The sequence below is a fragment of the Astyanax mexicanus genome, chromosome 19 (genome assembly GCF_023375975.1).
Source record: "Astyanax mexicanus isolate ESR-SI-001 chromosome 19, AstMex3_surface, whole genome shotgun sequence".
Taxonomy (NCBI): Eukaryota; Metazoa; Chordata; class Actinopteri; order Characiformes; family Acestrorhamphidae; genus Astyanax; species Astyanax mexicanus.
In genome coordinates this window covers 1,464,550-1,608,728 of record NC_064426.1, presented here as the reverse complement: position 1 = coordinate 1,608,728, position 144,179 = coordinate 1,464,550, and the positions used below count along the sequence as shown (strand labels likewise).

The window sequence follows — 144,179 nt, the reverse complement described above, 5'->3', positions numbered from 1 at the left end:
CTTGCCACATCTTGCCACTGGAATTTTTGCCCATTCCTCATGGCAAAACTGCTCCAGCTCCTTCAAGTTAGATGGTTTCCGTTGGTGAACAGCAATCTTCAAGTCTGACCACAGATTCTCAATTGGATTAAGGTCTGGGCTTTGACTAGGCCATTCCAATATGTTTACACGTTTCCTCTTGAACCACTCAAGTGTTGCTTTAGCAGTATGCTTTGGGTCATTGTCCTGTTGGAAGGTAAATCTCCGCCCTAGTCTCAAATCACTGACAGACGTAAACAGGTTCAAGAATATCCCTGTATTTAGCACCATCCATCTTCCCCTCGACTCGGACCAGTTTTCCAGTCCCTGCTGCTGAAAAACATCCCCACAGCATGATGCTTCCACCACCATGTTTCACTGTGGGGATGGTGTTCTTGGGGTGATGAGATGTGTTGGGTTTTGCGCCAGACATAGCGTTTTCCTTGGTGGCCAAAAAGTTCAATTTTGGTCTCATCTGACCACAGTACCTTCCTCCATACAGTTTGGGAGTCTCCCACATCCCTTTTTACAAACTCGAAACGAGCCTTTCTATTTTTGCCTGTAAGTAAAGGTTTTTTCTGGCCACTCTTCCATAAAGCCCAACTCTATGGAGTGTACGGCTTATTGTGGTCATGTGAACAGATACTCCAGTCTCTGCTTGGGAACTCTGCAGCTCCTTCAGGGTTACCTTTGGTCTCTGTGCTGCCTCTCTGATTAATGCCCTCCTTGACCGGGCTGAGAGTTTTGGTGGGCGGCCCTCTCTTGGCAGGTTTGTTGTGGTACCGTGTTCTTTCCATTTGATGATGATGGATTTGATGGTGCTCCGGGGGATCATCAGAGATTTGGATATTTTTTTTATAACCCAACCCTGACTTATACTTCTCTACAACTTTATCCCTGACTTGCTTGGAGAGCTCCTTGGTCTCCATGGTGTTGTTTGGTTAGCTTAATGGTGTTGCAGCCTCTGGGGTCTTTCAGAAAAGGTGTGTATATACTGACAGATCATGTGACACTTAGATTGCACACAGGTGGCCTTCATTTCACTAAGCATGTGACTTCTGAAGGGAATTGGTTGCACCAGAACTTTTTAGGGGCTTCATAACAAAGGGGGTGAATACATATGCACATGCCAATTTTCAGTTTTTTATTTTCATATTTTCTTTATATACATATATTTTTTTCTCATTTCACTTCTAAAACGTAGACTATTTTGTGCAGATGCATCACATTCAATTCAGATAAAAAAAAAATACAAACAGGTTGTAATGTAGTAAAATAGGGAAATAATCCAAGGGGGTGAATACTTTTGCAAGGCACTGTATATCAGTAATAAATCACTATACCTGAGGCCGTTGCCCAAACCATCCATCTTGGGTACGGGGGCGAGTAACACAAAAGTAACACAATAGTTACTTTTACTGGTAACTAGTTACTTTTATAGTGGAGTAACTCAGTTACTTTTTGGAGAAGTAACTAGTAACTATAACTAATTACTTTTTCAAAGTAACGTGCCCTACACTGAATACGAGTGATAAAAGAGTTTAGAATTGCTGTATTGCTCCTCTCGCTCGTACTCTACATTCTCTGCCTCTTCTACTACTCTAAACTTTGTGTAGATTGTGTAGATTCAGCCTGCTGAATTTGGCTGTGGGGGGGGTGGGTGGGGCAGACTTCACAAAACAGAATTCACAGCATCTCTGTAGTAAAAAAAAGTGTCTGCAGCAAAATATACCCTTTCTTCAGAATGAGTGTAACAGTACTGTTTTTAAAACTGACATATTTGTATCAGAAAGATGTTAGTACTGGTATCAGTAACTAATAAACACATCAGCAGTTGATACTCTACTCTGTGGATCGGTGTGGAGTGCTGAGAATTGATATTTGTGAAAAAAGAGGAGTTCTTTGTTGAATTGAATGTCCATTGCTGTGAGCAGTGACCATGGAGAGATTGATGTGAGTTACAGTGTGGGCATCACTGTTGCAGGGTTTTGTCAGCTTCCTATGCTTCAGGCTTGAGTTCGTTGGGCTTGGCATGATGGAGAATGTCTGCACTGAGTTTCATTCTTATTTTTGCCCTTCGGTTTCGCTCTCTAATTTCATGCTCACGGTTGTTTGTGTTAGAGATGGTTGGAATCTTTGTGTGGTTTTTATGATGGCACATAAGCTCTGCAGGGGGTTTTTGTCTGCTACCATGGAAGGGCTTGTCAAGAGACAGTTACTTGTCTGACTGCATTGTGTTAAGTTGCAGTACCAGTTAAAGGGTTAGACACTTCTTACATTCTGTGTTTTTTTAATATGTTAAAATGTAAAAAATGTGGTAAACAAAAAACTGGTAAACAGGCGTGGAGGTAGAGTCACTGGAATTACTTTCAGTTAACAGCTGTGCTGAACTCATCAAGAGTTCATTACTGGAATTTCTTGTCTCTTAGTGTGTTTGTGAGCATCAGTTGTGAAGTTGTGAAGACGTAGAGTTACAGGAATACAGTAAATAACTATATTCTATGGCAAGAACTAGAACTCAAGTTCAGTGTTGTATAAAGTACTGAAATCTCACACTCAAGTAAAAGTATAGGTACCCCTCCAAAATATGACTTTGGTAAAAGTCCAAGTCACTGACTCAAATGTTACTTGAGTTAAAGTCTTAAAGTATCTGAAACGTCTTGTACTTAAGTATGAGAAGTACTGTAAAAATAGATGTACTCAAGTAATGTAATGAAAAGTCATTTTTGAAATTTTGGTCAACTTTGGTCAAAACACAGTTAAAATGTACAATCAAGTGCAGGCAAATATGACAAAAAATAAACATTTTATAAGTCTTCAGTGTTTCTTCAAATAAGGTCAGTGCTATCTACTTAAAATGTACAGACAAATCAAGTGCATTACACTATTAAGAGACAAATTAAACAAAAAAGGCTGCCTGCTACTGTTATTGCAAACATTATAAACAAAATAAAAAAAAAATAAAAATAGAAGACAACTAAAGAGGGAGTCCAGTTTGAAACTCTTTGTAAACATTTCTAAAAAATAAATAAAATAACTCTGCACAGAAAATGCTGCCAAAATCACCAAGAAAAAAAAAAACTGTTATGATTACTGTACTTGTCTTTGTCTCCGTCTCGTCCAAGGGCGTAGGAGCGGGTTTGACACATCTGCTAATATGAACTTCTGTCTATTGTTAGTTACATTCAAGTTAAGGTCACATATATGACAAAAACTGATGAGCTATCACCTAATGTTTAAAATAAACATTATGTGATTATATTATTATTATTATTATGTTTTTGCATGTCAATTCTGTTGTTTATTTTTTTTTACATTTACGCCGCTCTTCTTAAAAACTCAGTAGCTTTGGGTCCTGTGTTTTATTTATTTTTTTACTGAAAGTACTTCTTATGACGATGGTTAGTTATGTATAAGAATGTAATTTTACGTTTCATAGAGATTTTAGGCAGAAGTTAATATAAACCTTAGATAACCCAAACCCTCCTTGTCTGTATCATGAGCTTTTACTAAAGGACCAGATATATTCCCTCAGTGAATCCATTCCTCAATAAAATATGCACAACCATACATCAACAATGGAATTAATTTAACAATGTAATAATTAAAACACATTACTTGTCTCTAAATTGTTCTTTTACCTCTTATGACATGCTGAAACAAATTATTGAAAGAAATATTCATAAATATTAGTCCTACTCTAGGGGCATACACTATTAATACTCTTTAAAAATTACACATATATCCTGTATGCATAGTCTTGCTTCTCTTGACCTGTTATTTCTTTTGATCAGTTCAGTTCATTCAGTCCTCTCCACATTTTCTCTCTCCAGCTCAAACTTCTGAACTATTCAAATAAGTTCAGTTTGCAATATTCACAACATTCTCTTTCTCTTTTCACAAACATTGTCACACTTAGTTGCTTTATGGTTGACAGGGAGCTAAGTGATTTAACAGGTAAACTCATTAAAAGATTGTTTATTAGCTGATCAGCTGGATCAGGTGAAAAACACACAAGTTTAGGGCAGTGACCAGGGTTAAGAAACTGCTTTAAACTACCAACATATTACCAACACATAAGTATATTACTAAATTCTCCACAATATCCAGCTTCTAGCTAACAAGTTAAGCTAGCTAAAAGAATTTTCCTTCATTATAGTTTACAGCAAGTACTGCAATCCAAGTCTATAAATCACAATGACTATCACAAACTGTATTTCTTTAATCTCACAGTGGGTTTTATCTCTGTGTTTTGATTCAGATGAGTCTTTTTAAGCAGCTATCAGAAATAATCTGATCACAGTTTACATGCTTCGCTCTGTTACCTTTCCTTTTAGAATTATCTCCGTATATCCAGGTATGTTTTAACGTCTGCTCGCTGCACCTCGCTGCTAAATAAAAAAAATAATAAGGGGGGGGGGGGGGGGCTGAGCTTTCTCTCTCTCTCTCTTTTGTAACGAGTAACTAAACCGAACATTGAAAATGTATCGGAGTAAAAGTATGCAATTAAATTCAGAAATGTAGTGAAGTAAAAGTAAAAGTTGTCAAAAAAAATTTTACTCCAAGAAAGTACAAATGTGACGCTGCTTCGCCGAACCCCGAGCTCAGGGACACGAAGTCAGCGGGTAGGTAGTGACCAAGGGAAAAATAAAATGCAGTGAATCCAGCAGTTCAAATGATGAGCTTTTATTTACAGTGCGAGTGAAAAAATACAAACAAAAACTGTGCAAAACGGAAAATAAACGCAGTTAAAAGTCCTGACTAGTTTCAGTACAGGTAAAAAGGCCGCAAGGCCATAGGTTCACAACTCGGTTCCAGCTCGACCTATACCTGTGCCCCCTCTCAGCATCAGGTCAGCCATAACTGAGCCAGCCTCCCCCCACCAAAGCTTACCCAGTCCCTCTTCATCAATTAGCCCCGCCCCTAATTTAATGGATCACACCATTTCTAGACATACAGGGCAAAATGGCTAAGCTTTAGAGGTTCCAGACATAAGACATGAAATTATAATATTTACATAAGGCCTTAAAAATAATAATTTTACAAATGTCGACATGAATGCTAACATTACTTTTTGATGTTACCTTTAGGAATTTCTCTACCCCTTACCCCTCCCTGAGGTAGCCGAGGGCCCTTCAGCTTGCCCCAGAGACAAAAAAAAGGTATAAAAAGGTAAATATAACAGGTAAGTATCAATAGATATAAAAAGGTAAGTATAACAGGTAAGTATCAACGCTGGTGATGAAGACGACTATTGTCTTCATCACAACAAAGTATTCCAAAATATACTTAAGTACAGTAGTGAAGTATTTTTACTTCGTTACTATACAACACTGCTCAAGTTGTAAGGGCTGGTGGCCTCCTGGGGTGTCCTCTGGGGCATCAGAGGGCGCGCCAGGCCTGCGCTGAGGGTTGATTGGCTAATTACCAACACCTGCTTTGAGCTCTTTAAAAGCAACGCCAACCAGCCACTCGGCGCTGGATCTTTGACGCTATCAGTGCGAATCTATGCCGGTTTTCCGAGCGAGCTTCAGCTCTTTCTTTTCCTCCCTGTCCTATCCACGGCAAGTGCTGTTTCCTGCCTTTTACTTTGGAGAGAGAACTGAACAGCATCGCTGGCGTTCTCCTCCCGCTAAAGTTTTCCCCTATCCCTTTTCTCTCTCTCGAGTCTGGTGGAGATAGAGCTGTGTGCTCTCCTCCACCGCCCCTCCCTTGAGCCTGTCTGTGTGTGTGTGTGTGTGAAGCAGCCGCGAGGCACGCGGATTGCTCACCTTCTCTCCCCCCCGCTGTTCCTCCCCTCTCTGGTGGAACAGCATATAATCCACAAACTCCTTAGTTAAGTTTCGTTTCCTTTGGAAGCTCTTTTGTTCTTCACCTCGTCTCATAAGAGGTAGCCGCGCTTCCCGGTGAGTCTTGTTTACATTCTCCCCCTCTCTTTCACTCACGCTAGGCGTGAAGTTTGTTTTCCTTCCGTTTTCCTCAGCCCATTTTAGTTACTCCGCCCTCTTTCGGCGGAGGCTCTAAAGGGCGATTAAAAGCAACCGCGTCTCAATCCACTCGCTGGTGTAGTGGTTAGGGCTACCTGGAACACAAGCGCCGGCTTTCAGTACGCCAATCATGTCACTCCTCTTCCAACGCGCTTCCATTTCTCTCCAATCAGCTCACAGCACAGCGTCCATTTCTTACCAATGAATTCTGCTCCTCAGATAACCCGTCCATTTCCTACCAATCAAAACCCCTGGCGGGTCTCCATTTCTTGTCAATCAAATCGCAGTGCTTGCCTGACGCTCTGTCCATTTTTAACCAATGAAATGTTTCTCCACCGCGGGCCTTCCGTTTCTGACCAATCAAAATCTTCGCCACCTTAAAGCGTGGCTTAAAGAGATAAACTTTTTAAATAATTACACTCTTTGATATTGAGTGTGAATTCAAACAAATTCCTTTGATATTCAATTTATAATTTAAGTCTCATTAGTAAAAAAAATACATATTATAAAAAACACCTTCAAGTATGTAAAATATTGTGGCATCTGTTATACTATATAAAATATTGTGGTATAGCTGTTATACTATATAAAATATTGTGGTATACATGTTATACTATATAAAATATTGTGGTATACATGTTATACTATATAAAATATTGTGGTATACATGTTATACTATATAAAATATTGTGGTATACATGTTATACTATATAAAATATTGTGGTAGACATGTTATACTATATAAAATATTGTGGTATACATGTTATACTATATAAAATATTGTGGTAGACATGTTATACTATATAAAATATTGTGGTATAGCTGTTATACTATATAAAATATTGTGGTATACATGTTATACTATATAAAATATTGTGGTATAGCTGTTATACTATATAAAATATTGTGGTATAGCTGTTATACTATATAAAATATTGTGGTATACATGTTATACTATATAAAATATTGTGGTATACGTTATACTGTATAAAATATTGTGGTATACGTTATACTATATAAAATATTGTGGTATACGTTATACTATTGTGAGCCGCCGGGGCGGGTGTGGGGGACCAAACACACCGAGACCAGGATAACTTAAACAACCCCGAAGGGGAATTTATTTAGAGTCTTTCACAGACAAAAGGAAAAAGTTCAGTCTTTAGCTCTGCAGCCCACTCCTTGTGGGATCAGCTGGGGCAGGGCCGGAGGCTGAGTCCAGAGCCAGTCCGCAGGAGGGTAGGAGCTCCTCTTCGGGCTGGCAGAAGGGTCCTGGAGTCCCGGACGCGGCGGCTCACACTGCGGGTCAGGATTCTGTAGGGAGGACAGAGTGGAGGAGCAAGAAAGAGACGGACAGAGAGACAGCGTTAGTGTCGTCTTGGAGGCTCTCCTCCTAGAATGCCGTTTCAGCAGCCTTTTTGTGGGGCACTCAGTGTCTTCCAGCCGTGCTCGGAGGGCGGGGCTGTCCCGCCTGCTGGTGTTTTTCCACCACTGTCCCACCAGTGGTGCTGAACGGTGGCCAGGCATGGGAAGGCGGTGCAGCTGGGAGCTGTCCGGTGCTGAACGGCGCTCTGTTTCCAGCGTCCTCTCTCCTCGAGGTCGGCACTGCCGGCCACACTGCCCCCCCCTCAGCTGGGACCAGAGCGCGGGATTCACCGGGTCGCCCCCTCCGAAGCGTCTGGAAAGCCCATCGGCATCTGCATGGGCCACACCCGGGCGATGCCGCACCTGGAATGAGAATTCCTGTAGAGCTAGGAACCAGCGGGTTACGCGGGCATTAGTATCTTTGTGTTTGGAAACCCACTGCAAAGGTGCATGATCAGTCACCAATGTGAATTGTCTACCCGTTAGAAAATACCTTAGCTCCTCGACAGCCCACTTGATCGCCAGGGCTTCTCGCTCCAGGGCGGCATAGCGCTTCTCTGCCGGGTTGAGGGCCCGGCTGATGTAGAGTATGGGGTGTTCCTCCCCGTGGATTTCTTGAACCAGCACGGCGCCGAGTCCTGTGTCCGAGGCGTCCGTGTGGAGTATGAAGGGCAGATTAAAGTCGGGGTTGCGAAGTACCGGTTCCGAAGTGAGGCATTTTTTTAGGGCCGCGAACGCGGCCTGGGCATCCTCGCTCCACTGTACTTCGTCAGGTTGATCCTTCCTCAGTAGGGCGGTGAGGGGGGTGGCGAGTGTGGCGAAGTGTGGGACGAACCTGCGGTAGTAGCTGGCCAACCCGAGGAAGGCTCGGACGTCGGTCTTGTTCCGGGGGGTGGGCCAGCTACTCTCATGCCACTCTTTCAGTAGGTTGATGTGATATACCTGTTCTCTCTTGCGCCGCCCTGGTTGTTCGACCCGATAGTTCACCTTGCTCAGCCTCTCAGTGATGGTGTATGGACCTTGCCAACTCGCTAGGAATTTACAGGTGGAGGTGGGTATTAGCACCATGACCCGATCCCCTGGCTGGAAGGTCCGCAGACGGGCTGGTCGGTTGTACACCCGGGCTTGGGCTTGTTGGGCCTGCTCCATATTTTCCTTGACGATGGGCATAATTTTTTTTATATGGTTTTGTAAGTCTTGAACATGATCGATCACTGACCTGAATGGAGACGGCTGCGATTCCCATGCATCTTTGACCAGGTCCAGAAGTCCGCGGGGATTACGGCCGTAGAGCAGTTCAAACGGGGAGAACCCCGTGGATGCTTGGGGAATCTCCCTGATGGCAAAGAGGGCGTGGGGCAGGAGCAGGTCCCAATTCCGCGGGTCTGTTGTTACCAGCCGCTTGAGGGTTTTCTTGAGCGTCTGGTTAAACCTTTCCACCAGCCCGTCTGTTTGCGGGTGCCACACGGAGGTAGTCAGCCTTTTTACCTGCAAGAGCCGGCAGAGGTCGTTCATTAGTTTGGAAACGAAAGGAGTACCTTGGTCTGTGAGGATTTCCTTGGGGATCCCGACTCGGCTCATCAGGAGCACCAGTTCCTTGGCGATGGCCTTCGAGGTGGCTTTCCTCAGGGGGACCGCGTCCGGATAGCGAGTGGCATAATCGACCATCACCAGGATGTACTCATGTCCCCGGCCAGACTTCGGCAGCGGCCCCACGATGTCCATCCCGAGTCGCTGGTACGGAGTCTCTATAATGGGGAGGGGAACTAACGGGGCCGGAGGAGGCTTATACGGGGAGGTAAGTTGGCAGGTGGAACAGCTTCGGCAATAGCGACTTACGTCGGCCCGAATGGAGGGCCAATAGAAACGTCGGAGGATTCTGGCGAGCGTGTTGTCGGTGGCCAGATGTCCCCCCAGAGGATGTTGGTGTGCGAGGTGAAGGATGGTGCGGGTTCTCCCTCTTGGCACCAGCATCTGCTCCACTCTCTCTCCATTTAGGTCAGCCACCCTATAAGCGAGGTCATCTTTAATAATGAAGTATGGGGGCACTGGGTTAGGCTCCCCTTTGGGCTCCCCATTCACCTCACGCGCCGCTTTCCATACCTCCCGTAGCCGCTCGTCCTCCCTTTGCTCTCGGCTGAGACAGCCCTCGCGCCTTGCCTGTTGGTGGAACATAAACAGAGGATTAGAGGGGGGACTGTGCTCACCTTCTGAGGCTGGCTCACTGCTGCCCGAGTGGGCGCTGGCGGCCAGAGCGCGGGGAGCAACGGGCCGGCGCTTCCTCCTCCTACGAGGGGTCATTCTCCTCTCCGGTTTGCCCCGCAGTTCCTCGTCAAAGTTTGGGTAGTCTCGACCCACCAGTAGGGGTACCGGCAGATCTGGCACGAGACCGATGGACAACTCCCAATTTCGGGAGCGTTGTCCCAAGTGTACCCGGGCCGTCGTCACCTGCCTTTGATCTCCGTGGACGCAGGAGAGTTGGATGGATTCGGGACCGGGATGGAGCCAGGGGAAAGCCGTGGGTCGGGCCAGAGTGACGGTGCTCCCGGTATCCAGGATAGCTTCCACCTTGCGGCCGTCCAGGCACAGGAGGCGGGTGGGGGCTGTGCCCCGTTCCATGCCATGCAGCCGACATCCAGCCAGCCAGGCTTTTGGACCCTGAGGCCGACTTGGCGAGGGTTCGGGTTCGGTGGGCATCGGTTCATCCTGGGGACTCCGCGCCGGCTCCCGGGGGCGGGGCCCGAAGAAGCGTGGCCGAGGTAGGTTATGGACATGGGGTTTCAGCTCGGGCCGAGTGGGGCCGAAGAGGTCTGGGCGGCCAATGCTAGCGGACTCTTTTTTCTCCGGTCGGGATAGGGACAACACCGACTCTGCCATTTCCGTGGCCTCGACCATCTCCTTGGCTGAGGTGGGGTTCCGGAGCCCGACCGCCTTCCGGAGTTCCAATGGCAGGGAGCGTAGATAATGGTCCATAACTACTCTTTCGGTGACCGCTTCTGGCCCCAGCTGCTCCGGCTGTAGCCAACGCTTGGCGGTCCTCAGCAGCTGTGTCATTTGGGGTCGGGGGGGTTGGCTGGTTTTAAACCCCCACCGATGAAACTCCGCTGCAGCGGCGGAAGGACCAAGCCCCACCCGGGCGAGGATTTCTTCCTTCAACTTCTCGTAGTCACTGCCATCCTCCGGGGGCAGGGCATAGTAGGCCAGCTGAGCCTCCCCAGTCAGAAACGGGGCGAGGATTTCGGCCCACTGCTCCTTCTCCCACACTTCTCGCTCGGCGATGCACTCGAAGGTGTAGAGATAGGCTTCGATGTCATCGGCCGGTCCCAACTTGGTGAGGAGCTGATGGGCATGTTTTCTGGGATCGGGAAGGGCCGCTGCCGTGCTGGCTCGTCGCGCTGCCAGGAGTTCTCCGGTGACCTCTCGAAGTCCCCGGGCGAGGTCCTGGGTTACCCCTTGTTGGGTGAGGTTGGCCTCCAAAAGCTGCCGTATCACCTGGTCCATCTCTGGTTTAAAAGACAGGGAAATTAGTCTCTCTTTTTTTTTTTTTTTTTTTTTTTGGGGAAAATTGATGACTAAAAAAAAATTTTTTTTTTTTTTTTTTTTGGTGGTCAGTTAGTGGTCAGTTTGGTCCCGTGCCTGCATTCTCCACCAGTGTGAGCCGCCGGGGCAGGTGTGGGGGACCAAACACACCGAGACCAGGATAACTTAAACAACCCCGAAGGGGAATTTATTTAGAGTCTTTCACAGACAAAAGGAAAAAGTTCAGTCTTTAGCTCTGCAGCCCACTCCTTGTGGGATCAGCTGGGGCAGGGCCGGAGGCTGAGTCCAGGGCCAGTCCGCAGGAGGGTAGGAGCTCCTCTTCGGGCTGGCAGAAGGGTCCTGGAGTCCCGGACGCGGCGGCTCACACTGCGGGTCAGGATTCTGTAGGGAGGACAGAGTGGAGGAGCAAGAAAGAGACGGACAGAGAGACAGCGTTAGTGTCGTCTTGGAGGCTCTCCTCCTAGAATGCCGTTTCAGCAGCCTTTTTGTGGGGCACTCAGTGTCTTCCAGCCGTGCTCGGAGGGCGGGGCTGTCCCGCCTGCTGGTGTTTTTCCACCACTGTCCCACCAGTGGTGCTGAACGGTGGCCAGGCATGGGAAGGCGGTGCAGCTGGGAGCTGTCCGGTGCTGAACGGCGCTCTGTTTCCAGCGTCCTCTCTCCTCGAGGTCGGCGCTGCCGGCCACACTATATAAAATATTGTGGTATACATGTTATACTATATAAAATATTGTGGTATACGTTATACTATATAAAATATTGTGGTATACATGTTATACTATACAAAATATTGTGGTATCTGTTATACTATATAAAATATTGTGGTATACATGTTATACTATATAAAATATTGTGGTATACATGTTATACTATATAAAATATTGTGGTATAGCTGTTATACTATATAAAATATTGTGGTATACATGTTATACTATATAAAATATTGTGGTATACATGTTATACTATACAAAATATTGTGGTATCTGTTATACTATATAAAATATTGTGGTATACATGTTATACTATATAAAATATTGTGGTATACATGTTATACTATATAAAATATTGTGGTATACATGTTATACTATATAAAATATTGTGGTATAGCTGTTATACTATATAAAATATTGTGGTATAGCTGTTATACTATATAAAATATTGTGGTATACATGTTATACTATATAAAATATTGTGGTATACATGTTATACTATACAAAATATTGTGGTATCTGTTATACTATATAAAATATTGTGGTATACATGTTATACTATATAAAATATTGTGGTATACATGTTATACTATATAAAATATTGTGGTATACATGTTATACTATATAAAATATTGTGGTATACATGTTATACTATATAAAATATTGTGGTATACATGTTATACTATATAAAATATTGTGGTATACATGTTATACTATATAAAATATTGTGGTATACACGTTATACTATATAAAATATTGTGGTATACATGTTATACTATATAAAATATAGTGGTATACATGTAATACTATATAAAATATAGTGGTATAGCTGTTATACTATGTACAATATTGTGGCCTCTGGTAAACTATATAAAATACTGTGGTATACCTCTTTTCCTATATAAAATATTCTCGTATCTGTTATACTATATAAAATATAGTGGTACACCTGTTATACTATATAAAATATTGTGGTATACATGTTATACTATATAAAATATAGTGGTACACCTGTTATACTATATAAAACACTGTGGTAGACATGTTATACTATATAAAATATTGTGGTATACATGTTATACTATATAAAATATTGTGGTATACATGTTATACTATATAAAATATTGTGGTATACATGTTATACTATATAAAATATAGTGGTACACCTGTTATACTATATAAAACACTGTGGTAGACATGTTATACTATATAAAATATTGTGGTATACATGTTATACTATATAAAATATTGTGGTATACATGTTATACTATATAAAATATAGTGGTATACATGTTATACTATATAAAATATTGTGGTATACATGTTATACTATATAAAATATTGTGGTATACATGTTATACTATATAAAATATTGTGGTATAGCTGTTATACTATATAAAATATTGTGGTATACATGTTATACTATATAAAATATTGTGGTATACATGTTATACTATATAAAATATTGTGGTATACATGTTATACTATATAAAATATTGTGGTATACATGTTATACTATATAAAATATAGTGGTACACCTGTTATACTATATAAAACACTGTGGTAGACATGTTATACTATATAAAATATTGTGGTATACATGTTATACTATATAAAATATTGTGGTATACATGTTATACTATATAAAATATAGTGGTATACATGTTATACTATATAAAATATTGTGGTATACATGTTATACTATATAAAATATTGTGGTATACATGTTATACTATATAAAATATTGTGGTATACATGTTATACTATATAAAATATTGTGGTATACATGTTATACTATATAAAATATTGTGGTATACATGTTATACTATATAAAATATAGTGGTACACCTGTTATACTATATAAAACACTGTGGTATACGGGTTATACTATGTAACATTTTGTGATTAGCCTTTTATAGTATATAACATAATTTTTTTTCCACATAACTTAGAAATTAACAGTAAATTACGATGTATAGAAACACGTGTATAAATGCCTCTAAGTTTCTGTAGATTTTAGTTACATTTAAAATTTAAGATGCAGTACTCTGAAAGCACACCGAGATTTGAACTCGCCCCGATCTTCCCTTTAGCTCAGAAAATGACAATAATAATAAACATAGAAACATATTCAACATATATCAACAGTTACAGTTATTATTATTATTATTATTATTATTATTATTATTATTATTATTATTATTATTATTGTTATTATTACTATTATTATTATTATTATTATTATTATTATTATTATTATTATTGTTATTATTACTATTATTATTACTATTATTATTATTATTACTATTATTATTACTATTATTATTATTATTACTATTATTATTATTATTATTATTATTATTATTATTGTTATTATTATTGTTATTATTACTATTATTATTACTATTATTATTATTATTATTATTATTATTATTATTACTATTATTATTATAATTATTACTATTATTATTATTATTACTATTATTATTATTATTATTATTATTATTATTATTATTATTATTATTATTATTATTATTATTATTATTGGGTTTACCTGTTTTGAGATCTGCTGCTCTGCACTTGGATTCTACAACCTTCTGGGCTGGAGAGCTACTGCTCCACCCATTACACAAGTAAAGAAAAAAATACTTTTAATAAAGGTTATTAAATCAGAACAAATTCAAGATACTCGAGTGCAGTCTATTAAAATGTTATGATGGAACTGGCACTCTTCAGTACTGCTTCACAAAAGAAAGAGTTTGTGTGTGTGTGTGTGTGTGTGTTTATTTAGTTTTTTGGAAGATTTGCAGTTGCAAAGCAGAACTTGAGAACCCACAATGTCCCATACACACACACACACACACACACACACACACACCCTGTTACACTACATTTTACACGACACGCTCCAAACCTCTGCTGTAGCTCCACTATATTCCTCTTTACAGAGGTTAGAACCTCCTAACCCTGCTTACAGAGCACACACTTACAAAACATTTTAATGCAGATCATTTTTAAAACAAATACTCATAAAGAAAGAAAATAAATAACTGCTTTCCTTCCACCACATAGACTACTGTCATGTAGTAGTATTCTAGCTCATGATTGTGGTTGCATGGATGGAACTCAACCAAGAAATATTCAATATTTTTACTATTTAAACTGTTATTTACCAAAACTCAAAATATATAATATTCTAAGAAATTCCTCCCACAATCCAAAAACACGCTGTTCTGCTGAGGTGTTTGAATTTGCCCCTTGGTGTGAGTGTTTGTATATGTGTGTTTGTTTGCATTGTGATAGATTGATGACCTGTCCAGGATGTATTCTGCCTTCCACCCGATGAGTCCTGGGATTAGATCAGGCTCATTCATCATTCAGTGAGGATTCTTAAACATGAGACATATCATCAGCTTTATATCAACACATACAAACATATACAGCAGTGACGTGCAGACGCTATGGCCCAAGGTGCTTGGGCAACTGCCCTTTTGCCGTCCTTGGCTGAAAGTGCCCTTCCGAGGGAGGGGAAAAAATAATATAGGCTAATATGATTTCTTATTTCAAAAGCGCAGCACACGACCCGCGCTTCAGCTGTAAATGAACGGTGGAAGAGAGCGCGGCTGGGATCAGGAGCGCAACTCTGCCGGGGGGGGATGTGTGCCCTTTCTTCAGGTTAGGCAAGGCAAGGCAAGGCAAGTTTATTTATATAGCACCTTTCATACACAACGGTCATTCAAAGTGCTTTACAAATTAGAAAATACACAGAGAAGTCAAATAAAAAATAAAAATAAAAAAAAACATGTAAAAGATTAACAGTAAAAATGGAAATAAAAAGTAAAATAAGAATAAAGCATGATTGATTAAAACATGATTAAAACAAAGAGAATTAAATTAAAAACATGTAAAAGAACAACAAGGAATTAATAAGAATAAAGCATGAATAAAACATAATATAAAAGTGCCGTTACAGAATAAAAGTGGGCGGAGCTGCAGTGTTTTAAGCTGAGCTAAAGGCCTGATCAAACATGTAGGTTTTCAGTCTGGATTTAAACATGTTTAGTGTTGGAGCTCTTCTAATGCTCTCTGTTAACTGGTTCCATTTAAGAGCAGCGTAGCAGCTAAACGCTAAACGCTGCCTCTCCGTGTTTAGTTTTTACTTTAGGCGGCTCTAACTGAGCAGTTCCTGATGATCTGAGAGTTCTGCTCGGCTCATACTGCTGGAGCACATCAGATAAATATGCTGGTCCTGCACCATTAACACATTAACCTGACTGAAATTGGTCTAGACAGTTATTTATGGACAGGAAGTGCATAACTTGCTTGAAGAGAAATTTTTCAATTATTTTTCCAATGAATGGTAGATTAGAGATTGGTCTGTAATTGTTCAATAAGTTTGTATCTAAATTTTTCTTTTTTAAGAGAGGCTTCACAACGGCTGTTTTTAATGCATTTGGGAAAACACCTGACATGAGTGAGGTATTTTACAATTTGAAGAATGTCTGCTGATATTGAGTTAAAAACATTCTTTAAAAACTTGGTTGGTAATGTATCAAGACTGCAGGTGGATGATTTGAGGTGACTCACTGTATCAATTAAAACTTCTTCATTAATAGTGCTAAACTGGCACATGTTGACTATGATGCTTTTGCATGGTTTTGGAGAGCACATGGGCTCCGTGGTGGATAGAGATGCACTGATGGCTTGTCTGATATTGTGGATTTTAGTATTAAAAAATTTAGCAAACTCATTACATCTCTCAGTTGAAACTAGCTCAGGGGTCATATATATAGGTGAGTTAGTTAGTCTGTCAACCACAGTGAAAAGAACTTTGCTATTGTTAATATTATTGTTAATAATGCTGGAGAAGTAGGTTTGTCTGCACATTATTTTATTATAATCACGCAGTGATTTCTTTGTGAATGTGAAGCTTGGTTTTCCGCCATCTGCGCTCAGCTTTTCTGCATTCTCTCTTTTGGAGCTGAACTGCAGCATCATTTCTCCATGGTGCTTTCTGCTTGCATGGCATGGTTTTAACTCTAACTGGTGCAATCTCATCTAAAACTCTAGCAGTTTTTGAGTTAAAACTATCCAGCAGAGTATCTACAGAGTCTGATGGTTTGCATGGTGCAGAGCACACTTTGCTCACAAAAAGTTCCACTGTCATGTCATTTATCTGCCTTTTCTTGTACCTAATCTGTCTGGCTTCACTGTGTATTGAAGTCCACATTTCAAAGAAGACACAGTAGTGATCTGACAGTGCAACATCCTTAATAGAGGCTGATATGTTGAGACCCTTCAAAATAACCAAATCCAGGGTGTGACCATGACAGTGTGTGCTTCCAGTCACATGCTGAGAGAGTTCAAAAGAGTCAAATACATCATAGAGTTCTCTGGCATAATTATCCTTGGGATTATCAATGTGAATGTTAAAATCACCAGCAATAATAAAATGATCAAATTCAGTAGAAATAAAAGACAACATATCTGTAAAATCATCAATAAAATCAGCATTGTACCTTGGAGGCCTGTAGACAATTACTAGTAATATTCTTGGTGTCCCTTTTAAAACTGCACCTAAATATTCAAAAGATGTGAAATCACCAAGTGATAACTGCTTGCATTGGAAAGTATCATCAAACAGCATAGCTACACCTCCACCTTTCTTGCCGGTACGTGAGACATTTAAAAAGTTAAAGTTTGGTGGAGCCGACTCAATTAATACACTTTCAGCACTACAAGAATTTAACCATGTCTCTGTTAAAAACAGAAAATCAAGCCCATAATTTGTAATAAAATCATTAATTAGATAGGACTTGTTTGTAAGAGATCTGATATTTAGTAGAGCTAACTTAATAACCTGTGCATTTTGTTCCAAAGACTGTGGGTTACAATTTATATACTGCAGGTTGGATATATTCACATTATGTGACCTATACTCTCTGTTCTTTCTGCTTCTGATAAGAACTGGAATGGGGGAGATAACTGGCACACAGGGTCCGTACTTGTTTTGAAAACATGTACTGCTGACTTCACCACTGTAGCAGCACGGACCCAAAAGATATCAGTTTGCTGGATTACTTGTGGCGGCCTCTTCCCTTATGGTGGAGGGAGGTGGGAGGGGCTCCTGCTGGTGAAGAAGTTGAGAGCGGAGCTGTCTGTCCGGTGGTTTAGGAGCTTGTCTCTTCTTTTTGGGTTGTGGGGGGGGCGGTTGTTTAATACTTCCTCATGTTCATGTTCACTGGGCTTCATTTTGGTCCCCTTTTCGAACTCCTTGATTGGGGAGTGTAGTGGTGGTGGGGATGGGGGTTGCTGTGTCCGTGAGGCAGTAGGTGACTGTGGAGGAGAAGTTGTGCTGATTTTCCGCTGTACCTGAGGACTCGCTGACAGAGAAAGCGTCAGTCTTGTCCCTGCAGATACCAGCTTCTCCATGGTTGCTGGGAAGTTCAGGTGGGGTGATGATGGGGTGGAGATGGAGGATGATGATGATGAGGTGGAGATGGAGGATGATGATGATGAGGTGGAGATGGAGGATGGTGTGGAGTGTTCATGCAGTTGCGGTGTTTCTGGCAGCTGATACAGCAGAACATGTCTCCCGTCCGATAACTCCGCAGTCTCTGTGGGGGGAGGATGTTGTGTCTCTGTAGTGCAGACAGTGTCCTTGGGTGTTAAAGCTGACGTGTCTTCACCAGTGGGAACAGAGAAGTTGCACAGAGAAAAAATGAAGTTCTCTGACAGGAATTTGACTCCCCTCTTGTTGGTGTGCAGTCCATCTCTCCTGAAAAACTCTCTCTTCCCAAAAAACAGATTGAAATTGTCAATGAAGTTCAGTCCGTTTGACCTGCAGGTTTTCTGAAGCCATATGTTTAAAGCCAGCAGCCTAGAGAACATATTGCAGCCTCTTGCAGGTAGAGGACCACTAATGAATGTCTGGATGTTGAACTTGCGCAGTGTGGTAAAAAGATCATTAAAGTCCCTTTTAACACCTCAGACTCCTCTTTCCTTGTATCATTCTTTCCAACATGAACAATGATCCGTTTCACTGTTCTGTATTCAGCCAGTAGTGTTGGAAGCTTCTCATTCAGTTCAGAAACGGTGATGTTTGGCTCACATCGAACAATGAGTTTCTGATTATTGTTCATGCCATGAACAGAGTCATCCCCCAAAACAAGGGTGTCTGCTGTGGCCCCAGCCTGGAGCCCTGTGGCTCTCCTGGGGTGTTTTGAATGGCTGAATCTTCTGGTTCTTTCTGTATCATACTGGCTGGTATTAGGAAAGTCATTGAGGTCTTTCAGTGGCTCAAATCTATTTTGCAAACTAAGTGACTGAAACTGATTTCCTCTGGCTCTGTGCTCTGATCTCCGAGCAATAGCTTTAGCATTAGCATTAGCCAGATGTGCTATGTTAGCAGGAGTGGAGGATACTACAGAGCTGTATGTGGCATGGCGTTTGGGTTTAGCTCCAATGCGAACCCATTGCTGGTTTTGCCCATATCTTTCAGCTGTACTCACATTAGGGATGTCCACATGATCTGCTGGTCCAGTTCTGTTCGTCTCCACTGCTCGCTGCTCCGTTAAAATCCCTGCCCGTTGTCCGCTGGCAGCACTCCCACACTCCGATGGTCCTCGAACAACGCAGAAATGCCAGTCCTTAAACTCTGATAACAAGGACCGAAAATTTGTTTCAAAACAGTCATTCTTTGTAGAAGATTGTAGCAGTTCTGGCAGCACAGGTGCTCTGAACCCACACAAGGAGGCATCTTGCAGATTTCTTCTTAAGTACTCTACAGGAACTTTTCTGATTCCTGTGCCTATGGCTCTACTATAAAATGTCCAAAAGAAACTAGAAAAAAAATAAAATAAGAAACAAAATATGGTGGTGCTAGTGCTAATCTAAATAATGAGCTCAGACACTGTAGCTCGAAAATATCTGAAAATAAAGAAAAGTATGAAAGATAGCAGAGATAGAGCTAAGCAGAGAAGCGTCTGAACGGCACAGAAGCAGGAAGCAAAGATTAGAGGTTAGAGCAACTGCCCTTCAAGATTCCTGTGCACGTCCCTGATATACAGTATTGGAACAGTGAGGCTGATCCCTTTAGTTCTGCTGTAGAATGAAAACACGTGGGTTTGTCATTAAAAGATGAACAAGAGACAAAAGACCAACATTTCGACAATTGAGCTGCACTGTGCACGATTAGATCGCTATTTATTTTCATGGTCACATTAATTACTAAATCACTCTCTACCAACATTTAAGCTTATTTTCTTTTTTCAACCCATTTTGGTTTGATTAATTTTTTTTCCTATTTTCTATTATTATATTTTTATCTCTCTCTCTTTCCCCATTCCCATTATCTCCCTCTTTATAATTTTCTTCTATAATTCTTCTTCCACTTCCTCTTTTTATTTATTTTTTTTTATTTTTATTTCATGTTTACTTATCCCCCTACCCTTCCTCAACCAAAAAACAATAAAAATAAAGTCTTAAATAGTCCTCCGAAGAGGGGGGTGGTGGCAGGCAAAAAAAAAAAAAAAAAGAAGGCTCAGTATTCTGATAATAACATGTTAACAATTGAGCTATTATAACTATAATAATCAACTATTTCTATGTTTGGGGAGAATTAAGTTGTTTTTCTCACTATTGTTTATTGTTTTTTTTAAAGAAATATAAGTCTTAATAAAGCTTATTTTAACATGCAAAAGTTGCCGAATTAATAGAATTTTTTTTTTCTTCAAACCGGGAGAAATAGATGATATATGAATTTTCACTCAATTGTCTTTTCAATTACCTGAAAACATTTCTTTATATTTAATTCGCCAAAACTGCGTCCAAAAACATTTCACTTTCCTCCCACATGGTTTGTATTTTTAACAAAAAGTCATTTTAACAGCATAGTGCACAGTGTGACTGTACTAGCAGTCAGTTCTGAATAAACTGAAAGGAAATAAAAGGTTAAATTAAAAATCAACTAATTCCAAGAGTGCTCGGCCTCTACCTTCGATCCACATTTTAAATAAAAACAACAATAAAAATGCCATTTTGGCTGCAACCCATTATACGTTTTTGAGTCTCACATTATAAATACTCATTCTTTCTGTTAAAATTGACAAAGTTCACAGTATGAATACTTTTAAGGTCATTCAATAACTGCAATTTTTGTTTCTGCACAACAGATTGTACAGCAAAAGTATTATAAGGAAATATATTAAGAGACCACATGCCGCCTATCTTCTCACCCAGGGCCGCCGCTCTGCATACGCAGACAATGCAGCCAGCGTTAGGCCTCAACCATTTTGCAGTTGCAGGGAGCCAAATTGACTGAGAATGAAATGTGTTGAAATTATGACATTATTAAATTTAAAACCCAATGTGAATTATTTATGATACGCTCATCTTTTTTGCATGGGGAACCTACTCCACTACTTAAAAGCAGCACGTTATTATTTTTCTGCATAATATAATGCCCCCACCCCTATTGCCTGAAATGGCACGGCTCGGTTTGCTCTGTTGGTTGTTGCCAGATGTCACATTGTCCAGTCAAATAAATAATCAAAAAATGCATGGAGGCGCTAAATCTTGCGCATGTTTAACCATTTTTAAAGTGTATGTGGCCATTCTATACAAAAACTTGTCCAGTGCAATATTTGTGTAAGTTAAAAACTTAAAATAAAATAAACAAATAGGATGAAAAATCGTAACTTATCTGGCAACCTTAGTCCTGACTAAAGTAGCAACGCTACTTGAGTTTGGCAGGAGACAAGTTCACCGCGCGAAGTTGCTACTAAATGGTAATTCAACTATGAAGCGACAGTTTGAGTCTGGAGCTGAGAAGAAGAAAAAGAAGCAGAAAGATGAGGCCCATGCATCCCTTTCTGGTGAGTAACTTCGATGATAAAGGTTTAAATAGTTTTGATTACTTCATGTTCAGTGGTGTTGCCTGAGCTAGTTACGTTAAGGCTTTGCTGATTTTGTAGCTTTAAACGCTTAACTAGAAACTAATCTGGGTATTGCAAGGCACATGGCTCCCTGACCAGTTATGCTTAGGGCCTCCAAAACCTTAGCAGCGGCCCTGTTCTCACCAGTCCTTCATGTTGGCCTCATTGAGTCCTGCCAGAATTTGATCAGCTGCTGTGGAGAGCTAAGGATGGTGGTGATCACTCTTTGAAACTCTTCCCGTTGATAGTTCCCGTTAAAGTAGGCTTTAAACTGTGAGGGATTGGGAGGGGTGGAGGGTGCAATGCCTAATTTTTTTAGGCAGGCGCCCACATATGCGTCCTCTATGTTGAATGGCTGAATGTCCTTTGAAACTTCAACGAGCTTCTTTGGAAGGTCATTGGAAAAGATGTAGCCCATTCCTAGAAGGTAGGTTGGGTAGTAGTCCTCCGGGTAGAGTTCCTTTGGAACGTACCACTTGGACGCTGGGTCCCGGATGACTGGCTGGCTCCACATAACCATCCCGGTGATGTAGTTTATTCTGGGGGTTTCAGGTGCCAGCAGCAAGTTCATCATGTTGTCCAGATTCAGGAACATGTCAGAGTCGACCTTCATTGAGTAGGCTGCCTGAGGGCAACGTGTGGCCAGCCAATCCATGATGACCATGGTCTTTACGGTCAGGTTGAGGTAGGTGTCCATGAAGTCACTCTGGATCAGGTCGTGGTATTTCTGGCTCTCCAGGTTCAGCTCCTCCTGTTGCTTCTCAGCCTTGATTCCAGGCAGGCCAACTAGAAACAGCACCGTGACGGTTTTGCCCTGGACCACGGTCTCGTTACCCCACGTGCTCCGGATGGCATTACGAGCCTCCAGTTCATGTGGAGCCACTGGGACCATGAGGACCAGAAACGGGTTCTCCTGCTTACACTTTTCTGGCTCATCCAGAATGAAGTGGTAGTTTTGTGGGTATGCTGCATTGTAAGGCGTGGGTGCAACAGTGCTCATTAAGCCTTCAGTAACTTCGGTATTTGCATGGCTGGTCACACTCATTACTGCAGGTGTGCTGTCGGCTGTAGTTCTCTGGTCTGTGGTTTGCATGTGTCTTGGTCGAGGAGGTGAGTGTACTGTTAGATTTCTGTAGTAAGAGTAGATATTATCAGAAACACTGCTGATCCAGTCATTGGGCAACTGGATGTAGTAAGTGACTGACACGGTAAAGGTTATACACAGTAATAACATGAAGCAGCTCCTGGCATGGAACTTGCAGCAGCTGAATAAGGCCATCTTCTGAAAAACAAAAGTAAGAGAGCAGTGGTTGTGATAAATCTGCATATTTTGCTGCTACACCCCTGAACACATGTAAGCAGTATTTGCACTGATATGGCCGAAGATGTGGGTGAACTTAAACAATGTGTCTCTGCTGTGAATTCAACCCAAACGCTATGTAATTTTAACTACAGTGCTGGGTTAACTGAACCAAAATTTGGGTTGATATTTAAGTATGACTAAATGTAAAATTTAGACCTTTAATGCAAGTTTTTTTACACTATAAAATAAAAAAAATAAAACAATACTTAAGTATCAACAATAAAATGCTTTATTGCATAATTACATCTCATGATAATTTCTCAAAGTAATTTCTTAACAACAGTTGTCATCAACAACAACCATTTCATAAACATTCCTCAACATTTCTTTTCCCTGTTGATGACCACAAAGGATTGCGAGCAATGCTGATCATTACCTACGAAAAGACAGTCCTTAATAAGTCCTACAGTGCTGAAACAGCAGAGAACAAAAAATCTCAACAAATGAAACCTCCATTGCACATTAAAATACTATATAGTGGTATGTTGGAATGAATAATGGGGCATGCCAGTGTGGCTGACAGTCTTTAAAAGTCTTTTAACGTGAACGTCCTTTAACTGGCCTGTGCCTCGAAAGAGCTCTGCGTGGCTGTCCACAAGTTGTTCTGCCACTGTGGGGCTTGGTGGAGATGAAAGACTATTGACCACTTTGATGAAGTGCTGTGCAGCTGTGTCGTAGCCTAGCAGGAACCTGTTTTGCCTGCTTTCACATAGAAATTACTCCAAGCTATTCACATTCACAAGTCACACACATTTTCATCACAGCTGCTAGACTGACTCTTTTTATGGCTGTGTGCTGCTGAGCTAGTGATTGTGAACACTTCCTTGTGCTGCTTATTGTACACTTTGGGCTTTGTGTCATAGGTTTTCGCAGGTTGCTTTTGACACACATTGTCTGGCAAAGAGATCCAGCTTACCACAAACTTTGAAGTTCTATTCTCGTGCAGGGCAATCCTTTTTTATGTGGATATTTTCCACCACAATTTCTACAATGGTTTTATGATTTGTTGGCATTTGTTACTTGATACATTTCGTTTGGTTGTCCCTTCTGTTGTACTGCATTCACTGATGCAGCTACTCCTTCTTCCAGGTCTGTTGCCTGTCGCTCAAGCTGAGAAGATTCTCTAAGCTCATGTTGTTCAGCTCAGCTGTTTAAACTTGTTGTTGTATGTTTCCTTAATATATGATGATACATACTGATCATGTTATGAGTTAATACAGAAATATACTCCTTAATGGTTCTAGTGTCAATAATTATTGTGACATTATTTAATCATTCAATAATGTTTATTTCTGTAAGCACTGCTATCCATGTTGATGTGATTTATCCACTTATTAAAAGCCAGTTTGCATAAAAGCATCAAAAAACAAATGATTGAATGAAAATGTAATCCTCTTATAAATGTAGATGTAAATGAGTAAAGCCTTTACGAGTAACATTCCTTATCTTACTGTCCAAACTAATTATTGAAAAAGCTTTGCTGCTTACTTTACTCAGATTCTGGTCTGAAAATCAAGAAAGAATAGACTATGACCTCTGTATGTTCATCAAAACTCAGTGAAGACACTTTGCATGGGTTTAACATGCTCTCAAATTAGTCATGCAATAGGTTTCAGCTGTAGACCTGTCTGGAGACTACTGTATAGGGTTAAAAGTATACGTTCCTTGAGAAACCGTTAGGGCTTAATTAGCTTAAAACTGTGCACTTCCCTTTGAGGCACTTTGAGGAACATTATTATCTACATTATTATCATTGTTTGGCACATACACAGCCAATGTGAAATCAACCTGTAGGTGTTAAATAAATACAGTCTTCGACTGAAAAGTGGTAACAGTCTTCCATTGAACCGTAAGGTGTTTTCCTTCAATAGTAAAGTTTGTTTAATGACTCTAATGCTACTGTCCAATTAAAACATCTCCATTTTGTTGGTTTTTACAAAAACTTCACAGTCCAATGTATCATGCGTTCTTTATTCCAGCACCCTGCGTTGATTTTTATCTCACCTCAAACATACAAGTATATACCGTTATTTTAATTGACACCACTAATATACATATAAATGCATTTTATATTTCTTACATTCAGTCTTACATTTAAATATCCACTATAATAATTTACGTCTGAGGAAAAACAAATGTGATTAATCACAGATAATCACCCAATTTTGTTGTGATTAAACAGATTATTTTTTTTAATTGCTTGACACAACTAATATATATATATATATATATATGTATAGTACATTTGTCTTTGTGATGCTAAAAATATATAAATACTATGTAAAAATGCTACAATTAAAGGATGCTTCTTTCTTTGGATAGTGATGATGTTTATAGTATTACAAAAGACAGTACTGGTATACTGGAAGTATGTGATTTTATATAGCTATACTAAAGTAAGCATGAATTTAAGGTTTTCTATACTGTAGTCTTATTGTAAAAGTATAAAGGTTTAAATTGTTTTATATGTATAGTTTTTAAATTCTTTTTGGGATTACAACATTTGATATACTATACTTATGTATATATATGTAAAAAAAAGGCTAAAGCAAAGCAAAGGACAGCAAACATTACGCAGCAAGATTTCCAGACAGGGATTAAGCCCCGTCTGTAAGAAGGGTGTGTTAAATTGGTGCAAATAACTAACCAGAATAATTTGTATATACTGAGTATAACATAATGTGATTTTAATTACATATTAGTAGCGTAATTTAGTATAAATGAATGGTTCCACAATGTACTGAACGATTCCAGCACAATTTAGGTCTTCTTCTTTACAGTCGCAGCCAGTTAGACCAGATCATGACTCAAATCAGATTCTAAAACAATCCTAAACCACAAAACCCGCTCCACATATCTCCACATCAATCCTCCAGTTTCTGACAAATGAGACAAATTTGTAAAACTAAACAATGAACTAACTCATTTGCACACCACAGCTTGTTTCCATGAATGACAGAGGGCAGCTTACCTGTGCCGGGTCCTGCTGGAGGGCCGCTGAGCTCTGAGCCAGAGTGTGTTTATGTTTATGGAAAAGTGTGAGAGGTTAAACTGCGCTCTGTGTGTGTGTGTGTGTGTGTGTGTGTGTGTCCGGACCGTAAATAACCATCTGCTTATCTGCTGGAGTTACATCATTAAAGCTTCCTCTCCCTCCCTCTCACCTGCACTCAGGTGTTCCCCCACTCAGGAAAGAAAAGGCAGGGGAGGGGTGAGAGGGGCGGGGCAACAGCGGGGGAGTGCACTAAACACACCAACGTAACCATCCCCAACCAAAACCCCAGGAGTACGCGAGAGGACTTATTTGCTCAAGCCATAGACTGTGTATAGCTGGACAGAGCATCATCTCTCAAAAGTGAAGCCACCACAGGTCGGGCGCCCCCTGCTGTTCGGTTTCAGAAAGCTGAGTAACTCCACCCCTGATCCCCATAGGTTTCAAAACAGACAAAACAGAACAACTTTCAATCACGTTTTTTTCTAATATACTGTAATTCTACCTCCATTATTTAAATGCAGCAGCTAGTGTAACCTCTGCTTATATCGTTAAATTTTTATATCCCCATATAATTTGTTTTTTAAAACGTTATTCAGCTCTATTCAAAAAAGGTGTGGTTATTGTAAAAGGGCTGGGTTACACCTAGCTGGGGCGGGACCAGTGGGCCCTTTCACGGAGCTTGATGACGTGTATCCGGTTTGGTTTAGCAGGGCGCTAGAATGGAGTTCACTGCAGTCTCTGCACAAACTTCCACTGATTTCTTTCTCCGACATCTCCCTGATCATAGATGAGGGATTTAACCTGAATTAACACTCGTCAAAGCTGTTACCAGAGTTCGACAGAGTGAGCTAGTGAAAAAGCAACAAGAAATGCTTAAGAAAAAATTCAAAGGCGACACCCTAAACACGCAGCTCAACAGCATGCAGCTCAAGCAACGAGGGAGTGTTAAAAACACACCAGTCAAGCTACAGTCATCCCAGTCAGGTATGAGGGCGGCACAGAAAAAGTATACCAAACCTTCACAACGTAGAAGGTGTGGTGATATAAAAGGACATAGCCTGCAGCAATGTCCAGCTAGAGAAGCAGTGTGTAACCATTGCAAAAATAAGGGACATTATGCCAGAGCTTGTCGTGGCAGAAAGTCCAGTCAAGTGAACATTGCATTACTTACTGAAGATGTTGAAGATGAGGTTGCATTCCTTGGCTCACTTTTGGCTGATACAAACGAAGGTCCATGGATGACAGAAATAAAAATGGATCGCAACAATGTTCTGTGCAAAATAGACACAGGTGCGGAAGTAACAGCAGAAGCTGGGGAACAATAGTCTGCTTTGCTGTGGGAAGAAGAGAAAATGGGGAAGAAGGGAAAAGGAAAAAAAGAGAAAAAAAGAAAAGTTAACCATCGAACAAAAACTGAAAAAATGAAATGTTTTTGCCTCTTTTAAAGAACTGCAGTGTTTATTTTGTTGAATATGTTTCTATTTTTATTATTATTGTCATTTTCTGAGCTAAAGGGAAGATCGGGGCGAGTTCAAATCTCGGTGTGCTTTCAGAGTACTGCATCTTAAATTTTAAATGTAACTAAAATCTACAGAAACTTAGAGGCATTTATACACGTGTTTCTATACATCGTAATTTACTGTTAATTTCTAAGTTATGTGGAAAAAAAATTATGTTATATACTATAAAAGGCTAATCACAAAATGTTACATAGTATAACCCGTATACCACAGTGTTTTATATAGTATAACAGGTGTACCACTATATTTTATATAGTATAACATGTATACCACAATATTTTATATAGTATAACCCGTCTACCACAATATTTTATATAGTATAACATGTATACCACAATATTTTATATAGTATAACATGTCTACCACAGTGTTTTATATAGTATAACAGGTGTACCACTATATTTTATATAGTATAACAGATACGAGAATATTTTATATAGGAAAAGAGGTATACCACAGTATTTTATATAGTTTACCAGAGGCCACAATATTGTACATAGTATAACAGCTATACCACTATATTTTATATAGTATTACAGATTCCACAATATTTTACATACTTGAAGGTGTTTTTTATAATATGTATTTTTTTTACTAATGAGACTTAAATTATAAATTGAATATCAAAGGAATTTGTTTGAATTCACACTCAATATCAAAGAGTGTAATTATTTAAAAAGTTTATCTCTTTAAGCCACGCTTTAAGGTGGCGAAGATTTTGATTGGTCAGAAACGGAAGGCCCGTTAAAACTTAGCTAACACTCAGCTAACATCCAGCTAAAACAGCTAAAGCTAACACCAAGCTGAGCTAACACCCTGTTAAGCAGAGAGAAAGGAGATTTCTATATTTTGTTTATTTATCTCAGTTTTACAGATCATTTCTTTAATCCATTTCTTTCTTACTTTATATGTTTTTGCCTCTTTTATTTTTTGCATTAATAAAATGTTTTTTTTTTCTGAATATTTCTGAATAAATCTAGTAAAAGCAGTTTTGGGTTCAATTTTTTACATTCAGCAGCAAAACTCAGATGTTCTAACTGTGTTAATCTCAGTTAAGTGTCAGTAGTGCCAGGGTTAGGATTAGGATTAGGACCTAAGTTCATACTGGTGATTGAAATGTTGACAGGGTCCAAACAACCAAAAAATATAAACAAATTATAATAATTATTACAACGTTTTACCTCTTATACATTTCTCATTTGCCATAATATTATTTAAAATTAAATAAAATAATATATTATTCCCTGAACAATTTTAATTTTTATTATTTATTAATATTATATTATATTAATGATGATGTATTTTTAATATAATATATCATCATAATTGGTTTAGACCCCTTTTTCCAAAAACTAAAATAATCCCATTGATCAAACACACACACCATTCATCCAAATGTTAATACACTCTTTATAATTCTTTATAGACCCTTTAAAATTCAGCGTTAAATATTTTAAGCTGCAGCCATTGCTGACACTGTTTAATCCATTTAGAGAAGAATTGCCAATAGTTTTTTAATACTGCATAAACCTGCATAGACTCCCATTAGGCCAGTGCCCCGCCCACATTAACTAAATATAATCACTCAGAATTGAACCAATTTGGCCACAGCACCCTCTACTAATCAGCTACCAATTGTTTTGAGTGTGATTAATGTTCTGAAATATTTACAGTAGGTCATAGATAATATATAATTAATAGGCAATTAATAGACAATAACGCATTAAAGTGTCCTAATGAATTAAAGCTTTCTAAATACCCTGCACTTATTTCCACAGTTACACTATAGCACCTGTTTACCTGATTCAGTCAGTATATTCATCACTCTCTGCATCAGTGTGAATCACATTTAAATTTTAGCTTTTTCGATTTTAATCATCTTTTTTGTGTAAATAGGGGATTAAAACTGTACGTTATGTTCTTTGTTCTGTTTAGTAAAAACTCATCCCACCCCACATTCTTCACCACTTTTCTTTTATCTAAAATCATCTCTTTCTCTCCTCTTATTTCCTCGTTGAAATTCTCCACAAAATGCATTAATTCAATATTTAAGATTTTTTGATGAATAAATAATAGCTCAAACGCTGTTTTACTGTATAGCTGAAAAAAATCCAGAATTGTTAATTATGAAATTCTGGGAATGTTTTTAAGAACTGAAACGGGAAGTGAGATCCTAAACAAATGTAGTCCAACTCCAGTTCATAACGTTTCGTTCTCACAGTCCATCAGAGTGGAGTGTGTGTGTGGGACTGAAGGACTGGGTTCTACTGCTGTTCTCTGGACTAAATGAAAATGCTGCTGATCTGTGGAGTTCTGCTGATGTTCACAGGATCTGCTGTGGGTGAGTTTCCTCCACTAACTCTCTTTATATATACATATATATATACACTATACATTTCCCAGTTATTTAACAGTTAAAACTAAATATTCTCATGTTTTATTTCTTATTTTATTGTAGTTGTGAGGGTTTGATGGAGGTTAAATGCAGTTCTCTTCAGTGGATTCTCTTTCTAAAGGTGTAGATTAGACTATCAGACTTCACTGGTTCTGATTAATGATCATCTTCTTCATCTTCTTCCTCTGCAGGTCTGATTACAGTAGATGATCAGTGCAGATCTGATCAGAGCTGTGTGTTTTATGGAGCTGTGGGATGCCGACTGGACCTGCAGCTTCCTGAAGAGGAGGAATTAATTTTTTTTAGGATAAAGAGAAGATTTTTTTCTGATTGCATTTTACATTTTAAAAACCAAAAAATTATAGAAAACCCTTCAGATCCAAGATGGGAGTTTAATACTGAAAACAGAACCATGATAATAACCAGAGCAGAGAAAAGAGATTCAGCAGGATACAGATTAGAAACCTTCAATTCAACTGGGACCAACACAGGCATTTATTATCTCCAGCTGATTATAGAAGGTAATTCTGCACAACATCTAACCACATCCCACTGCTACATCTACACAACTCAGTAAATCATTCACACTCATAAACTCGTAAATCCACTGACAGGGTCTGAATTAAATGTACAGAATTTATTTAAGATCTTTTACTTGTAAAGAAGCTAAAATGTGCATAAAGTGCAACAATAACCAGATTAGAGTTTATCAGTAAAGTTTAAACACGTCTCTTTAAAATACATACAGGCTCATCTTTTAATTCTATTGGCTGTTGCTCTTCTTGCTTGATTTGATTATAGATTATATTTATAGTTGTGTGGACGTTCATGCAGTTGTAATCTGTAATTGGATCTGAAATTTTGTCTGAGCTGTAATCTGCTCTGAGCAATTTTTTCTAAACTGTAATCTAATTTAGGATGTAATTTAATGTAATCTGTAATCTACTCTGAGCTGTAATGTAACTATTTCTACATTTACACTTGATAGATGTTGTTATTTGTTGGTATTTAGTTGCTAACATCATCATGTGTAGGAGTAGCATTACTATTGTGTTAGCGGGTTTATCGCTAGCTAGCTACATTTGGTGAAGTTTGTCATAATACAAAACATTCCTTTCCAAACTACCTTAAAGAACTACCATACTGAGGAAAAGAAAAGGCAATACATTAACAAAACCCTAAAATAAATAGGCCACACCCCCTACAGCATCCAAGTTAGAATGTTCAATAAAATTAAGCATCGTATCATATTACTCAATAGTTTGTGTTTTTGTGTGTTTGTGTGTTCGTATATGTGAGTGTGAATGAGTAGCTAAGTGGCTGCTATTCTTTCTATTTTCCAGCTCTCGAATCTCTGGGACATCTTTTCTGCACTTCTCTATTTTTCTGTTCTCTCAACCAAGGCTGTGCTTTCCTCTCCTCCTCAGTTTCCCCAATTTCAGTGTTTCAGCTAACTTTTTCTTTAGTTTTACTATTTTCTCTTCTCTTGAGAAAGCCAGTTTCCTCCTTTGTTCTCCTTTCCTTGCAAATTTTCCCACACTATGTGTAGTTTTTCTTTTAGTTTCCCACCTGTTTTGTGGCCTGTCCCACAATTCCTCACCACATCTGTTTTGTTAGATTCCTCTTTCAACAAGTTGAAGGCCTGAGTTCAAAACCCACGTCACCCCAGACTATATTTTAAATCAGCTTATTCTGCTCTCATGTCTTGTCTACTCTGCTATTGGGTCCTATTAACTATCTTTAATAGGTAGTTCACCCAGTTCACCAGGAGGCTGTGATGTGAACGTGGGTTTGATTCCCTCTCTGCGTGAGCCCTTACATGTTTACACTATTTATCCCTTTTCTTTTACTGCAGTCTAATTCTGTCAAATTACAGACATTTTCTGTTAATTACAAGCCCCTGTTCTAATTTTACATATTATGACATTAATGAGAGATTACGGTTAAAACTTTTATTTTTAGGGCTATATTGCTATATTATTTTTATGGTATTTTTCCATGTTCTTAAGTTATATAGATATGTATGTAAAATTACTTATTATTATATGTAATTATATGTGTGTGTTATTATTTAAAGGTTTATTTCTTTCCCAACATCTCAGTGTTTTTCTTCATAATTGTAAGGTTTATTTATTTTTTATTCATTGTTAAAAATAATACAGAAAATAACCATAGAAATAAAACGTTTTTTTCTTTCTTTTATGTAAAAGAAAATATACCTAAAACAAAAACAACTGTCTGTGGGGCGTGGCTATGTTAATTAGATGTTCAGGTTAGAGGGCTCACCATGATGTAGTTTCATAGCAGTTTTATCCACCTGGCTGGGTTTTAGACTGTGCTAATATAAGTGGTTTCCCTCTCTGAGCACTTTTTAGTGCTTTAAATGAGCAGAGAGCCTGTTAATAAAGAAATTCTGAAAAGATCATACAGTTTGTCACTGAATGAGTCAAATACACATTAATTTGTGAATCATAAAGCTCACAACTTGAAAGACAATAAAGTTAATTAAAACAAAGGTAAAATAACATTTTATTCCCTGCAGAACACTGATTGAAATCACTTTATTGAAAAAATTGAATTGTAAATATGTTCTGAAAAACTGTAAAATACTGGTGTATGTATGTGAACCCTTTAATGAAAATGCATGTGAATCTACTGGTTTTGCACTTCATATGAATGAAAGTATTTTACTTTAATTTTAGGGTTTTTGTTTGGCAGCCGCTGCTGCCAGTAATTTGACCGTTTTTTACGGTTTTATTTTTTACAGTGCAGGCATGCAGGGTGTGTTCTGGTAGAATGTCCTGAAAATAACCTCTGGCATGTGAAAGAGTGTTCTATAATAGTTTGTTACGTTTATGTGAATAGAGATGCATCAAACTATAAAATAAGTGAGATATACAGTATTTGATATGCAGCATCTGTTACTGAGTGATGTTCATTACAGTGAGCTGCCGTCAGTTCACTGCATTCAAGCTGAGCATAAAGGGCAGGACACTATAGATAGTGCTGTACGCTGGCAGTGCCAGTGTGTGATGATGTAGCTACACCACATCACCAAAGGTAATTTTGGGCATACCACCTAGCCTTAGTTAATAGGTTCTCTTCTTGCTAAGTAGAACAGCAAAAGCAATACTGTACTGCATTTATTCACATAGACAAATTGTGTGGCTGAAAATAATGTCCCCTATTATATGTTATGACATCTCGAGTTTCCTCCTGATGTTTCTGATTACAGCCAGTGGGGAAAAACGTCAAACTGTTTTTTTGTTTTGTTAAAGGAACTAGAACGAGTAAAATTTGTCTTATCTTCTTTTAGTAGCAGGAAGAGGCGCTGTTTTCTCCTGATCTTGATGCTAAAGCTGATTTTGAGAAATTCTGAGTGTCGTTTATAGTTTAAACTATAGAGTGGCTGGGTGTTCACTATGGAGTAGGTAGGTTATTTAACAGTTTCTGGGTTTTGGTATTGCTAGTTGCTATATAGTGCATAGAGCTTAGATAGAGCTTAGCCCCGCCTCATAAACTGTCATCATTTTGAGCTCGAGCCCCACTTTTCTTTTTTGTAAGTACAGCATTAAAACAGTCTGAATGAGCTAAATCTGTTCAGAACGATGTTGAATTTTGGACCGACCTCGGGTTGGGTTGGGTTCAGGCAGAAAAATCTAAGCTCTAATAATGCTGCCTACATTTCTACTTAAATGAAGTAAAAAGTGTTAGTATTTTGTATTTAACACAGAGAATTCACTATTAAATCATGTTAATCTTTTAACTTTTTAACCAACTTCTACTTTTCAGACAGCCTATAATTTAGCTATTCTCATAAAAAAATGGTTTACTAAAGCAGGACTGGTGATGGGTTTTGAAGCAAAGTTAGCCTAGCGTTTCCAATTGTGAACTATATAGGCACGTTAGCATTGTTAGCATGTTTTTCCACCAGCACAATTTTGTCTGACTAAATCAGGTGTTTTTACTCTTGGTGCGGTTAGTTTAAACAGGTGTGAAAACACAATAATCACACTCCAACAAGTTCCAACCTCAATCATCAGGTTTGAGCCAAATGGCTGTTCAGGTGCAGTTTAACCTGATTTATTAGCCAGATTATTACTACAGCTGTACGCTGTAGCATCATTTAATGCATTTTCTTTCTTTTTATGCTTTTCCAAGTTGTAAATTGAATATTTTAAGACTATATTAAAGCTACACAGGAACACATTTATCTTTGAGTTTAGATCTGCACACTCTTGGTGAGATTTTTATCTCAGTATCTTCATGAGGGAGAATCACCTGGAAGAGTTTTCTCAGCGTCTTGAAGAAGGAAGGAGTTCCTGGAGGATTAAATCACCATCTCAGTTCATCAGGTTTAGATCAGGGGATTAACGTGAAGAAATAACACCCTTTTTTACTCTTTACTACGTAATTCTACATGTGTTCCTTAACCGTTTTCATGTCTTTAATATTAATCTACAATGTAGGAAATACATTAAACAAAGAAATAAAATAAAAACACTGAATCAGAACTGTGTTTAAACACAGAACACAAGAGAGACATCAATCAAAAAGTGATTTAATCATTTCAGATCATCATTGATTTGATTTATCTTCAGCATGTCAAGAAACAACAGAAGAAAGAAAGGAACAGCATCCAGGTGCACGAAAAACAAAATACAACACAATAAAGGTAAAACAAAGGACAATAAAGGGTGAAATAATAAAAAAAGCAAAGACAGAGACCGACAGAGACCGACTCTTCAGACGCCCGTATCAGCATTTCACCTGCACACCCTGACGGACAGCTGGCTCAGGAGATGCGATCGTTACCCTAGCAGCAGTCGCCGAGGCCAACAGTGGGGTTTATTTAGTTTATCACAAAAAAGAGAAACAAAAAAAAATGTTAAAATAAAAAAATAAAAAAGCCCTCCACCTGTCCTCCACCCACCCATCGCGCTTCGCGCTGCGCCACTGCTTGTGCAAAGATGGCAAGATAATTGTGAAAAGTCTTTCAAAAATATAATATTTTCTCTGAAACTCTGAATTAAAAAGTATAGGCCGTCCGACACTCCGCTGCATATCTGACATAAAGCCAAGGCACATTTGGTTACTGCATCCGGTGGACGTTCAAGAATACGTCCGTCACTTCGGTGCTTCGCCGAGGTCCACTGTGATTTTGGTGAACAGCTGGTCCTTCTCCACTTTCACCACTTTGTAGGATAAGGAGTTGATGCCGTCTTTGTGCATGGTCTCTCTGGTGTGAGCTATCCGGTCGAACCTGAAACCAGAAACCACACAGTTTACATTAGAGCTAAAAACGAAATATGGGCAAGGGGTTCGTTCGTAGGGCTTAGCGAACTTTCAAACATCTCAATACCGCCATACTGCTCACGCTACAGCAAAATTTACTGATGATCAGTGATGGTTTGGAGAGTCATGTCTGTCATCTGCTGGTGTTGATCCACTGTGCTTTATTATCAAGTCTAAAGTCAGTGCACTTCATATCTTACAGCTTCCCTCTGCTGAAAACAACTTTTATGGAGATGCAGATTTCATTTTCCAGCAGGCTTTGGCACACTGCCCACACTGTTAAAAGTACCAAATGGTCTTACATAATTCATTTTTGATAAATAAGCGATGAATCCTGATGAATTCCACCTGATTCCCATCCATTAAAAATTATGTGATTGGTCTCGATTACCGATTATGGCATCAGATTGGTAACATGCCTACCAGTCATGGTTACTAGGATGATGCCAAGTAGTTGCTGTGGTACTCTCTGTGGTACAAACATTATGCTACGTAGCCTAATTATTAGGAACATCCAGAAACCAGGAGATTTTAATAGGGCTATTAAAATCTATTATTAAGTATGCTACAGAACCACACCTTAAACTGATCCTCTGTGTGGTTTGGCACTGGATGCACGCATGTGGCATTTAAAATTTGAATTAAACAGACATGTATTCAGTAATTAAGATGATACAATCTGGCTTTCACCTAAACTGCCCTTCCCAGTTAAACACATAAACCATTGCTTCTATATAAAAAACAAAGACGTGCGTTTGACATTTGTCATGCGTCAAAAATGTTGTTTTCCTGTTAGGTTTTCTCAGGTATGCTGCTGAAAGTTGGCAACGAGTTATCAATGAAAAACATCTCCATATAAATCACCACCCACTATTAAACAATGCACACCAACCAGCTCTCCTCAACCACTGGCGAGGATGAGGTTGTTGACTCTTCTCAGGATGAAGAAAACCCAGGCATGCAGGGTGTGTTCTGGTAGAATGTCCTGAAAATAACCTCTGGCATGTGAAAGAGTGTTCTATAATAGTTTGTTACGTTTATGTGAATAGAGATGCATCAAACTATAAAATAAGTGAGATATACAGTATTTGATATGCAGCATCTGTTACTGAGTGATGTTCATTACAGTGAGCTGCCGTCAGTTCACTGCATTCAAGCTGAGCATAAAGGGCAGGACACTATAGATAGTGCTGTACGCTGGCAGTGCCAGTGTGTGATGATGTAGCTACACCACATCACCAAAGGTAATTTTGGGCATACCACCTAGCCCTAGTTAATAGGTTCTCTTCTTGCTAAGTAGAACAGCAAAAGCAATACTGTACTGCATTTATTCACATAGACAAATTGTGTGGCTGAAAATAATGTCCCCTATTATATGTTATGACATCTCGAGTTTCCTCCTGATGTTTCTGATTACAGCCAGTGGGGAAAAAGGTCAAACTGTTTTTTTGTTTTGTTAAAGGAACTAAAACGAGTAAAATTTGTCTTATCTTCTTTTAGTAGCAGGAAGAGGCGCTGTTATCTCCTGATCTTGATGCTAAAGCTGATTTTGAGAAATGCTGAGTGTCGTTTATAGTTTAAACTATAGAGTGGCTGGGTGTTCACTATGGAGTAGGTAGGTTATTTAACAGTTTCTGGGTTTTGGTATTGCTAGTTGCTATATAGTGCATAGAGCTTAGATAGAGCTTAGCCCCGCCTCATAAACTGTCATCATTTTGAGCTCGAGCCCCACTTTTCTTTTTTGTAAGTACAGCATTAAAACAGTCTGAATGAGCTAAATCTGTTCAGAACGATGTTGAATTTTGGACCGACCTCGGGTTGGGTTGGGTTCAGGCAGAAAAATCTAAGCTCTAATAATGCTGCCTACATTTCTACTTAAATGAAGTAAAAAGTGTTAGTATTTTGTATTTAACACAGAGAATTCACTATTAAATCATGTTAATCTTTTAACTTTTTAACCAACTTCTACTTTTCAGACAGCCTATAATTTAGCTATTCTCATAAAAAAATGGTTTACTAAAGCAGGACTGGTGATGGGTTTTGAAGCAAAGTTAGCCTAGCGTTTCCAATTGTGAACTATATAGGCACGTTAGCATTGTTAGCGTGTTTTTCCACCAGCACAATTTTGTCTGACTAAATCAGGTGTTTTTACTCTTGGTGCGGTTAGTTTAAACAGGTGTGAAAACACAATAATCACACTCCAACAAGTTCCAACCTCAATCATCAGGTTTGAGCCAAATGGCTGTTCAGGTGCAGTTTAACCTGATTTATTAGCCAGATTATTACTACAGCTGTACGCTGTAGCATCATTTAATGCATTTTCTTTCTTTTTATGCTTTTCCAAGTTGTAAATTGAATATTTTAAGACTATATTAAAGCTACACAGGAACACATTTATCTTTGAGTTTAGATCTGCACACTCTTGGTGAGAGTTTTATCTCAGTATCTTCATGAGGGAGAATCACCTGGAAGAGTTTTCTCAGCGTCTTGAAGAAGGAAGGAGTTCCTGGAGGATTAAATCACCATCTCAGTTCATCAGGTTTAGATCAGGGGATTAACGTGAAGAAATAACACCCTTTTTTACTCTTTACTACGTAATTCTACATGTGTTCCTTAACCGTTTTCATGTCTTTAATATTAATCTACAATGTAGGAAATACATTAAACAAAGAAATAAAATAAAAACACTGAATCAGAACTGTGTTTAAACACAGAACACAAGAGAGACATCAATCAAAAAGTGATTTAATCATTTCAGATCATCATTGATTTGATTTATCTTCAGCATGTCAAGAAACAACAGCAACAGCATCACAGATAACAGATAAAAGATAAGGCACCACTGAGGATTCCTCAGCGAGAGAAGATCAAAGAAAAGATCAACCTGAAACAAAAGAATGCGCTGGCTCTGATCAAAGGCCATTGTCCAAATAGATCTAAAACATAATCAAGAAGTAAGAGCAGATACTGGGTTTGAGTTTGGGGAGTTTTAATGCTAACGCTAAAACTGCAAAGCTAAAGAAGAACTTAAATACAGAAACATGACGGAAATGAGGGCGATTTGTTTTTACGTCTCGGCTAAAAAATAAATAAAAAAAGAATAAAAAAAATCCATAATTAATCCAGGTGGTGGAGTTTGAGGATTTGAGAGAAAATTCAGGTCCATAATGTAAACATTCTGTTCTGAATCACGATTAATCAGATTATTCGGAACACACATTTGGTCAAATTTTATAAAATACAATCTAGCAAAAATCTTTTCCAGGAATTTGTTCCAACTGCCTGGTCAGTGCTGTTTTGTGTGCAATTAATCAAGTTTTTGTGATTAATCGCGATTAATCACATTTCTGAGATGCACATTTCACCATGCAACAAGGTTTAGTATTTTACTAAATACAATTAAGTACAGCAACAATTTTGTTTAAGATTTTATTCCAACTGCTTCGTAATTGTGTAAAATAATCACATTGTTTTGTTCGATTAATCACTATTAGTCACATTTTTGTGTGATTAATCGAGATTTTAAATTTTACACATCAGGGTTTTGTTGATTTGTCTGATTAATTCGAATAATTATTTTTTTTGCGTGTGATTAATTTTGATTAATCACTTTTTGGGACCCTAAACATAATTTTTACCTTTACCTTTATACTGTTCCAACTGCCTGTACAGAACTGCTGTGTGATTGGTTAAATAATTACAGTGTTTTGTGTAATTATTCACAATTAAACACATTTTTCAGAGATTAATTGCAACAATTAGCTTTTGGACACAAATTTGACCCTAAAGACGATTTGTCCTAAAAACAGTTTAGTGAAACTCCTGGTGTGAACGTTTACTCTCTGGGCCCGCATTCTCCACCAGTAAGATCAGAGTGTGGTTGGTGGTGAGTTGAGGAGAAAACTCAGGTTTTTCGGCCGTTTGAAAACAAACCAGCGCATTAAAACAGAACAACATATAATCTACTGTTAAACCCAGTAAACCCAGAACAGTCACAATATTGATGGCTTGAGAAACTCAAGCAAACTTACATAAATTCAGTGAAAACTGGATTGTAAACATTTCTAAACAGCAGAATTTGGGACTAAACCCACCCGGGTTTATAGAATTAAAAATACATCTAATATTTATTTGGGTTATAAATGCAATAAAAATAATAAAATGTGGATATTTTAGTGTGGTGGGTCCGTCTTACTCATATAATGTCAAATATAATTAACTTTACAATGACAATATAGTTTATTAAGCAGTTAAGTGTTGATATCCTTATAATTCTGATATAATCACAATTTTTACCTTTTTTGTTTTTTAGGAAATTCAATAAAAATGAATTAAAACAATGTATTATAAATAATAATTTGGTGATTTCAGATACACTCTATAAATGTCAACATCAATCAGATTAAAAAGTCTGAAGTATTTCTTCTAATAAAATATTTGAGGAATTCCCAGCAAACAAAATAATAACTGAACTCAAAATATCTAAAATTTCTCATTTTTTGACAAGTGTATAAAATATTATACGATGAACTGGCTCATTTCTACAAATGTGTTCTTGTGTGCAGTTATTCATAATGATCTAACTGTAATATTTTTGGCTTGTTTAAAAAAATATATATATATATATATATTTACTATGTAAAATAAACTAAAACATTCTGAGAAATAACACCATTCAATTGTCTAAGAATATTCTTACAACTGCCATATGAGAAATATTAGATATTTAAATATATCTGAGATGATATTATCTGAATACATATTTATTTATTTATTTATTTATTTATTGCAGTAAACTTAAAATTCTTAAAGACAAAAATAGACTTTATCCCATGTGTTTTTTTAGTCCAAAAACTTGTACAATTCATTCGCCAGTTGAAAAGTGTTTAAAACAAGGCCCCAGATTTACACTGAGACAGCTGGACAGTAAGACAGCTGGACAGTGGGACAGTGAGAAACTGCAAAGCTTGGACAGTGAGACTCAAAAATCCTGATACACCAGGACACAAACTGTAACAGCGAGACACTGAGACAGCGGGACACTGCAAAATTGGGATAGGGAGACAGTGGAACAATGGGAAAATGAGAGAGTATGACAGTTGGACAGTTGGACAATGAGACAATGACAATAAAAGAGTGGGACAGTGGGACAGTGAGCTACTGGGGAAGTGAGAGAGTGTGATAAATAAGCAAAGGGATATAGACACAGAGAGACAGTGGGATACAAATACACAGAGAGAGAGAGAGAGAGTAGGATACAGAGACAGAGAAAGTGAGACAGTGGGATACAAAGACAGAGGGACAGTGGGACAGTAAGACAGTGGGATACAGAGACAGAGATGCATACAGTGGGAAAGTGGGATACAGAGACAGTGAGACAGACAGTGGGAAAGTAGAATACAGAGACAGTAAGACAGACAGTAGGACAGTGGGATACAGAGAGAGTGAGACAGACAGTAGGACAGTGGGATACAGAGACAGTGAGACAGACAGTGGGAAAGTAGAATACAGAGACAGTAAGACAGACAGTAGGACAGTGGGATACAGAGAGAGTGAGACAGACAGTAGGACAGTGGGATACAGAGACAGTGAGACAGACAGTGGGATACAGAGACAGTAAGACAGACAGTGGGAAAGTAGAATACAGAGACAGTAAGACAGACAGTAGGACAGTGGGATACAGAGAGAGTGAGACAGACAGTGGGATACAGAGACAGTAAGACAGACAGTGGGAAAGTAGAATACAGAGACAGTAAGACAGACAGTAGGACAGTGGGATACAGAGACAGTGAGACAGTTCGATTGTTGTGGGAGAGCCTGATCTTTTTGGTTTCTCAGCATTAAAGGAAAAGGCACGGTCACTGGAATGAGGAAGTGTTGACGTATGCCTGCAAACGTAAGAGTCCGCCACCAGCCCCCCTGTGAACAGTCCAATCAGCATCCGCGTCCATGGAAACGCACGAGTCAAGGCACCAATAGCGCTCCAATCGAGAGCTTCACCGCAAGCGTACATTCTTCAGACGCCCGTATCAGCATTTCACCTGCACACCCTGACGGACAGCTGGCTCAGGAGATGCTATCGTTACCCTAGCAGCAGTCGCCGAGGCCAACAGTGGGGTTTATTTAGTTTATCACAAAAAAGAGAAACAAAAAAAATGTTAAAATAAAAAAATAAAAAAGCCCTCCACCTGTCCTCCACCCCCCATCGCGCTTCGCGCTACGCCACTGCTTGTGCAAAGATGGCAAGATAATTGTGAAAAGTCTTTAAAAAATATAATATTTTCTCTGAAACTCTGAATTAAAAAGTATAGGCCGTCCGACACTCCGCTGCATATCTGACATAAAGCCAAGGCACATTTGGTTACTGCATCCGGTGGACGTTCAAGAATAGCCAAGTAGTTGCTGTGGTACTCTCTGTGGTACAAACATTATGCTACGTAGCCTAATTATTAGGAACATCCAGAAACCAGGAGATTTTAATAGGGCTTTTAAAATCTATTATTAAGTATGCTACAGAACCACACCTTAAACTGATCCTCTGTGTGGTTTGGCACTGGATGCACGCATGTGGCATTTAAAATTTGAATTAAACAGACTGTTGGAGATTAGACTGTTAGATTAAATTCTGGTTAACTTACTTTGGTTTGCTGGCCTCAGGCCATGGACTTTTATTTTGACACAGTTTTTGGTCTCCTGACCAGGTAAAGATGGCTGCCTCTCACTTAGTAGACAGTCTCAGTTAGACAAAGAAAAGGGTTGTAGTGATATACTTTTTTACCGCTTTAACCGCTTTAAGCTTGAATATTTGGAAGCCTTTGAACTTGGAAAAAATAATTACTTAAATTTATTCTTTAAACTTCTTTATGTTGAGTCTTTATATTTGGTTTACTTTGCATTAGTTGGATAACAAACAATTTGGATTGCTTCACTGTGTAGCACCTGTTTGGCTGCCTATACCCTCTCCCTTCTCCCTGCTGCTGCCTGCCTGCCTGCCTGCCTGCCTGCCTGCCTGCCTGCATGCCATTGCCCTTTCCCTCTGCCTGCCTGCTACTTACCTGCTTGTGGCCTACTTACCTCCATCTTCAACATCTTCATTCATCTGGACCAAGGTATGAACAACAGCTGTACACAGTGTTTAAAGATAAGCGCGTGACAACCACTATACTACATTTACCTTTTTAAAGATTTGATTGACTCGAAACTGGAACTCACACAGACATGTACTCAGTAATTAAGATGATACACTCTGGCTTTCATCTAAACTGCCCTTTCCATTTAAACACATAAACCATTGCTTCTATATAAAAAACAAAGACGTGCGTTTGACATTTGTCATGCGTCAAAAATGTTGTTTTCCTTTTAGGTTTTCTCAGGTATGCTGCTGAAAGTTGGCAACGAGTTATCAATGAAAAACATCTCCATATAAATCACCACCCACTATTAAACAATGCACACCAACCAGCTCTCCTCAACCACTGGCGAGGATGAGGTTGTTGACTCTTCTCAGGATGAAGAAAACCCAGGCATGCAGGGTGTGTTCTGGTAGAATGTCCTGAAAATAACCTCTGGCATGTGAAAGAGTGTTCTATAATAGTTTGTTACGTTTATGTGAATAGAGATGCATCAAACTATAAAATAAGTGAGATATACAGTATTTGATATGCAGCATCTGTTACTGAGTGATGTTCATTACAGTGAGCTGCCGTCAGTTCACTGCATTCAAGCTGAGCATAAAGGGCAGGACACTATAGATAGTGCTGTACGCTGGCAGTGCCAGTGTGTGATGATGTAGCTACACCACATCACCAAAGGTAATTTTGGGCATACCACCTAGCCCTAGTTAATAGGTTCTCTTCTTGCTAAGTAGAACAGCAAAAGCAATACTGTACTGCATTTATTCACATAGACAAATTGTGTGGCTGAAAATAATGTCCCCTATTATATGTTATGACATCTCGAGTTTCCTCCTGATGTTTCTGATTACAGCCAGTGGGGAAAACCGTCAAACTGTTTTTTTGTTTTGTTAAAGGAACTAAAACGAGTAAAATTTGCCTTATCTTCTTTTAGTAGCAGGAAGAGGCGCTGTTTTCTCCTGATCTTGATGCTAAAGCTGATTTTGAGAAATGCTGAGTGTCGTTTATAGTTTAAACTATAGAGTGGCTGGGTGTTCACTATGGAGTAGGTAGGTTATTTAACAGTTTCTGGGTTTTGGTATTGCTAGTTGCTATATAGTGCATAGAGCTTAGATCGGGCCCAAAAAATTAAACCCGAGCCCGTGCACATAGTGCCGGAGCCCGGTTTTCTTAATCCTGAGAAGAGTCAACGACCTCATCCTCGCCAGTGGTTGAGGAGAGCTGGTTGGTGTGCATTGTTTAATAGTGGGTGGTGATTTATATGGAGATGTTTTTCATTGATAACTCGTTGCCAACTTTCAGCAGCATACCTGAGAAAACCTAAAAGGAAAACAACATTTTTGACGCATGACAAATGTCAAACGCACGTCTTTGTTTTTTATATAGAAGCAATGGTTTATGTGATTAACTGGAAAGGGCAGTTTAGATCAAAGCCAGATTGTATCATCTTAACTCCTTCCTTCTTCAAGACGCTGAGAAAACTCTTCCGGGTGATTCTCCCTCATGAATATACTGAGATAAAAATCTCACCAAGAGTGTGCAGATCTAAACTCAAAGATAAATGTGTTCCTGTGTAGCTTTAATATAGTCTTAAAATATTCAATTTACAACTTGGAAAAGCATAAAAAGAAAGAAAATGCATTAAATGATGCTACAGCTTATTTAGGATCAGATTTCAGCGCTACATTCCTGTGAACTGCGTTCTGTGGGCTGATGGAACAGGAGCTTAAGCTTGGCTTGATTGGTTTGGCCTGAGGAGGAACATCAGAGTCCAGCAGGCAAGAGGTCTGCAGTTTTAATCCAGTATGAATTCAGCAGAGCGCACACTAAAAAACTAATTACACAGTGATTTATAGTCCAGTATGTATCTGCAGCCTGTGCAATTTTTAAAGTCTGACGGTAATAACTGTTTTAGTGTATGGATAATGGGTAACAGTAGTATTATTTTAATCCAGTATGAATTAGCATCATTATTTTTTCTTCCTTTCTGTCAAGTAACACTACAAATGAACTAAGTTCCTGTAAAGTATCCAGTATGAATCTGCAGTGTGTATAGGTGTTACAGTCTGACAGTAACAATGAGGAATGATTTTAATCCAGTATGAATTGATAGTATTACTTTTTCTGTCAATCAATACTACCTGAAATAATTTCAATCCACTATGAATCTGAGTTTGATTAGTTTTTCCCATTTGGTAGATATAAGTGTGTCAGTATTAACATTTTGAGCCAGTATGAATCTGTAATGCCACTTTTTTTCCTGATGAACAACACCAACTATGTTGAAATTTCACTCCAGTATGAATCTGGTTTGAGTGCAGTTTTCACAGCCTGACAGCAATAAATATGGACAGAGTTTAATTTCTCAAAATCTCAAAAAAGTGTTTTTACAGTCTAATGGTAAAAACTGTGGAAGGATAACTAAACATTTTGGTACATTCTGGGAACTCAGGAACTCAAAATAAAACCTGTATGTCCAGGGAAACAACAGTGACGAATGATCACAGAACTATTTCCACAGTGAGGAAAAAACATTTCACAACATCCACCCACATGAAGAATGCTCTCCAAAACCGAACCCAACAACCCAACAAATTATGGTTTTATACTGGTTTAGAGCTAGTTGGCCATGATACCCATGTTTAAAACCCAACAAATTATGGTTCATACTGGTTTAGAGCTAGATCCATAGATATACTAGTGTTCAAAACCCAACAAATGATGGTTTATACTGGTTTAGAGCTAGTTGGCCATGATACCCATGTTTAAAACTTAACAAATGATGGTGTATACTGGTTTAGAGCTAGTTGGCCATGATACCCATGTTTACAACCCAACAAATTATGGTTTATACTGGTTTAGAGCTAGTTAACCATCATACCAGTGTTTAAAACTCAACAAATTATGGTTTTATACTGGTTTAGAGCTAGTTGGCCATGATACCCATGTTTAAAACCCAACAAATTATGGTTTATTTTGTTTAAGAGCTAGTTTACTCTCATACTAGTTTTCAAAACCCAACAAATTATGGTTTTATACTGGTTTAGAGCCAGTTGGCCATGATACCCATGTTTAAAACCCAACAAATTATGGTTTATTTTGGTTAAGAGCTAGTTGACTATCATACAAGTATTCAAAACCCAACTAATTATGGTTTTATACTGGTTTAGAGCTATTTGGCCATGATACCCATGTTTAAAACTCAACAAATGATGGTGTATACTGGTTTATTTTCCATATATATAATGTTAAATATGAGTATTGAGTATTAATAGTTTGATTTACTTTATTTCCAACTTTTTTCAGCTACATATTAATTAAGCTACTGATATAATTGTGTAAATCAGAGAGTGTGCTGTGAACTGAGGTGAACCCAGGCTGTAGAACATCATGAATCAGGGTCTGAGCGGGAAACTGCACACTCTGGGCCTGCTCTCTCTGCTTTCTGCCGGGTTCTGCGGTCGGCTCGTCTAATGTGAGACAGATGTGGCTCGGGTTCTGAAAGTGACGGACCTGAAACTCACAGCACTGCTGGCTTTAACTCGATCCCAACCCAAATCCTTAAAGCCCTGACGAGTCCAGAACCTCTCAGCCCACATGTTCCTCAGCGCTCAGTGATCCAGGGCTCAGATTCACCTTTCAGACACTGAAATACTGTTTAACATGTGGATTTAGATTCAAACCTTTTATTGGCTTCACATAAAAACACACAGCTGTGAGATTTCAGTAGATATACATGAGCAGTAAATACATACGGCCCCCAAATATCAGGAGAATTGATAGGATTGTTTTGTCATATTTAATATATTGTGAGAAAAGTCATGATGGATCATCTCCATAAAGGAAACAGACATGGCCACCCCAGCTTTTAGTGTACAAAGTTTAAATGAAGTGACAGCACCCTCTGGAGGACATGGTGGACATAAAAACAACTTTGATTTTGCTATTTATAGGTTTATGTTTGAGTAAAATGAACAGTGTTGTTTTATTCTATAAACTACAGACAACATTTCTCCCAAATTCCAAATAAAAATATTGTCATTTAGAGCATTTATTTACAGAAAATGAGAAATGACTGAAATAACAAAAAAAAGAAGCAGAGCTTTCAGACCTTAAATAATGCAAAGAAAACAACAAGTTCATATTCATAAAGTTTTAAGAGTTCAGAAATCAATATTTGGTGGAATAATCCTGGTTCTGGTTTTTAATCACAGTTTTTTTTTATGCATCTTGGCATCATGTTCTCCTCCACCAGTCTTACACACTGCTTTTGGATAACTTTATGCTGCTTTACTCCTGGTGTAAAAATTCAAGCAGTTCAGTTTGGTGGTTTGATGGTTTGTGATCATCCATCTTCCTCTTGGTTTTTAGTTTGATAAAATCAAAGAAACTCATCATTTTTACATGCTCTCTCATTTTTTTCCCCAGAGCTGTATAAGTATACTTTTCTTTTTCTTTATTTAGTTGAGTATTTCTTTCTTCTCATAACCTGGATTCGAACATTATTCAAATATTCACTATTCACTGTATACCTGTAACTCTACCTCTTCCCTACTTTACTTTAACTGATGCTCTCAAACACTTTAATAAGAGACAAAAAAATTAACAAGTAATAATTAACTCTTGATGAGTTCAGCACAGCTGTTAACTGAAAGCTATTCCATATAGAGACTCAGTGGAGGGTTATAGGTTCTGCCTCCAGGGGGCAGTGCAGAATTAATATGAGAACAATCTGCTTTTTCCAGTGAAGAGCACCATCAATTTGTTTTAAAAAAAATAAGTGTAGAATTGGATGTTTCCTTCTGAAACAAACAAACAAAAACATTTAAGATAGCACAATGTAGTAAAATTAGAACATAATTCAAAGTGCATTAATTGAAGTGCAATAACATGATATCTTTTGTTAACCTTTGTAACTTTCTGGAGTCTCTTATGAGAACTTTAAGTGTGGCTTTAAACGTCTTGTTGGATGGTTCAGATGACTCACACTGTTTTACATACAAAACCAAACATGTTGGAGAAGTTATGATAAAGATTTAGTTCTGTACTCAACCGCTGAGACATCCTGACGTCTGAGAACGTCCCTCAGTAATGCTCTGCTGAGCTCAAATACAGCCAGAGCATTACTTCCTGTCATCCTGTGGCTTCATGCATGTAATTACAGTACATGCTTTGTTTGTTTTACGTAACTTCGTCCAGTTATGAAGAGTTTTGTGGCTCTTCATCTATTCGCACCTGTTAATCCTATTCCTGCTGATCTATACTGGCTGGAAATACCCTGTAAACTACAGGAAAACAGCTGAACATTTAATCTGTTAATATGAACAACATTAGGGAGGTGTTTTTAATGTGAGAGGGAGGAGAGAATCATCTCATCCAGGAGTTTTAGAGATGAGGTGGACTTTGGGTCATGACCAGTTATTAGCTGGTAATGAGTTAATGACTGTTTATACAAGAGCCTCATCCCTTCCTTCTCCAGCTGGCCAACAGGGGGCGCAATATCACCTGCCAATAGACATTCACTTAGTCAAATTTTTAAGTAATTTTTATTAGTACATGTTTGCAAATTTCCCTCCAAGGATTTAATTGCATGTAGCCACAACTCCCAAAATTCTCTCCAATGACCTAACTCATCCCCAACTCCCCACCCCATCTACAGGTCCCCACCTATCTCCAACTCATCTCCAAATTATCCCCAACCCATCTCCAACTCCCCAACTCTTTTACAGGTCTCCACCTCATCCCCAACTTATCCTCAACTCATCTCCAACTCTCTAACTTAATTTCCAAATCCCCAACTACCCTCCTCTTCTGTAAATCCCCACCTCATCTCCAATTACCCAACTCATCCCCAACTCCCCACCTCTTCAACAGATCTCCACGTAATCTTCAACTCCCCATCTCATTGCCAACTCATCTCTAAACCATCATCAACTCCCGAACTTATCTCCAACTACTTAACTCATCCCCAAATCCCTAACTCTTCCACAGGTCCCAATCTCCACTCCGCCCCCCATCTCATCTTAAACTCATCCCCAACTTATGCTCAACTCATCTACAACTCTCTAACTGATTGCCAAATCCCCAACTCCCCTCCTCTTCTCTAAATCCCCACCTCGTCCTCAACTCCCTAACTCTTCCACAGGTCCCAATCTCCACCCCCTCATTTCATCTTAAACTCATCCCTAAACCATCATCAACTCCCCAACTTATCTCCAACTACTTAACTCATCCCCAACTCCCTAACTCTTTCACAGGTCCCCACCTAATCCCCAACTCATCCCCAAATGACCCCCAACCTTAAAAACCTTAACTCCCCACACCTTATCTCCAACTACCTAACTCATCCCTAATTCCCTGCCTCTTCTACACATCCCCACCTAATCTCCAACTCAGCCCTCATCTTAAACTCATCCCCAATTTATACTCAACTCATCTCCAACTCCCCAATCATCCCCATCTTCTTAACTGATCGCCAAATCCACAACTCCCTACCTCATGTACAACCACTCAACTGATCCCAACTGATTCACAACTCCCTACCTCATTCCCAACTCATCCCCGACTCTCTTCCTAACCCCCAACTCATCCCCAACTCTCTTCCTAACCCCCAACTCATCCCCAACTCTCTTCTTAATCCCCAACTCATTCCCAACTACCTACTTCATCCCCAACTACCTACTTCATCCCAAACTCCCTACCTCATCCCAAACTCATCCCCAACTCTCTTCCTAATCCCCAACTCATCCCCAACTCTCTTCCTAATCCCCAACTCATTCCCAACTACCTACTTCATCCCCAACTACCTACTTCATCCCAAAATCCTTCCTCATCCCCAACTCTCTTCCTAATCCCCAACTCATCCCCAACTACCTACCTCATCCCTAACTCACACCTAGCATTAGGTATGATGATAATGTTCATTAATGTTTATTATGTTTATTCTTTACTACAGGCACTAGACAAGCTGTATACTTTGGTTTGCATTTGCACATTTGTGTCAGCAATTTTTGCTCTGTAAAATCGTAGAACGTAACCAAAAATAATCCTTCAGCTTTCTGATGAAGTGCAGTTGTGTTAATGTTCCCTCTCAGTTGCAAAGAAAGCTTTTAGGAAGCCCAGTTGCTGGAGCCACCAGACACAGTTGCAACCAGTTGTTGCACCAATTTTATTGGTCATTTACATTTCTGTTAAAATGCCACAGTAGGTCAAAGTAAACAGTCAGCTAATTTTACATCCAGTTCAGTTATATATTCTGCTTATATGGCAACTTAGCTTTTGCTAAAATTGAGAACTGAAACAAACAGCACAAAGAAGTGATGTCTGGAGTTGTGGGATCCATTGCATGCTTTGTTGGTCTAGACAAATCGTCCAATACATAATTGTGAATGGGATGAGTTGGAAATTTGGGGATGAGGTGGGTTCAAGTGGTGTTTAACCAACATCGTGTCCTGAACAGAACATACTGTATGTGATCTGCTGTCTTCTTTTGGATGCATCAGTTTGAGATTTTATATATTATAAAATGCATAAATATGTTTATTAATTTTAAGTGCATCTTCACATATTGTGCAGCTGACTGTAGAATTAGATCAAATTATTATCTAGTAATTTTAGACTACTGAGGCTTAATTAGCACAGTGTTTTTGCAGAAGAGCTACTTTCTTTGCTATCTGCTTATTTTCCAACCAACTAGTTTTACAATAAAAAAATATATTTCAAATTTTTTCCCTATTTTCTCTTGAAGTTAAACGGACAATTACCCAAACCCCTCATTAGGACTCTCCGTATCACTAGTGATGCTCCAACACCAGGAGGGTGAAGAGAAGTACACGCCTCCTCTGACGCATGTGAAGTCAGACTCCACCTCTTTTTAAATGTCTTTGCTGACTAGCATCACAGCGCTAACGCTCGGAGGAAAGCGCAGCGACTCGGTTCTGATACATCAGCTCACAGACGTAGCCTTCTGCTGATCCACATCACCCTAGAAGGGATGTTAGAGGGAAAAGAGCGCCATCTACTGTACCCACCCAAAGAGAACGAAAGGGCAAGCTGCATGACCGGGATTCAAACCAGTAATCAATCTGCTGATCATAGTGACATTGCTTAGCCTTCTGGACCACTCAAAGCACAGAAAGAGACTTTGTCTATGTTATATTCTGTCTCTTTACTTTTAGTTTTTAATCTTCTGATGGTTTCTCTGATTTATATAATAGTAATAGTTTATTTTTAGTACAAGACTACCAGTCTAATCTCTTTTTTTGTCCACTGCAATGTGTTTTATTTGCAGTTTCTTTTAGTCTTGTTTGATACAGTAGACATTTGAAATCTGGCACTGAGATCATACTAAAGAACATTATTTAAATGACATTTTTTTGAACCTTTGCACATGAATACTGAGAAAAGCAAGCTCTCATCTTAACAGCGTCTCCAAGTTCTGCAAAACTTGTGCGAAACAGCATAACATCGATATGTGGTGTAAAAAATGGTGTAAAGTCGAGTTTGCACCCTTCGTCTGAGCGCGTTCTGAGCCGAGAGGTCAGCACTCAATCACTCGCTTCAGCGGGATGTGGTTTAAGCAGGTCTTGTGAATAAGGAACAGAGCTATGTCTTTGATATTACTCATCTTTCGCCTTTCTGAAGCACAATTTAAATAAAACTAAGCATAATGTGGAACTCTTATGAAGCAAAGACGTTTATCAATCTGCTAAAAAACTGCAAAACTATAAAGAAAAATTGAAAAAGAAATTATCCTCAATATAAAATTGTCCATAATTGCATCAAATATTCAGAGAATCTGGAGAAATCCTTGTGTGTAAAAGATAAGGTAGATGTTCAGTACTGAATGCAGGTGATCTTCAGGCCCTCAGGTGGCATTGCTCTGTCACTTTTATGTAAATAAGCTATTTCTGGCCACGCCCAATGTTTATGTTGAGCATTTACCACAAACTAGTGCTAGCTTGGGTCAAATGAAAAACACAAACTAGCTAGTTTGCTTTTTCAAACTCATTATTTGAAAGTACTTAAATCTCCCTCATCTGCTGACTTGCCACGGACAGCAGGTACAGATCCCTCTCTCAGAAGAAGTCTGCTGGCTAATCCTGCTGTGTGCTGTCTGAGGTTCTCAACCAGCAGACTGAAATGACTTGCTTTGAGTGTTTGTAGTGTTTATAGGGGCAGTCGAGACCCAAGTGGGAATTAAAGAAGCACAAAATGTGACTACATGCAAAAAAATTTACCTGAAGCTCCTAAACCTAAAACCTAACCATAACCCAAAACCCAAGCCTAAAACTCAAAATCTTAATGTAATCCTCATTCAAACCCAAAACCTGGTCCTGACTCTAACCTGGTGGTTAATGGTTAATATAAAAGTAGATACGTTGGGCCCAAAAATGAACCCCTTGTTTTTTTTTTACTATTTGGTAAATTAAATAATCTCTCATTGATTATATATTTTGATAATTATTCCTACACAAATCATTATATCTCAAAAGTACATGATGATATCAAATTAGATTTTGATTATACATATGCAATATCTACTTACAAATCATAACTTTATCCTAAAGTCAAATCTTTAAATAATCTACATCTAATTCTGAACCTAACCTTATATTAAACTAAAACTAAAACTTAAACCTGAACTTAACCCAAAATACTGTATAAACCCAAACATAATTTTAACCTTATATTCAACCCAAAATCTGAACATAACTGTGATTGAAGTCTATAACCTAAATCTAATTCTGTGCCTAATCTTAATCTTAACTCAAAACTTGAACCTAACATCAACATAAAGTATACCTAAAACCTGGAGCTACATATCATTATTTTAATCATTACTTTAATGTAAAACTTTAAGGCATGTAAATATACTTTTAAAAGGGGATAGAAAAATTAAATTTATTTATGTGTTAATTTTTTTTATTGATGGTTTCCTGCCAAGCTTTTCCTGTGTGGAGGTATTTTAGAAAATAAATACAGAATAACGCCACTAATCCCAGTTAAAAGCCAGTTAGAATCCAGTCTGTCCAGTAATAATAGGGGGTCTAAAGTTCTGTCCCTCTCAGTTTTATCTGTGTCTCCCTCAGTCCCTCATATCAGATCAGACTCGGCGTCTCTGTGTGTCAGACGTATCTGTCTGTGTCTGATAATATCAGATCTGAGAGGAAGTGCTAAATTCTGATCCATCTGCAGCCGCAGCCCAACAAACTCAGACTACTACAATTCTTCACCCATTTAGCTTCTAACTTAAAAACACAAAAAAAGGGTTAAACAAACTGATTAGCTTTTATATTTTATATTCTTCTAAGTAGCTCCTCTTGCTTAAATAATCAGTTTTACACATCTCTGCTGGATTTTCAGTCAGCTTTATGAAGTATAGTCACCTAAAACTAGTTTTAATTATTTTTTAGAGCAGGTTTGCAATAGTTTTTAAGTTTTTGTATTTTGATTGTTGCTTAGTTTTAGTTTAGTTTTATTAGTTATAGTATTAGTTTCAGCTTTTTCATACTTTGGGATATACTCTGAGTTAATATCTTAAAACAAACTATTAAAAAACTACAGCAGGTTTGCTATCTTTTTACTAGTTTTTAATTTTTGTTTAATTTTTATTAGTTATAGTATTAGTTTCAGTTTTTTTTCATACTTTGGGTTATTTATGAGGTGCAGAACTCAAAAAGGTGTTAGGTAATAATAAAACTCAACAAAATGAACCATTAAAAAAATTAAAAAATTCAGTTACTGTTAAACCACCAACTGTCCACAGGAAATGCAATCAAGAACTCTGAAAGTATACTCAGGCGCAGTCACGGCGAAGATCATCCAAAAAATTATAATGATGGAACTGGCACTCATCAGGACCGCCACAAGAAAGGATAGAAGAGCAAGGTTCCAGATAGACTATATATAAACTATCTAGTCCAGATCTGAGAGTACCTCCCTAAAATTAATTTTTGCAACTTGGGATGTCTGGAATTTATTTGTTTTTAAATTAATTTATGGATTACAGTGTACTTGCATGACAAGGCTACATTCTAGAGGGGGTGTGGCTAGAACAGAAAACATAAATGGCTGGAATAGATGAGGTTTATGTATGTGAATGAGTATTTTTTTGTATTTTATCATCAAATACAGTTAATCTCATCTCATTTTTAATCCACTGGTTGTTCCACTTCTCCATTAAAAAGACACCTCACTGGCTCTTTATCATGTTTTTGTTTCTCCTGTATCTTAATGATTACTAGCATTTTTTTATCTTAAGGTTCATCTGCATCATTTATAAGAAGGGGAATGCTAGTGGGCACTTTACTAGTGGGCAATTACTTTTTTTAAGAACAAGAAGGGGAGGTTTTAGGGCATTTTGTCTCTTTTTTGCCACTGTAGAGGGCTACTTAAACGATAGAGGCTCCAGTGGGAGGCAGTTGCCCCCCTCTGCCACCTCCCAACCCCCATGCAATTTGAGTCCACTATGAGCTTGACCAGCTTAATTGTGCATCAGTTTTGACAATTGTGAACTCTTCTTCTGTTTTTTCCTCCTGTATCTTAATGATTACCAGCATTTTTTTACTTTAAGGCTCATCTGCATAATTTATAAGAACTGGAAAGCTAGGGGGCACTTAATCACTTTTTGAAAGAACAAGAAGGGGAGTTTTTAGGGCATTTTGTCTCTTTTTTGCCACTGTAGAGGGCTACTTAAACGATAGAGGCTCCAGTGGGAGGCAGTTGCCCCCCTCTGCCACCTCCCAACCCCCCATGCAGTGAGCTTGACCAGCTTCACTGTGCATCGATTTAGATATTTTTGAATTCTTCTTCTTCTGCGGACAGTAGCACAGGAAATAGCATGACTCGTCACATTTTACAGCTTCGGCCGCTTTCACGAGGGGTTTAGCTATCTTTCGCTTATTTGTTCCATCGCTATAAATGTAACACGCCTGCGAACGACAGCAACTCACACAGATCACATGATATGAAGTGTGATCTTAGTAAAAATGAGGTATAGCGTATCATTAATGCCCAGACGCAAAGATGCTGCATGTGATTACTGTAAATGAGCTACTGAAATAAACGCTAAGCTAAAGACACTGAGAAACGCTAGACAGCCTGCTACTTCCTCTGAGTTACTGACTTAAAACAAACTACAGCAGGTTTGCTATCATTTTACTAGTTTTTATTTTTTGTTTTAGTTTTTATTAGTTATAGTATTAGTTTCAGTTTTTTTCATACTTTGGGTTATTTCTGAGTTGCAGGATTCAAAAAGGTGTTATATAATAATAAAACTCAGCAAAATGAACCATTAAAAAAATATTCAGTTACTGTTAAACCACCAACTGTCCACAGGAAATGCATAAAATACTGCTGCTTAAAATAGCCAGTAGACTTAAATTTACATTAACATAAAAATGAAAACATATTCATGAGACACACATCACACCAGGAAGGAAAACGTAAACAAACTTAGAAACAGTGAATAGCCCTATTTGAGTAGTGTTCTAATCCAGATTATGAGAAGCAAGAACTACTCAACTAAATAAAGAAAAATACTTTAAGAAAAAATGGAGGTCAGTCAAACCAAAAAGAAAAATTCAAGAACTTTGAAAGTAAAAAATTATAATGATGGAACTGGCACTCATCAGGACCACCACAAGCAAGGACAAAAGAGCAAAAGTTCCCTCCAGGTCCGAGGGTCCCTCCCTAAAATTATTTTTTGCATCGTGGGATGTCTGGCCTAAGCTTTTGTTCTTAATGTCTTTATTTTTTCTCCTTACATTACTTTTAATTTTATACTTTAAGTAGTTTTGAATCCAGTTCTTTTACACTTTTACTTAAAGAGTAAAAAGCTTAAAAAAACATTGCCCTCTCCTTATCATCACGCAGAATAATCTGGGGTTCGGCCCTCAGGTTCTGCTGTAACCCACCACAGATCAGCCGCCCATCGTCCAGTTTAATCCACCTGCCTCAGACTACAGAGAGACTACAGAGAGCTCTCCTCTGCTGATCATATAGGAGCTTATAGGAATGCTAACTAGCATTTTAGCATCAATTTTCTAATTGATTTTATTGCTTGTGGGACTATTCCCTTGAATAGATCAGTCTTATTTGGATGCATACTGACTTTTTATCATTAATTGTTAGTTATCATTAACTAGTCTGTTCAGGGTAGGATGGGTCACTCAGTCATTTTAAACTCCTAGACTCAAGCCACCTACAGTCAGCCTGACACTGTTTTAGCTGATTTTAGTTTTTTATGATCTTTGGTATGTTTTTAGTTGTTTTTTAGTTAACTTTTTAGATTTGTTTTAGCTGTTTTTTCACATTCCTTTTTTGTTTCTTTATTTCCTTTCTTTTATTGTTTTTAGTTATTGCTTGTTTATATTTTACTCTTTTATGTGTTTAGTTTTTATTTATTTATCTGTAGTTGAATTTTTATTATAACTATTACCGTAGATTTTCTTTACCTTATTATTTTTATTTTTTATTAATTTTAACTTGTTTGTTTTATATCTCAGTAGTATTTTTAAATGTATTATATATATTAAAATGCTGTCATTTATTTTTTAATTACTTATTTATTCTATTTACATTTTTGTTGTCAAACCCTTCCCTATATAAATGCTCAGCAATATGATTTTTAACTGATTGTTTAAGTATCCTGTATAATGTGTAGTTTTTTCTTTTTTATATTAAACCCTTTTAGACCTGAATTATGTTCCAGTGATGGAAAATATAAGATAATATGTTTTCTGTCTGTAATGAAAACAAAACAAGACATATAATTTTCTATTATAAAATCTATATAAAAATAAATCCAATTAATTAAAAAATATCAAACAGTTTTTACATTTATTATACAGTTTATTCTAATGGACAGCAGTCTCAATTAGTGTTTTGTGCAACAAAAAAACCCTAAAAAATGTAAAACATAATGTCCGTTTTAATAGAGGCAGTGTCTGAAAGGGTTGAATGGATTAAAAACTAGTGTTGAGCATTTTTTAGATTTTTTGGGTGATTTCAGTAATACATGGTCTAAAACATGGTCTTCAGAACCACATATCTAGAACATCACAGTTTGATTCTGGTTAAAGTTGGTTTTGGTCTTTGATTTTTCCTGCTTTAAAACATTTATTAACATCAGGAACTGCTCACTAAAATAAAAAAAAGTAAAATGCCAATTTCCAGGCCAGCATTAGAATGATGTATTTAATTATAATCTTGTGAGTGAGGTTGGTTGAACGTTGGCCATTGTGCTCATGGCAAGGCCAGATGGATTATGGGAGTAACAGGGTGGTACTGTATTAAGAATTTAGCAAGATTTTGCTTCGGGATCAATAAAGTATCTATCTATCTATCTATCTATCTATCTATCTATCTATCTATCTATCTATCTATCCATCTATCCATCTATCCATCTATCCATCTATCCATCTATCCATCTATCCATCTATCCATCTATCCATCTATCCATCTATCCATCCATCTATCCATCCATCTATCCATCCATCTATCCATCCATCTATCCATCCATCTATCCATCCATCTATCCATCTATCTATCCATCTATCTATCCATTCATCCATCCATTCATCCATCCATTCATCCATCCATTCATCCATCCATTCATCCATCCATTCATCCATCCATCTGGAAGATTGAGAATATAGTATTTATAGTATTTAATTTTAGGAATTAAAGCTCACCTTCCGCGAAAATCCGATTTTTCTTGTTTTTTGTGGAATACAGTAGGTCTCTCCGAGTTGAATGTGTACACCTGCACATTAAACTGTTCTGCAGCCCCCATTGTCTGCAGGAGCTAAGCAAAGAAATCCCCCCTCCCCCCCTCCGAAAAACGGGTGAATTTTGAATTATCTTTCTGCCTACGTAGGCAGAAACTCACAGACCAGCCCACCTTGGCTCGAGAAACTCCCAGAGGCGGAGCTGAAGCGACGCAACATCACCGCTCATCAGTTAGGAGGTGGGAGGCAGTGAGCGGCAGAGCGGTGGAGGGGCGTCGCAGTGCTCCTAGCCAATCAGAGGAGAGATATTTGCATGCTGTTTGCATGTATGAATATTCATGAGCAAAGCTGGAATCCGGTCATTTTGGACACACCCCTAAAACAGTCCATTAAAAAAGAGCTATACAGAGACACCTGAGCACTTTTTTTTTACAAAAACGGCTCACATGTCATTCATTCATACTAGAGACCACAACTAGACATTTTAAAATGAAAGAAAAAACGACGGAAGGTGACCTTTAAAAATAGATTCCTTTCATTATTTAAACAAACTAGTTTTTGGGAGAAAAAACATACCTGACATTCCTCCTCCTATGTTTTATGCACTAAGTGGCCACAAGTATTTGGATGCCTAAGAAATTAGTATGCTGAAAAAACTATAGATAAAATCAAAAAAAGGCATAGGGAATTTATGCATATATGTAAATATATTAAAATGCTTAGAGTTTCTGTACTTTGGTAAGGAGGTAAGTGTGGGCGTTTGTTGGTGGTGATATGAGGCTATTTTAAATCGTCTCAGGAAGTTGCCTGTGAGGGAAGGAAGCCAAGCATGAGTCAAAATAATCTCCCCACATCGATAAAAATCTAAGTTTAAATAGATAAGACTGTGAGAAGTGTTCAAATGTACTCCTCTCCATTACACAGTTTATGATGAAAAAAAAAAACGCCACAAAATTACGCAATTACCAAGATCACATTTATTCATAAAGCTCATGAGACATCCAAACAAACTGTGCGTACATCAGAAATATAAATTAAATCATTTTTTTTAAAGCAATGACGCACATTTACACATAATTACACACTTCTACTCAAACAGAGGATAAGAAATAAGCACACAGTAAAAATGTGACTGCATCACTTATACCTCTTTTAAAGGTTACCCAGCACTGGCCTTCAACCCCCACCACTCTATAAATGGATATATTAAATATATATACATTTTGAAAACATACATTAAGAATCCAAAGCTTTTTTCAGCAACTTTGGCAAGTCCGAAGCAGAGCTTTTCTATGCAATGCCAACACAGAGCCAAAAAAACAGCATAAAACTGCATGTTTAAGTTCATTTTCACGCTTTACTCACACAAATGAAATGAAATAATTTACCAAACTCAATATCTGTTCACTATCGCTTCACAAACTGAAAGATATGAGCAGTATAGGGCTAGAATAGTAATGTTAGCTGATGTCTCAATATCACTTTAATTCAATATATTACTGTGTAAATGCTGTATGTGAGGGGCTTCATTAATTATGAACATTATCATTACCGTACTTTCTTTTTTCTGTATCCCTGTATAAGGTTCTTAAATGTCAAAATTCATAAGTATTTGTAATTTTTTTTAATCATATTTCTATTTATGTACAATAATTTCCAAAGTTTGGACACCCTTCCTCATTCTGTGTTTTTTATCCTTTTTTATTATTTCCCACACTGTCCAGTAATACTGAAGTCATCAAATCTATGAAGAAACTCATAAAAATGTATATAGTTTATATGCTTTATACTTTATATTGTTTAAAGCAGCACATTTCAGTTTAACACTATTGGCATTCTCTTAGTATAGTGATGTTTTTAGCATTTAAGTCACAAGCTAAATGGATATATTTATATATATTTATCCACTGTAGCTCTATATGCTCAGGGTCATTGTCTTGCTGGAAGGTCTCAAACCTTTTTGCATCCTCCAACAGGTTTTCTTTCAGGATTTAACAGGATTTAACTCTATCTATATTCCCATCAACTCTGACCAGCTTCCCTATACAGTATTTACAGTATATAGTAAGGTGTCAGTGTGTCTTTGCTATCGTAACGATGGGAAAAGTACAACTTGTGTACATCTCGAAACACTCAAAAGTCATATTCTACTAATTCTCTTAATTAATCATGGGGGTGGTTAATTTGAGTGTAACGTGAAATAATAAACCAATCAGAATGTCTCTTAACGCTCATCATTCTCTTTAAGAGTAGAACCAGGTGAGCTCTGACTTTGGTGGATTGCTATTGTAACGGTGCAGCTACCTGGACGTGTCCAACAAACTCTTCTCAGCAGAGGAAACTGAGCTGCTGGTTGACGCTGTGAAGGAGCTCCAGCAGCTCATTTACGGGAACAGCAATGTTATTTTATTTACTATTCTGTTTATTGTTGATGTAAAAGTTGGGTTTGTGCTGCTGTGTGTTCATGTGTGTGTAATAAGTGGGGGTGTACGCTCGGCTCGGCACGGCGCCTGTGTTACCGAGATAGCGATGAACGTCTGACTGTTGGCGTCTGTCTAGGTTGTATTCAGTCAGTGGAGCTCCTGTGTTTTCTGTTACCAAGATAAACAAGATAAAACTCCAGAAATGTACCTGAACACACCTCATTTCCTGAACACCATTTTTTTTATTTAAAAATAGACTGTTGGCGGGGTGTAAGATAGCAATGAGCATCAAGACGTGCCTTGTGCAGACTGTAAGATATGATCCATAGTATTCCAATGCGCAAATCTGTCATTTAAGCGAAATGTGCCAATTTAAAGAATCTAGAGTATAACATACAGTATATTCTGTTTGTTTGTTTTTTTAAGACGGTATTGTCTAATCATTTTTTAAATATATGTTCCTTAACAAATAAAGGAAAGCACTGAATGAAAAAGGGTATTTCCAGACTTCTGATTGATCTTGAATATGTTGAAGAAGCTCATGCAGCTCTGATGGCGACAGTTTTAAGTCAGAAACAGAGCGTGTGATGGAAAGCAGAAGTGTTTTGTGGAAAAATGAAGCGAGTTTTTACTTCCGTCTTTTTTTTGTTGTTGAAGCAGAAGAAAAGCAGCAGACCACCAGAACCACCACGTCTCGTCTGGATACAGTTTTTTTTACACTTTCAGCATCTGCAGGTTTAGCGCTTCTGCTAAACCTCTAGCTGCTGCTACTAATACAGTTCTGCTTAAATCTATAGACACCCATTAAGTGCATAACAATGCAGCTTTATTACAGTGCTGGGTAACATTTTACAATCAGGGTTAAGAATTAACAGAGCTTATGACAGCAACAAACATTGTATAAATACAATAAGTAAGTGATTTCCTACCTAATTATTAATTGCTACTAGTTAAGACATTGTTAAACATTACCAAATTTAATGCTTAAAGGAAAACTCTGGTGTGAAATTGACTTTTGGTGTAGCAAAACATAGAAAAAAATTATTTCCTTTGCTAAAGAGCACAACTCCTCTCTCCAGCAGCTTTCCAAGATCCAGTAATTTAGTGCTTTTTGCCCAGAACTCTTTAAAACAACAGACATGGGCGTGGTAGTGGGGGGAAAAGTGGACCTGACTACACAGGGCCCGAGTAAAAAGAGGGGCCCATGAAAATCCACGTTCATTGTGTACTGGCATGGACAGGGGCCCACTGACATTGAGAGTGTACAGGGCCCAGAATTTGCTGCTACGCCCCTGACAACAGAAGGCAGACTATGCAAAGTCTATGTATTTATGTCTATGTTACAGTATTATCAGTACAGTGATGGCGGCGCCCAGAGATTTAGCCGCACTACCAGATGTAAACAGTGGTTTTTAATAAGCTTCTTGTGCACTTTTTAAGCTATTAATGCCTCGTTTTAAATGTCAGAGCTCTCCGGATTCTAACAATGAGGTGTGGCGCTACTTTGAGCTGGATAACGGTGTAAAAATGCGATTTATTGGTGCAAAATATGCTCCAAAGTATATATGCAAAATATGCTGTAAAGAGTTCTGGGCAAAAAAACACTAAATTACTGTATCTCTGAAAGCTGCAGGAGAGGTAGAAAAGGTTAGTACTCTTTATTATGAGTTCTACTTTAAGAATGTTGAAAATAGAAATGAATTAATATATTGATTTTAAAATTAGTAATGATTAATAATGTCTTAACTAGTGTTGATTAATGAATAGTTAAGGCATTTTGTGGAAAGTACTGTTAATTAATGCCAGGCCCACATTAGGCCTTTATTTGGCTGGTACTCCCTTAATGGCATTTTAACGTTTTTTCTTTGTTTAATAAAGGTTTTAACTTATTATTTTCATTTAATTTAAAGGAACAATGAGTATTTAATGAGAACGAGTGTGTAGAATGGCAACAGCTGTGACCACCAGTAAGCAGCTCACAATAGCACGTGCAGTGTGACGGAAATATAAAAAAAGTAGAACATTGTAGAACAACAAAAAACAAGTTCATATTCATAAAGTTTTAAGAGTCCAGAAATAATCAATTTTTGGTGGAATAACCCTGGTTGGTTCTTTATCACAGTTTTTTTTCATGCATCTTGGCATCATGTTCTCCTCCACCAGTCTTACACACTGCTTTTGGATAACTTTATGCTGCTTTACTCCTGGTGCAAAAATTCAAGCAGTTCAGTTTGGTGGTTTGATGGTTGATGCATCACAGTTGCATACTAATACATATAATTACATGTATGCTTTTGTTATAACTAATAATTACATTGTTACTACATGTATAAATGTGCTAATGTATGTATATATGTAGGATTCTAAGTAAAAGGTCATTTATCTGTAACTATCTTTACTTTATTGCACATTTATAAGCACATTAAATAAATTAAGCTTTTAAAATGAGCAAAATACATTTGTACAATTACACAAAGTCAATTCAAAACTGAGGTTGATACACACGTATTTAAAGAAGCTGCATCACTGTAATACATTTATACATGCTAATACTCTGCTTATTACTTATAGTTACATGGTTATTACATGTGTTATTCATGTGTAACTACACATGTATTCTAAAGTGGCCAATTCATTAACATTCATTAACAAAACATAACTCAAATTCATAATGCAGAACTTATATGTACATTTAAAATTATTTAGTAATCACTCTGTATATAAAATTAAAATTACAGATTAAAAGCTACACAGCAAAACACAAACTGCTTTTTTAATATTATTATAAAATGCAAATATACACAAATACTTTAGTTGAAAAATGAATATAAATAGCTATTGGATATTAATAATAAGTTTATTATCAGTGCTGTACAACATTTAGTGATAAAAGAATTACATAATATTTCATTTATCCTCTATATTTACATATTTATGTAAGGTTTTTTTTATCTAGTCACTATTTTTCTGCCTTTTGCGCAACACTGGACTGCAAGACACCTTTGAAATTTGTACATCCGCATTTTTTTTTTTACCCAACATCTAAAACCACATCCTCATTATTCTCTCACAAAACTGCAAGATACAACTCTACACTTTTAACTCTCTAACTCTCTAACTTCTAAACACATTTAATTCTGCATATACAGGATGCCTCCTATATATTTCATTGTTTGTCTGTACATAATTTCTCTTTTTGAACAATATATTTTTTATTTATCTTGTCTTTCATATCAGTTGTGATGTATAAAACGGATTAAAATTGGGTTTTTTTGTGGCACCTAGAATAATTTTATTTAGAATCAATTAAGTAACACTGTAGGACTATTTTTTAATTGAGGGTAATTGATTTAATGTTAGAATCAGGGATAGAATGATGGTTAGGATTAGGTTTAGGATTGAGTTTAAGTTTAAGTTCAAAATTTGGGTTTAGGTTGAGTTTAGGACTATGTTGTAATTGATGGTAATATTAGAATCAGGGATAGGATGATGGTTAGGATTAAGTTTGTGATTAAGGTTATTGATAAAGTTAGAATTAAGGGTTAAGATTGAGTTTAGGATCATGTTTTAATTGAAGGTAATGTTATGACTTGGACTAGAATGATGTTTGGTTTTAGGTTTTGAGTTGAGGTTGAGGTTAGAATCAGGTTCTGAGTTGAGGTTAAAATTAGGGCTAGGGCCAGGATTAGAATTAGAATTAGGCTTTGGGTAAGACTGGGTTAAGATTTGATTAATGTATTTAGCCTCACTCATGAAGCTAAAACTACTGCTAATGCACTGATATGTAGTTAATGTGTTATTGATACTTAGTTAAGGGTTTATTACACATTAATAAAAAAAAATACCCTTTTTATGTTTCTTATCAAACATAAAATGTACATTTCTTACATAGCTTTATAATTAATGGTATAATAATGTATAAATAAAACAGTAACATGTTAAGAAGCACCCATAAACATTCACCACTAACATAATCAGTTTTCTGATCATGAGTTTCTCAGATTGACGGTAAACCGAGCGCTAGCGCTGGCGGGTGGTCCTCACCGCTTGTGCTGAACCTGCGAGTAAACGCACTCCTCCTCGGGCTGCTCTCGCTGCTTTTTGGCGGGGGTTTTGAAGACCACCTCTCCGTACTGAACTTCCTCCTCCTTCGGCTCCTTCTTCTTCTTCTTCTTCTGCTTGGGCTGCCTGACGGCCGAGGCGTACTCCACTTCCTCCTCCTGAACTCGAGCTGCAGATAAAAAAGCAAAGAAATCTCTGACACACTGACCTCAGGTCTCTGACGCTTGGTAAAATATTCTGCCTTATAGATTAATACTAAAGTCAAACAAAATATAAAGAAAAACATGTAAAAAAAAATCTGCATTTTCTCAGTTAGCTTTATGAGGTAAAGTGACCCGGAATGGCTCTCAGTTAACAGCTAACAGCTGTGTCTTGTCAGGAGACACAACACCATACCAACCACCTAGCAACCCCTTAACAACACTAAAGAAAATGATGTAAAATGTAAAATTTACTTAAACAAAGTTCCGCAACTTCCTGCATTTGCTTTTTTTAAGTAAATTTAATTTCAGATAAATTTTAGTAACTTCAACTCAAGACTTAAATATTACATAAGTGAACTGAACTTCAGTCAATTCTTTCTTTTATTAAACTTTACTTCATTTATTTTTACTGAATCAATTCTTTCTTTTATTAAACTTTACTTCATTTATTTTTACTGAATAAATTCTTTCTTTTAGTAAACTTTACTTCATTTATTTTTACTGAATCAATCCTTTCTTTTAGTAAACTTTACTTCATTTATTTTTACTAATCAATCCTTTTTTTTTAGCAACCTTTACTTAATTTCTGCATACAATATTACCTAATTACAATTACTTCATTTATACAATATTACGCAAATAATTTATGATACATAATATAGTATAATTCCTGAAACTTAAATATTTGTAGTTAAAACACACATATTACACAGTCTTATCACATGGATGGCATGTAATATAGTATACTAAAAAGAATGTATTAAATGGCATCCATGTGTTAAACCAAGTTAAAGTTACTGAAATTAAATTTACTTAAAAAAAGCAAATGCAGAAAGTTGTGAAACTTTTTTAAAGTAAATTTTACTCAATTTTTTCAGTGAACCACATTGCAACCACTTAGCAACACCATGGCAACCACTTAACAACATCATACTCTCCTAAAAGAATTGAGGACCTTTCGAACGGGAAAAATTTCAAAGCTACAAACATTTAACAACCTAGCCAAGAAGAATGAAAAGCGAATAGGCCACCAGCAGGTCATGGGTTTAAATCCCAGAACTGAAGAGGTGGTCTTGGACGATGTTGGACCCTCTGGAGATGCTGGGCTCTTGAAAAATGACTCATAACAAGAACCTTGATTTAATTTTCAGGCCATTTTCTCATCAGCACTATTAGGACTGTGTGAAAACAGTAATTACACTGTGGTGAGAACAAAAATAACCACTCTGAGAACCGAGAGAGAGTGGTTTGTTTGTGCTGAGAACATGATCAGGTCTTAATTTGACCCAACTATTAAATATACTTCTTTTATTTGAGCTTAAGTGCTGATAAGGCACGGTTTCATTTAAAATATTAGCCAGATAACGCCAGATAATTACCACAGCCGGGAATAAGCACTCTGCTTAAGTCTCTGCTGCTGCTCCATGCTGTTTACACACTGAATGCTGCATGTGCTGCGTTCACTGCTCGCAGCTGCACAACTCCGTTTACCATGTATTCATCTGCAGTCTGTTTCAGCAAATTTACAGCGTACTTTGTCAAAGCAGATTCAGTCTGGAACACAGAATCTCCTTGCTCTGACCAATCAGAGAAGACGACATGCTTGTGTAGTTTATTTGTGCGCAGTTAATTTGGTGCAATTAGGTTTGCACCTGTGTGAAAACAAACCAAACCGAGTGGGAAACGATCCAACTAAACAAACTTATCAACTGATCCGGACCAGAGAAACCAAATACAGCTGTGAAAACACCCCCAGTCTACATTTGTGGTCCTTACCTGGTCTGCTGGTTCCTTCCTCCCCGTCTTTGGGTTTGGGTTTATGATTGACCTGAACATACAGCAGTTCCTCCCCATTCTGAGGTGATCCTGCAGAAGAAAACATGTTTGTTTAAGAGCTGAAGTTGATGCATTTCGTCTTTTTATTCATAACATTTAGGAATTTTATTATACTGTCTCTGGGTATAGAGGTAGCCAATGGTTGGTCCACCAATCTTCAAGTGACCAGTGATATGATAAGAATATAAAATACTGTAAGACTATAAAAATGCTATTGAACGTTGGTTCAATACCCAACATCTGCTAAGGTGATCAAGACCCTTCATCTTTTCTACCTTTACCTGTTCTATGAATTACATATAGGCCTTGGCCTTGCAATCTGACCCCAGCTTTCCAAGGAAATGTGGTTCAGTGTTGAGTTTCGTATTACATGGTTGTGGGTTCACTTCCCAGTTTATTAAACCCACTGTCTAGATTGAAGTGAAAATGGTTTAATTCTTAAAACTCTAGCCTGTTTTGGTGTGTTTTTTTGTCTTCGTTTATGTCAGTTTGTCAGGAAATGGGGGTGACCCAGGCAGGGAGACGAGGAGGCGGACACAAGTGCAGGTAGGGTGAAATCAATAAATAATAATTTAATAAATAAATAACAAGTAACAAAGAAACAAGAAACAAGTAAACACTAAAACACGGAACAGGGAGATATATACAATGAACTAGGGAATAAACTAAATGTCTGAAAATAACCAGAAAACAAACGAGAGGAACCAGAGAACTAAAACAAACAAACTAGAGATAATAATAATGATAAACAAACAGGGAATATATACAAGGGGCTAAATTAGGAATCAACACAAAGCAGGGGTATTTACAAGGAACTAGGGAACACAGAAATAAACAAGAAACTAGAAATATAAACAAGAGATACAGAAACTAAGGCGTGAGGAACAGAGGCTATTAAACACAGAGAGAGACAAACGACAGTGGAAGGTGCAAAGACCGACGGAGACAAAGTGGCAGAGGAGGGCTATTTAAAGAAACAGGAAACACACTATAATTAGAAACACCTGGGGAAGGGGCGGAGCTACAAATGAGACACAGGTGGAAAAGTACTGAGACGGGAGACACAGGGGAGCACAGGTCACGTGGGGAAGACACACAGAGACACGAGACGAGGCCAAGACGTGACACAGTTCCTCTTTCAGGTCTTTATTATTTATATCAGACAGACACATGCCCTGATCTCTTTTACTCCAGAAGACATACGGCTGCTCAAAAATATCATCATTTAAAATGGAAAAGGAAGCAAAATTTTTATATTTTCCTGGAACTGGATACTTATTTTTAAATGTATAGACTTTAAATATATTTACACACAAGATATCTTTTCAAAAATGGTTAGACTAGAGTGTTTATGAGTTAAAAGCATAAGAATATTGATGATTTGAGTTCATTACATGGATTATTAATTGTTACTTTAACAAAATACATGGAAAAACAGCATCAGGGGGATTTATTTTACTTTTCTTGATAATCAAAAATCACACCAGCCTATGCCTTTCAGTATTTTGATCAGGGCCAATATGGCCAATAATATTCCAACTAATAACAAAACTGATTCACTATACTAGATTTCTGTATTCTGTGGCTTATAATAATAACAACAAATATTATAATAAAGAGTTATTCCACAAAATGATGGGAAAAAAACACTTTTATTTAGGAGAAACTATGAAAACTATATACAAAAATGTATTTCTTTATTTTAGTCTTAATAAATAAAAATGTTTAGTGCAAAATAAGTACTTAGTAAAAATGTGCAAGTAAAATATAATAAAAATATATAAAGTAGTGCCATACCTAGTTTTAGTTTGAGGGCATTAATTTTATATTATTTGATTTTAAACATAAATACTGTATGTCTGAAGCAAATTGCACATATTTTGAGAGTGAATGTAAATATAACGGATTATGTTTGTTTGAGCAAATAAATAAGATAAAAGATAAATAAATAGTTATAGAGTTATAATGGAAGAATAAAATAAGGAAATTTGAAAGAGATCTTATTTTTTAGATGTTTTCCCAATGGATTTCTTGCAGATGCTTTACCGCACTGGGATGTAATCAATATTTGTAGGTAAAATCTATCCGTCAGGTTCTAAGAGTTAAGTGTGACAGTAAGAAATTACACATAAACTGACCTGTGGTCTTTGGAGCTTGTTTCTTCCTGTAAATATGGCACACTATGACGGCAACCACGATGAGCAATACAGCAAACAAGCCCAGCATGATCAGAAGTAAGTCTGAGAAAAGAGAAGTTAATTCTGTTTGATTATTAAAAACAGAACTGCAGGTTCAAGAGAAAGTATGTCTACTAACAACAACAACAGTGATAACAATGATACACAGCCTATAATAATAATACATTAATTTATTATAAATGAAAAGTTATGCTGGGATTTTTTTCTGACACACCAAATAAGTGAAGGGAAACCACAGAAGCAGTAGCTGGATTGAAACATGATGGCTAATCACACCTTGAGTTTAGTAATTTGTGGTTAGTGACCACATGTGTGTTGGTTCAATTGCTCTGGAGTAGGGTGTGGCTTTCCAAGAGATGGGAGGCTTTGTTGGGTAATGGATTACATGGCTGGACTTCTAAGCTTTTAAGCCATTGATCAAACCCTACACTCCTGACTAGAGGATTCTTGAAAAAATGCAATACACTGTGTTCTTGACAGTAGGGTTGTGGGTTTGATACCCAAACCTCCTAATCTTCAACTGTTGGGCCTTTAAACAAGCTCCTTTCAATAATCTCTGCTCATCTCTGTATGCATTTTATTGCGTTTTGATCTCAATTTTTTCAAGAGATGGGAGGCTTTGGTGGGTTATTGATTACATGGTTGGTTGTGGGTTCCATGCTCACATCTGCTAAGCTTCTAGTGCTAACACCTAATACTCTCTGCTCATATCATAGTAGACCCTACACTCTGTATAGATATTTCTCGAAAGATTGCATTACACTTGGTTGTTGACAGTAGGGTTGTGGGTTTAATACCCAAACTTTCTAAGCTCCCATTGTTGTGCCTTTTAAAGCAAGTCCCTTAATCATCTCTGCTCATCTATGTGTGCATTTCATTTCATTTTGATTTCAATTTTCCAAGAGATGGGAGGCTTGGTTGGGTTATTGTTTACATGGTTGGTTGTGGGTTCCATACTCATATCTGTTTAGCTTCTAGTGTTAAGCCTGTGAGCAAGACCCTAATACTCTTTGCTCATATCATATCAAACCCTACACTCTGTCTTGAGATTTCTCGAAAACGTGCATTACACTGGGTTGTTAACAGTAGGGTTGTGGGTTTGATACCCAAACCTCATAAGCTTTAACTATTGGGCCTTTAAGCAAGCCCTTAATCATCTCTGTTCATCTATGTGTGCATTTCATTGCCTTCTGATCCCAGCTTTCCAAGAGATGGGAGGTTTGGTTGGGTTATTGATTACAGGGTTGGTTGTAGGTTCTATACTCAAATCTGTTAAGCTGTGTTAAGCCCATGGGCAAGAGCCTAGTACTCTCTGTTCATAGCATAGCAGGGTTTTCCAAAATATGAAAAAGTTGCATTATACATGGTGCATTACACTAGGTTCTTGGAAGTAGGGTTGTGGGTTTGATAACCTAGCTTTCTAAGCTCTGTTCATCTCTGTGTGTCTGTGATTGCCTTCTGATCTCAGCTGGGTGGCTTTTTTGGGTTAATGATTACATGGTTGGTTGTAGGTTCTATACTCACATCTGATTTAATTTTGGGCCAATAAGCAAGATCCTAATACTCTCTGCTCATAGCATATCAGGGTTTTCCAAAAGATGGTGCATTATACTAGGTTGTTGACAGTTAGGTTGTTGGTTTGATACCCAAGCCACTTAAGCTGCCACTGTTTTTCTGCCACTGAGTTTTGGGGATGGTTGATATGCCATATGTGCCTTTATGAAGCTCTTCACTTACATTGAGGACTGCTGAAGATATTTGTTAAGAAGGAGGGTGTGGTCTGTGTGGTCTCATTCATTGTGGTGGATACTGCAGAACTCGTACCATTGAAAGGAGGTGGGGTCGTAGTGGTCATTGCACTCGTAGTTGAGGCCGCAGTCGTAGTCTCTGCAATAATACATCAATTATGCATCACTAGGATTCAGTTCTAGATTGACCACCTTATGGAGCTCCAACTAACTTAATACTAAATCTAATGCTGTGTTCAGTTCACAATGTTCAGTCATAACATTGTGACCACCTCCTCGTTTCTACAGCCTTCATCCACTGAGGGAAGCATCCTGTGGGCACTGATGAAGGATGAAGGACTAGAGGATGACCAACACAAACCGTGCATCACAACACACACTAACACCTCATACACCACCACCATGCTAATCAGTGTCTCATGGGGAAATCAGGCAGAAAACACTCAAAACATATTATATATTTAGGTACAGCTCTGGAAAAAATGAGAGCACTTAAAATGATGAGTTTCTTTGATTTTACCAAATTGAAAACCTCTGGAATATAATCAAGAGGAAGATGGATGATCACAAACCATCAAACCACCAAACTGAACTGCTTGAATTTTTGCACCAGGAGTAAAGCAGCATAAAGTTATCCAAAAGCAGTGTGTAAGACTGGTGGAGGAGAGAGAACATGATGCCAAGATGCATGAAAAAAACTGTAATTAAAAACCAGGATTATTCCACCAAATATTGATTTCTGAACTCTTAAAACTTTATGAATATGAACTTGTTTTCTTTGCATTATTTGAGGTCTGAAAGTTCTGCATCTTTTTTGTTATTTCAGCCATTTCTCATTTTCTGCAAATAAATGCTCTAAATGACAATATTTTATTTGGAATTTGGGAGAAATGGTGCTATATTAATATATAATTAATATATTGTAATTAATGCCATAGAGAATTAATCATTTTTGGTCCAGCAGGATGGCAGACCTTCAATGCATCTTTTTATTTTATTTTAGACATTTCTCATTTTCTGCAAATAAATGAGAATCTGATTCAGAGCTGTATATAAGAAATGTAAAGAGTTGCAGAAGTACAGCGAAAAAGGTCAAAAGTCATTTTTTCCTTTATTTGTTTTTTTCCTACACTGTACATTAATATTAAAAAATAAAAAGTGTTTTTTTAGTGCCTCAACGATCACAAACCCAAACCCATGCTGAGGTTTTCTGCTGAAAAAAACATAAAGAAACACACTCTATACTGGTAAAACTGGTGGTTTAACCAGCTCCTGACCAGTGGAGGGTATAATTCATTTGTTTTTTGGTCATTCTTGTCATTCTTGGTCTTGTTAACCAGCCTGGCCAATTACGGTCAGTCAGTCTGATGTTTGTGGTGATGGTTGTATGTTTGTAGACCAGCTAAACCATCAAACCCTGTGCTTGTCAACAACTAAAATGGCAAATTAAGAAAAATACAGGATACAAAGTGGGCAGAACCTCTGGAAACTCCTTCAAGAATGCTGGAGGACCATTCCAGGTTGGGCTAAGCATTAAAGTAAAAATAAGCTACTTATATAAAGCATATTCTGGTTTGCAGTATTAATCTACAGTGTAGAAAATTATACAAAAATAACGAACATCTTCTTAGACGAGGTGTGAGACGAGGTGTGTCCAAACTTTTGACTTTTTAAGTGAAGCATGTGAACACAGCATTAGCGTTAGTATAAGAGACACTTTTATACTAGATAGCAGTAGTATATAAAAACTTTAATACTTTACATAATATTAAGACAATAATAAAAAATAAGCCTTTCAAGGGGTTAAAAGCTTGACCTATATTAACACTATACAGCATAATCTTACTTAAACAGTTCGGTATAACTTTAGAATAAGACTACCGTTATACATGTTTATAAACAGTGTATTACATGTTAATAACAGTGTTAATGTTAGTAATTAGGTAATAAACACAGTATAAATCATTAATAAGCAGTAATAACACAACAGACAACACACAGCAGTGAAATAATGATCCCATAGTCTACACAACCTCAGATGTTGCTGTTACAGAATATATATTTTTTATCTATTAGTCAGTGTTAATGCTCTCAGCTTCAGCAGATCTGTTCTAAGAGCTTTCAACCATTTAATACCAATCTAGATCAGAATTTTACTCACTAATCATCATCTAGTCATGATAAATTTGGTCTCAGGTGGTCAGTGCTGCAGATTATAGATTATAGATCAACCTCAGCTCAGATTAGATTACAGCTCAGGCTACATTCCACATTCATCTAGAATACAGTTCTATTTAGATCTTTATTACAGTTAAGATTAGATCACAACTTATATTGAAATACAGCTCAGATTAGATCACAATTCAGTCTAGATTATATTTTAGTTTGAATTACAGTTTACAATTACAAGGTAAATTTCAATCTAGATTACAGATTTCAGATTTGATTACAGCTCAGATTATAGGAGCCAAAGGAGACGTGGACAGCCGACTCACATCAATGACTACAATCATCATCAGCTATGCCTCAGAAAGATTTGGACAGGTGGATAAAGGAAAATCAAAATCCACTTCCTACACAATGAGCCGCAGAGCCACCCGGATACATCATTTGCGCCAGGAGCTTCGCACCCTCAAGAAACAGTACAAGGCTGCAGCAGAGGAGGAGAAGAAACCCTTGTTGGAACTGAAAAACATCCTGCGCAAGAAGCTGATGACTCTTCGCAGAGCAGAGTGGCACCGGAGACGGGCGAAAGAGAGGGCAAGGAAGCGAGCAGCTTTCATCGCAAATCCCTTTGGCTTTACCAAACAACTCCTCGGGGACAAGCGCAGCGGGCAGCTTGAGTGCTCTATAGAGCAAGTAAATCACTTTCTCCAGGACACTGTGAGCGATCCTCAGAGAGACTTGGAACTGGAGCCCAATAAAGCTCTCATCAGGCCAGATCTCCCGACAATGGAGTTCAACCTGAAGGAGCCAAGCCTGAAGGAGGTGGAGGAGGTCGTCAAGGCGGCCCGTTCAGCGTCAGCCCCAGGCCCCAGTGGAACCCCTTATCTGGTCTACAAGCGCTGCCCAGGGCTTCTACGGCATCTGTGGAAGATCCTGAAAGTGATTTGGAGAAGGGGGAAAGTGGCCGACCAGTGGAGGCATGCTGAGGGAGTTTGGATCCCCAAAGAGGAGAACTCGCGAGACATCAGTCAGTTTCGAACCATCTCACTGCTGAGTGTGGAAGGGAAGGTGTTTTTCAGCATCGTCTCTCGAAGACTGACAGAGTTTCTTCTCAAGAACAGCTATATAGACCCATCAGTACAGAAGGGAGGGATCTCTGCTCCTGGCTGCCTGGAACACACTGGAGTCGTTACGCAACTCATCCGGGAGGCCCATGAGAACAAAGGCGACCTAGCTGTGTTGTGGTTGGACCTGGCTAATGCCTATGGGTCCATACCACACAAGTTGGTAGAACTCGCTCTCCACCTCCACCATGTTCCCAGTAAGATCAAGGACCTCATCCTGGATTACTACAATAAGTTTAGGATGAGAGTTACTTCTGGGTCAGAGACATCAGACTGGCACAGCAAGGAGAAAGGGATAATTACAGGCTGCACCATCTCTGTTGTCCTCTTTTCCCTGGCCATGAACATGGTAGTCAAGTCAGCTGAGGTGGAATGCAGAGGGCCCCTGACCAAGTCAGGTGTACGACAGCCTCCCATCAGAGCCTTTATGGATGACCTCACTGTAACAACCACGTCAGTCCCAGGGTGCAGGTGGATCCTGCAAGGGCTTGAAAAGCTCATGACCTGGGCAAGGATGAGTTTTAAGCCCTCCAAATCACGATCGATGGTCCTGAAAAAGGGGAAGGTGATTGACAAGTTCCGTTTTTCCATCTCAGGAACGGTCATCCCTACCATCACAGAGCAACCAGTGAAGAGCTTGGGGAAACTCTTTGACTCCACCCTGAAGGACTCAGCAGCCATCCAGAAGGCCAGTTTAGAACTCGGTACCTGGCTCACCAAGGTAGACAAGTCTGGCCTGCCTGGTAGGTTTAAAGCCTGGATCTACCAGCATTCAATCCTGCCCCGCATCCTGTGGCCCCTGTTAATCTACGCAGTCCCAATGACAGCAGTTGAGTCCCTGGAGAGGAGGATCAGCAGCTTTCTTCGAAAATGGCTGGGACTTCCTCGCAGCCTCACCAGCGCTGCACTGTATGGTACGAGCAACATCTTGCAGCTTCCTCTCAGGGGTTTGACAGAAGAGTTTATGGTGGCACGCACCAGAGAAGCTCTACAGTACAGGGACTCAAAGGACAGCAAAGTGTCAGCAGCCGGCATCGAGGTGAGGACAGGAAGAAAGTGGAAGGCTAGGGAAGCAGTGAAGCTGGCAGAGTCACGCCTAAGACAGAAGGAATTGGTGGGCACTGAGGCAACAGGCAGAGCAGGCTTGGGGTACTTCCCAAAGATCCTCATTAGCCAGACACGTGGGAAGGAAAGGCACCACCTGATCCAGGAGGAAGTCAGAGCAGGTGTGGAGGAAGAGCGGCTGAGCAGGGTAGTAGGATTACGGCAACAGGGAGCATGGACAAGGTGGGAGAGCGCTCTGAAGCGAAGGATCACCTGGACAAACATCTTGCAGCCGGATTTCCAGCGGGTCCGTTTCCTGGTCCAAGCTGTCTACGACGTCCTGCCAAGCCCAGCGAACCTCCATGTGTGGGGGAAAAGTGAGACACCTTCCTGCCCGCTGTGCTCTGGTAGAGGCTCTTTAGAACACCTCCTCAGCGGCTGCCCGAAGGCTCTAGCAGATGGTCGCTATCGCTGGCGCCATGACCAGGTGCTTAAGGCAGTCGCTGAGAGCGTAGCTTCAGCCATCAGCTCCAGCAAGAACCATCATGCTCCAAAGAAGGCAATCTACTTTGTGAAAGCTGGAGAAAAACCCAGAACAAACAAACATGCGACAGCAGGCCTACTCCATACAGCATCTGACTGGCAGCTGCAGGTCGACCTGGGTAAGCAAATGAGGTTCCCCCAGCAGATCGCAACAACAACCCTCCGTCCAGATATGATCATGACCTCTCAGTCTTCAAAACAGCTGATCATACTGGAGTTGACAGTGCCCTGGGAAGAAAACATCGAGGAAGCAAATGAGAGGAAGAGGGCTAAATACCAGGAACTTGTGGAGGAGTGCAGGGGAGGAGGCTGGAAGACGTTCTACGAGCCCATAGAAGTAGGCTGCAGGGGATTTGCAGGGAGGTCTCTGTGCAAGGTCCTCAGCCGCCTGGGCATCGTGGGAGCAGCAAAGAAGAGGGCCATCAAGTCCGCAAGCGAAGCCGCCGAAAAGGCTACTAGGTGGCTTTGGATGAAGAGGGCAGATCCGTGGGTTGCTACTGGGACGCAAGTTGGGGCCTGATCACCCCTGGCTGGGTCGCCTGGGTGAGGGTGTATGATGTTGCAAGACCCGAAACACCCGATGACCTCAGGATACATCACTGATGATGCGTCCCAGTGCATCCATGAGGTGTATTTTAAATATTAAAAATAATATAATAGATTAAATCATTTATATTATATAACTGTTTAGTCTACATTACATGTTATATTAGATAACTATTCAGTCTGGATTACATTTTATATTAGATTACAGTTCAGTCTGAATTAGAGTTCAGATCACATTTTATATTAGATTACAGATCCGTCTGGATTACATTTTATATTATATTATAGTTCAGTCTACATTAAATGTTGGATTAAAGTTCAGTCAGGATTAAATGTTATATTAGATTGCAGTATAGTCTGGATTACAGTTCAATCTACATTACATTTTATATTAGATTAAATTTAAATCTGGATTACAGATTAGATTGCAGCTCAGATTAGCATGTAGTCGTAATAAAACATTTCTTAATATAAAAATGAACATCAACAATGCTGAAAATGTGAAGGCCATCAACATTTAAATTTAAATTAACTGTACTCTTTTTGTAAATGTATATAAATGTGGGCTGATCACATGATCATTAGTGAGTAATAAAGCTCCTGATTGGCTTAAACTGTAATAGAAAATTAACAGAGCTCTTCTGAAGATACAGGAAGAGCCTGACTGATGAAGAAGCAGCATCATCTGAGCTCCAGCGTAGAGGAACAGGATTATTTACTGATTATTTACACTTACAATGAAGGAAAATAGTTAATACTACAGTTCAGTGTTAGTAAAAATTGTATTGAAACAACAGCCAAGCAATACTGAAGATTTTACTGCCATCTTACTTAGATCTTACTGGATATTACATCCTCCTGTTATCAAACTCCAGAACCTATTAATACCAGGTTCAATAGAAAATTACTTTCTATTGTATTTCTAAACTTTTGACCAGTAACATATTTTTCTGTTGTGTAGCCCCACAGTGACGGGGTTAGACACTATGGGCACTATATTGGTGATCTATAGGTGAGCCATCAACCCCCTGCACCATGCAGCTTAATTAAGGGCGTGTCAGTGTGTCTTTGCTTTCATAACAACGGGAAAAGTACACCTTGCTTGGCTCGAAATGCACAAAAGGGAAGTACTAATTCTCTTAATGAATCATGGGTGTGGTTAATTCATTTTGGGCTCTGACGGATTTGGTGGATTGCTATTGTAACGGTGCAGCTACCTGGACGTGTTCAACAAACTCTTCTCAGCAGAGGAAACTGAGCTGCTGGTTGACGCTGTGAAGGAGCTCCAGCAGCTCATTTACGGGAACAGCAATGTTATTTTATTTACTATTCTGTTTATTGTTGATGTAAAAGTTGGGTTTGTGCTGCTGTGTGTTCATGTGTGTGTAATAAGTGGGGGTGTACGCAGCGCCTGTGTTACCGAGATAGCGATGAACGTCTGACTGTTGGCATCTGTCTAGGTTGTATTCAGTCAGTGGAGCTCCTGTGTTTTCTGCTACAAATATGTTAGAAATTATATAATCGTCGAAGATGAATTTGTACTGTTTGCAGGGTGTGAGATAGCAGTGAGCATTGCATCACGCGTTATGCCGGGTGTGAAATATGTATTTTTCCATTTTATATCTGATTTTGCAGTTTCCCTTCAATATTTAGTCAGATACCAAAATCTCCAGTGCATCACTGCTGTTGTTATTATTGTTTTTAACAAAATCAGATGATAAATCATTAATCAGAAATCATTAAAAGCCAAACTTACCAGGACATTGCTCTATTATAACCGTAGCAGATCCGCTGCTGACGTGATTCTTTACAGTGCAGGTGAAGTTTCCAGTAGATCTTTCACCCAGCAGGAGAGTCTGATTCCCATCAATCAGATTCTGATTATGAGGAATTCCATCCAGAGTCCAGCTGAACTGAAGCTGATCTCCATCAGATGAACAGTGAACTTTTCTCTCCGTAATGGAGAAACAGCTGTTCGTCACTTTCACTGAAGATACTCCAGCTACAGATTACAGATTAAACAGCTCAGATTAGATTACAGCTCAGTCTACATTACATCTTAATCTAGATTACAGTTTAATCTAGATTACAGATCAGTGTAAATTGCATCTCAGACTACATTACAGACGAGTCTATTTCACAGGTAATATATAGTTATAGTTTAGTCAAAATAATGATTTAGTCTACAATGCAGTTTAAATTAAAGCTCAGATTATAGAGTTAGTCTAGCTCAAATCAATAGTTAATCTAGATTACATTTCAGTTAAGATAACAGGTTACTTTAAATAATAGTTGAGTTTAGATTACAGCTCAATCCAGATTACAGTTTCTCGTAGCTCAATCCGGATTACAGCCAAAAGTAGATTATATCTTAATTTAGATTACAGTTCAGTGCAGATTACAGCTCAGATTAGACTACAGATCAATGCAGACTACAGCCCAAATAAGACAGCCACTGAGTCTAAATTACAATTTACTCACAGATTAAAGAGCAATCAAGTCAAGTCAAGTCAAGTCAAGTCATTATCAACCGCTTCATCCATTAAGGGTCGCGGGGGGGTGCTGGAGCCTATCCCAGCCGGCATCGGGCGGAAGGCAGGATACACCCTGGACAGGCCGCCAATCCATCGCAGGGCAGACAGACACAAACAGACACACAGACACATTCACTCACACACTCACACCTAAGGGGCAATTTCAACCAAGTTCCAATTAGCCTGAACGTGCCGTCTTTGGCCTGTGGGAGGAAACCGGAGCACCCGGAGGAAACCCACGCAGACACGGGGAGAACGTGCAAACTCCACACAGAAAGACCCGGGTCGCCCCAGCCGGGAATCGAACCCAGGCCGTCTTGCTGTGAGGCGGAAGTGCTACCCACTGCGCCACCGTGCCGCCCTTAAAGAGCAATATAGATTATAAATCAGTCTAAATAACAGTTCAGTCTGGATTACAGTTCAGCCGAGATTAGAATTAATTCTAACCAAAGTAAATAATAATCTTGAGCTTAAAGAGATCATTTAATAACAGCTGCATGAATTTACACACAACTATAAATATAATCTATAATCACATTAAGTAGTGAATTAAAGAAGAGCAGCAGCCAATAGAATCTAAAGATAAATCTATATGTATTTTAAAGAGACGTGTTTAAACTTTACTGATAAACTTTAATCTGGTTATTGCTGCTCTTTATGCACATTTTAGTTTCTTTACAAGTAAAATATCTTAAATAAATTCTGTACATTTAATTCAGACCCTGTCAGTGGATTTAAGAGTTTATGATTGTGAATGATTTACTGAGTTGTGTAGATGTAGCAGTGTGATGTGCAGAACTACCTTCTATAATCAGATGGAGATAGAATCTGCCTGTGCTTCTCCCAGACGAACTGAAGGTCTCTAATTCGTATCTTCCTGAATCTTCTTTCTCTGCTCTGGTTATTATCATGGTTTTGGTTTCATTATTAAACTGCCATCTTTGATCTAGATGGTTTATTCTGATTTTTTTGTTTCTATATATGAAAACAATATCAGAAGTAGTTCCACTGTTGTTCTTCTTTAATCTTAATTCCTCCTCATCTTTAGGAAGCTGCAGGTACAGCGGGCGTCCCACAGCTCCATAAAACACACAGCTCTGATCAGATCTGCACTGATCATCTACTGTAATCAGACCTGCAGAGGAAGAAGATGAAGAAGATGATCATTAATCAGAACCAGTGAAGTCTGATAGTCTAATCTACACCTTTAGAAAGAGAATCCACTGAAGAGAACTGCATTTAACCTCCATCAAACCCTCACAACTATTATTACAATTTATCAATAATTTTGAAGTGTTTTGAAGATTAAGAACCTCTACAACTTTCTACAGGCTGAGACGTCTGTCATTTTTCAGCGTTACACTCTACCTCTGTATGTGTAGATCAGTAAATATTACCCGTATCAGAATAAATTTATAATCATTTATTGTTATTTCTGTATAGATAATAAATCAGATGGTAACTCTTTATTAAAATGATCCTGCATTAGCATTTATAACATTGAATAAACATTAACTTATATAATGATCAACTTGCTTTAAAAGGCAGTGTTAAAATGTGTTTAGAATGATCAGATTAATGACTTTATAGGGCACTGAGTATTAACTCAATAAAAATATCCAGAAACCTTGTCTTTAATACACATACATTTAATAAATATTTTAAAAAATTACCAGCAAGCATGTATGTTGGAGTATTTATAGTTTTTTGTGTTTTTTTTTGCACAGAAACCAAAAATGGAAACAGTTTATTAATAAATTATTACACAAATTTTACACCCATTTGTTCCCATGCTAAAAAAAATACACTTTTAATGTGGGTATATTTATAACATTGCACACTTTTATTAATAGTTAACAAGCTAAAGAACATCCAGACCGATTTTATAGATGGTGATGTTACGTATAAAAGCATTTATAGCAACCGTGATTTTTTATAATATAAAATGAAACATGCTGCAATAATTTCTACATCATCATCTCCAGTATAACTGTTATTAACAAGAGTGTGTATACGAGTAGATATTAAATATTTTATTTATACATATGTTTAGATTTTATTTTTATTTTATTTAAAAAATGTTTAACATTTTATAAATAAAAATATGTATATTTTATCCATAAAAAAAATAACATTTTAAAGATATTTATATTTTTATAAAATGGACAAAAATGCATGACTATAAAAAAAAACTGCAAATTGTGTACAAATTCTGAAAATAGGGTATAAAATCTTTAGCATCCATAAGGAAAAATGAATAAATGAATAAATGAATAAATGAATGAATAATGAGCTGTTTATATTTTAACTGTAGGGTTTTTTCTGGGATGTGGGGAAACTTTTAAAAACGTAAAGTACCTTCAACTTATGAGAATTTTCCTCACATTTACCCCTCCCCTTTTAATTAATCAAATTTTAGCGGAATTAAAATTGATTCTTTCTTACGTTCTTTTGCAAAAAGCACAAAAATGGTTCTTCTATGGAATCACTTAAAAAAACTCTTATCGCGCCTTTATTTTGTAGAGATCTTTAACTGATAAGAAGTGTATAGCAGCTTAACATTATTTAGGTTCATATAAATTCTACTTTTATCTTATCTACAAAAATAGCTCTTAAAAATAACTTAAGCTGGTTGTTTTACTGCATCCATTAATAACATTTTTATTTTGCTCTAAAAAAGCTTTTTTTGGAACGCTGCTTTTTGTTTTTGGATTTGCTTAAGAACACCTTTTATGTTTATGAAACTCAATTCATTTTATACAGAGTTTGTGTTTCTAGAGACTAAAAGTGGTTCTTTTATCAATTAAAAAGCCTTTTAACTTCTGTATGTTTGTAGAGATCGGTGAGTGTGAAGAACTTTTTACACATGACTTACTCACTACTTCTGTATGTGTGGATCAATAAATATTACCCATATCAGCCTAAATTTATAGTAATTTAATGAATTTTGTGGAGATAATACAACAGATGGTAAGTCTTTATTTGAAGGATACCTGCATTGGGCTTTATAACACATGCATAAGCACTGAATTAAAATAATGGAAAACTCAGATGCTAAAAGACTTTAAAAAAAAAGTAGAAAAACGTTATAAATCTTTAAAAAAAACTGTAGTTGAGACTATTGTGAGTGTGAGGAAACTTTTAAAAGGCATAAAGAACCAGTTTTACTCACAAATGTACTAAAAATTCACTTTAAAAGAACATATCAAGTTTAAATTTGAGTCAACATGAAAACATTTCTGGAGATCTGGTGCAAATTTAACCCTAGATTATAATGTTTTTGACATTATATCACTAACAGTGTTGATTTAACACTAAAAGTTTTGCTTTAGGATATTTTTGTGTGTTTTTCTTTTATTTTAAGAGTTTTTAGAAGCTCCAGCCTGAATTATCGTCTTCAGGCTGTTTTTACTCCCTAAGGACGAAAAACCCACATCTGTTTTGTGTTTCTCTCAGAAACTGAAAGCTCTGCAGCTGCAGAATGAAGAGCGATGCTGAAGAAAACTCACCAGAAACCAGAGCCGGTCCAGATAACCCCAGCAGAGCTCCACAGATCAGCAGGGCGTTCATCTTCTCCACAGAACTGAAACCAGAACCGTCAGAAGTTCTGCTGAACCCGGGAGGCTGAGGATCGCCGGCTCGCCCGCGGTCCGTCGCTCGGGGCCGAGCGCAGAGAATGAGGCAGGGCTGATATTGCCTAATATTTTATGTGACTTAAGAGGCTTTTGCAAGAAAAAGAGGAAGTGCCATTACTTTGTGTAACAGCTCACTTCCTGTTTCTGCCTAAATTAAATGGACAGAATGTCACAATAAAGAGTTTCTGTACTTACAGGGAAAAGCCAGTTTCACAGCTTTAGTGAGTCTATGGAAAAAAGATCACATTATTTAACCTTTCAGGCCGACGACCTTTAACCTCTGACCTTTCTGCTGATTCTTAAACAGATACAACTTTTGTATTATTCTTATTTTGTATTGATAATAAAACACAAAATATACATCAAATATATATTTATATATATATATATATATAATATATATATATTAAATATATATATATATAAATGAAGAGAGCACTTCAGTTCCTAAATCAGTTTATCTGATTTTGCTATTTATAGGTTTATATTTGAGTAAAGTTAACATTTGTTCATGTTGTTTTATTCTATAAACTACAGACAATATTTCTTCCTGAATTCCACATAAAAATATTCTCATTTAAAGTATTTATTTGCTCTAAAATGAAACAAAGATGCAGAGCTTTCAGACCTCAAATAATAATGCAAAAAAAAAAAACAAGTTCATATTCATAATTATAAAGTTTTAAGAGTTCAGAAATAATCAATATTTGGTGGAATAACCCTGGTTGGTTTTTAATCACGTTTTTTTTTTTTTTGCATCTTGGCATCATGTTCTCCTCCACCAGTCTTACACACTGCTTTTGGATGCATTATATATAACAAATATTGTCTTATCTAATTAAATCTCTTAATCTTAAATGAATAGAGAGAGTGGAGAAAGAGTGAAGGAGCAGAATGAATGATTTATTAGTCATATAATCAAATACAATGATCAAAGCATGAAAACTGTAGCAAAACTGACAAAATAAAAGCAATATGTTTAATTCTACAGGATAAATAGACTTTTTTGCATTTATAAACACAAATAAACCTTATATGGACACTTTCAAAGTACCAAACTATAAAATAGATGCTATAAGGGGTTAATTGATTAATTCCAATGAAAAAAAAAACACTTTTCTTTCCATAAAGAAACATTTTGTTAAAGAGGTATTAAGGTTCATTTCCAGTTATAATAATTATCACTTTTAGAATCATTAGCAGCACTTTTAAACGTATTTTAACCCCTCATGCTATCCTCAAATGCGGCAACACCCTTTATTATCTAAGTCAATTTTATTCCAGCAATTTAAACCTCCAGAAAATTATTATAATTAAACATAATTTAACATAATTTAACAATGCTTTCTTTATGTTTATTATGTTATTTAGACAAATTATCAGTGGATCTAGTATTACCATAAGTGTTTTATTAATAAAATATGAGTATTATTAATATTGAGTTGTTAAGACAGGGCCTAAAGTGAAGAGACATTTAGACCCGTAGATTATAAAACTGATCAACATAGTGATCTTAACATTATTTCCACACAAATATGTGTAAAACATTGAGATTTCTCAGGTTTTATGCCAAAAAACAGGCTTTATAAATAAGATATTAAAGTTAAAAACATTTGAAACATTTTATATTTTACTTATTGTCTTTATCAAATTAAGAAAAGGCGATAAATATAAATTACAAGACTAATGTCAACCATTTATTCAGAGACTTTAAACACGGAATGGGGTCAAATTGACCCCAAAGATAATAGGAGGGTTAAGAAAGTTTAACCCAGACTGAAATATACTGTAAATACTGTAGACCAAGAGAGAGAGAGAGAGAGAGAGAGAGAGAGAAAAGAAGAGTGACCAATAGGAGAAAGGGAAGTGATGGAGAGTGTGGGTGGAGGTGAGGAAACACAGGATTGCAAAGAAAAAACGTGTCAGAGGCGAGACGATGAGCTAAAACTTGACCACCATGTATTGATGCTTGGCCATGATGGCCAACCAACTTGGTTCTCTAACTTATAACGGTCTTATATTACACCATGCATGCACAAGGAGACGTGTAATGCTCATCGCTACCTTACACCCATCCAACAGTCTATTTTCACTCCTATCTTCCTTCTGTCTGGTTTAAACAGCAGCAGAGCTTCTGAATATATCTACACTGATGGGCGTGGTGTTCTGGAAATGAGGTGTGTTCAGGTACATTTCTGGAGTTTTATCTTGTTTATCTTGGTAACAGAAAACACAGGAGCTCCACTGACTGAATACAACCTAGACAGACGCCAACAGTCAGACGTTCATCGCTATCTCGGTAACACAGGCGCCGTGCCGAGCCGAGCGTACGCCCCCACTTATTACACACACATGAACACACAGCAACACAAACCCAACTTTTAAATCAACAATAAACAGAATAGTAAATAAAATAACATTGCTGTTCCCGTAAATGAGCTGCTGGAGCTCCTTCACAGCGTCAACCAGCAGCTCAGTTTCCTCTGCTGAGAAGAGTTTGTTGAACACGTCCAGGTAGCTGCACCGTTACAATAGCAACCCAACAAAGCCAGAGATCACCTGATCTACTCTTTGAGAGAATGACGATTGGTTTATTTCACGTTTTGCCCAAAATTAAACACACCCATGACTAATTAAGAGAATTAATAATGCTCCAAAGTGCACGGTGCATGGATGACAGCTTGTCTAACATTATTGTAAAATTGTATAGGTTCATCACACCTGTAGACCATCTATAAAACATAAAATACAAGCAAATCCACAATACGCTGTACTGATCAACAGCTAAACAGGCTTTGTTGATCTGTTGTTTGTTGTGAAACCGGTGAGTAATTCAGTGGACGGTCAGAAGTCGACTTCCTTTCTGGTTATTTCAGGATCACATGACCTTCCTAGAAGCAGCACGATGAAGCTTAACTCATTTTAAAGGAGAATTAAACCAATAGTGGGAGATGATTTCTAATCAATAAAATACTCAAAACCCACAGGAGAGAAAATCACCACAGAGCAGCTTTTATTATTATTATTATTATTATTATTATTATTATTATTATTATTATTATTATTATTATTATTATTATTATTATTATTTATTTTTTTTAATTATTATTATTATTATTATTATTTGGGTGGTGGGTGGTTATTCTCAGCACTGCACTGATTAGCATGGTGGTGGTGTATGAGGTGTTAGTGTGTGTTGTGCTGATGGTACAGTGAGTGGATCAAATACAGCAGCAGTGCTGCTGGAGTTTTTAAACACTTTCAGACCCTGCATCTATTACAATGGACACTATTTTCTTTTTCTTTTTTTCAAATGTTTTGTTACACATAATACTAATTAAGACCATTCTTAATCAGAATAGGCCATAAATGAGCCAATAACAAAGTTTATAAGCCAATGAAACAATAGCTTAGCCCCGCCCACTGCACTGGAAAAAAACAGTGCTTAGAGCCAAAGAGGCAAATTAAAAGTGCTATTTTTTTTACTAATTATATGTAATTTAGAATTTTTTTTTTTATAAAATTTAGTTTGTTTTAGCGTTTAGGGATGGTTTGTGAAATTTACAAAAGGATCCAATAGGCATAAATTGGATTTAAAGTTTTTATTTAAAAAAGTTTTATTTTGAAAAAGTAATGTTAAAAACAGTAAAAAAGTTAAAGTTAAAAACATAGACTACTATGTAGTACACTTTGAGTTTAATGTTATTCAATATACTTCTAAAATACTTGTTTCCAAATATATTTTTGCACATTTTTACACAGTTCACCTAAAGTACGTTTTATTATTATTATTATTATTATTATTATTATTATTATTATTATTATTATTATTATAATTATTATTATTATTATTATTATTATTATAATAATTATTATTATTATTATTATTATTATTATTATTATTATTATTATTATTATTATAATTATTATTATTATTATAATAATAATTATTATTATTATTATTATTATTATTATTATTATTATTATTATTATGTATCTTTTAATGTTATCTATGTCTTTTTAAAAAGTAATTTAAGTAAGTAAGTAAAGTAAGTAAGTAAATTTCTAACATGCTTAAAATTGTAGTATATTAACAATATATTAAAATATATTTTTTATACCCAACAGAGTATACTAGAAGTGTGCTCCTTACAAAAGACAAGAACAAGAAGCATATTTTATTGATGGTCATTGGTTCATTGATCAATTCTTAGTACATTCCTTTCCTAATATACCTGGTGTATAAAAGTGATACAGTTAAAATGCTCACTAAATGTATCATAATTCTCTCTTTTTAAGTTTAACCAATTTTAACTCGTGAGTATCATTTTATCTGTGATCAAAAATCTTAACACATCACCCACAGCGAACACCACTATCTAGCAGTGAGACGTCTGAGCTGAAGATACAGCCTTAGACTGTCTGTCACACTCAGATCTCAACTTCTAAACGTGACAGAAAGTCTAAAGTCACATATTCTGCTTTTTACTGAAGCGTAGGCTAAAGATAATACAAATTAGGATATTTTATTCTAAAGAAAACATATTAGCTTAAGTACTAAAGGCTTTCTAAAGTTAATATAATTATCATTATTTTTCTACATTTACTTCTGAGTTTTAGATTTAGGCCCCATTATTATAGTAGCTATTCTAAATATAGTATGGATTTTATGATGTATGATTTAGAGAGCAAGGAGAACTGAAATACAGGCATTAGTACAGGCCTGTGGATCACATTCTCTACTCTTAATCCATCAGAGTGTTGTTGTTGAGTTGAATTGAGGAGAATGAAATTGTCCCAAAATCTCTTGTTATTCTGAAACATTAAGAGTTCCTTTCACTGGAAATAAGGGGCGGAGCCAAACTCCTGAAAAACAACTCCACACTACAATCATAATGATCCCCCCTCAGCCAAACTTTACACTCCGCACACTGACAGTTGGCTGTGGAATATTTACCAGTGAGGAAATTACACAACTGGACTTGAGTTTAGTAATTTAGATGGGTGATTAAATATTTTTGGCAATATTCATTTAAAATGTATTTTCTGCTTTTTAAGTTGTAGAATTAATATGTGACTGAAATAATTTAAATAAATAAAAATGAAACAACGTAATATTTAGATTGAGATTGTTAGTTGGTCAGAGATTTGTCACCTGCCTGTCAAAGCTAGTCTTACAATAAATATATTATAATAATATATTATATTGTATACTTATAACTGATATCAAATCAAATCATCCTTTTGGGACAAATCTCAAATTTTCTTCTTTGCAATTCTTGACTAAATTATTCTATTTCAATTGCCTTTATGAATAAAATAATGTAACTGTAAATGTATGTAATCAATTTAATTCAATTCAATTCAATTCAGTTTAAAATCTCAGGATCTTCAATTGAGAAATATGCTGTTTTTTACAATTTATCCAAAAAAGGTAAAACAAATTTCAATCAGATATTGAGTTTTGTGGTGTTTCTATTTATATTAATGATTGAATAAATTTTAATGTGGGCCACAGAACATTTTATTTTGGGTTAATTAGGTTTCTATTACTGGCAAACCTCCGGAGTGGAGAAAAACATAAATTTAAATATAATACAAATAAAATTTGTATAAATTCCCATTTATATGATATTTGATTTTGGTCATTTTCACTCTTGATCATTATGGTTGCTTTATAAGGAGGGTTGAACACAGAAACCCTTACTTTCAGATCTGCTGCTCCGTATCCTCTGGATTCTGATATAAATTAAAAAGCCTGACAACAGCGCCACCAGGAGGAGAATCTCCAGAACACCCACAGACCACACATTTTAACCAGACATTATTAACAGCATTAGTTAAAACAGACCATCAGTTACATAAAAATGCAGGTTTTATGTTAAAAGATCATTAAAAATTTGCTCACCTTTCAAAATTTTACATAAAATCCCTCTATAGTCCAACACAGTTTCAAAACCAACATGATTATTCATCACATCATAAAACATAAAATCAAACCCTTAATCTGTATTATCCATTTAAAAAGTAAAAGTAACATCACAATCCTGACCTGAGTGAATTTTATTTCTCCTGCTAAAATAAATAATTCTCTTGGACTCCCTTAAAATAAAATTCAACAAGTGATATCATCTTTTTTGACAGTACAGAAAACCCAAAATAAAAACTAGCAATGTAAAACAATTAAAATAAGGACTATAACCAAAATAACGTAAGGATATAAGTTTACCATTTGAAACCAGTACTTTTAAACTTTTACTTAAAGAGTAAAAAGCTTGAGTTGATGCTTCAACTTCTACAGAAGTATTTAAGTATTTTATTAAACTCTAGAATTTAGACTTTTACCTGCAGAGTAATGAATGGAGAGACATAGCTTTTGTCAGATTTATTGAAGAATGTTCCAACAAAAACTATTTATTAATATAAAAAAGAAAGAAAAGAGATAGAATCATACAGAATTAAAAATATATAGATTAAACATATGAAGATAAACCTGAGATAAAATAATTAAATATAGAAATATCTTTCAGTGCGAAGCTTGGTGTTAGCTGTGTATGTGTGTTAGGCTAGGCTAATCTGTGTAGCAGGGAGATATCTCAGTAACGAAAATCAGTAAAAAAAATATTTTTTACAATTAGCAACAATAATAATAAAATTAAGCTAGGCTTTTCTATGCTATGCTATGCTAGGCTAGGCTAGGCTAGGATATGCTGTGGGGTGATTTTCTGATGTAAACCAGCTAATACAAATAAAATAAATCTTTCACTAGCCCTCCATGAATAAAAACAGCATGTTTAATCCTGAGGTACAATAACAGGGCGGTAAATAGGACTGTAAAACACCATGTGATAAAATAAAGCTGATATTTTAAACTAAGAGAGTAAATAACTTTAGTACTGGGACGGGGGAGTTTGTACTAAGAGATGATCTTCAGCCACGTCCTAAACCAGCTGAATAACCTTGACCGGACTGGATCTGGTTCTGGTGGGTGAGCTGGAGAGTCTGTTGGATTCTCAGCTCTTCCTCTGATGGGATTCTTCTCCTCATGATGATCCAAGATGTTCTCCAGAGCCTCGTTCTCCTCCAGCTCCTGTGGAACACAGCACACAGTGGAGGATGATGCTTTAACAGCAGAGCAGAAGCAGCACAGCACCATGTTCTACACTAAGATCAGCTTTACTGACTTTCTATGAAACCCAGCTCTTTCCCTCTGGATCATCATCATCATCATCATCATCATCATCATCATCATCATCATCCTCATCATCAGTCCTTTGGTGTCTTTGTGAGAACTTCTAGAACAGGGGTGTCCAAACTACGGTCCGTGGGCCATATGTGGAGTGGCCCGCAAGGTATTTTAGGAATAAACCGCAAAATGATCCCCTATTAAGCAGATTTTTAAAATGTGAGAGTTAAAGTTTGAATGCTATGTGTCAGAAAACGAGCCAAAGAGTTTAAAAGCAGCGAGAATGCGCAGTTGTTGCACAGAAAACGGGCCAAAGACTCTAAAAGCGGCAATAAATCACAGTTGTAACGGAATAAACAAGCCAAAGAGTCTAAAGCGGAGAGAGGGGTCAAATGTAGCGCAATAAACAAGCCAAAGAGTCTAAAAGCGGCAAGAATGTGCAGCTGTTGTGCAGAAAAACAAGCCAAAGAGTCTAAAAGCGGCGAGAGTGCTCAGTTGTAGCTGAGAAAACAGGTCAAAGAGTCTAAAAGCGACGAGATCTAGAAGATCCCAGCTGAAATGCTGTTCATGGGACTTGGGTTAAGGGCTGGTGTTCATTTGGAAACTTTAATCTGCAGGAAACTCAAAGCTCTTACTCTCTGCTGATCTGCTGTTCCGTTTGATGCTCCGTTTCCTGAAGATTCTGCCATAGATGTGAAAACCTCCCAACAGCGCCAGCAGGACGATGATCTCCAGAACCCAGACCAGAACAAACATCTCTAGAGAGAACCAGAGCAGAAGAGCTTCTATTAGACCTTAAATTCACAGTTCATACAGCAATTCTTCACCAGTACAGATCAGTTCAGTCTAAAACAGTAATATAGATGAGGACAGTGGACATGATAAATTTACATTTAACCAAACATTTCTTGAAATAGCACCCTTCGGTTGGAATACAATATTTAAAAAATATTTCAACAACATTTTTTATATTATAATTAAATACCTATTACATCACACTGATCTGCTGGGTGGCTCTGTTAATAACATAATAATTACATCACTGTTGTTGTTATTGTTCTTTTGGCTTAAAGCCAAACTTACCAGGACAGGGCTCTATTATAACAGTAGCAGATCCGCTGCTGACGTGATTCTTTACAGTGCAGGTGAAGTTTCCAGTAGATCTTTCATCCAGCAGGAGAGTCCGATTCCCATCAGTCAGATTCTGATTATGAGGAATTCCATCCAGAGTCCAGCTGAACTGAATCTGATCTCCATCAGACCAACAGTGAACTTTTCTCTCCGTAATGGAGAAACAGCTGTTTGTCATTTTCACTGACGACACCCCGGCTACAGATTACAGATTAACAGCTCAGATTAGATTACAGCTCAGATTAGATTACAACTCAGATTAGGAAACAGTTCAGATTAGTTTACAGTTCAGATTAGATTACTGTTCAGATTAGATTACAGTTCAGATTATATTACAGCTCAGATTAGATTACATCTCAGATTAGGAAACAGTTCAGATTAGTTTACAGCTCAGATTAGATTACAACTCAGATTAGATTACAGTTCAGATTAGATTACAGCTCAGATTAGATTACAACTCAGATTAGATTACAGTTTAGTAAAGTTCACTGCTCAGACTGCAGCTCAAATTACAGAGCAACTTAGATTATAATAAATCAGAGTTCAGTCTGGATTACATCTTAATCCAGCCAAATTAAATAATAATAGTTCAAAACCAGGAATAAATCACTAGGCAAAATCGTAGTCAAAAAAACAGGCAAGGATCAAAAAACCAGATATAATAAACACAGACGTAAACGCTCGATAAGACACTAGAGTGGCAATATCTCGCAACTAGACTTAGTAAAATCCCAGTATAAATAGTCTCAGTAATAAGCTGATGTCCCACAGGTGTGTGGGAGGGGCGGAGTCAGTTTATTAGTACTCCGGTGAGGCTGATCTTAAAGGTGCAGGTGTTACACCTGAGCTCAAAGTGAGCAGTTAATAACAGCTGCATGAATTTCCACACAACTATAAATATAATCTATAATCACATTAAGTAGAGAATTAAAGAAGAGCAACAGCCAATAGAATCTAAAGATAAATCTATATGTATTTTAAAGAGACGTGTTTAAACTTTACTGATAAACTTTAATCTGGTTATTGTTGCACTTTATGCACATTTTAGTTTCTTTACAAGTAAAATATCTTAAATCAATTCTGTACATTTAATTCAGACCCTGTCAGTGGATTTAAGAGTTTATGATTGTGAATGATTTACTGAGCTGTGTAGATGTAGCAGTGTGATGTGCAGAACTACCTTCTATAATCAGATGGAGATAGTAAATGCCTGTGGTAAATCCAGCTGAACTGAAGGTGAGTAATTCGTATCTTCCTGAATCTTCTTTCTCTGCTCTGGTTATTATCATGGTTTTGGTTTCATTATTAAACTCCCATCTTGGATCTGGAGGTTTTATTCTGATTATTTGGTTTTTAAACTGGAAAATACGAACAAAAGTAGTTTCACTGATGATCTTGTTTAATTTTAATTCCTCCTCTTTAGGAAGCTGCAGGTACAGCCGGCGTCCCACAGCTCCATAAAACACACAGCTCTGATCAGATCTGCACTGATCATCTACTGTAATCAGACCTGCAGAGGAAGAAGATGAAGAAGATGATCATTAATCAGAACCAGTGAAGTCTGATAGTCTAATCTACACCTTTAGAAAGAGAATCCACTGAAGAGAACTGCATTTAACCTCCATCAAACCCTCACAACTACAATAAAATAAGAAATAAAACATGAGAATATTTAGTTTTAACGGTTAAATAACTGGATAATCTCACACAATATCATACATGTTCTCAGATCCATCACCCAGTAGCTGCACATTCTACATCTACAAGATCATTAGAGGTGAAGAACTACTGAGTTATATGATATAATGTGGAGCTGAACATCTGAAATCATTAAAAGTTCAAAAAGGGTCATTTAAAATAAAAATATTAAAATCTAACAATTACTCTGTTTAATAAAAAAATTACATATTATACAGGATAAATCTGAAAAAATCCTATAATTAACTGGCTGAGTGTCTTTACATACCCAGCCAACGCCCCTGGTGCTTCCAACTACTTATAAAAGCTTCTCAATACATGATAATCATTTGATTTCTGCCATAAATCAACATATACAGAGATATATGTGTATAACTTGTTTATTTACAAATAGCTTGAGGAAAACTGATGTTGAAAGATGTTGAAAACAGGAAGTAGAAAAAACCTTCTTAACTTTTAGGGGAAGTCAATGTAACACTAATAAGTCATTTCTAATAAATCATTTCTATTGGTCCATTTATTATGAAATTGTTATACAACATAAAAAAACAACTGCAAAAATGCAGGATAGGAGATTTTAACATTATATATATTTACTTTTACTACAGTTAAATGCATATCCAATAAATAATACTTTACATAAATGTACATACTTATACATATGTACATGTGTATATATGATCATATATCAGATTAGAGGATTGATGGATGATCAGAAGTATCAGATGATGCAGCTTGATCATTAAAACACATTAAAACTCTACAGGAGTGAAATGAAGAGAGTTAGTGGAGGAAACTCACCCACAGCAGATCCTGTGAACATCAGCAGAACTCCACAGATCAGCAGCATTTTCATTTAGTCCAGAGAACAGCAGTAGAACCCAGTCCTTCAGTCCCACACACACACTCCACTCTGATGGACCCACACAACCTCACACCACAGATCAGGAAATGGACTCTGATGAGGTGAATATGTAGTGTGAGAAAAGGAAACAACAGAATATTTCAGTCTGTGCCCTCTTCCTGTTTTTTTCTTTCTATCTAACACGCATAGAAATTATAAATACTGTTCCTATAGACCATATATGGAAGTTTATCTTCATTTCCTTTAAATAAATGAATTAAAATGTGTGTGTGTGTGTGTGTGTGTGTGTGTGCGAGACGTGGTTTCTAAAAGCCTCTTTGAAGGAGGTGTGAAGCATAAGAATTGATACATACATTCACTGTCACACACACACACACACACACACATACACACACACATACACACACACACACACACACACACACACACACACTGACACACACACAAAAAGTGTTAACAGATCTATATCCACTCTTATTTCTAATAAAACAACAGATCTGAAGTTAACATTACATTGGATTAAATCCAGCTTTATTCGAGTTGCAAAAATACATGCTAATAAAATAAAGTCAAATAATCTTGGTCATTATCACATGCCAGCATAATATCACAGAATACCTAAATATAACATAGAAATGTTACTACTATACTATACATTAATACATTAGTACTACACTAATCACATGCTGCTACACTGAGGGAGGGAAAACATCAGGACCACATGCTAACATTTCATCACATTATGTGTTAATATTACATAGAAAAAAAACATCTTTAAACACAAGTCAACGTGTTAGCACATAATAACATGTTATTACTAAACACATAGCACATGTCAACTTTAATTTACAACTGCACAGCAAAAACATCATAGCACACAGTACCATCTTAGCAAGTAATTACATGTTACTGTTCAGCTGAAAAATATATACCCCAAAAAAACATGTTGTAATGTTATCACATAATAACATGTTACTATTAAACTGAAAACATTATTAACCTGCAATAAAGTGTTACTGCTAAACTGCTTACTATTGCTAGCTTAAGACAACGTTTAAAAACATTTAATAACATGTTATGACTATCCTGAAAAAAAACACGTTGGAATGTTATCACATAATAACATGTTACTATTAAACTGAAAACGTTACTAACCTTTAAGAAAATGTTACTGCTAAACTGCTCTATTGCTAGCTCAAGACAACATTTTAAAACATTTATTAACATGTTACTACTACCCTGAAAAAAACATATTGAAATGTTTGCATAAAACAACATTATAAACTGAAAACATTATTAGCATGTAATAAAATGTTACTACAAAACTGCTAACCATTGTTAGTCCAAGGCAACATTTAAAAACATTTAATAACATGTTACTACTACCCTGAAAAAACATGTTAAAATGTTAGCATATACAGTACAGTAATAACATGTTATCACTATAATGAAGAATTGAATTGTGTGTATAAATGTGTAAATTCTCCTCAGTGGAAACTCCAGACTTGTGTGGGTGTGTCAGCTGGATGGGTCAGGTGGTTTCTCTGGTACTCTGATGGGGTTCTCCTCCTCCTCCTCCTCCTCCTCCTCCTCAACTTGGTTCTGATTGGTCCACAGAGGCTCCTCCCTTTCCTATTCCTTACCTAGAGGAATCACAGTGGAATCAGGTGACCTTTGTTTGACCTCCGCACACTTCAAACTGTTCTGATCCACAACAGTCTGATTACCATATGAACGTACATTCAGTGGCCATTTTATCGGAAACCCCTCCCCTGTAGCTCCACCCTGCTGGTGTTCAGATCAGACTGGAGCTCATCTGCTGATGGACAGTGTGTGTTATCCATCCTGTAGTCCTTCACTAATGGTCAGTTCCTGATCTCAGAGCTGCTCTTCTCTGGATATTATGGGATAGTGGACCCAATCTGGACCAGAGCAGTAAGACCACTGGTCCTGATCCACTAGAACCAGCAGCACACTGTACTGGGAACCAACCCTCAGCAGCCCTGTGGTCAGAAACTGAGCAGTAGGTGGAGCTCCTGAAGGTGGGTGTTTCCAATAAAGTGTCCAGTGAGTGTAGAGCAGGGTATTTAGAGGTGGTCAGATGGTGATTGGTCAGATCTACAGTTAATATATAGTTTATAATAAACACACAGCTCTTACTCTCAGCTGCTCTCTGCTTCCTGTAGATTCTGGTGTAGATGTAAAACGCTCCGACCAACAGCGAGACCAGGATGATGACCTCAAACAGCCACACCGTCACGAACACCATCAACCCTGGGAAACAAGCACAGAAAAGCACAGGAAACAACCCTCACAACCATGTTCTCCAACTTCTAGAAAGAGATGCTGTTGTGCAGTTTCAGTAAATATACAAACATTAACTAAAGCTTTAATTTCTGTTAATAACGTATTAATTGCATCATGTTTTTTCTTAATATTCTTTACAAAGACAGATTTAAATAATAAAAAATCCAGACTTACCAAAACATTCATGTAATTCAATAGTTTTAGATCCACTGCTGACCTGGTTCTTCACATAACAGGTAACATTTCCAGTATAGTCTTTATCCAGCAGGAGAGTCTGATTCCCATCAGTCAGTCTGGATCCGCATGTGGCTCCACTGAGAGTCCAGCTGAACTGGATCTGATCTCCATCAGACGAACAGATCACCCTCCTGGTCCCCGTGGAGAAACATCCACTGTCTTTCACGTCCACTGCTGACACCACAGCTACAGATTATAGATCAACATCTTAGATTAGATTACAGTTTAGTCTAGATTAAAGTTCCGTCTACATTACATTTGAATTCAGGTTAGAGTTTAGTCTAGATTAGAGTTTATATAGATTATATTACAGTTCATATTAGAGCGCAGCCTAGTCTAGATCTCTGGTCACTCTGGATTACAGTTCAGTCTAGATAACAGTTTAATCTAAATAACAGGTGAGTTAAGATTGCAGATTAATTCATACTAATGGTCAGTCTGGATCACAGATAAATACAGATTACATTTCAGATTATCCATCGTATAGTAAGGTTGTGTGAGCAGATTAATCTAGATTAAAGTGTAGTCTAAATCCAAACAGAGCAATCTGGATTACAGCATTGTCCAGATCATAAATCAGTCTACATTGAAAATGAGAAATTATTATAACTAGTCTGGATTTAAGTTCAGTCTAAACTGCAGCTCAGATACAATCACAGTGTGGATTATAGATTAATCCAGCCAATGTCATGATAAACCTGAGCTCAAAGTGAGCAGTTTATATGTATAAATATAATCTATAATCACATTAAGTAGTGAATTAAAGAAGAGCAACAGCCAATAGAATCTAAAGATAAATCTATATGTATTTTAAAGAGACGTGTTTAAACTTTACTGATAAACTTTAATCTGGTTATTGCTGCTCTTTATGCACATTTTAGTTTCTTTACAAGTAAAAGATCTTAAATAAATTCTGTACATTTAATTCAGACCCTGTCAGTGGATTTAAGAGTTTATGATTGTGAATGATTTACTGAGTTGTGTAGATGTAGCAGTGTGATGTGCAGAACTACCTTCTATAATCAGATGGAGATAGAATCTGCCTGTGCTTCTCCCAGTTGAACTGAAGGGCTCTAATACGTATCTTCCTGAATTTTCTTTCTCTGCTCTGGTTATTATCATGGTTTTGGTTTCAGTATTAAACTGCCATCTTGGATCTGGAGGTTTTATTCTGATTTTTTGGTTTTTAAATTGGAAAATAAGAACAGTAGTAGTTTCACTGGTGATCTTGTTTAATATTAATTCCTCCTCTTCAGGAAGCTGCAGGTACAGCGGGCGTCCCACAGCTCCATAAAACACACAGCTCTGATCAGATCTGCACTGATCATCTACTGTAATCAGACCTGCAGAGGAAGAAGATGAAGAAGATGATCATTAATCAGAACCAGTGAAGTCTGATAGTCTAATCTACACCTTTAGAAAGAGAATCCACTGAAGAGAACTGCATTTAACCTCCATCAAACCCTCACAACTACAATAAAATAAGAAATAAAACATGAGAATATTTAGTTTTAACTGTTAAATAACTGGATAATCTCACACAATATCATACATGTTCTCAGATCCATCACCCAGTAGCTGCACATTCTACATCTACAAGATCATTAGAGGTGAAGAACTACTGAGTTATATGATATAATGTGGAGCTGAACATGTGAAATCATTAAAAGGTAAAAAAATGTAATTAAATAAAGAATTAAGTTATTACTATTTAACAATTAATCTCTTTATGCAGAGTATGATATCACTTAAGCCATGTTTGTTTAAATTTAAAAAGTCCAATTATATATTATACAGGGTACTTAAACTATCTGTTATCCTATAATTAGCTATGCTGAGCATCAAGTACTTATAAAAGCTACTCAATACATGATAATAACATGTTTAAAATTAGGATTTTTTAAAAGAGGAAAACAGGAAGAAGCAGGAGTAGCAAAAAAATGGAAAAAAAGTATGAGACCACTTCAGTTTCTGAGTCAGTTTCTCTGATTTTGCTATTTATAGGTTTATGTTTGAGTAAAATGAACATTGTTGTTTTATTCTATAAACTACAGACAACATTTCTCCCAAATTACAAATAAAAATATTCTCATTTAGAGCATTTATTTACAGAAAATGAGAAATGGCTTAAATAATGAAAAATAGATTTATTTATTATGTATATTTATCTAGTATTTCCATTTGTAGAATTTTGGAACATTTATGTACGGGCACATAATAAAAATAACAATAAAATATAATCAGTGTTTACAATTATTATATTAAAATATATATTAAAATGTATCTGGACTGGATTTAACTAAAATGAAGATCAAACCAGAAATGTGGAACAAAATTGTAAATTTAAATAAAATCTGCTGCAGAAATAAATATACAAAAACATTAATTCAGTTAATACATGTTAATGCGCTCTACAACTGATTCAACTGATTACTAAACAGCTGTAAATATCTAGAATAATGAACAGAGCTGGTAATGAGTCCAGAATAACAGAAACAGCTGAAAAATATTGAAAATTAATATGTTTTTGAAGTATCACTTAACATGTTAATTTAGCACGTTTTAAAAAATAGAACTAAATAAAAAAAATAATATATTTTTGGCATTTAACTAAAATATCTTAAAATAGAACATTTTGTCTAGATTATAATATTTATAGTCTTTCAACAATAATGTTTATGCTATTATTTAATACCTATTATTAAATTCCACCAAACTGATTGGATGCTCTGTTATTTATATATTAATTACATCACTGTTGTTGTTAATGTTTTTTACAAAGCCATTAAAAAATCATTAAAAATATAAACTTACCAGTACAGGGCTCTATTATAACCGTAGCAGATCCGCTGCTGACGTGATTCTTTACAGTGCAGGTGACGCTTCCAGTAAATCTTTCACCCAGCAGGAGAGTCTGATTCCCATCAGTCAGATTCTGATTATGAGGAATTCCATCCAGAGTCCAACTGAACTGAATCTGATCTCCATCAGACCAACATTTAACTTTTCTCTCCATAATGGAGAAACAGCTGTTCGTCACTTTCACTGACGACACCCCAGCTACAGATTACAGATTAACAGCTCAGATTAGATTACAGCTCAGATTAGATTACAGTTCAGATTACATTACAGTTCAAATTAGATAACAATTCAGTTCAGAATACATATCAGGTTAGAATACATTTCAGATTAGATCCCAGCCCAGATTAGATCACAACTCATATTATAATACAGCTCAGATTAGATTACAGTGCAGAATAAATTACAGATCAGGTTAGATTACAACTCAGATTAGATTACAGTGCAGAATAAATTACAGATCAGGTTAGATTACAGCTCAGATTAGATTACAGCTCAGATTAGATTATAGATCAGATTAGATTACAAATCAGATTAGATTACAGATCAGATTATATTACAGCTCAGATAAGATTACAGCTCAGATTAGATTACAGCTCAGATTAGATTATAGATCAGATTAGATTACAAATCAGATTAGATTACAGCTCAGATTAGATTATAGATCAGATTATATTACAGCTCAGATTAGATTACATTTCAGATTAAATTGCATCTTAGATTAGATTGTAGTTCAGATTAGATTAAAGTTAAGTGTAGCTCACTGCTCAGTCTGGATTACATCTTAATCCAACCAAAATCATAATAAACCTGAGCTCAAAGTGAGCAGTTAATAACAGCTGCATGAATTTCCACACAACTATAAATATAATCTATAATCACATTAAGTAGAGAATTAAAGAAGAGCAGCAGCCAATAGAATCTAAAGATAAATCTATATGTATTTTAAAGAGACGTGTTTAAACTTTACTGATAAACTTTAATCTGGTTATTGTTGCACTTTATGCACATTTTAGTTACTTTACAAGTAAAATATCTTAAATCAATTCTGTACATTTAATTCAGACCCTGTCAGTGGATTTAAGAGTTTATGATTGTGAATGATTTACTGAGTTGTGTAGATGTAGCAGTGTGATGTGCAGAACTACCTTCTATAATCAGATGGAGATAGAATCTGCCTGTGCTTCTCCCAGATGAATTAAAGGTCTCTAATTCGTATCTTCCTGAATCTTCTTTCTCTGCTCTGGTTATTATCATGGTTTTGGTTTTATTATTAAACTCCCATCGTTGATCTAGATAGTTTATTCTGATTTTTTTGTTTCTATATATGAAAACAACATCAGAAGTAGTTCCACTGATGATCTTCTTTAATTGTAAATGCTCCTCTTTAGGAAGCTGCAGGTCCAGCCGGCGTCCCACAGCTCCATAAAACACACAGCTCTGATCAGATCTGCACTGATCATCTACTGTAATCAGACCTGCAGAGGAAGAAGATGAAGAAGATGATCATTAATCAGAACCAGTGAAGTCTGATAGTCTAATCTACACCTTTAGAAAGAGAATCCACTGAAGAGAACTGCATTTAACCTCCATCAAACCCTCACAACTACAATAAAATAAGAAATAAAACATGAGAATATTTAGTTTTAACGGTTAAATAACTGGATAATCTCACACAATATCATACATGTTCTCAGATCCATCACCCAGTAGCTGCACATTCTACATCTACAAGATCATTAGAGGTGAAGAACTACTGAGTTATATGATATAATGTGGAGCTGAACATGTGAAATCATTAAAAGTTCAAAAAGGGTCATTTAAAATAAAAATATAAAAATCTAACAATTACTCTGTTTAATAAAAAAATTACATATTATACAGGATAAATCTGAAAAAATCCTATAATTAACTGGCTGAGTGTCTTTACATACCCAGCCAACGCCCCTGGTGCTTCCAATTACTTATAAAAGCTTCTCAATACATGATAATCATTTGATTTCTGCCATAAATCAACATATACAGAGATATATGTGTATAACTTGTTTATTTACAAATAGCTTGAGGAAAACTGATGTTGAAAGATGTTGAAAACAGGAAGTAGAAAAAACCTTCTTAACTTTTAGGGGAAGTCAATGTAACACTAATAAGTCATTTCTAATAAATCATTTCTATTGGTCCATTTATTATGAAATTGTAATACAACATAAAAAACAACTGCAAAAATGCAAGATAGGAGATTTTAACATTATATATATTTACTTTTACTACAGTTAAATGCATATCCAATAAATAATACTTTACATAAATGTACATACTTATACATATGTACATGTGTATATATGATCATATATCAGATTAGAGTATTGATGGATGATCAGAAGTATCAGATGATGCAGCTTGATCATTAAAACACATTAAAACTCTACAGGAGTGAAATGAAGAGAGTTAGTGGAGGAAACTCACCCACAGCAGATCCTGTGAACATCAGCAGAACTCCACAGATCAGCAGCATTTTCATTTAGTCCAGAGAACAGCAGTAGAACCCAGTCCTTCAGTCCCACACACACACTCCACTCTGATGGACCCACACAACCTCACACCACAGATCAGCAACTGGACTCTGAGACGGTGAATATTCAATGTAAGAAGAGGAAACACCAGAATATTTCGGTCTGTGCCCTCTTCCTGTTTTTTTCTTTCTATCTAACACGCATAGAAATTATAAATACTTTTCCTATAAACCATATATGGAAGTTTATCTTCATTTCCTTTAAATAAATGAATTAAAATGTGTGTGTGTGCGAGACGTGGTTTCTAAAAGCCTCTTTGAAGGAGGTGTGAAGCTTAAGAATTGATACATACATTCACTGTCACACACACACAGACACACACACACAGACACACACACTGACACACACACAAAAAGTGTTAAAAGATCTATATCCACTCTTATTTCAAATAAAACAACAGATCTGAAGTTAACATTACATTGGATTAAATCCAGCTTTATTCGAGGTGCAAAAATACATGCTAATAAAATAAAGTCAAATAATCTTGGTCATTATCACATGCCAGCATAATATCACAGAATACCTAAATATAACATAGAAATGTTACTACTATACTAGAAATAAAACATCATTAGCACACATTAATACATTAGTACTACACTAATCACATGCTGCTACACTGAGGGAGGGAAAACATCAGGACCACATGCTAACATTTCATCACATTATGTGTTAATATTACATAGAAAAAAGAACATCTTTAAACACAAGTCAACATGTTAGCACATAATAACATGTTATTACTAAACACATAGCACATGTCAACTTTAATTTACAACTGCACAGCAAAAACATCATAGCACACAGTAACATCTTAGCATGTAATTACATGTTACTGTTCAGCTGAAAAATATATACCCCAAAAAAACATGTTGTAATGTTATCACATAATAACATGTTACTATTAAACTGAAAACATTATTAACCTGCAATAAAGTGTTACTGCTAAACTGCTTACTATTGCTAGCTTAAGACAACGTTTAAAAACATTTATTAACATGTTATGACTATCCTGAAAAAAACACGTTGGAATGTTATCACATAATAACATGTTACTATTAAACTGAAAACGTTACTAACCTTTAAGAAAATGTTACTGCTAAACTGCTCTATTGCTAGCTCAAGACAACATTTTAAAACATTTATTAACATGTTACTACTACCCTGAAAAAAAACATGTTGAAATGTTTGCATAAAACAACATTATAAACTGAAAACATTATTAGCATGTAATAAAATGTTACTGCAAAACTGCTGACCATTGTTAGCCTAAGGCAACATGTTACTACTACACAGAAAAAAAAAACATGTTAAAATGTTAAAAGCATATAAAAGCATATACAGTACAGTAATAACATGTTATCACTATAATGAAGATTTGAATTGTGTGTATAAATGTGTAAATTCTCCTCAGTGGAAACTCCAGACTTGTGTGGGTGTGTCGGCTGGACGGGTCAGGTGGTTTCTCTGGTACTCTGATGGGGTTCTCCTCCTCCTCAACTTGGTTCTGATTGGTCCACAGAGGCTCCTCCCTTTCCTATTCCTTACCTAGAGGAATCACAGTGGAATAAGGTGACCTTTGGGTGACCCCCGCACACTTCAAACTGTTCTGATCCACAACATTCTGATTACCATATGAACTACATTCAGTGGCCATTTTATCGGAAACCCCTCCCCTGTAGCTCCACCCTGCTGGTGTTCAGTTCAGACTGGAGCTCATCTGCTGATGGACAGTGTGTGTTATCCATCCTGTAGTCCTTCACTAATGGTCAGTTCCTGACCTCAGAGCTGCTCTTATCTGGATATTATGGGATGGTGGACCCAATCTGGACCAGAGCAGTAAGACCACTGGTCCTGATCCACTAAAACCAGCAGCACACTGTACTGGGAACCAACCCTCAGCAGCCCTGTGGTCAGAAACTGAGCAATAGGTGGAGCTCCTGAAGGTGGGTGTTTCCAATAAAGTGTCCAGTGAGTGTAGAGCAGGGTATTTAGAGGTGGTCAGATGGTGATTGGTCAGATCTACAGTTAATATATAGTTTATAATAAACACACAGCTCTTACTCTCAGCTGCTCTCTGCTTCCTGTAGATTCTGGTGTAGATGTAAAACGCTCCGACCAACAGCGAGACCAGGATGATGACCTCAAACAGCCACACCGTCACGAACACCATCAACCCTGGGAAACAAGCACAGAAAAGCATTGTTGCTGAGGTTGAGAAAGTGAGATTCACACAGCAGCATCAACTCGGCCTGCATGGCTTTCATTCCAGAAGGTAGCCTCTTCTAAAGCTGATGCGCAAAAAAGCCTGCAAACAGTTCGCTGAAAACAAGCATTCCAAGATCATGGATTACTAGAAACATGTTCTGTAGTCTGATAAATGTAAAAACTTGTTTGGCTCAGACAGTGTCCAGCATGGTGGCGCCTTGATGAGGAGTATCAAAGCAACTACAGTATGACCTGCCGACTGTCACCAGTGGTGGTGGTAGCATCAAGGTCTGGTGCTGCATTAGTGCTGCTGGCTCTGTACTGTGTCATTCTGAATCTAAGTTCTTTTCCCACATGTTTGTTGTGTTTTTACATGGCTTGTGGCTACAAACTACAAACGGCAGTTTTTATGTCTTTCTTTAAACAATGTTTTTCTTCTTGCCACTCTTCCATTAAGGACAGATTTGTGGAGTGCAGACTTGTAGTTGTATTGAGCCGTGGATCTCTGCAGCTCCTCCAGAGTGACCATGGGTCTTTTGGCTGCTTTTCTGACCAGAGCTCTCCTTGCTCCATCTGTCAGTTTGGGAGGACCATGGTCATGTCTTGGTAGGTTTGTTAAGCTTGTTCATTTTTGGATGATAGGTTGAACAGTGCTGCTTGGGATACTAATTAACTAATAAAGTTAAGACTTTCTGAAGGCGATTGATTGCCCTGGATTGTATTTAGGGGTTTTAAAGTAAAGGGGACTGAATACTTTTACACATCACACTTTATCTATTTTTATTTTATTAACAAAAAAAATCATGTATAATTTTCATTTCACTTCAAAATGATGTTCTACTTTTGTTAGTCGATTTCTTAAAATCTCATAAAATATGTTTAAGTTTGTGTTTGTAAGGAGACAAAATGTGAAAAAGTTTAAGGGGTATGAATACTTCTGTATCCTGTATATAAATATACAGGGTGTGCATGTTGTGAGATGGTAGTGTAGTGTCACATGATCATCACAGTAGTTGCTCTCTCACTTCCACAAACTATATTACATTCTATTTATGATTTTAGATGAATATAATTTTATATATAAAATCTGATTATCTGAGTTATTGTGCAGAAGTCACATTAGTAGACACAGCTACACACTGTAAAATATAATTATCGCTGCAAACATAATCTATCATCATATTCCAGCATCATAATTTTACACATCTATACAGTAACTGATCTGCTGAACTGAAATCTACAGTAGAAACAAGCTGAGTTATAAGAGCTTATTTAACCAGAGTAAAAGTCCTACCGTTATCACTGCAGGTGCACTGGTTCACTGCAGACACTGGTGATATTGGTGTTACTGATGATACTGATGATACTGATGTTACTGTGGTGGTCGACGTGGTCGTCAGTACAGTTGTTGTTTCTATAAATAAATAAATACATAAATAGACATAAATAATAGTTTTAATTATTTATTTAATAATTACTATAATTTTGAACATGTAATTTAAACATTTTAAACATGTTAAATATTTTAGTAATTTAATAATAATTTTATTTAAATTTATTTAGTTTATTATTTAACAATATTGCTGATTCAGTTGTAGGTGTTTGATTTAAGCTCTATTCGAGCATGATTAGTTTCATATGAGGAGCTGCAGTAACGCAATTATCACCAGATCAGGTAAATTAAACAGGGGAACCAAAAAAATCACATTAGACTGTAACAGTTTATATATGCATACCTCAGTGTGAGCACAGACACTACTGAAGTTTGCAATATATATATATATATAAGTTGCATGAGTATATATATATATATCATTTTCTAGCATTTATGTAGTAGCGTATAATAATAACAATTATCTATAATCAGAGTTTGCAATTATTATATTAAAATATATATTAACATGTTTCTGGACTTATAATTTAACTAAATAATAAAAATCTAACCAGAAATGTGGAAGAATACTGCAAAAAAAAACCTCAACAATTTCCTGTAGTATAAATACAATCTGCCGCAGAAAAAAAAAAAAAAACATTAATACTCTTAACGCATGTTAATGCGCTCTACAACGAATGAACAGAGTCAGAATAACAGAAAAAGGTGAAAAATATTGAGAATTGAGAACTTATTAGTGTCACTTAACATGTTAAGCAAGCAGATATTGAAAAATTGGTCTAAATAAAGAATAATAGTATACAGTATGTTTTGGCATTTAACTAAAAAATATTGTAAAATTGCATATTTTGTCTAGATTATAATATATGTAGTATATTAATAACAATAATGTTTCTATAAACATTAAATACCTATTATTAAAATCTGATGGGAGGTTAATAATATATTAATTACATCTCTGTTGTGGTTATTGTTCTTTACAAAGACAAAAATATATATATTAAAAGCCAAACTTACCAGTACAGGGCTCTATTATAACAGTAGCAGATCCGTTGCTGACGTGATTCTTTACAGTGCAGGTGACGCTTCCAGTAGATCTTTCACCCAGCAGGAGAGTCTGATTCCCATCAGTCAGATTCTGATTATGAGGAATTCCATCCAGAGTCCAGCTGAACTGAATCTGATCTCCATCAGATGAACGGTGAACTTTTCTCTCCGTAATGGAGAAACAGCTGTTCGTCACTTTCACTGACGACACCCCAGCTACAGATTACAGATTAACATCTCAGATTAGATTACAGCTCAGATTAGATTACAACTCAGATTAGGAAACAGTTCAGATTAGATTACAGCTCAGATTAGATTACAACTCAGATTAGATTACAGTTCAGATTAGATTACTGTTCAGATTAGATTACAGTTCAGATTATATTACAGCTCAGATTAGATTACAACTCAGATTAGGAAACAGTTCAGATTAGTTTACAGCTCAGATTAGATTACAGCTCAGATTAGATTACAGTTCAGATTAGATTACAGCTCAGATTAGATTACAACTCAGATTAGATTACAGTTTAGTAAAGTTCACTGCTCAGACTGCAGCTCAAATTACAGAGCAACTTAGATTATAATAAATCAGAGTTCAGTCTGGATTACATCTTAATCCAGCCAAATTAAATAATAACCCTGATGTAAGAACCAACCAAGGAGATTTGGATGCAAACGCAGGCAGGCTTTATTAATCCAAAACGCAAGGCAAAAATCGTAATCCAAAATACAGGCAGTAGTTCAAAACCAGGAATAAATCACTAGGCAAAATCGTAGTCAAAAAACAGGCAAGTATCAAAAAAACCAGATATAATAAACACAGACGTAAACGCTCGATAAGACACTAGAGTGGCAATATCTCGCAACTAGACTTAGTAAAATCCCAGTATAAATAGTCTCAGTAATAAGCTGATGTCCCACAGGTGTGTGGGAGGGGCGGAGTCAGCTTATTAGTACTCCGGTGAGGCTGATCTTAAAGGTGCAGGTGTTACACCTGAGCTCAAAGTGAGCAGTTAATAACAGCTGCATGAATTTCCACACAACTATAAATATAATCTATAATCACATTAAGCAGTAAATTAAAGAAGAGCAGCAGCCAATAGAATCTAAAGATAAATCTATATGTATTTTAAAGAGACGTGTTTAAACTTTACTGATAAACTTTAATCTGGTTATTGCTGCTCTTTATGCACATTTTAGTTTCTTTACAAGTAAAATATCTTAAATCAATTCTGTACATTTAATTCAGACCCTGTCAGTGGATTTAAGAGTTTATGATTGTGAATGATTTACTGAGTTGTGTAGATGTAGCAGTGTGATGTGCAGAACTACCTTCTATAATCAGATGGAGAGAGTAGTTGGTTTGTTTCCCAGTTGAATTAAAGGTCTCTAATTTGTATCTTCCTGAATCTTCTTTCTCTGCTCTGGTTATTATCATGGTTTTGGTTTCAGTATTAAACTCCCATCGTTGATCTAGATGTTTTTTTCTGATTTTTTTTGTTTCTATATTGGAAAACAACATCAGAAGTAGTTCCACTGTTGTTCTTCTTTAATTGTAAATCCTCCTCTTTAGGAAGCTGCAGGTACAGCGGGCGTCCCAGAGCTCTATAAAACACACAGCTCTGATCAGATCTGCAATGATCATCTACTGTAATCAGACCTGCAGAGGAAGAAGATGAAGAAGATGATCATTAATCAGAACCAGTGAAGTCTGATAGTCTAATCTACACCTTTAGAAAGAGAATCCACTGAAGAGAACTGCATTTAACCTCCATCAAACCCTCACAACTACAATAAAATAAGAAATAAAACATGAGAATATTTAGTTTTAACGGTTAAATAACTGGATAATCTCACACAATATCATACATGTTCTCAGATCCATCACCCAGTAGCTGCACATTCTACATCTACAAGATCATTAGAGGTGAAGAACTACTGAGTTATATGATATAATGTGGAGCTGAACATCTGAAATCATTAAAAGTTCAAAAAGGGTAATTTAAAATAAAAATATTAAAATCTAACAATTACTCTGTTTAATAAAAAAAATTACATATTATACAGAATAAAAATCCTATAATTAACTGGCTGAGTGTCTTTACATACCCAGCCAACGCCCCTGGTGCTTCCAACTACTTATAAAAGCTTCTCAACACATGATAATCATTTGATTTCTGCCATAAATCAACATATACAGAGATATATGTGTATAACTTGTTTATTTACAAATAGCTTGAGGAAAAAAATTCAATTAAAAAACTTTGTCGATGTTGAAAACAGGAAGTAGAAAAAACCTTCTTAACTTTTAGGGGAAGTCAATGTAACACTAATAAGTCATTTCTAATAAATCATTTCTATTGGTCCATTTATTATGAAATTGTTATACGACATAAAAAAACAACTGCAAAAATGCAAGATAGGAGATTTTAACATTATATATATTTACTTTTACTACAGTTAAATGCATATCCAATAAATAATACTTTACATAAATGTACATACTTATACATATGTACATGTGTATATATGATCATATATCAGATTAGAGTATTGATGGATGATCAGAAGTATCAGATGATGCAGCTTGATCATTAAAACACATTAAAACTCTACAGGAGTGAAATGAAGAGAGTCAGTGGAGGAAACTCACCCACAGCAGATCCTGTGAACATCAGCAGAACTCCACAGATCAGCAGCATTTTCATTTAGTCCAGAGAACAGCAGTAGAACCCAGTCTTTCAGTCCCACACACACACTCCACTCTGATGGACCCACACAACCTCACACCACAGATCAGCAACTGGACTCTGAGACGGTGAATATTTCATGTAAGAAGAGGAAACAACAGAACATTTCGGTCTGTGCCCTCTTCCTGTTTTTTTCTTTCTATCTAACATGCATAGAAATTATAAATACTGTTCCTATAGACCATATATGGAAGTTTATCTTCATTTCCTTTAAATAAATGAATTAAAATGTGTGTGTGTGTGCGAGACGTGGTTTCTAAAAGCCTCTTTGAAGGAGGTGTGAAGCTTAAGAATTGATACATACATTCACTGTCACACACACACAGACACACACACACAGACACACACACTGACACACACACAAAAAGTGTTAAAAGATCTATATCCACTCTTATTTCTAATAAAACAACAGATCTGAAGTTAACATTACATTGGATTAAATCCAGCTTTATTCGAGGTGCAAAAATACAAGCTAATAAAATAAAGTCAAATAATTTTGGTCATTATCACATGCCAGCATAATATCACAGAATACCTAAATATAACATAGAAATGTTACTACTATACTATACATTAATACATTAGTACTACACTAATCACATGCTGCTACACTGAGGGAGGGAAAACATCAGGACCACATGCTAACATTTCATCACATTATGTGTTAATATTACATAGAAAAAAAAACATCTTTAAACACAAGTCAACATGTTAGCACATAATAACATGTTATTACTAAACACATAGCACATGTCAACTTTAATTTACAACTGCACAGCAAAAACATCATAGCACACAGTAACATCTTAGCATGTAATTACATGTTATTGTTCAGCTGAAATAATATGAATACTTTTAATATCAACATGTTATTGCATAATAACATGTCACCATAAAATTAAAAACATTATTAGCATGTATTAAAAATGTTACTGCTGAAGAAAAAAACACTGTTAGCCCAAGGAAACAATTAAAAACATTTATTAACATGTTACTTCTACCCTGAAAAAAAACATGTTAAAATATTAGCATATAATAACATGTTACTAGCAAACAGAAAACATTATTAGCATGTAATAAAATGTTACTGCAAAACTGCTGACCATTGTTAGCCCAAGGCAACATGTTACTACTACACAGAAAAAAAAATGTTAAAATGTTAAAAGCATATAAAAGCATATACAGTACAGTAATAACATGTTATCACTATAATGAAGAATTTGAATTGTGTGTATAAATGAATAAATTCTTCTCAGTGGAAACTCCAGACTTGTGTGGGTGTGTCGGCTGGATGGGTCACTTGGTTCTGATTGGTCCACAGAGGCTCCTCCCTTTCCTATTCCTTACCTAGAGGAATCACAGTGGAATAAGGTGACCTTTGGGTGACCCCCGCACACTTCAAACTGTTCTGATCCACAACATTCTGATTACCATATGAACGTACATTCAGTGGCCATTTTATCAGAAACCCCTCCCCTGTAGCTCCACCCTGCTGGTGTTCAGTTAGAGACTGGAGCTCATCTGCTGATGGACAGTGTGTGTTATCCATCCTGTAGTCCTTCACTAATGGTCAGTTCCTGACCTCAGAGCTGCTCTTATCTGGATATTATGGGATGGTGGACCCACTCTGGACCAGAGCAGTAAGACCACTGGTCCTGATCCACTAGAACCAGCAGCACACTGTACTGGGAACCAACCCTCAGCAGCCCTGTGGTCAGAAACTGAGCAGTAGGTGGAGCTCCTGAAGGTGGGTGTTTCCAATAAAGTGTCCAGTGAGTGTAGAGCAGTGTATTTAGAGGTGGTCAGATGGTGATTGGTCAGATCTACAGTTAATATATAGTTTATAATAAACACACAGCTCTTACTCTCAGCTGCTCTCTGCTTCCTGTAGATTCTGGTGTAGATGTAAAACGCTCCGACCAACAGCGAGACCAGGATGATGACCTCAAACAGCCACACCGTCACGAACACCATCAACCCTGGGAAACAAGCACAGAAAAGCATTGTTGCTGAGGTTGAGAAAGTGAGATTCACACAGCAGCATCAATTCGGCCTGCATGGCTTTCATTCCAGAAGGTAGCCTCTTCTAAAGCTGATGCGCAAAAAAGCCTGCAAACAGTTCGCTGAAAACAAGCATTCCAAGATCATGGATTACTAGAAACATGTTCTGTAGTCTGATAAATGTAAAAACTTGTTTGGCTCAGATAGTGTCCAGCATGGTGGCGCCTTGATGAGGAGTATCAAAGCAACTACAGTATGACCTGCCGACTGTCACCAGTGGTGGTGGTAGCATCAAGGTCTGGTGCTGCATTAGTGCTGCTGGCTCTGCAGAGCTGAATACCAACATGTACTGTGTCATTCTGAATCTAAGTTCTTTTCCCACATGTTTGTTGTGTTTTTACATGGCTTGTGGCTACAAACTACAAACGGCAGTTTTTATGTCTTTCTTTAAACAATGTTTTTCTTCTTGCCACTCTTCCATTAAGGACAGATTTGTGGAGTGCAGACTTGTAGTTGTATTGAGCCGTGGATCTCTGCAGCTCCTCCAGAGTGACCATGGGTCTTTTGGCTGCTTTTCTGACCAGAGCTCTCCTTGCTCCATCTGTCAGTTTGGGAGGACCATGGTCATGTCTTGGTAGGTTTGTTAAGCTTGTTAATTTTTGGATGATAGGTTGAACAGTGCTGCTTGGGATGCTAATTAACTAATAAAGTTAAGACTTTCTGAAGGCGATTGATTGCCCTGGATTGTATTTAGGGGTTTTAAAGTAAAGGGGACTGAATACTTTTACACATCACACTTTATCTATTTTTATTTTAATAACAAAAAAATCATGTATACTTTTCATTTCACTTCAAAATGATGTTCTACTTTTGTTAGTCGATGTCTTAAAATCTCATAAAATATGTTTAAGTTTGTGGTTGTAAGGAGACAAAATGTGAAAAAGTTTAAGGGGTATGAATACTTCTGTATCCTGTATATAAATATACAGGGTGTGCATGTTGTGAGACGGTAGTGTAGTGTCACATGATCATCACAGTAGTTGCTCTCTCACTTCCACAAACTATATTACATTCTATTTATGATTTTAGATGAATATAATTTTATATATAAAATCTGATTATCTGAGTTATTGTGCAGAAGTCACATTAGTAGACACAACTACACACTGTAAAATATAATTATCGCTGCAAACATAATCTATCATCATATTCCAGCATCATAATTTTACACATCTATACAGTAACTGATCTGCTGAACTGAAATCTACAGTAGAAACAAGCTGAGTTATAAGAGCTTATTTAACCAGAGTAAAAGTCCTACCGTTATCACTGCAGGTGCACTGGTTCACTGCAGACACTGGTGATATTGGTGTTACTGATGTTACTGATGTTACTGTGGTGGTCGACGCTGCAGTTGTTGTTTCTATAAATAAATAAATACATAAATAGACATAAATAATAGTTTTAATTATTTATTTAATAATTACGATAATTTTGAACATGTAATTTAAACATTTTAAACATGTTAAATATTTTAGTAATTTAATAATAATTTTATTTAAATTTATTTAGTTTAATATTTAACAATATTGCTGATTCAGTTGTAGGTGTTTGATTTAAACTCTATTCGAGCATGATTAGTTTCATATGAGGAGCTGCAGTAATGCAATTATCACCAGATGTGATGTGTATATATACACATGTTAATGCGCTCTACAATGAATGAACAGAGTCAGAATAACAGAAAAAGATGACAAATATTGAGAATTAAGAACTTATTAGTGTCACTTAACATGTTAAGCAAGCAGATATTGAAAAATTGGTCTAAATAAAGAATAATAGTATACAGTATGTTTTGGCATTTAAGTAAAAATATTGTAAAATAGCATAAGTTAAAATTAAGTTACTACTATTTAACAATTAATCTCTTTATGCAGAGTATGATATCACTTAAGCCATGTTTGTTTAAATTTAAAAAGTCCAATTATATATTATACAGGGTACTTAAACTATCTGTTATCCTATAATTAGCTATGCTGAGCATCAAGTACTTATAAAAGCTACTCAATACATGATAATAACATGTTTAAAATTAGGCTTTTTTAAAAGAGGAAAACAGGAAGAAGCAGGAGTAGCAAAAAAATGGAAAAAAAGTATGAGACCACTTCAGTTTCTGAATCAGTTTCTCTGATTTTACTATTTATAGGTTTATGTTTGAGTAAAATGAACATTGTTGTTTTATTCTATAAACTACAGACAACTATTCTCACAAATTACAAATAAAAATATTCTCATTTAGAACATTTATTTACAGAAAATGAGAAATGGCTGAAATAATGAAAAATAGATTTATTTATTATGTATATTTATCTAGTATTTCCATTTGTAGAATTTTGGAACATATATGTACGGGCACATAATAAAAATAACAATAAAATATAATCAGTGTTTACAATTATTATATTAAAATATATATTAAAATGTTTCTGGACTGGATTTAACTAAAATGAAGATCAAATCAGAAATGTGGAACAAAATTGTAAATTTAAATAAAATCTGCTGCAGAAATAAATATACAAAAACATTAATTCAGTTAATACATGTTAATGCGCTCTACAACTGATTCAACTGATTACTAAACAGCTGTAAATATCTAGAATAATGAACAGAGCTGGTAATGAGTCCAGAATAACAGAAACAGCTGAAAAATATTGAAAATTAATATGTTTTTGAAGTATCACTTAACATGTTAATTTAGCACGTTTTAAAAAATAGAACTAAATAAACAAATAATATATTTTTGGCATTTAACTAAAATATCTTAAAATAGAACATTTTGTCTAGATTATAATATTTATAGTCTTTCAACAATAATGTTTATGCTATTATTTAATACCTATTATTAAATTCCACCAAACTGATTGGATGCTCTGTTATTTATATATTAATTATATCACTGTTGTTGTTAATGTTTTTTACAAAGCCATTAAAAAAATCATTAAAAATCTAAACTTACCAGGACAGGGCTCTATTATAACCGTAGCAGATCCGCTGCTGACGTGATTCTTTACAGTGCAGGTGAAGTTTCCAGTAAATCCTTCATTCAGCAGGAGAGTCTGATTCCCATCAATCAGATTCTGATTATGAGGAATTCCATCCAGAGTCCAGCTGAACTGAATCTGATCTCCATCAGATGAACAGTGAACTTTTCTCTCCGTAATGGAGAAACAGCTGTTCGTCACTTTCACTGACGACACCGCAGCTACAGATTACAGATTAACAGCTCAGATTAGATTACAGCTCAGATTAGATTACATTTCAGATTAGATTACAGTTCAGATTAGATTACATTTCAGATTAGATTACAGTTCAGATTAGATTACAGATCAGGTTAGAATACATTTCAGATTAGATTACAGTTCAGATTACATCACAGCCCAGATTAGAATACAGCTCAGATTAGATTACAACTCAGATTAGATTACAGTTCAGATAACATTACAGTTCAAATTAGATAACAATTCAGTTTAGAATACATATCAGATTAGATTACAGTTCAGATTAGATCCCAGCCCAGATTAGATCACAACTCATATTATAATACAGCTCAGATTAGATTACAGTGCAGAATAAATTACAGATCAGATTAGATTACAGCTCAGATTAGATTACAGATCAGATTAGATTACAGTGCAGAATAAATTACAGATCAGATTAGATTACAGCTCAGATTAGATTACAGATCAGATTATATTACAGCTCAGATAAGATTACAGCTCAGATTAGAATACAGCTCAGATTAGATTACAGTTCAGATTAGATTACAGTTCAGATTAAATTGCATCTTAGATTAGATTGTAGTTCAGATTAGATTAAAATTAAGTGTAGCTCACTGCTCAGTCTGGATTACATCTTAATCCAACCAAAATCATAATAAACCTGAGCTCAAAGAGATCAGTTAATAACAGCTGCATGAATTTCCACACAACTATAAATATAATCTATAATCACATTAAGTAGTGAATTAAAGAAGAGCAACAGCCAATAGAATCTAAAGATAAATCTATATGTATTTTAAAGAGACGTGTTTAAACTTTACTGATGAACTTTAATCTGGTTATTGCTGCTCTTTATGCACATTTTAGTTTCTTTACAAGTAAAATATCTTAAATAAATTCTGTACATTTAATTCAGACCCTGTCAGTGGATTTAAGAGTTTATGATTGTGAATGATTTACTGAGTTGTGTAGATGTAGCAGTGTGATGTGCAGAACTACCTTCTATAATCAGATGGAGAGAGTAAATGCCTGTGCTTTTCCCAGATGAATTAAAGGTCTCTAATTCGTATCTTCCTGAATCTTCTTTCTCTGCTCTGGTTATTATCATGGTTTTGGTTTCATTATTATACTCCCATCTTTGATCTAGATGGTTTATTCTGATTTTTTTGTTTCTATATTTGAAAACAACATCAGAAGTAGTTCCACTGTTGATCTTCTTTAAGTGTAATTCCTCCTCTTTAGGAAGCTGCAGGTACAGCGGGCGTCCCACAGCTTCATAAAACACACAGCTCTGATCAGATCTGCACTGATCATCTACTGTAATCAGACCTGCAGAGGAAGAAGATGAAGAAGATGATCATTAATCAGAACCAGTGAAGTCTGATAGTCTAATCTACACCTTTAGAAAGAGAATCCACTGAAGAGAACTGCATTTAACCTCCATCAAACCCTCACAACTACAATAAAATAAGAAATAAAACATGAGAATATTTAGTTTTAACGGTTAAATAACTGGATAATCTCACACAATATCATACATGTTCTCAGATCCATCACCCAGTAGCTGCACATTCTACATCTACAAGATCATTAGAGGTGAAGAACTATTGAGTTATATGATATAATGTGGAGCTGAACATGTGAAATCATTAAAAGTTCAAAAAGGGTCATTTAAAATAAAAATATTAAAATCTAACAATTACTCTGTTTAATAAAAAAATTACATATTATACAGGATAAATCTGAAAAAATCCTATAATTAACTGGCTGAGGGTCTTTACATACCCAGCCAACGCCCCTGGTGCTTCCAACTACTTATAAAAGCTTCTCAATACATGATAATCATTTGATTTCTGCCATAAATCAACATATACAGAGATATATGTGTATAACTTGTTTATTTACAAATAGCTTGAGGAAAAAAAATACAATTAAAAAACTTGTCGATGTTGAAAACAGGAAGTAGAAAAAACCTTCTTAACTTTTAGGGGAAGTCAATGTAACACTAATAAGTCATTTCTAATAAATCATTTCTATTGGTCCATTTATTATGAAATTGTTATACGACATAAAAAACAACTGCAAAAATGCAAGATAGGAGATTTTAACATTATATATATTTACTTTTACTACAGTTAAATGCATATCCAATAAATAATACTTTACATAAATGTACATACTTATACATATGTACATGTGTATATATATGATGATATATCAGATTAGAGTATTGATGGATGATCAGAAGTATCAGATGATGCAGCTTGATCATTAAAACACATTAAAACTCTACAGGAGTGAAATGAAGAGAGTTAGTGGAGGAAACTCACCCACAGCAGATCCTGTGAACATCAGCAGAACTCCACAGATCAGCAGCATTTTCATTTAGTCCAGAGAACAGCAGTAGAACCCAGTCCTTCAGTCCCACACACACACTCCACTCTGATGGACCCACACAACCTCACACCACAGATCAGCAACTGGACTCTGATGAGGTGAATATTTAATGTAAGAAGAGGAAACAACAGAACATTTCGGTCTGTGCCCTCTTCCTGTTTTTATCTAACATGCATAGAAATTATAAATACTGTTCCTATAGACCATACACTGAATTTTATCTTAATTTCCTTTAAATAAATGAATTAAAATAAAATATTATTTTCTGTTTATCCTGTATCTGATCATATTAAACTTCATATAAATCCATCACAGTGTTTGTTCATTACATCTCACTTAAAAGGCAATATTTTATATAGAATAAAGAAGGTCTAACAGCTTTACAAAACATGTTTATGAAGTTCTTTACTCAAAAAATCTCACATAAAGATAAAGATCTTACCAAATCTATTCTCACCAGTTTCAGTCTCTTTCAGAAGGAGAAGTTTAAGGGCGTTGTCACTTTAAAGCAAACAAGCTGTTACTGTCCACGCCTCATGTTCACACTGAGCGTTTACCACACGTTAACGTAAGCTTTTGCTAAATGGCAAAACGCAATAAAATGGAAAAGACTACAGATCCCTCCCTCCAACGAAGTCTGCTAGCTAATCCTACTGTCCACTGTCTGAGCTTCTCAACCAGCAGAACAATGTGCACTCATGCGCTCCCTAAATAGTCAGCTTTATATTCCATTTAATTGCAACCATGTGCTCCAGATATGTTCCTTTTTATAGCACCCTTGTACTCCCAAAGTTGTCATCTTTACATTTAATTTTAGTTTCAGCCATGTGCTCCCTAAACAGTCAGCGTTATTACATTTGATTGCACCCACATGCTTCCTAAATAGTGAGCATAACATTCCATTTAAATGCATCCATGTGCTCCCTAAGTAGGCAGCATTTAATTTCATTTAAATGCACCCATGTGCTCCCTAAGTAGTCAGCTTTACGCTCCAATTTAGATGCGCCCTTGCACTCCCTAAGTAGGCGCGTAGTCAGCAGTGTGGTGGTTTGACACTCCCCCCGGGTGTATGGCTGCTCCGGCCGGGCGCTGCGCGGTGGTGAGCGGAGAATATGGCGGGCGGTGCGGGCTCGTTAGCGGCGCTGTGGACCGAAGTGAACCGCTGTGGACAAAGCGGGGACTTCTCCAGAGCCCTGAAGGCCGTGAACAAAAGTAAACACTCTAATCTTTCTATTCTAGTCGAGTTTTGTATTAAGATGTGTGTAGAAATGTGATTGTTGCTGTGTAAATGTGGGGAAGTGTGCTAGCCCGTTAGCATGCAGCTGGCTAAGCTAACCCGTTAGCAGGCAGTGGAGTTACGAGGTTTAAAGAGGTTAAATAGTGAAAAACTGAGGGTTTCTGTGGACATATCAGCCCGTTTTCTGTTTTTTTTCGCGGATTAAATCTGTATTTTCTCCACTGAGAGCAGTAATTACTGCAACAGCAGGTCTGTTTAAGCCTGTTTTAGCTGTAAAAGTGTGATGAATGATTACGTGTCCCTCAGGATCTGCTGAGAGATGGACCCAGCTGGCCCAGTTCCTCAGCTCTCCTCATTGATCTCCTCATAAATCTCCAGTTTTTACTCTAAGCATCAGTAGCTGTTGTTCTGGAGGTCCAAATATATCATTTAAATGTACCCATGTGCTCCCTAAGTAGTCAGAATTACATTCCATTTAAAATGCACCCATCGCTAGCTGTAGTTCAGGAGGTCCAAATTTAACATTTAGATCACCTATGTACCCTTATGCCCCCTAAATAGTCAGCATTACATTATATTTAAATCTACCCATATGCTCCCTAAATAGTCAGCATTGCATTATACTTAAATGTACCAATGTGCTGCCTAAGTAGTCAGCATTACATTATATTAAAATGTAACTATGTGCTCCCTAAGTAGTCAGCATTACACTCCACCTTAGATGTACCCTTATGCCCCTAAATAGTCAGCATTACATCATATTTAAATGTACCCATATGCTCCCTAAATAGTCAGCATTACATTATATTTAAATGTACCAATGTGCTCCCTAAGTAGTCAGGATTGCATTATATTAAAATCTACCCATATGCTCCCTAAATAGTCAGCATTACATTATATTTAAATGTACCAATGTGCTCCCTAAGTAGTCAGGATTGCATTATATTAAAATCTACCCATATGCTCCCTACATAGTCAGCATTACATTATATTTAAATGTACCAATGTGCTCCCTAAGTAGTCAGGATTGCATTATATTAAAATCTACCCATATGCTCCCTAAGTAGTCAGCATTACATTATATTTAAATGTACCAATGTGCTCCCTAAGTAGTCAGGATTGCATTATATTAAAATCTACCCATATGCTCCCTAAGTAGTCAGCATTACATTATATTTAAATGTACCAATGTGCTCCCTAAGTAGTCAGGATTGCATTATATTAAAATCTACCCATATGCTCCCTAAATAGTCAGCATTACATTATATTAAAATGTAACTATGTGCTCCCTAAGTAGTCAGCATTACACTCCATTTTAGATGTACCCTTAAGTCCCCTAAATAGTCAGCATTACATTACATTTAAATGCACCCATCACTAGCTGTGCTTCTGGAGGTTCAAATCCAGCCCAGTTTGCTCTAATACAGCTTTTAAATTTATTTTAACCAGAACACATTAAATATGGGTTCCAGTACACACGTGGACATACTGTAGTTAAAGCACAGCTCCTTTAAAGCTGAACAGTATGTCGATATTTTTCGTGTTTAAGGGGAGAAATCTGGTGTGAAATGGACTTGTGTTGTAGTGAAACATGATCAGGAGTATAAACCTTTGTCCTATAATCCACCACCGTTCTCCCCTAGCATTTCCCAATACAGCACTTTTAGTAGATGCTTATAACAGGAAACAATGCTAGTGATGGGGGCATACAGTAGCTCATGCATAAAAATGACTATTTTAACACCAGTAACAAGCTTAAACAGCTTCACATTTTGTTGGTAGAATTATTAAAGTCCTTACATTTAAAACATGAGGTGAAAGAGGGCCGTCTACCCACCCAAAGAGAGCAAGGCCAATTGTGCACTCTCAGGGCTCCTGCAGCTGATGGCGAGCTGCATAATTGGGATTCGAACAAGTGATCTCCTGATCATAGTGGCAGTGCTTTAGTCTGCTGGACCACTCAGAATGTACATAATATAATGTAACACAGAAAATACAGTACCGAATATAATGTAACACACATTAGCCTTAGTTCTGACTTTTAAATCACTTTTACTTGTTTACTTGTGTTTCTATGTTTATTTGATTTGTATTGATTCTGCTCTCTTACTTCACAGCGACTACTTCATATTGTTTTTATAGGTTTGTCTAAATTGAGTGCTTTTTATGTACAGTTCTTCATGAGAATAAGGAAGATGTGACGGCGCTGCACTGCAAAGTCGTTTGCCTTATTCAGAACGGCGGATTTAAGGAGGCGCTGAATGTTATGAACACACACACCAAGTCACTCTCAAGGTAGATTACTGTTTATTAACTATTCCATTAATTTCCTGCAGATGATCAGTTTTCTTTATTAAGACAGTCTGTTCTCTCTCTCTCTCTCTCTCTCTCTCTCTCCCTCCAGTGATTTGATCGGTTTTGAGAAGGCCTACTGTGAGTACCGGCTCAACAGAGTGGAGAACGCGCTGAAGACCATTGAGGGAATCTCCGAACAGACGGACAAACTCAAAGAACTCTACGGTCAAGTGGTGAGAAATCAGAAAGAACCTTAAATTCTCAGATTCTGGAGAAAATGTCAGTATTTGATTGCATTCAGCCTCAAAAAAGTTTGTAAGTTCAGGATCAACACTCTTAAGTTAGCTAAAGCTAAGCTAAATATGAGTCTATAGTGAACCCATGGAGTAACAGTGTAACATTACACTTTCGATAAATCAGTGATTCAGATTGTTTTCGCTTGATTTTTATCCTTTGAAAATTTTGTGATCTTACCCTGTTTTAGAACACATGCCGCGCACTATCAATAAACATCTATTTTCTGGTCCATTGTCATGCATAAGGTGCATTGGGTTATAAGGCACATAATGCAACACTAATAAGAAACAAGGAACAGGGGTGGTAGGAGACTAAAGCTGGGCAAAGTTAAGTAAACAAAACTGTAATTCTTAAATCAGCTGTGGATGTTAATCTACACAGATTTCTCTCCGGAAAACTGTTTATTTTGATGAGTAAAGTGTGTCAATTTATTTACAGTAAGCTTAGATTTCCATATTTCCATTAACACTCTGTGCAGCAACATTAGCATTAGCTAATCGCTAGCGCTAGCCTCGGTTAGTGGCTAATGCTGACTGACCGAGGCAGGGTGATTTGAGCTAGCGGTTCGTCCCACGTAGCTTTTTTGTTTTAACACGGTAAACTCGCAGACTACGGTCTAATATACTCACCTCTGAATGGTAAATGAGCTAGCGCTGCAGTTAGCGGCTAAAGCTAACTGTGCTGAAGAGCTAAACTGAAACTCCTGTATAACTCTGTACTTCAGTGGAGAGGCTTTACTGCTCCTTAATACCTGACTGATAGAATTCATACATAAGGAGCACCGGATTATAAGGAGCTCTGATGATGATTTTTGGGAAAATTAAAGGATTTTAAGTGCAACTTATAGTGTGAAAAAATATGGTAGATGAATTAAATGCATTAATTAGAAGAAGTGTCCACAAATATTTGGACACCTTGACTGTTATTGGCTGTTTTATAAAATATTTTAGTGTGAAAGTCTGTCTTTAAAAAGGTGTGTGTGTGTGTGTGTGTAGCTGTACAGGCTGGAGCGTTATGACGAGTGTGAAGCTGTGTATAAAGATCTGATCAGAAACTCACAGGACGAGTATGAGGAGGAGAGGAAGACCAACCTGGCTGCAGTGCAGGCTGCACAGAGCACCTGGGAGAACACTACACCTGTGAGTAAACACACACACACACACCAACACACACACACAGGGTTCGTACGGTCATGAAAAACCTGGAAAAGTCATGGAATTTGAAAATTATACCCAGTATACCCAAAAAGTTTTGGAAAAAAATCATTGAAATTTGGTCTTCAAATGTTTGTGTTTCAGTTTGATGGAGAAAATCAATTTAGAGCTAATAAATACATCAGTTCATTCAGTAATTTAGCCTCTACACAGTGGAGCTCTCAGGATCTGACACACATTTTACTATTAAAGATTGTGTGTAAACTTTTTTTTTTATTAGATTCATTTTAAATCTACTATATTACATATTATTTATAGATTTAGTTGTCTGTGTCTGCTCTGATTTAAAAATTGTATGGTCATGAAACTTTGCCTTGGCTTGTACTCACACCAACAAGCATTATTATTATGGCATAATTACTGAGTAATTATTGAGTTTATTGAGGTTCTTTTTGATTGAGAAGTTTAAAAAAGAACCTTAAATTCTCAGGTTCTGGAGAAAACATGAGATTTTAATTGCATTCAGCCTTGAGAAAGTTTGTGAGGTCAGGATGCTGGATGATAATCAACACTCTAAGTTAGCTAAAGCTGAGTTAAAGATGAGCCAGTCGGGTGTATACTGTACTATAGTGTGGGGTAACGATGTAACGTTGCGTTTATCCTCTGTTTCGTTCTCTCTGTGTGCAGGAGGACCTCGGCCTGCCCGAGAGCACGTACGAGCTCTGCTACAACTCCGCCTGCAGCCTGATTGGCCGAGGCCAGCTCAGCGCGGCCATGAAGAAGCTCCAGGAAGCTGAAGGTCAGAACCAGGTTTATTAAACACCTTCAGAATAGCCGTTTTGAACTGGAGTCATTGCAGTTCTATAGAAGATCATTTCTGTGGATTTGAGGAGGTTCTGGGGACTCATTTACTAAGCTTTGCAGGGAATTAATACTAAGATCTTGCGTTCGATTAGAGCGGAAAAATGCAGAAAAGTGGATACACGTTAATTTAATGAATGATTATTTAAAGAAATCAGTGAAATTGTCCTCCTAATGGCTCCTTTAATGGCTTAGTGAACGTGCTAAATAAGTTTTTACTTCACTTATTCTCTTTCATATGTGGTCTTAAATCCGATACGTATCCGATCCACAGACATACAAGAAGAATGTGAACGGTCAAATCAGAATTCATGCGTCTTTTTGCTTTTGCGCTTTAGCATCAGCGCTACGTCCTTCTCTCTCGTACCCACACTGTATCTCTTGGTGCAGCTGTGCAGCTATAGCTGCAAAAAAAAACAGCAAAAGCAAACCACCTGTCCTTTTTTTTTTTTTCTTTCACCTCCTGGAGCTGAGCATGAACTTCAGAGCAGCTGATTACTGTTTCTCCACTCCAGCAAAAGATGCTCCACATATGAGCTGCTAACTCATCCATTTCCCTTTATAAAGCTACGAGTCTCTCCTCTCTCTAATATGAGGGTTTTTGTTGTTGGTGAAGAAGGAGGCGTTTATACAGGTATCAATGTGCAGCATGTGAGACGATTCAGGAACAGATTCTGTGTTCACATTACACACAGATACAGATCACTCACATTTACACTGAATGTGAATCAATGTTTTTGTACATATACAGCTTTAGTACATGTGGCTCGTGGTCTCCAGTTCTGGTCAGATGTTTGACAACTTTTAATTTTGGTTGCTTTTCTCTTTGCAGAGCTCTGTAGGATGTCTCTGGCAGAAGACACTGTGAGTGTATTCATATTCCTAAGCATGTCTTATACAGTTAAATATAATTAAGAGTAGCCTACAGACACAGTTAAATCATAGTACGTTAATTATATGTGGCTGGTTTATTGTTCAGGACGTGACGGAGGAGGATATCGATGCTGAACTGGCAGTGATTCACTCTCAGATGGCTTATATCATGCAGCTACAGGGCAGAACTGAGGACGCGCTGCAGCTTTACAATCAAGTCATCAAACTGAAGTATGGACACAGATTAATTTATATCACTCAGTTTCTGACCTTTAGGACAAGTTCTGATTGTTTTGAGATGTGATAGACTTCACTAATGTGTGAAATATATAGCCATAGACCTTCAAAAATACATTTATAGTCCTGATTTGAGTATACATCAGAGTTTATACTTCATTAGGATTAAGCTGTTTAACTTTATAATAAAGAGCTCTCGTTTCATTGATTTTCTGTTTCAAATATCACTTAATAAGCAAATAAACTGGAGTGACCCACCATTCAGCCTAGTGTCCACTATAGTTTTAAAAGGCTAAACTCATCAACATTAATTGATTGAGCAATATTTATATTTTTCTCAGTGATAGACAATGCTAATTTAATGCTGTCTGGTTTCATTCAGACACATATAAGGCAGATATTTTCAAAATATGCAGAAATGTTATTCGGCTAATAAAACTTGACATTTTGAAGTGTTTTCAATTGGTTTTAGGTGAGATATAGGCCTACTGTAACCAGTTTTGACATGGATGTTTAGTTTTTTGTTTCATGCTATGTCTGTACTGATGTTTTAAAGATCGTATGTTCATTAAAATTGGCCGTAAAGACATGAAGACACCCTCTTATACCTGTTCCCTCTCTCAGGCCGTCTGATGTGGGTCTGTTAGCTGTAACAGCTAATAACATCATCACCATCAACAAGGTAACGCATTATAAACAGCGTGACTATCTCAGAACTGTTAAACTGATAGTCTGCAGTGTGTTAGAGCAGTGTGCAGTGTTTCCTCACACACTCTGTCTGTGATCTGCAGGACCAGAACGTGTTCGACTCGAAGAAGAAGGTGAAGCTGATGAACGCTGAGGGGGTGGAGTACAAACTGGCCAAGAAACAGCTGCAGGCCATCGAGTTCAACAAAGCGCTGCTGGCCATGTATACTAACCAGGTACACACACACACACACACACACAAACACACGTTTGTGTATAAAGACTTGATTGTGTACAATAAGATATAAAAACATGGTATTATTAGTATCACAAAAATAATAGAACTGTATTTTCAGATGTTGGTAACTATGGTAACGGTGGTTGTGTGGTATCTGTAGGCGGATCAGTGTAGGAAGTTGTCGTCGGCTCTGCAGTCGCAGAACCCCGGCCACCCGCGACCCATCCTCATCAAAGTGGCCCAGCTCTGCCGAGAGAAGCAGCACAACAAAGCTATAGAGCTGCTGCAGGTACAGCTATACACCTCTCGCGCGCTCTCACTCTCTCTCACATTTTCGCACTGTCCCTCTCTCGCTCTCACTTTCACTCTCACGTTCTCTTTTGTGCTTTCTTTCTATCCCTCACGTGCCCTCACTCTCTCTCTCTCTCTCGTGCACTCACTGTCCCTTTCACTCGCTCTCATTGACCCTCTCGCGCACACTCACTGTTCCTCTCTCGAGCTCTCACTCTTGCCCTCTTGCTCTCACTAGCTCTCCCTCTTACTGTCCTTCTCTCTCTCTCTCTCTCTCTGTCCGTTTCTCTCTTTGTTTTTCTCATTCTTTAACTCTCTCTCTCTCTCTCTCTGTCCCTCTTGCGCTCTCACTCTTTTGCACTCACACTTGCACTCTCTCTCACTGTCTTTCCTCTTTGTCTCACTCTGATCTTTAGGGTCATGTAATCTCATAACTTTTAATAGTTCTTTAGAAAGACAAAGTTACCTTTAGGTCCTGTAGAGCTCACACAGGTGTGTAATAAATGCTCACATATCTGTCTCTCTGTCTGTCTGTCTGTCTGTCTCTCTGTCTGTCTGTAGCGTTTCTCAGAAGAGTATCCAGAAAGTGCATCTGGAATCAAACTGACAATGGCACAACTTTATCTGACTCAAGGTAGGTTGGTAATGCACACACACACACACACACACACACCTCAAACACACGTGTTCAGGACTGAAAGGGTTAACAGCAATCTTCTGTGTTTGTAGGTCATGTGACTAAAGCCTGTGACATTCTGAGGTCGATAGAAGACTTTAAGCACAAGCAGGGGATGGTGAGATATATTTATATATTTATTTGTTTTGTGTTATGTTTAAAGGTCGTATATAACTGTGTGTGTTTGTCTGACAGGTTTCTGCCTTGGTGACGATGTACACACACGAGGAGGATATTGATAGTGCTATTGATGTGTTCAGCCAATCGATCCAGTATTACCAGTCTGAACAGGTGAGATACAGCTGTGCTTACATATAGGGGTGGGCGATAATATCCCAATTTTTTCGATATATATAATTTGCACTCAAAGTTTTTGATCATGTGTATTGAGATAAATATTGTGCATTTTGTTTTATGATGGTCTAAAATGTTTATTTGAATCATATTTTCTTGTACATGTAAATAACTCAGGATCTTTTTTGTTTGTTTCCTGTGTGGTGTAGCCTGGTTCTCCGGCCCACCTGTCTCTGGTTCGGGAGGCTGCAGACTTTAAGCTTCGCTACGGGAGGAAGAAGGAGGCCATCAGTGACCTGGAGCAGCTGTGGAAGCAGAACACTAAAGACGTTCACACACTCGCTCAGCTCATCTCTGCTTACTCGCTCGTCGACCAGGACAAGGCCAAGGCGTATCCTTCAGCACTGCACACTCTACACTAACGTCTATAGGTTTAGAATATCGCCGTTAATATCGTAAAAGCTTGTATAGGTGTTTCAGTGCTTTTCTTTATATAGTCTAGCTAGTAACTAAACAGTTACACTATAAATCAGCACTGTGCTGAAGTTCTTTTATCAACAACATGAACCAATCAGCAGATTATTTTAGTAGCGTAACAGAGGAGCGTTATATAAGAATTGGTTTATTCAGCTCACTTTTACTCCACTGCAGTGGATACAAATCACACTTTCGATGTAAATGTATTGTGAAACGGGTGATCTTTTCCTGAGCTCCGATCTCTCTCAGGCTGAGTAAGCACCTCCCCTCGCCCGACACCATGTCCTTCAATATAGACGTAGATGAGCTGGAGAACTCGCACGGCGCCACCTACGTCAGGAAGAAGGCTGGCAAAGTGGTGGGAGAGACTGTGCCTAAGGAGCAGGGGTAGGTGGAGCGAACTGCTTTGGATTAGGCTACATCCACACATGATACAATCGATACGATATTACAATATCAATATATTGACAATTTTGTACTCAGTCTGTGATTAAATAGGTCTCGCACTATGAATTTGTTTTTTTTTTTGGTCTATCGTCTCAGTTGTACCAGTTTAACACGTTTCTCTATATTTTTCGCAGCCAAGAGGACGTTAAAAAGAAGAAGAAAAAGAAGAAGGGTATGTTTTTTTTTTTTATTATTATATATTTTTACTCTTTGTTTTATATTAATTCAGAAATTCTGTGTTATCTGATCTATTGCTAAATTCCAACATCTTTCCTCTCAGGTAAACTACCCAAGAACTACGACCCCAAATCGACCCCCGACCCCGAGCGCTGGCTGCCCATGCGGGAGCGATCGTACTACCGGGGCAGAAAGAAGGGCAAGAAGAAGGAGCAGGTGGGCCGAGGAACCCAGGGAGCGACCTCAGGAGCCACCGCAGAGCTGTGAGTTTACCTACACTTAGGAGCACTTAACTAAATCACGGTTTACAGGCTTGGAATCAGTAATCAAAATCGGACACACCTTAATTCAGAGTTTTTGCTTTATTTTAAAATTTTCTACATAGTAGATTAATACTTAACTCATCCGAACTATGAAGACAAAATAATTAAAATGAAAAAATATGTAAAAAATGTTTTGAAACTCGATGCAGTATTAGCAAACAAAATATCACGATTTTTCAATATATCAGTATTTTCTCAGCCTCTACCACAATTAAACGAATTGATAACTGATTTATGGTTCATGTTTTCCACAGAGACGCCAGCAAGACGGCCAGCAGCCCCCCCACCTCCCCGCGGCCGGGCTCCGGCACAGGCTCCGCCTCCAACGTGGTCCCACCCAGGCAACAGAAGCCGGCAGCTTCCGGGGCTACGCGCAAAAAAGCCCCGCCCAAGAAGAAGAAGAGCGGGAAAAGTGGATGGTAGAGGGGCGGAGGAGAGGTGGAGTTCCAGAGCCGTTCCCAAACCCCTTCCTTACTCGCCCTCCGGAGATCCGAGCAGATCTGGGTGAACGGATCCAGAATGGCTGAAGAACATCGACCCGCCCAGCCAATCACGTCCAGCTATTCAGAATATGCAAGGGGAGATCCGGGACAGGGAACTGGGAATGGATTTGGAATGGACCGACACAAAACCAAGAGACTGGTGTAGAATAAACAGTAAAGCGACCCAGGGAGAGAGAGATATTCTGTTTGTTTGTTAAAGTCATTTTTAACCATCAAATACATTGTACACAGTCATGACTGTTACATATAATTACTGTTAATTATTTAAAATTCCTGTTTTTTCCTCTAATTCAGAATGAAACAGTCAGGTGAGTGTGCACACAGACATCAGGATGCTCAAGATATTCAGATACTCGAGATATTCAGTTCTTTTGTTGGTTTGTTTGCGTAAATACATGCAAATACCTTCCTGTTGTGCAGGGAACACAGTTTTATTGTCTTTATTGTTTCATGATCTCCCTCATTCCTCCCGTAATCTCGACACAAGTTCATTTATGTTGTTCATTTTAATTTGCTGGTGAAGTTCGACAGAAAACCGCTACCGTATCTCAACCAAAAACGAAAACCTGAGGCTGTTTATGCAAAATTCAAATTATTTATTTTTTAAACTCCTGGATCAAGCTCACTTATTATAATTATGATTTTCAAATAATGCTCCTCCTTCAGCTGTTTCCCATTGTAGGGGATGCTGGAAGTGGAATTACTGAAATCTAGCCCTGATGTAAAGTCTTAATAAACAGATTTTCCTTGTGAGTTTGGTGTGATTTTTTTTTTTTTTTTTTCTCTCTATTGTTTGGGTTGTCTTCGTGGGTTTGTGTGAGAGTGTGGCACCAGTCTGACACTTTATTAACATTACAGTAATAATAATTATAATTATTTAAATGTTGTTTTATGCACTACAAGAACACAGTGCAAGCTATATGAATAAAATACAAAAAAAGCTAAAATCCACTTTTTTTTTTTTTATTCATTCATAGTAGAGAGCAGAACTAGACTATATAATGAATGAAGAAACGATGGAATGAGACCTTTTAAAATATTGCTGAAGTACCTCACAATAGTGATTGGTACCTCAATATAATGACTTGTTACCTCAAAATAGTGTCTTAGTACCTCACAATAGTGACAAATTCAACAATTTACTTACAATTATTTTACAAAATATTGCCTTAGTACATTAAAATAACAATTTAGTACCTCAAAATAATGCCTTGTACATCACTGTAGTGTCTAAGGATCTTAAAGAAATCATTTACCCAACTAACATTACCTCAAAATAATGACTTAATACCTTACGATTGTCAAAATACTTAGTAAGTCAATAAACTACTTAGTACTTCAAATAGTGATTTATCACAATAGTGAATTGGTGTCTCATAAATAATAATGACTTCTCAATAAATCACTTTGTGCCTCAAAATGTCGTAGTATATTAAATAAATGACAGTGTATTGATTAATTATTTGTGTTTTTATGTATTGATTGATTTGTTGTGTTGGTGTATTAAATTTAAATAATTGTAAATGTTCCGCTCTGTAACTGGCCGCTCTCTGCGCCACAGCGCCCTGTACCGGAAGCATATTTTGGAGAGGGGCAGATTTCGGCGCAGCACCGGAAAGCGCGTGGGGGTGTATAATCCACTTGTGGAGCTGAAGCTGCTGCAGCTCCGGTATGGCGGCGGGCTGCTGAGACTCGTGGAATAAACCAGAGTAAACCGGAGTAGATCCGAATTAACCCGGTTTAGATCCGAATCCGCGGCTTTGCGGGGAGCAGAGCGGGGATGGCGGGTGTGCGGGAGGCGAGCGCGGTGGGTGCTGCGCTCGCGCTGGCGGGGGGGTTACTGTTTATACTCTGGAGCTTCTTACAAACCAGAAAACCCGAGAAACCGCGGGAAAAACCGCGACTACCGAACCCCGAGACCCGGACCCGAACCTCCGAGACCCGGACCCACACCGCCCGGGCGGCTCAGGTCTGTTACCCCCCCCTCCCCCCGCCTACAACCGGTAACCCAACACCCTGACAACCGACTAACTCAATACTAACTCAAACACACACTATATAACCCCACCTCTTACAGTTATATATAATTTACTCACTATATAACCTCCTCACTTAGATGTATATATTATTTACACACTATATAACCTCCTCACTTACAGTTATATATCATTTACACACTATATAACAACACCTCTTACAGTTATATTTAATTTACACACTATATAACTTCCTCACTTAGATGTATATATTATTTACACACTATATAACCTCCTCACTTAGTTATATATTTCATTTACTCACTATATAACTTTCTCACTAACAGTTATATTTCATTTACTCACTGTATAACCTCCTCACTTATAGTTATATATCATTTACACACTATATAACCTTCAAACTGTTTTACAGATATATATGCTTTAGTTATATATGCTTTAGTTACTGTTCTATAGTTATATATGCTTGAATTACTGCTCCATATTTATATATGCTTTAGTTGCAAATGCTGTAATTATTGTTCTATAGCTATATATGCTGTAACTACTGCTCTATAGTTATCTCTATAACTAAAATCTTCAACCCTAAAAGATTTAATGCAACCCAAATATAATGTTTATTTAATGCCACACTGTGCCCGACGGTGCGGGTATCAGACAGCATGGCACAGCACAGCGCTCCTCATTAACAGCTTTACTCCTCCTCCTCCTCCCTGCTGCCAGCCTGCTGCTTTATGCTCTTTATGTGTGTTTGTGTGTGTGTGTGTGTGTGTGTGTAGCAGCCCCAGGAAGCCGGTACCCAGGTGCTGGTGTTGGGTCTGGAGGGCGCGGGGAAGACCAGCCTGCTGCACTGCTTCGCGACGGGCAGCCTGGAGCAGGACGTCTCGCCCACTCAGGGCTTTAATGCCATCTCCATCAACCGGGAGGACCTGCACATCGAGTTCCTCGAGAGTACGAACAGCGCCACCTACCTGCAGCACCATCACACTGATAACTTAAAAAACTATTTCATGTGCAATCACTCTCACTTTTGTACATAACATTTTAATTTACAAAAAAAGTGAATAGTGCAGGACTGAAGGTAACTAACTGGTTGTGTGTTCTGCTGCTGGCAGTTGGAGGTGTGGAGAAGCTGAGGGAGTACTGGCAGATGTATCTGAAGAAGGCTCGGGTTCTGGTGTTCGTGGTGGACTCGGCGGACCCGGCCAGCTTCCCCCTGGCTAAAACTCACCTGCACCAGCTGCTGGCTGCCGACCCGTACCTGCCGCTGGTCCTGCTGGCCAACAAACAGGTGAGTTACCTGTAAGAAGGTAAAAACTAACTGGTTATCATAAGCTTTTAGACTAGATTTGAGACTGTGATGTAACAGTTTTAGGGTTTTGGAATTGGCCTGTTTTAAAGCTCCATTATGGTTATTGGTTGTGGTTCTTTTGAAGTTGGCGGGGTGAGAGGAGTGAATGGTCAGGGTGCGTGCCAGGCTGAGTGCCGGGTGAGTGCCAGCAAGGCTTGTGACTGTGAGAACAGGCAGTGTTTAGACGGCAGCTCTGATGCCAGCAGTGAAGACCTTGCGTGGGAGTTATAAATGCCAGCGTGCCCAAACTAATCCTCTCCTGCTGTTCACCCCCACCGTTACTACTGTTCACTCTCTCTGTCTGTAGATACACTGTGTTTCCCAACATCAGAGACAGTTACTCCAACAAAAGGTGGTCAACACTGGTCAAGCAATACCCTTGTTTATCTATATTTTCAGTGTCAATGAACCAAAATGAAATAATAACCCCTCATCTCTCTCTCTGTCTCTGTATCTCTCTCTCTCTCTCTCTCTCTCTCAGGACGTGCCGGGCGCTCGGGGCGTGGCGGATCTGTATGAGGAGTTGGCGCTGGGCTCGGTGGGCGACGCCCGTAAGCTGTGTGTTCTTGGGACGCAGGTTCGGAGGGGCCGGGCGGAGGCTAACGCCGGCGTGCAGGACGCCCGAGAGCTGATCATCGAGATGATGAACCACACCCACGCCTAGAACCAGCGCTCCACCTGATTGGCTGAACTTTAAGATCAGTCAACCAGTCTGAATGTCTTTAAACCAATCAGGGCCCTTTCTTTACCAAATATGTTACTGATTGTACCTTAAAGGAGCAGCTCCACCAAATATGCTAACATGCTAACACGCTAACATGCTAAACATACAGTGACATGTCAAAAGTCTTGGGACAGGAGCTGGTATTATGGGATTTGTGGGCGGGGTCTCCTGCACTGAATGTGGATGTGATTTCTGCACTTATATCTGTTAACACGGACAGTTCTAGCCAGAAGCTGCCGGTCACCATCATTACCCCCCCCACTGCTCTGTAACACCTCTATAACAGCTGATCCCAAGTCGTCCTCTGAGTTGACACTTCGTTATCAGTTTATATACTGCTGTCCCATGATTTTTGGCATGTCTATGTGAATGAAAGCTCCTAACCACTAGTTAGCATAATGCTAATCGGAGGCTATTCACTTTCATTGTCTGTTAACATTAGCAACAGTATAGGTTACTTGGGGATGTCACAGGGCTGTAGGGTTAATAGCTCTAGTATTTCAGTAGACTGTTTTATAAGTGTTCTGGTTTGTTTGGGGAAAGAATTTTAAGCTGTAAAAATACAGTACAGTACTGTGCAAAAGTTTTAGTACCCCTAAACACAATATTATAAATGATTTCTCTCAGCACTGAAAGAGTGATTAGTGTAAAAACTCAAGAACAGATAAATACAATGTAAAGTAACAAGGATTTCCTGTTTCTAAAAGCTAGTCTGAAGAATAAAGCTCAGTTTCAGATTTCTCCTGGACGATGTTCAATTCCATTAGCAGCTCATCTGATTTATCATCATTCAGCTCTGATTTAAAGAGAAATATACTTAATATTTCACTCCATGAGGAGAAATGAGGAGATGTTTCAACCCTTTTATTATTTTACAGGTTAAATTGACCCATTTTATGGTTTAAAATAATATATAGAAAAATATATATTAATGGAAATTTCTCATTTAATTCCAGAATATCATGATACTAATAATTATGTACTCCAATTATCTCCATATATCCAGGATTAAAGTAAAATAAATTATACTGGACTGATAGAATCTGTCTTTAGTAGGTATAAAATGTGAAATGAGACCAGTATGAATTTTTATTTAGCTAAAAACAGTAAAAAAAAAAAAAAAAAAAAAAAAAGTTGGACCCTGATGTCCCATATATATATTATATTATATTAGGGGTGGGTGATGTGGCACGATATATTTATGGGGGATATTATTGCATATGATACGATATGGCACACCCCTAATGAATATTATGATTTAGTGATTTACTAAAGAAATAAACACTTTTAATTGTGAATTTTACAGGAGGCTAAAGATTTTGCACAGTTCTGTTCTGTATATTGAGCGTTTGGAAAAGAATGCCAAAGACTAAGTGTTTTATTTACTGTGTGTATTTTGGGAGAAATGTGTTTTATTTAGTTGAAAAGGAGGAGGAGGAAATGTGTCAGTTAGTTAATGTGTGTGTGTGTGTGTGTTCTGATTGTATCTGTATTTATCGTGAGTGTGAATGACGGTGTGTTGAGGTTGGTTGAGGGTTTTTAAACTGGTTTATATCTGTATATGTCTGTTATATATGTTTTATATATTCTGTGTTTCTGTTGTTACCTAGAGTTGGATTTTGAAGCAATATATTTGTTAACATTTTTAAATTGTTACGGGTTTTGCTTCTCAATATAATAAAAAAAATATTAAAATGAAGAGATTATGAGTGATGGTACTTTTTCAAGTGAAACAAATAATATGGGAAAAAATATAATAATATTTTAGCTTGGGGTGGATAAGTGGAAAACATGGCGACACCCCTGTTCCTTACTAGTGTCGCATAATGCGCCTACTGGAGATATGGTGTTTCTACGTTTCTGTGTCTCTATGGGATCCAGCGCCCCCAGTGGTGTATAATGACCTCTCATTTGGTTTGTAAGCGCTGCATCGTTGCATCGTTGTATGAGGAGGAGTAATACATGGAGAACTTCGGTTACAGGGCATTACCGGCTGATAATGTCACTCATAAAACTCCTCTCAGCCAATCACATTGCAGGGTCGGAACTAACTGTGGTATAATAAGCAAAATGAGGGAGACTCCCGGAACCTTCGTGATAGGTGGGATCTCCGCCAGCTAAGTGAAGATTTCTTCTAGGTGAAAATATTTGTATTTCGATGATGATTATGATGGTGATGATGAGTATATGAGTACATTTTTACATAAAAAAAAACTAAACACTTAATAAATATATTTGTAAGATTTTTAAGGAACTATCTTTTTGAGGTCTGCTGTGGTGAGTGAGATGTTCTCAGGTCTGCAAGATCAGGTTGTGGTGGATTTAGGCCTGCAGGCTTCGCTCTGTTTCCTAAAGAAGTCATGTGACCCGTGTTGCTGAGGAAACGGCTGCCGTGGAAACCTGTGACAGGAGCTAATGCAGATCTGCTGCAGGATCCTGCTACCTGAGGGGTCTTCACCTGAGCACCATGGTGATTACAGGTAATAACTCCAACACAAGTAAACATACTGCTATAGGATAGGTGTAAATATATATGTTGGTATAACTGGTGTAAAATATTAACATGGCTGTTTGAGTTCACTTTAAAGTACATGTACTACTCTGCTTTTATTTTCAGGCGAGTTCAGAACATCTAACAGGTGGGAACCTCATAATATAAGTCAATAATAATATAATGTGTCTTTTATGTGGCAAACATGGTTGATTACATTTTATACAAACACTGTTTTTAAAAAATAATCAACATTTACTCTGAATTACACATATATACACACATTATTACACATATATACACACATTATTACACACACACACACATATATACCAGGTATCTTCCATAAAATTATCCAAAAGCAGTGTGTAAGACTGGTGTAGGAGAACATGCCAAGATGCATGAAAACTGTAGTTAAAAAAATGGATTATTCCACCAAAGAACTTGTTTTCTTTGCTCTGCCCCTTTCATTTTCTGCAAATAAATGCACTAAATGACCATGTTTTATATATAATATAATAACTGATGTGTGTGTTTATGTGTGTAGAATTCTGCAGCTCGCTCAGCACAAGGAATCCAAATCTATATGGGTCACCACTCCCGGGTAAGAGTCCGATACTGATCAATAATAGATCATTCTGGTTCTGTGAGTCTGTGGAGACCTGCTGATTACACAGTGTGCAGTAGGGGGCGCTGCTGTACATCTTTTCTATCACACCTATCTATTTATCTGTATTTCTGCCTGTATGTCTGACTGTCTATCTGACCCTGTGTCCTTCCATCATCCTTCTATCTGTCTGTGTATTTATCTATTTAAAGAATCGGTCTGCCTGTCTGTCAGTTGATATGTCTGTCTGCCTGTCTATATTTCTTTACATCCATTAATTCTTTCATTTGTCTCTCTGTGTTTCTGTCTGTCTGTCCATTCTTTCTTTTCTCTTTCTGCCTGCCTGTGAATTTATCTCTCTTTGTCTATTGTTCATCTTCCTGTCTGTCTGTCTGTCTGTCTGTCTGTCTGTCTTTCTGTCTGCCAGCCTATCCATACATCATTTTATTTGTCTGTCTGTGTTTGTCTGTCCATTCTTTCTTCTGTCTGCCTGCCTCTGTTTTTATCTCTCTGTCTCTCATTTGTTCATCTGTCTGTCTCTCTGTCTGTCTGTCTGCCAGCATATCCATACATCCATACATTTTATCTGTCTTTCTGTCTATTCTATCTATTTGCTGTCTATCTCTGATGTCACAGTTAAAAAGCTGCTGATGCAAAAAAAAACAATGTACTCATCACAGGTGTGTGTGTGTATGGCAAGCCAACTAAGCCAAAACGTGTGGGAAAGAAACGCCTCCACGCGTAAAAATATGACGTGTCCACACGTAAAAAAAATCACGTGTACAGGCGGTAAAACTGTTCGTGTATACACGTTTTGGCATCTAACATCCAATCGGTAAACGCGCCTATGCATATATTTGCATTGTAATAAGGCAGCCTGACAACACATGATGTCATGCAACGTATTGTATTCCATATTCATAAGACGCTTACGTGGGTTACAACGCAGTGTCTACGTACCGTGACATAGCCCCATACATACTCATACACACTCTGCACGCAAGGTCCACATAACTGAAACGTTGTAATCATGTGTCTATGATGTACCCCCTATTTCACATGATGTAACCCCCGCCATTTTATATCCATAGTGTTTACCCTGCCTTTAGGTCAGTGCAATCATGGCTCTGCAAAATTTTCTGTTGAATTGTAGAACCTGTATCATCTCTGCGAAGATGGCTGTTCACAATTCTGTTAAAGTTTTCCTGAAGCAATCTAAATCTTCGCCCTGCCATTGCTTTCAGTACTTGTTAGCTCTAAATAAATTACATTAAATTACAGTAAATTACATACGGGTTCCTCGCCATCCTCTGGGGGGGGGGGGGGGGGGGGCGTGCGCTCAAAACGAAAAAAAGACAATAAAAACACTTCACATCTATAAAACAGAGAATGCTAAAACAGTTTAAAAAAGCTATATTTTAATATAGTATTATTTGTATTGTATACTTTGGATGTCTATTTTATTAAAATGCAATTCATAGTATATATATTAGTCATATTATTGTTATTATTATTATTATTATTATTATTATTTTTATTATTAGTTTTTGTAGTACTAGTCATCTGCACAATAATCTATGGTTATTTTGTCATTTTGATTTGCTTTAGGACAATAAAAATGTAAAAGAAACTAATAAAAGATACAGAGAAATTGTGACTCTAAATTTACTAAATTCAGTGGCTGAACACCGAATGTTGTTTACTAGGGCTTAAAAAAGCAAAATTACAATTTAAAAGTATAACATTTTAAAAGTTAAGACTTTAAGTGTGGACAGTTAGGACTGAAATATTGTGTTTATATTGATTGTAGTTCATTTTTTTAATTTTTTTTTTAGACCTAACATTTTTAATAACAGCCTTGCTTTAGTGTTAATTGTGCCGCTATAATACGACTTGACTTAATATGACTTTCCCTGTGGGATCTGTCTTACACCTAGCAATAATAGTTATATTTCTTGTGTGTTAATGTAGGGAATGTTATGTTCCCTGAGTAGGGCACTGTGGCATTAAAAATACTTGTTTATCCACATTTTAATCTGTCCTAGCAGATATGAGGTGTTGTACAGGCATATTAAGACTGCTTCTACAGCTCAGTAAATGTTGCCATCTACAGGCTGCATATTGCAACTGCGGCTTTTTGAGATGGACAGTAAATCCCAAGACGTTAATTTTTTACGTCTGTACACGTAATATATCCACGTCTGTACAGGTGAAAAAAAGCACGTGATGTACAGACGGCATAAATTTACGCCTCCACACGTAAAAAGATTACGTCTTTATCTGTCAACACGTGATTTTTTTACGTGTGGACACGTCATATTTTTACGCGTGGAGGCGTTTCTTTCCCACACGTTTTGGCTTAGTTGGCTTGCCATAGTGTGTGTGTGTGTGTGTGTGTGTGTGTGTGCAGTAGGAAGCTGACGTGGGGGAACCAGGAGTCAATATGGCTGCTCTCCTTGGGGGCGTTAGGAGCCGTTCCCTCTCCGAGGATTCAGACTTTAGCCCAAAATAAACCAGATTTCTCCAACCTGAACCAGAACCTGCACCTGAACCTGTTCAGGTACGACCCGGAACTCACAGCTTCCTGTTAGGAGAGCGTTCAGTAGATCTGCGGCTGAAGAAGCTCCTGATCTTCAGTCTGATCTGTAGACTCTGTGTATCACTGAGTAACTGATGTCACATCCCTGACCCCAACAATTCCTCCAAGACTACAGGAAACACCTGACTGACTCCGCCCCCAGCTTTTCCTCCACATGTGTGCACTCTGTGATGTAATGTAATGAAAATCTGTGGTGACATCATCCCCCATATTTTAGCAATTCAGTGACATCAGAAATGATATTGTAGTGATTACAGTATTATATTTTATTAATAAGTTTATTGGGGGGTAAATCTGTTCTGTAACTGAAAGGAGGATCTAGTACCTGTTGGTTCCTCTATGCTGGATATAAGATGAGATTGAGAGGGTTGGGTTTGGAGGTTCTACAGGTTCTGTATGGATCCTGCAGCACATTTACCCACAGATGTTGCTACAGCTGGGCCTGTAGATCCTGTAGCTCTACACTCGTAGGTCCCAGCTGCTGAGTCCCAGCTGCTCCATAAATGCTGGATTGGTGATAAATCTGGAGATCTGCAGGACGAGGAAGTGCTGCAATCTGGTGGAGACTGTGTTCCTGGGAAACCCTTGCTGTGTGTGGGTGAACATTATCCTGCTGAAAAATGAAAGTTCTGCAGGAGAGAAAGCAGCAACACATGGATCTGCAGGATGTTCTGCACAGATCACTGAGATCACTGTTAGTAATGTTCCTCCCATCACTACTAGGAGCGACTGAGTATCATTCACTTATCGATCAATCAAACACCAGCAGTGTGTTGGGGCAGTGTGTCGCTTCACAGCAAAGACAGGATTGAAGCTCTTCTTAAACTTCTTAAACTTCTCAGAGAGTGATATTCTCTGATGAATCTGCAGTAGAGGCTCTGGTGTTGGTATCAGCGCTGAGTTATGTGTGTTATGCGCACAGCTGTAAAACCCTTAACGATTTAATGAGGAAAGTAGATTTGGCTGCTCTGAGATCCTCAATCCTCCTCTGACCGCGGAGAATCTGAGGAATCGGTCTGATTATAAAGAGCTGTGCCCGTGAGGCGGGTAAACACCCGCTGTTTTTTCCTCCGCCGCCCGCCCTGTTTACCCTCGCTGGCTCGTCCCATTGTTAGCGCATGAAAAGGCGGATTTTCTCTTTGTTTTGATGCGAAACATCCTCTCTCTGTCCTTCCTGCAGGGAAAGGGAGGAGGGGGCGGCGAAGACCTCCCGCCCTTCCTGTCGCGAGACCCAGTACGAGCAGGCCGCCCGCATGGCGACCCCCAGGGCCCGGTCCAGGAGCTCCCAGGTTGTGAGGTAGGGGGTCACGGGTTCGAAAACCCGAGAAGCCGTTAAACTACACACAAAACATATAAAAGCATCAATAAATTAAATTAATACACCAGATTAATCACTTTTTATTACCTTGCAAGTTGCACGACAGGGTGGACAATTTGTGCAAAATTTTACATTTGATTGGCATCAAGAGCCAGAGCTCTTGTTTTGTTTCAAAGATTTTTAGGCATTTATTTCTCATTTTTAACCCATTTTCTCCCCAATTTAAGAGGCCAACTACCCGGACTCCCCCTATCACTAGTGATGCCTCAACACCAGGAGGGTGAAGACTAGCACACGCCTCCTCCGACACATGTAAAATCAGCACAGCACAGTGACTCGGTTCTGATACATCAGCTCACAGATGCAGCCTTGTGCTGATCCACATCACCCTAGGAGTGATGAAAGAGGGGAAAGAGCACCATCTACTGTACTGTACCCACCCAGAGAGGGCAAGAGAGCCAATTGTGCTCTCTCAGGGCTCCGGCAGCTGATGGTAAGCTGCATGACCAGGATTCGAACCAGCGATTTCTCGATCCTAGTGGCAGCAGCCTAGTCTGCAGAAACAGTCATCAGTCCCTGAAAATAAAATTGTTTACTCTTGTAAGTGAAATAGTAAAAGTTCTGGTTTCAAAACAACTTAAAGTATAAAAGTAAAAGTAATGTAAGGGGAAAAAAATAAAGCCATTAAGAACAAAAGCTTAAGCCACGCCCACAGAGTCCTATAGTACACTACACCCCCCCCCCTCCCCAAAACACATATTTTTCTAAAAGTCATAATGACTATAATGTTAAAATATTAAAATGTCAATGTTGATAATATAATTTGGGATTTTGCACTAGGCTGTTCCCTAGTGTTTCAGCTGCATATATATGCTTTTATTAAAAATGAATGTATTTTACAAACAGAACTATGTAAATATATATTAAAGAAGCTTAGTTGGACATTTGTCTCGATTTCTCTTGAGTCTCTGAACTCCAGTCGGCCTCTGATGACTAAAATTAGAGTCTACACAGGAGGAAGGCAAGATTTTGACATCTGTTATTCCTGGAGACGATATGGAGGGAGGGAGGGAGAGAGAGGAGAGAGGGAGGGAACTGAGAAAAGGAAGAGAGAGAGAAGAGGATTGGAGGAGGAGGAGGAACGATTTGAGGAACAATACCTCGCTTTGTGTGACTCAGAATCACCGGGTCGCTCACTAACGGCTGCGGAAGTCCAGGGAAGATTGTATTTCATAAATCTTACCTCACTATTAGAGTCAATTACGAGCCCACAATCTGAACTGTAGATCTCAAACCTACACTACACACCATGGTCAGAAGTGTTGGGACGGCTGCTCATTCACTTATTAATTTCTACTGAAATTAAAGGAATTCATTTTATAATTTATTTCAGCGCAGCGACTCGGTTCTGATACATCAGCTCACAGACGCAGCCTTGTGCTGATCCACATCACCCTAGGAGTGATGAAAGAAGAGAAAAAGCGCCATCTACTGTACTGTACCCACCCAGAGAGGGCAAGAGAGCCAATTGTGCTCTCTCAGGGCTCTGGCATCTGATGGCAAGCATCAACACAAAAAAAAACACTCCATTGAAGTAAAGCATTATAAAGAAGTTTCAGTGAAGTTTCTCCAGCACCGAGACTGGAATAGTATTAGCATTGGTCGCTAACTATGCTAGCAAAGGGCTAGCTCTTTTGCTGTTCAGGGTTCCTCAGTGTAGCGCTGTCAGGCAGCATTAGATTAACAACAGCTAGCGCTAGCAGTTAGCTGCTAATGCTGCTGCACCCAGCCTTATTATAGTATAACTGTACGTAAACAGGAAAGCGCTTTACTCACCCAAATAAAAATAATAGGTTTTAGGAGAGAAATCTGTGTAGATTACCATCCAGCACTTGACTTTAAAATATTTTTTTTTTTAAGAATTATAGACTTGTTTACTTAATTTAGCTTAGCTTTACAGGTCTCACCACCCAGCGGAGAGACCTGCTGAACAAAAACAAAAAATATGGCCTCCACCCTTGTTCCTTCCTAGTGTTTCATTTTTGGTAAACTTACAAAAAAATGTTAGCTTGGCTGATACTGCAGCAAAGTGAGGACAAATTCTCATTTAATTCCCTTGATTTCAGCAAAAGCGTTGAAAAAGCAGGCGTCCAAAAAGTTCTGGACTTTGTTCTTTTGCCTAAACTCTTCAGAAGCAGCTTCAGGCTTGGTGTTCGTGGTCTTAATCTCCACCAAACATCTGCAGTAGCAGCCGAACGGCATTTCTCTGATCTGTGGCTCTCTGGGTTTGGGTTATGTAATGTGTTTTAGGTGGAAACACATGGGCTGCAGACTGTTCTGGATCTCTGGACCGGGTTCAGGCCCGGCGCAGCTGAGAGCCTGTGATTGGACGGATAATAAGGCTCCTCTGAGGGTGCTGGGGTTTATGGTAGCAGATCTAAAAGTGGATTGTGTTGAACTCTGAGGGATAGTTTAAGTGTAATGATACTGGTAGCCAAACTGATGAACTGGAGGCCAACTGGGATTTTGTGGTGAATCCAGACTAGGACAGAGATGTGAATACAATAGAAACACAAAGAAGACAGGAGTATGGCAGTCTCTTACTCTTCCTTTCCTGGGGTGGTCCTGATGAGTGCCAGTTCCATCATTTTAACATTTGTGATGGTCTTTGCAGTGGCTGTACTTGAGGATACATGACTCAAAATTCTTGAAATTGTTTTTTTTTTAATTGCCTGACCCTAAGTCATTTGTGTAGTTCTGTCTTCTCATAGTATGGATTAGATCATTTTAGATACATTAAATATATTAAATAGGGCTATTCACTATATATCACATAGTTTGGATGACTTTAGTATTAATCTACAATGCAAAACATTTTAAAATAATTAAAGTGAGAGTTTAACAGGTATTTTGCTGTTGTGTGTTTCAGTCCTCATTCAGACTGGTGTGAGTACAGCTGTCCTGTGTGGCACATCAGCCCCGGGGTGCAGAAAACCCTCGTATCTCCGCGTATCGTCCAACTGGCCCGCCCCAAAACCACACACCCCGACTTCAGGGTCAACCGCCAGGTCAGAAACACACACACACACACAACAACTAGATATTTTTTGCGTGATCACTGTGTGTATCTCTCTGTGTGTGTGTGTGTGTGTGTGTGTTTCAGGCAGTAGAAACACACATCACCCACGCAGCTAAAACAGCTCGGATCACCTCCAGACTGGAGCAGTTGTGTTTACCCAAACTCAGAGAGAGCAGCCTGTTCTACCCTCCCAGCCGCCCCGAGAGCCCCATCCGGCCTGTAAGAGAGTGTGTGTGTGTGTGTAGTTGTAGTGTAGATGCCTGTAGGTGTGTCTGTATAGGTGTGTATGTCTTTGTATGCATTCGTGTTTGTTTATATAGGTGTTTGGTTGTCTGTATAGATGTGTGTGTTTTGATAACTTGTTTGTAATTATGCATTTCTAAGAACTGAAATATGCAGATAGCGGTATACTCTTTAATATATATATTTAAAAACTATTAGTAAATTATTCTGAATATATTTTGGTGTGTGTTTATACTGTTGCGACTCCCAGGTGTCGAGAGGAGCGAGCAGGGCGACAGCTAGCGCTCGTGTGAGACAGCTGTCCACCCCCAAGTCCCTCTGTAAGGACTACATCCCCCCACGGGACCTGGACTGAGCATAAAATCTACATTGATCAGCCAGAACATTAAAACCACCTGCCTAACATTGTGTACTGTAGATATCCTTCATCCCACCATATTTATCAACAAACCTTTAGAGGAATCACTGCAATATGACTTCAAATACGTTTGTCTCTATTATTATTTCATCAAACAAATGCTTTTTTTATGCCATATGCGTATCCCCAGTGTATATTTATAGAGAAAGAGAAAATGGAGGAAATAAAAATCACTGAGAAGATGTCTGGTTTCCGTGTGTTATTGTAATTGATCCATTTTCTGTTTTTTTACACTTTAACTTGGAGCGTTTCTGTCTGAATCTGGAAGCACTGGGTTGTTTTAAGCAGACATCCAGCTCGACTCGGCCGGCTCACAAAGCTCTGAGTCCTGTTCCTCACGGATCTCACAGAACACAGCCAGACTCCTCAAACCGCCGCCATCTGCTCTTCAGATCAGCCGGGACTCCATTTCTACACCTATCACCCTGCGGCTCCTGTAGAGCGCTCTTCTCGTTTTCTTCACTTCTTCATGTTTTTCTCCAGAACGATGGAGGAGCGAGATCTGCCAGGATGTCTGCTGTTTCCCAATCTGAGGTTTAGCTGTTGTTGCGTCGTTATGAAGCCGCCTGACTTCCTCCACTGTTGCTCAACGATGCCTAAAGACCTTTTCCTGCTGGTTAAGCTGGTTGACCAGTTTATCTCTTAACCAGTAGAAGGTATATATTTGTTTGAGTTTGATGGTTTATCTGGTCTACAAACATGGTCAACCTGAACAAGCTAGACAACCAGTATGACCAAGATTGATCTTGGATTATTGAAGTGATGATAATTGGTTGCAATTTGGTTGATAAAGTGTTGCTTGGTTGTTTCAATGGTAGTTGCTGAGGTGTTATTTGTTTTTTTTAAGTTAAGATACTTGTCTAAATGATGGAGCCCTAAAACATTTGGCTAAATGTTGGGGTTTAAAACACTTGGTTAAAAGTTGGCGTCTAAAAATGTTTATCTAAATGGTAAAGTCCAAAAACATTTGGCTAAATGGTAGGGTCCAAACATGTTTGGCAAAATGTTGAGTTCCAAATAAATTTGGTTAAGTGGTAAATTAAAAAAAACTATTGGTTAAATGGTGGGGTCCAAAAACATTTAGACAAAAGTTGGAATTTGGTTAAATGTTGGAGTCTAAAAACACTTGGCTAAATGATGGGGTTCAACAACATTTGGTTAAATGGTGAGATCCATAAATGTTTGGCTAATTGGTGAAGTCCAAAATTTTGGCTAAGTGGTTGGGTCCAAAAACATCTGGTTAAATGTTAGGGTCTAAAAAACACTTGGTTTAAAGTTGGGCTCTAAATGTTTTTTTTTTTTCCGAAATAGTCTAAAAGCCAAAGAAGTTGGGCTAAATGGTGGAATCTCAAAACATTTGGCTAAATGTTGGGGTCTGAAAATATTTGGGTAAGCAGTGGAATGCAATTGCTTTTGGCTAATTGATCTGTGTTCAACCTTTGGCTAAATTTTGGGTGGTCAAAACTTGTGATTTGATATTGCAGTTTTCTGCTTTCCATTCCTATTGGTGAAAAAATGTACCCTAATTTCATAAGAACTGCGAATTGGATCAGTTAGTATATCATAAAACATAAAACTGCACTGTTACTTCTATGATTTTGCCAAAGTTAGTAAATGTCACTCAAGAAAAGTGACCTGTAAAGAGGTTTGAATTCTGGGGTTTAAAAGTTTATGAACACATTTAGTGTGTTAGTATGGGAGAGTTTAGGGCAGAATATATTTTGTTTGGATGAGTTCTGCATTAAAACTTTTAATCGTGTCCTAAAGCTGTATATAAATACGCTATTACTGATCTGGGTGGACGTATCAGAGCTGGAAATGAGTCAATATGATGAAAACTGAAGGAGGAGAAGTGAATAAATATAAAGATAATAAACCTTAAGAAGAACAAAAGTGTGATTACCTAATAACATCACAATAACTAGAGTCAGAGTGTGTGTGTGTGAGTTGGGTGTGATGTGTGCGTAATGTTTGTGTAATATGTTTAGTATGGGTTTGTGTGTGTATGTGTGATTAGTGTGATTTTACTCCTGTTGAGCATCTGTTGGTGAGATGTAGCTGCATAGCTGAGGGCTGATGTCACTCTGCTGTCTGTCAGCGGCTGATGGGATGTATGGAGGGAGGGTGGTTGACGTGACATTCTGACATTTTCCAGTAATGATTCTCATTCTTACATCATTTACCATGAGATCCAGCCAATCAGAGACTAGACAGTGATCTACAGGGTTAACAGAGAGAAACACTTCTCCAATTCAAACTGACTCATGTTTAACCATCTGAAATTAATCAAATAAAACAGTAAAAATAGTAAAATTCACCACAGATCAAAAGACAATCTGTTTTTTTTTATTTATCTTTATTATCTCTTATCAATATCTTTATTACTGCAGTTCTTCTCCTGTCAGATTTACTCTAATTCTAATTCTCTTCTCTGCTGAAACTGAGACTCAGTTCTTAATCATGTTAATCTAAAGAGCTAAAGGCTAAAGCTGCTGTTTCCATGTGGGTCAGCCAGACGTCTTCCTGTAGCAGTTTATTTTCTCCAGTTTCTAAGAGTCTTTATTTGAAGGCGAAGGAAACAGTACTCACCGCTCTCTGACTTCATCTGTAATTTCTCTAAAGAAAAGAAATAACTTCTACTTTTAAAAGATACATAGTTCTCTGTGTGTTTCTGTGTCTTTTTCTAGTTATTATGATGATGAAAGTGTTTTTTTAAATCAGTTGATTTTTTGTAATTTTATTGTTTTATTTTTATCCCATTTCCCCCCAATTTATATGGCCGATAACCCAACCCACTCACTAGTGATGCCACAACATCAGGATGATAAAGACTAGCACGCGCCTCCTCCAAAACACATGTGAAGTCAGACTCTGCCTCTTTTTCGAATTGCCGAATCGGAGGAAAGTGCAGCGACTTTGTGCTGATCCACATCATTCTAGGACTGATGAGGAGAAAGAGCACCATCTACCCACCCAGAGACAGCAAGACTACCCATTGTGCTCTCTCAGGGCAAAGGGTGGCAAGCTGCATAACCGGGATTCGAACTGGCGATCTCCTGATCGCTGGACCGCTGGACAATTTGGAGCCCCAAAATCTGTTTATTTCTATTGCTACTTACCAGCTGTAAGCGGTTAACCCATTAATGATTTTTGAAGATTTATTTTACAATACACTAATATATTGTTTTTCACTTTTAGTTCATTAGTTTTCCTTAAAAGACCTAGGCAAGAGAGAAAGACAAAGAGAGAGAGAGGTGAAGCCAGTTGGCTTTCACTTCAGGCAGTTCATTGGTTTGTTTTGTATTCTCTCT

The 144,179-nt window shown here is 37.5% G+C and overlaps 5 protein-coding genes and 1 long non-coding RNA gene across 21 annotated transcripts; 3 read left to right on the top strand and 3 right to left on the bottom strand.

Annotated features, from left to right (window-relative positions):
• Positions 1–21,703: 21,703 nt before the first annotated feature.
• On the bottom strand, positions 21,704–22,831 carry LOC125784470 (beta-1,3-galactosyltransferase 2-like). The gene has a single exon (XM_049468175.1). It carries the CDS (start codon positions 22,829–22,831, stop codon positions 21,704–21,706), a length of 1,128 nt encoding a protein of 375 aa, XP_049324132.1.
• A 37,875-nt stretch (positions 22,832–60,706) lies between these two features.
• LOC103031569 (uncharacterized) lies at positions 60,707–115,064 on the bottom strand. 13 transcript variants are annotated; one of them, XM_049468188.1, is made up of 7 exons: positions 114,908–115,064; positions 105,881–106,208; positions 89,314–89,559; positions 69,529–69,591; positions 67,645–67,746; positions 65,447–65,536; positions 60,707–63,636 (listed from the first exon to the last, which is right to left on the bottom strand). In XM_049468188.1, exons 2-7 carry the CDS (start codon positions 106,068–106,070, stop codon positions 63,446–63,448), a joined length of 882 nt encoding a protein of 293 aa, XP_049324145.1. In that variant the 5' UTR covers positions 106,071–106,208; positions 114,908–115,064; the 3' UTR covers positions 60,707–63,445. The 13 variants fall into 13 exon arrangements, with proteins under 13 accessions (XP_049324145.1, XP_049324147.1, XP_049324135.1 ...); XM_049468190.1 differs by lacking the exon at positions 89,314–89,559 and adding an exon at positions 76,632–76,877; XM_049468178.1 differs by lacking the exon at positions 105,881–106,208 and adding an exon at positions 98,476–98,805.
• On the bottom strand, positions 108,597–110,692 carry LOC125784472 (uncharacterized). The gene is made up of 3 exons (XR_007427282.1): positions 110,621–110,692; positions 109,164–109,277; positions 108,597–108,645 (listed from the first exon to the last, which is right to left on the bottom strand). It is a non-coding gene; the product is annotated as an uncharacterized LOC125784472 (long non-coding RNA).
• Positions 115,065–116,044: 980 nt separating the features above from the next.
• srp72 (signal recognition particle 72) lies at positions 116,045–126,794 on the top strand. Its single transcript, XM_007260329.4, has 18 exons — positions 116,045–116,186; positions 118,386–118,506; positions 118,616–118,739; positions 119,799–119,942; positions 120,645–120,756; positions 121,651–121,682; positions 121,798–121,922; positions 122,553–122,610; positions 122,720–122,851; positions 123,014–123,142; positions 123,706–123,778; positions 123,874–123,938; positions 124,016–124,111; positions 124,324–124,505; positions 124,841–124,978; positions 125,173–125,210; positions 125,319–125,478; positions 125,793–126,794. Exons 1-18 carry the CDS (start codon positions 116,087–116,089, stop codon positions 125,959–125,961), a joined length of 1,998 nt encoding a protein of 665 aa, XP_007260391.2. The 5' UTR covers positions 116,045–116,086; the 3' UTR covers positions 125,962–126,794.
• An 845-nt stretch (positions 126,795–127,639) lies between these two features.
• Positions 127,640–131,246, top strand: arl9 (ADP-ribosylation factor-like 9). Of its 2 annotated transcripts, none has more exons than XM_007260331.4 (4): positions 127,640–128,010; positions 128,821–128,989; positions 129,154–129,329; positions 129,871–131,246. In XM_007260331.4, exons 1-4 carry the CDS (start codon positions 127,822–127,824, stop codon positions 130,051–130,053), a joined length of 717 nt encoding a protein of 238 aa, XP_007260393.3. In that variant the 5' UTR covers positions 127,640–127,821; the 3' UTR covers positions 130,054–131,246. The 2 variants fall into 2 exon arrangements, with proteins under 2 accessions (XP_007260393.3, XP_007260392.3); XM_007260330.4 differs by having other exon boundaries at positions 127,641–128,010; positions 128,818–128,989.
• A 1,250-nt stretch (positions 131,247–132,496) lies between these two features.
• Positions 132,497–141,050, top strand: LOC103030623 (theg spermatid protein like). 3 transcript variants are annotated; one of them, XM_049468261.1, is made up of 8 exons: positions 132,497–132,593; positions 132,731–132,752; positions 133,152–133,208; positions 135,625–135,771; positions 136,991–137,107; positions 140,058–140,196; positions 140,292–140,426; positions 140,701–141,050. In XM_049468261.1, exons 1-8 carry the CDS (start codon positions 132,581–132,583, stop codon positions 140,803–140,805), a joined length of 735 nt encoding a protein of 244 aa, XP_049324218.1. In that variant the 5' UTR covers positions 132,497–132,580; the 3' UTR covers positions 140,806–141,050. The 3 variants fall into 3 exon arrangements, with proteins under 3 accessions (XP_049324218.1, XP_049324217.1, XP_049324219.1); XM_049468260.1 differs by having other exon boundaries at positions 135,622–135,771; XM_049468262.1 differs by lacking the exon at positions 136,991–137,107 and having other exon boundaries at positions 135,622–135,771.
• The last annotated feature ends 3,129 nt before the right edge of the window (positions 141,051–144,179 follow it).

What these genes read in the sequence shown, in the direction of transcription:
- LOC125784470 (XM_049468175.1), bottom strand. Translation starts at nt 22,831, where the DNA reads ATGGCCTTATTCAGCTGCTGCAAGTTCCATGCCAGGAGCTGCTTCATG.
- LOC103031569 (XM_049468178.1), bottom strand. Translation starts at nt 114,962, where the DNA reads ATGAAAATGCTGCTGATCTGTGGAGTTCTGCTGATGTTCACAGGATCT. An exon ending in GACCCCACCTCCTTTCAATG is followed by an intron (nt 67,747 to 69,528) that starts GTACGAGTTCTG and finishes CTCTTTTCTCAG; the next exon opens with ACTTACTTCTGATCATGCTG. An exon ending in GGAAGGAACCAGCAGACCAG is followed by an intron (nt 63,637 to 65,446) that starts GTAAGGACCACA and finishes TTTTATCTGCAG; the next exon opens with CTCGAGTTCAGGAGGAGGAA.
- srp72 (XM_007260329.4), top strand. Translation starts at nt 116,087, where the DNA reads ATGGCGGGCGGTGCGGGCTCGTTAGCGGCGCTGTGGACCGAAGTGAAC. An exon ending in TGTCTCTGGCAGAAGACACT is followed by an intron (nt 121,683 to 121,797) that starts GTGAGTGTATTC and finishes TTTATTGTTCAG; the next exon opens with GACGTGACGGAGGAGGATAT. An exon ending in TCAGGAGCCACCGCAGAGCT is followed by an intron (nt 125,479 to 125,792) that starts GTGAGTTTACCT and finishes TGTTTTCCACAG; the next exon opens with AGACGCCAGCAAGACGGCCA.
- arl9 (XM_007260330.4), top strand. Translation starts at nt 127,822, where the DNA reads ATGGCGGGTGTGCGGGAGGCGAGCGCGGTGGGTGCTGCGCTCGCGCTG. An exon ending in ACACCGCCCGGGCGGCTCAG is followed by an intron (nt 128,011 to 128,817) that starts GTCTGTTACCCC and finishes GTGTGTGTGTAG; the next exon opens with CAGCCCCAGGAAGCCGGTAC. An exon ending in GCACATCGAGTTCCTCGAGA is followed by an intron (nt 128,990 to 129,153) that starts GTACGAACAGCG and finishes TGCTGCTGGCAG; the next exon opens with TTGGAGGTGTGGAGAAGCTG.
- LOC103030623 (XM_049468260.1), top strand. An exon ending in AGGAGCTCCCAGGTTGTGAG is followed by an intron (nt 137,108 to 140,057) that starts GTAGGGGGTCAC and finishes TGTGTGTTTCAG; the next exon opens with TCCTCATTCAGACTGGTGTG. An exon ending in CCGAGAGCCCCATCCGGCCT is followed by an intron (nt 140,427 to 140,700) that starts GTAAGAGAGTGT and finishes TGCGACTCCCAG; the next exon opens with GTGTCGAGAGGAGCGAGCAG.